Raw genomic sequence first — 144,179 nt, forward strand, 5'->3', positions numbered from 1 at the left:
CTCAGGTGTGGACAACCACAGTTATAGTATGTTTTAACAAGGGGGGCAATCACTTTTTCACACAGGGCCATGATGGTTTGTATTTTTTTTCACCTTTAATAATAAACACCTTAATTTACAAATTGCATTTTGTGTTTACTTGTGTTGTCCTTGACTATTGTTTAAATTGGTTTGATGTTCCGAAACACTTAAGTGTGACAAACATGCAAAGGAACAGGAAATGAGGGGCAAACACTTTTTCACACCACTGTAAAATAAAGTAGTGACTACTGAAAGAACAAAACAGGATCAGGTACACACAGGAGCAGACTGACAACTCATGGGGCCCCCGGGCAATAGGAGATTATGGGGCCCCCAGGCAATCAGAGATTATGGGGCCATACAGTATACACAAACACACACACACACAGTATACAATCACACAGTATACACAGACATGTTTCTATTGGCTGAGAAGGTACTGGAGAGGTCGGGCAGCTATAGTCTCTGGATTTTTAGACCAAAAGGATGTCAGTAAGGGACATTTCAGAGACAGATGTAAAAAAACACACATTTTTACATACTGTCCCTGGTTTTACTGAGGCTGGCAACCCTGATGGGGCCCCCTGGTGGCATGGGGCCCTCGGGCAGTGCCTGAGTGGCCCAATGGTCAGTCCGCCCCTGGGTACACAGGAATTAGAGTCTGTGCTCATGGCTTCCTGACGTTCATACCCTAATGCCATGTACACACGACCGGACTTTCCGGCAGACTAGGTCCGACGGTCTTCCCAACCAACTTTCGGCGGAGTCCTGATGGACTTTCCGTTTGTAAGTCCATTCATTTTGAACGTGATGACGTAAACGGGACTAATCAAGGAAGTTCAATAGAAAGTAGCCAATAGCTTCCCTTGTGTCGTATTTGGTCCGTCGGACGAGCAAACAGATGAACGATTTTAGTCCGTTGGAATTGAGTCCATCGGATAGAGTTGAAACATGTTCTATTTCTAGGTCCGTCTGATTTTTTTTCCGAAAAATTATCAGATTAGCCCACACACAATTGGATTGTCCGACAACAATATTAACCACTTTAATTCCCGGGCACTTTCACCCTCTTCCTGCCCACATTTTGAATGATAATTGAGCGGTCATGCTACACTGTACCCAAATAAAATTTTTAATATTATGTTTACATAAATAGAGCTTTCTTTTAGTGGTATTTGATCACCACTAGGTTTTTTATTTTTTGGGCTACGAATTAAAATATACTGAAAATTTGGAAAACAACATTTTTTTCTTAGTTTCTGTTATAAAATTTTGTAAACAAGCATGTTTTCTCCTTCACTGATGGGGAATGATGAGGCAGCACTGACGGGCACTGAAGAGATGGCTCCGATGGACACTGATGAGGCTGCACTGATGGGCACTTATGAGGTGGAACTGATGGACACTGATATAGAGGCACTAATATGCAGCACTGATGGGCACTGATAGGCAGCACTGATGAGGTGGCACTGACAGGCATTACTGATGGGCACTGATTGGCATCCCTGATGGGCACTGATTGCCATACCTGGTGGGCACTGATTGGCATCAAAGGCAGGCACTGCTGGCCATCACTGGTGGGCATCCATGAAGGGCCCACACTGATAATCAATGCGCTGATTCTCAGCGCAGATTGCTCCTGTCAGGAGAGCCGCTTATTGGCTCTCCTCTACTTGCGCCCTGTCAAGCACTAATCTTGATCCTCGAGATTACGTCTTTTAATGACGAAACATGCATAGGTAGGTGGACGTACTGATGTCATGGCGCACTCTCTGTGACAGGCATTCACTTGTTTGGCCAGCCGTTTTCTACTATGCTTGATTTTATATTTCTTAATGTAATTGAAACCTTTTTTTTATATTAAATCAATTGTGGTTCAGTCTACACTATGGACTTTCCCTTTTTTTTCTTTTGGGCATAATTCCTTTTAATCACTGGTCGTTAATTGATCTTTTGAGCCATATTGAAGTGTGGTCCAGGCCTCTCATCTGTCTGTGGTGTGACTCAACGCCCTACAGAAAAGGTTGCCTCTGGTAAGCGCATATATATATATATGGTAGCGGTGTACTTTTGATATAAGGGTGTTTTTTCGTCAGCACGTTCACACATGTCGTTTTGGATTGTGTCTTCAACATCATCACAGCTTTAATCAACTGTTTTCCTTGGACAATTTATAATGTTTATGGACTTTTTAATTGCATATTTTTCGCTTCTTTTTTGGTAGCGCTGCTGTTTTTGCTTTATAATATTATATCTATGTGTATTTCATAGTTTCAGCAGCAGCTTATTTACTTATTTATGCACTTTAGCGCGATATTTTTTCCTTATTGCTTCTTTTAAAAAAAATTAAAAATAAATGCTTTTAAACCAAAAGTTTTTTTTTTTTTTTTTACCTGAGATGGAATCCCCCAAAGCGATCCTTGTCATCCTCCTCCGATGCCACCATGATACCCAGAGTGTCTTCCGGGTATCGCGGCTCCGGCCAGTCACAGCCGGAGCCATGATACCTGGAAAGACACTCCGGGTATCATGGTGGCGTCGGAGGAGGATGACAAGGATCGCTTTTGGGGGATTCCATCTCAGGTAAAAAAAAAAACTGACATCACCACGCATGCGTCGTAGATAGTGGTGCCTGTCATTTGCAAATATCTCCTAAGCCGTGTAGGTTTATAAGATATTTCTTGGACCTACAGATAAGCCTTAAAGCGGGAGTCCGCCGTGACTCCGCATTTTTTTGTTTTTTTTAAAAGCCAGCAGCTACAAATACTGTGCTTTTAAAATAGTGACACTTACCTGTCCAGCGCGCCCGCGATGTCGGCACCCGAAGCCGATCTCTAGATCGTCTCTCGGGTGCTGCCGCCGCCATCTTGGGTATGGGAATCAGGAAATGGAGCCTTTCGGCTTCATTTCCCGGTTCCCTACTGCGCATGAGCGAGTCGCGCTGCGCAATAAGGACGGTCCCCGCTGCCTCTGGGATCTGTGTGTTTCCCAGCAGGCAGCGGGGCACTTGCGGAAAGGGGCGGGCACTTGCGGAAAGGGGCGTAATCTACGCCCCTTTCCGCAGAGAGCTATCCCGAAAGTGGGTGCAGAATACCTGTACTGTACAGGTATCTGCACCCCCCTCCCCCCTGAAAGGTGCCAATTGTGGCGTCGGAGGGGGGGAGGGTTCCGATGAGCGCAAGGTCCACTTTAGGGTGGACCTCTAGGCTTACCTGTAGGTCAAAGGGGTCTGTAAGGGTTTACAACCACTTTAAAGTTCTATGCATTAAGGTGAAAAACCTTCTGTGCTGCCGTTCACCCCAGAGCCCCTTTTTTCTTACCTGAACCCATTCATTCCAGTGACAAGCACGAGCCCAGCGGCTCCAGCCACTTTCTCTCTCCTCATTGGATAGATTAATAGCAGCATGAGCCATTGGCTCCCGCTGCTGTCAATCAATTCCAGTGACATGAGAGCAGGGGGCTGAGTTGAGTCCTTTCGTGAGCGCGCCCTCATGGGTGCCCCCATGAGGGCGTGCTCCATGGGGGCAACCAATGAAGAGGAGGAGCCAGGAGGCTGCTGCCTGGGCACCCCAGAAGAAGATGTTTGGGGCTGCTCTGTGCAAAACCCTTGCACAGAGCAGGTAAGTATAAAATGTTTGTTATTTAAAAAAAAAAAAAATGAACATTTACAATTGCACTTTTTATGTATTTGAATTGTATATCAAGGTGTATGAAAACGTATTAAAGTGGTTGTAAACCCTTACAACCAACTTTGACCTACAGGTAAGCCTAGATTAAGGCTTACCTATAGGTCCAAGAGATATTTGCCGACAGACAGACATCGCTGTCTACGGCGCATGCACCGTAGACAGCAGGGCGCAGATGCAGTCAACGGCGATACGCCACAAGTGGCGGCTCCCATGCGCATGTGCGGGAGTGACGTCAGCGCGGCTTCGCCGAATGACAGCGGCGGAGCAGCGAGACCCACCGAGAAGATGAATGCGCCGGACTACAGGGGACAGCGGTGACTTCGCTGGCTCCTGTGTCAGGTAAGTGACACATAATGGACTACTATGTGATGCATAGTAGTCCATTATGCTTTACCTTTGCAGGGAATCAAAGAGGAAGTAAACTCATCAGGGTTTACTTCCTCTTTAAGGGTGGTTAGATATTTTAGAAGCACTACACTATTGTTTTATATGAATTTATTCATGTGTGTGTGCAGTGAGTTCGCAGAAGTGTTTGAGCCCCTCTTTAACCACTTGCTGTTGTACTGTGGCAGAATGGCACGGCTGGGCGAAGCTACGTTATGTTATGTCGCTTCGCCCTGTGGCCACTAGGGGCATGCGTGCTCCCGCTGCTCGCCCCCTGGAGCCGATGCGAGTGCCCGGGAAACGCACAGTTTCCGGTTCTCTGAGGGAAGAAGAGACAGATCATCTGTTCATGCAGAGTATGAACAGCAATCTGTCATCTCCCCTACACAGTCCCCTCCCCCTTCAGTTAGAGTCCCCTCCTAGGGAACACAATTAACCCCTTGATTGCCCCCTAGTGTTAACCCCTTCCCAGCCACTGACATTTTTACAGTAATCAATGCATTTTTATAGCACTGATCGCTGTATAAATGCCAATGGTCCCAAAAAATGTGTCAAGATTGTCCGATGTGTCCCCCCTAATGTCGCAGTCCCAATAAAAATCACAGATCACTGCCATTACTAGTAAAAAATAAAAATTTATAATAAAAATGCCATAAAACTATCCCCTATATTGTAGACGCTATAACTTTTGCGCAAACCAATTAATATACGCTTATTGCGATTTTTTTTTTTACCAAAAATATGTAGAATAATACATATCGGCCTAAACTGAGGAAAAACTTTTTTTATATATTTTTGGAGGATATTTATTATAGCAAAAAGTAAAAAATATTGAATTTTTTTCAAAATTTTCGCTCTTTTTTGTGTTTATAACCAAAAAATAAAAACTGCAGAGGTGATCAAATACCACCAAAAGAAAGCTCTATTTGTGGTAGTGACATTTTTACAGTAACCAGTGCATTTTTATAGCAATGATCGCTGTATAATTGTCAGTCGTCCCAAAAATGTGTCAAAAGTGTCCGATGTGTCCGCCATAATGTCGCAGTCATGATAAAAATTGCAGATCCCCGCCATTACTAGTAAAAAAAAAAAAATGACATAAATCTATCTTCTATTTTGTAGACACAATAACTTTTGCGCGAACCAATCAACATACGCTTATTGCGATTTTTATTATCAAAAATATGTAGAAGAATACATATCGGCCTAAACTGAGAAAAAAATTGGGGATATTTATTATAGCAAAAAGTACAAAATATTTTTTATTTTTTTCAAAATTGTCCCTCTTTTTTTGTTTATAGTGCAAAAAATAAAAACCGCAGAGATGATCAAATACCATCAAAAGAAAGCTCTATTTGTGGGAAAAAAAGGATGTCAATTTTGTTTGGGTACAGCGTCGCACGACAGCGCAATTGTCAGTTAAAGCGGCGCAGTGCCGAATCGCAGAAAGTGCTCTGGTCAGGAAGGGGGTAAAATCTTCCAGGGCTGAAGCGGTTAAAGAAACACTTATTTTATTTATTTTATTGATTTTGGTGAATTGAACTGCTGGTGAGATAGCGCAGGGGGTATTTTTTCATTTATATTTATATTATTAAAAAGCTATCTTTATTGTCTGAATGGTTTTCCAGGAACACAGCTTCACCTTGTCATTGTGTGTCCTGGAGGGCAATGTAATTATTATAAAGTATTGTAGTATTTTGTGTCCTGACAGGTGGAAATTTGAGAATGTTACAGCAGAACTGTACTGCAACACACGACCTAAGGAGATGGAAAGATACGCTAAAAACTGAACAAGATCACTGCTAAATCCTCCTACCTGGCCGTTATCCAGCTCAGATCAAGAATACACTTTGTACAAAATGTGCCTTTTTTTTGACACAAGGATCTAGGTTGTTTAATTATAGTTCAGCTGACTCACTAGAGAGCCATGTGAGTATTTTAATCCTAAACTCCTGACAGATAATAAATGATCACAATTAATCTGTTTATATAATATTAATAATATTGAAAGTATTTTAAATTTTTTTATTTTTATTTAATAGGTATGCATCGAAATAACATTACAGTACGAGATATAATGAATCGGACCATGAAAAACCATCAATAGTAGTACAGAGAATTTTGTTGCTGAGGAAATTAGTCCTCAATACCACACTGATATAATTAACAATTTAAGTTCTCATGAAGATAGAAAAGTATGGAATCTCATAGATCCTCCAAGTATATAAAATAAAGTAGTGACTACTGAAAGAACAAAACAGGATCAGGTACACACAGGAGTGGACTGAAAACTCATGGGGCCCCCGGGCAATAGGAGATTATGAAGCACCCAGGCAATCGGATTATGGGGCCACACAGTATACAATCACACAGTATACATAGACCTGTTTCTATTGCCTGAGAAGGTACTGGAGAGGTGGGGCAGCTATAATCTCTGGATTTTTAGACCAAAAGGTAAGGAACATTTCAGAGACAGAAAAAAAACACACATTTTTACATACTGTCCCTGGTTTTACTGAGGCTGGCAACCCTGATGGGGCCCCCTGGTGGAATGAGGCCCCCGGGCAGTGCCCGAGTGGCCCAATGGTCAGTCCACCCCTGGGTACACAGGAATTAGAGTCTGTGCTCATGGCTTCCTGACGTTCATACCGTAATGCCATGTACACACGACCGGACTTTCCGTCAGACTAGGTCCGACGTTCTTCCCAACCAACTTTCGGCGGAGTCCTGATGGACTTTCCGTTTGTAAGTCCATTCATTTTGAACGTGATGACGTAAACGGGACTAATCAATGAAGTTCAATAGAAAGTAGCCAATAGCTTCCCTTGTGTCGTATTTGGTCCGTCAGATGAGCACGCAGATGAACGATTTTAGTCCGTCGGAATTGAGTCCGTCGGATAGAGTTGAAACATGTTCTATTTCTAGGTCCGTCTGATTTTTTTTCCGAAAAATTATCAGATTAGCCCACACACAATTGGATTGTCTGACAACAATATTAATCACTTTAATTCCCGGGCACTTTCACCCCCTTCCTGCCCAAGCCAATTTTCAGCTTTTAGCGCTGTCACATTTTGAATGATAATTGAGTGGTCATGCTACACTGTACCCAAATAAAATTTTTAATATTATGTTTACATAAATAGAGCTTTCTTTTAGTGGTATTTGATCACCACTAGGTTTTTTATTTTTTGGGCTACGAATTAAAATATACTGAAAATTTGGAAAACAACATTTTTTTCTTAGTTTCTGTTATAAAATTTTGTAAACAAGCATGTTTTCTCCTTCACTGATGGGGAATGATGAGGCAGCACTAACGGGCACTGAAGAGATGGCTCCGATGGACACTGATGAGGCTGCACTGATGGGCACTTATGAGGTGGAACTGATGAACACTGATATAGAGTCACTAATATGGGGCACTGATAGGCAGCACTGATGAGGTGGCACTGACAGGCATTACTGATGGGCACTGATTGGCATCCCTGATGGGCACTGAGTGCCATACCTGGTGGGCACTGATTGCTCCTGTCAGGAGAGCTGCTTATCGGCTCTCCTCCACTTGCGCCCTGTCAAGCACTAATCTTGATCCCCGAGATTACGTCTTTTGATGACGAAACATGCATAGGTAGGTGGATGTACTGATGTCATGGCGCACTCTCTGTGACAGGCATTCGCTTGTTTGGCAGGCCGTTTTCTACTATGCTTGTTTTTATACTTCTAAATGTAAGTGAAATCATTTTTTTTATATTAAATCAATTGTGGTTCAGTCTACACTATGGACTTTCCCTTTTTTTTCTTTTGGGCATAATTCCTTTTAATCACTGGTCGTTAATTGATCTTTTGAGCCATATTGAAGTGTGGTCCAGGCCTCTCATCTGTCTGTGGTGTGACTCAACTCCCTACAGAAAAGGTTGCCTCTGGTAAGCGCATATATATATATATATATATATATATATATATATATATATATATATATATATATATATATATATATATATGTGGTAGCGGTGTACTTTTGATATAAGGGTGTTTTTTCGTCAGCACGTTTACACGTGTCGTTTTGGATTGTGTCTTCAACATCATCACAGCTTGAATCAGCTGTTTTCCTTGGACAATTTATAATGTTTATGGACTTTTTAATTGCATATTTTTCGCTTCTTTTTTGGTAGCGCTGCTGTTTTTGCTGTATAATATTATATCTATGTGTATTTCATAGTTTCAGCAGCAGCTTATTTACTTATTTATGCACTTTAGCGCGGTATTTTTTCCTTATTGCTTCTTTTATTTACCAATAGAGGAAAGCTGATAACCACCATTTCCTGATTATGATGTGATCAGCTGTGATTGGACACAGCTGATCACATGGTAAAGAGCTCACGTCATAGGCTTTTTACCAAGATCGGTGATGTGGTGTGTCAGAGACTGCAAAAAATAATCACTGCACTGCATGCTCGAGCAGCTTATCCTGCTGGATGTCATGATGGGCAGTCAGGATAATGGAACCCCCGCCTGCCCTTCATTCTGCTATAGGCTGGGTGGGAAGGAGTTAAAAAGCTTAATATAAAAAAAAGCATAGCACTCCTAAAAATATGTAACCACCACTATTAGGTTCTCATATACCTTTACATACAATTCAAATACATAAAAAGTGCAATCAACGCCAAAAAGTGCAATATTCTATATACCATAACATTTATTAAAATGCATGGTCCCTTTAAGAAACCTTCATGTAGTTTTCCAATATATTATACTTAAAAAAAAAAAGTGCTTTTAAACCAAAAGGTTTTTTTTTTTTTTTACCTGAGATGGAATCCCCTGAAGCGATCCTTGTCATCCTCCTCCGACGCCACCATGATACCCAGAGTGTCTTCCGGGTATCGCGGCTCCGGCCAGTCACAGCGCCGGAGCCATGATACCTGGAAAGACATTCCGGGTGTCATGGTGGCTTCGGAGGAGGATGACAAGGATCGCTTCAGGGGATTCCATCTCAGGTAAAAAAAAACTGACATCACCACGCATGCGCCGTAGACAATAAATATCTCCTATGCCGTGTAGGTTTATAAGATATTTCTTGGACCTACAGATACGCCTTAATCTAGGCTTACCTGTAGGTCAAAGGGGTCTGTAAGGGTTTACAAGCACTTTAAAGTTCTATGCATTAAGGTGAAAAACCTTCTGTGCTGCCGTTCCCCCCAGAGCCCCTTTTTTTCTTACCTGAACCCGTTCATTCCAGTGACGAGCACGAGCCCAGCGGCTCCAGCCACTGTCTCTGTCCTCATTGGATAGATTAATAGCAGCATGAGCCATTGGTTCCCGCTGCTGTCAATCAATTCCAGTGACATGAGAGCAGGGGGCGGAGTTGAGTCCTACTGTCTGTCAATGGACGCAGCAGCAGGATTCGTGATTCGTGAGCGTGCCCTCGTGGGTGCCCCCATGAGGGCGCGCTCCGTGGGGGCAACCAATGAAGAGGAGGAGCCAGGAGCGCTGCCGGGGCACCCCAGAAGAAGATGATCGGGGCTGCTCTGTGCAAAACCCTTGCACAGAGCAGGTAAGTATAAAATGTTTGTTATTTAAAAAAAAAAACCCAAAAAAACGAACATTTACAATTGCACTTTTTATGTATTTGAATTTTATATCAAGGTGTATGAAAACGTATTAAAGTGGTTGTAAACCCTTACAACCAACTTTGACCTACAGGTAAGCCTAGATTAAGGCTTACCTGTAGGTCCAAGAAATATCTCCTAAACCTACACGGTTTAGGAGATATTTGCCGGCAGACAGGCACCGCTGTCTATGGCGCATGCGCTGTAGACAGCAGGGCGCAGGCGCAGTGAGCGCGCCGCGGTCAACGGCGATATGCCGCAAGTGGTGGCTCCCGTGCGCATGCGTGGGAGTGATGTCAGCGCGGCTTCGCCGAATGACAGCGGCGGAGCAGCGAGACCCCCCGAGAAGATGGATGCGCCGGACTACAGGGGACAGCAGTGACTTCACTGGCTCCTGTGTCAGGTAAGTGACACATAATGGGCTACTATGCGATGCATAGTAGTCCATTATGCTTTACCTTTGCAGGGAATCAAAGAGGAAGTAAACTCATCTAGGTTTACTTCCTGTTTAAGGGTGGTTAGATATTTTAGAAGCACTACACTATTGTTTTATATAAATGTATTCATTTGTGTGTGCAGTGAGTTCGCAGAAGTGTTTGAGCCCCTCTTTAACCACTTGCTGTTGTACTGTGGCAGAATGGCATGGCTGGGCGAAGCTACGTTATGTTACCCCTGGAGCCGATGCGAGTGCCCGGGAAACGCACAGTTTCCGGTTCTCTGAGGGAAGAAGAGACTGATCATCTGTTCATGCAGAGTATGAACAGCAATCCGTCATCTCCCCTACACAGTCCCCTCCCCCTTCAGTTAGAGTCACCTCCTAGGGAACACAATTAACCCCTTGATTGCCCCCTAGTGTTAATCCCTTCCCTGCCACTGACATTTTTACAGTAATCAATGCATTTTTATAGCACTGATCGCTGTATAAATGCCAATGGTCCCAAAAAATTTGTCAAAATTGTCCGATGTGTCCCCCATAATGTCGCAGTCCCAATAAAAATCACAGATCACTGCCATTACTAGTAAAAAATAAAAATTTATAATAAAAATGCCATAAAACTATCCCCTATATTGTAGACGCTATAACTTTTGCGCAAACCAATTAATGTACGCTTATTGCGATTTTTTTTTTTTTTTTTTTTTTTTACCAAAAATATGTAGAATAATACATATCGGCCTAAACTGAGGAAAAAACATTTTTTTATATATTTTTGGAGGATATTTATTATAGCAAAAAGTAAAAAATATTGAATTTTTTTCAAAATTTTCGCTCTTTTTTGTGTTTATAACCAAAAAATAAAAACTGCAGAGGTGATCAAATACCACCAAAAGAAAGCTCTATTTGTGGTAGTGACATTTTTACAGTAACCAGTGCATTTTTATAGCAATGATCCCTGTATAATTGTCAGTCATCCCAAAAATGTGTCAAAAGTGTCCAATGTGTCCGCCATAATGTCGCAGTCACGATAAAAAAAATTGCAGATCCCCGCCATTACTAGTAAAAAAAATAAATAAAAATGCCATAAATCTATCTTCTATTTTGTAGACATAATAACTTTTGCGCGAACCAATCAACATACACTTATTGCGATTTTTATTATCAAAAATATGTAGAAGAATACATATCGGCCTAAACTGAGAAAAAAATTGGGGATATTTATTATAGCAAAAAGTACAAAATATTGTGTTTTTCTTTTCAAAATTGTCACTTTTTTTGTTTATAGTGCAAAAAATAAAAACCGCAGAGATGATCAAATACCAGCAAAAGAAAGCTCTATTTGTGGGAAAAAAAGGATGTCAATTTTGTTTGGGTACAGCGTCGTACGACTGCGCAATTGTCAGTTAAAACGACATAGTGCCGAATCGCAAAAAGTGATCTGGTCAGGAAGGGAGTAAAATCATCCAGGGCTGAAGCGGTTAAAGAAACACTTATTTTATTTATATTATTGATTTTGGTGAATTGAACTGCTGGTGAGATAGCGCAGGGGGTATTTTTTCATTTATATATATATATATATATATATATATATATTATTAAAAAGCTATCTTTATTGTCTGAATGGTTTTCCAGGAACACAGCTTCACCTTGTCATTGTGTGTCCTGGAGGGCAATGTAATTATTATAAAGTATTGTAGTATTTTGTGTCCTGACAGGTGGAAATTTGAGAATGTTACAGCAGAACTGTACTGCAACACACGACCTAAGGAGATGGAAAGATACGCTAAAAACTGAACAAGATCACTGCTAAATCCTCCTACCTGGCCGTTATCCAGCTCAGATCAAGAATACACTTTGTACAAAATGTGCCTTTTTTTTGACACAAGGATCTAGGTTGTTAATTATAGTTCAGCTGACTCACTAGAGAGCCATGTGAGTATTTTAATCCTAAACTCCTGACAGATAATAAATGATCACAATTAATCTGTTTATATAATATTAATAATATTGAAAGTATTTAAAAAAAAATTATTTTTATGTAATAGGTATGCATCAAAATAACATTACAGTACGAGATATAATGAATCGGACCATGAAAAACCATCAATAGTAGTACAGAGAATTTTGTTGCTGAGGAAATTAGTCCTCAACACCACAATGATATAATTCACAATTTAAGTTCTCATGAAGATAGAAAAGTATGGAATCTCATAGATCCTCCAAGTATATAAAATAAAGTAGTGACTACTGAAAGAACAAAACAGGATCAGGAACACAGGAATTAGAGTCTGTGCTCATGGCTTCCTGACGTTCATACCGTAATGCCATGTACACACGACCGGACTTTCCGTCAGACTAGGTCCGACGTTCTTCCCAACCAACTTTCGGCGGAGTCCTGATGGACTTTCCGTTTGTAAGTCCATTCATTTTGAACGTGATGACGTAAACGGGACTAATCAAGGAAGCTCAATAGAAAGTAGCCAATAGCTTCCCTTGTGTGGTATTTGGTCCGTCAGACCAGCACACAGATGAACAGTTTTCTCGATTTTAGTCCGTCGGAAATGAGTCCGTCGGATAGAGTTGAAACATGTTCTATTTCTATGTCCGTCTGATTTTGTTTCCGAAAAATTATCCGATTAGCCCACACACGATTGGATTGTCCGATGGGCTAATCCCTTCGTACCTAGTCTGCCGGAAAGTCCGGTTGTGTGTATGTGGCAATAATGTCAACGCACACCCAAAACTTTTTCACAATTTTTTTTAGTAAAATAATATTTTGAGAAAGGGAGGAGAAGCCCCGTAGGGTGTCTAGTGGGAGAGAGAAAACAGAGAAAGAAAAGAAAGCGATAAAGTAAAAAATGTCTGGGTGAGAGTCCACAACTAGCTCAATGCAGTATTGAAAATTAGGAAAAGGTCTGGTGTCACCAGTAACCCACCTCCATCCCTGTAATATGCAGCAAAAAATAGATTCGCCCTTGGGACTTGAAATGATGTGGGCACCATTTGGCCAAAAAGCATCATAACAGTAATTGAAGTATAAAGTATATGCGTTTATTCAAGTAGAAGTCATGCATAAATTAGTATCATCAGCAATGGCCAATTGTAGAATAACATACATATGAATTGAACAATAGGTACATAAATGAGTAACAGACATGTAATACATGGGCATCTAATGTAAAAAACATGTGATACACGGGCATCTAAGGTACCCGGCGCGTTTCACGAGACCCAGCTCGCTCTTCAGGGGTTGATGCGTGTATGGATGTACCTAAGATGGAAAAATATAAATGGGTAGATGGTATAATAATGATAAAGTAGTTGCAGGGCATGGAAGCCATGATGTAGGAGCCCATACTCACCACTAAATGAGGCCAAAACGGCAGGTGTGCATTTCCCAGAGGCAGCAGCAAGTGTCTCATGCAGAAGCTGAGGAGGCAGAGCCAAACAGGACCCCAATGGGACAAACCAGAGGACAGACATGGTGCGCATGTGAGAGTGTATCCCTAAGAAGTGGTCCCCTACCGGTCACCCATAAAGGACAAATTGTTTTGGACTATGGACTATCTCGGTACCAGCTTAAACTTTGTAGACAATGTTTGATAAAAATGAACAATGCTTTATTATACATGGATGTCCAAATGATAAATGACAAACATCAATAAAATATAGAGCAACAATCCAGGTATATCACCAATATTCATGTACCCCATGATTCATGTACCCCACTTGGGGGGACAGGAGTTTGATGGATTCCCATAGATGTCATTGTTCTCAACATGTTTCACGGATTTTACTACTTAATCAGGATCTGTGGTAAGACATTTGTATAATTGAAAAAAAAAATCAATACTACAGAAAAAATATAAGAAAATAAACAAAGTACATGGGCATATGGAGCAGTGTCACTTACCCAGTACCCCGACCTAACCAGAGTTGGGGCACCAGTAGGGGACCTCTCTCCCAATCTCTTGTTTTTACCCTGGTGAGCCAATGAGAGATTGTAAGTGGAGATTGGTTCTTCCACATACTGGGGACACAGGCAGTGAGTGCTTTAGTAGAGACTTACGGTATTTCTTACTGGAACGTAGGTGTTAAGTTTAGAAGCACCACCGCCGGGTTGTCAAATAAGGAGACATCCGTTATTTTGTGAACAATCTGCAAGACTTGTTGCCAAAAAGGTTGGATATTTGGGTAGCCCAAAAGAAATGAAATATTTTACCAACCTGGTTTCCGAATCTCCAATAAGAGGAGCTGTGTTCTGGGAGGATAGATGCTAACACAGAGGGAGTCCGGTACCACCGCGACATCATTTTGTATGTGGTCTGGTATTTACCGCACAAGGAGGATTGTGAAGCAAAGAAAAGTATGCGTCGCTTTTGATCACTGGTAAATGTGGTATTCAGGTCCTTTTCCCATTCAGATAAATATGGAGGATCCTGCTGAGAAAACGAGTCAAGCAGTATACAATATGAGGAAGAAAGTGATTTAGGAATGGGGCCTTTACCGAGGCAGAGAGCTTCAAATGCAATGAGGTGCCTGTCAAAGCGCTCTGGTTCCGGTAGAGAATGTAAAAATCTACCCAATGCTCAGCGGGTGAGGGAGTCAAAAAGATCTGAACTTTGAATCTGTTTGGATTCGAAAGACCTTGCCTGCAAAGCATGGGGCAACGTCTGGGTGGCCTATAATGGGTGACATGGGTGAAGAAAAACTAGTTATGCCTACTAATTTAAAGTACCTTTTTAAGTTCTAATAGCATTGGTTCTTTTAGAGGGTGGGATTGATGAAGACAAGCAGAGCTTTTTTTCTCAGAGAAAAGGTTCAGGAACTTACCCCCTCCCCTAGGTCACAGTTCCGGGAACAAAAAAAGCCCTGGAGACGAGAGAGGTGGGTGCCTGCCCAGGGGAAACCAGCTAAGGGAAATGGTACCGACTCTTGTTCTAAGGAGACCCAAAGTTTATGGGAAGAGTGCCTGGGTGCCTGCACCAGTCAATCACTCTAATCATATGTATCGCAGTGCCATTTAAGGCAGCATCTGGGAGGCCTATTCCTTCTGTTATCTTTGGTCTCTGTAGAAGGGTCCTCTGTTGATGGGATGACTTCCCTTTCCAGACATTTCACGAGGGCTGAACGGAAAAAACTTTTGTGGTATTGATGGATAAAGCCTGCAGAATGTATAGGAGTCTTGGCATGATGTTCATTTTAAGGACATTGCACCTACCTAAGCAGGAGATAGCTAAAGGTTTCCATTTCTCTAAATCAGATGGTAGGGTAGATAATAAAGAGTAAATGACACCAAGTTAAATTTAAAAATATGTTGGGGTAAAAAAAAAAGTATTTTTAAAAGCAGCTAGGTAGCTTAAATGTCTTCATAGTAGCTTCCTTTGCACAGCTGGAAAAAGAGTGAAGGGGGCAGCACAATCCCCTGGACAGCAGAAATGGGTGAAGGAGGTGCACACACAGAGTCAAGCAGGGCTTTAAAAAACAAAAATGATTTCTGTGTCTTAATTTAGTGTTAGACATTATTCCATTCTAGTTTTTCAAAAAATGTAAAAAAGAATTTTCCCATAGCAATTATTTGGTGATATGAATTATAGGGATTGCTAGTGATTAACCATTTTTATCTCACCAATACAAAATACTCTATAAAAAAACTCTATAAAAATGCATAAATAAATATGAAAATATATATAAAATTTATAAATATAGCAATAACAATTCATGAATCTTGTGATACAAATCAACGTGTGTCAAAAGTAAAAAAATAGTGATTAAAAATCTATAAGTTACAGATGCTGTCAATTAAACCTATCGTAAATTTTGTGACACAACGAACCAGTGAGTGCCACCAAACACTGTACAAAAACCAGTCCAAGAGAATTGTCCAAGAAGCAAATAAAGTCCATAAACCACTTCCAGTCTGGGGCTTTTTTTCCACACTGTGCTATGACACCCAGTGAAATATATAAGTTCTAAACATTTACCAGACCACCAGTGACCACTTAATTAAAAGTGGTCAATATGTGCTTAATTTCACTCCTCACATAATCAGGAAAACTGACTTTGGATGATATAAAATTTTCCTCCTATGGGTCTCTCGTATGTATCAAAATATGCTTAGGAGCTATATACAGTATATATATATATATATATATATATATATATATATATATATATATATATATATATATATATATATATATATATATATATATATAACCTCATTAAGGTAGCTCTGTCTGACAGTGACAGCCTGCTCCAGTCCAAAATCTTCTCAGGTGCTTACTATGTCTGTGCAGTGACTTCACATAGATTTGAATGGGCTGTACTACTACACTAGAGGGGCAGGGTTAGGCAACTTCAGCACTCCATCTATGGTGAAACTATGAAACCCATAAGACATTGCAAGACTTATAGCCATAGACATGACTTCTATAGGCAGAGGCATGATGGGATTTGTAGTTTCACTACAGTTAGAGTGTCAAAGTTGCCTAACTCTGTGCTAGGGATATGGCACCTATTGAAGTCCATGGAGACCCACTGTGCTGGTGTAGGCACAGGCAGTGCTGGAGAAGATTTCGGACCTCTGGCATCAAAGTCGGACCAAAGTAGTGCAGGAATACTTTGAAGTCGCTGCCACTTGAAGTCGCACAGATATGAAAGGTACTCATTGGAAATCATGGGGTATGACTTGTCATGCAACTTTGCAGTCCCAAATCGCAAGATAAGTTGCCCAACTGGAAACGGAGCCTTAGTCATCTATTCTTGGTTTAAGGGAAGACTGATCAAAGGTCATTTGTTTCGTTTTCTAGGCCAGGGGCCAGTTTAATGTCTTTTAGACTTAGGGGGCCGGATTGTGGCCACTGAGGTGGAAAATGTCCTGGATTCAGTGGCAATACACATGTCCCAGGCTTGGTGGTCAGTGGGAATAAATAAATTACACAGCGCCTGTGGTCAGTACGAGGAGGAATAGTGCCACACCACAGAAATAGTACCCCAGTAATTGGTATTAGTGGGAGGAAAAATGCTCCCTCTTTGGTATCAATGGGAGGAATAGTGCCCCATTGTTGAAGTCAATGGGAGTAATATTGCCTCATTGTCGGTGTCAATGGCAGGTTTTATGCTCCACTGTTGGGGTCATCAGACATATGGCCAGCACTAAATGGAAGGAACACAGCACATAGTTTTCCCCTGTAAAGAAAAACATTTTCTTGATCATACATCACGGGACACAGGAGCTTCATTACATAGTGGGTTATATAGGCACCTCTGGTGATTGGACACTGGTTGACCCTAATTAAGGAGAATTCCTCCCCTATATAACCCCTCCCATCCGGGAGGCACCTCAGTTTTTTCGCCAGTGTCTGGTCGATGGTCACGTAAAACTTAGCTCTATGCGGGTCCCGGCGAGGGCCGAAGGGCTACAACAAACCGGATCCATACCTCGGGCCGATATTTGACTCCCAAGATGGTATGGTACCCGGGCCTCGTCTGCCGAAGACACGAGGTTTTGCCTGTAAGTCCTCTCCATTGGAAGACTGGACTCTGGGACAACCAGACTTGGGGTACTGTTGACTCAGGGCGCCCGTAAGTTTCTGGCAGAGTTTTTTACAAGGCCCAGGTAGGAGGATCTTTTCATAAGAACCCCAGATACGCCTGAAGGTTGGCTAACAATACCCGCCGTGATGGGTGAAGGCTGGAATTGGTCTGAACACAGCAATTCCTGCGGCGGGGAACAGGTATGGGAAGTCATCCTATATATTTAATATATGAATGGATTTCTTCATTGTGAGTAGTTGTATGTCTTACCTGGTTTCCACCACTAGATGGAGTAAGAGCAGCCTGATGCATACTTACATGCCTTTCAATACAAACACGCTCAGTGAAATGCCTGGTTCTCCAGCTACTCACGTCTCCTTGCAGTCCCTGCCACAATAAAGGTAAAAGAGGGGTCCCACGCAGATCAGGGGGTCCCAGGTCACTCCTTTTGGGTTCTCCTCCCCCCCCCCGGATCCCGCGGTCCTCGTGCACGCGCGCGGGCGCGTGCACGCGCGCCGGGCGCGCTCCCGGCCTAATGGGGAAAGGGGGGGGGGTGTGGTTGCCAGCTGTGCACAATCAGGTGCTCTATGCTGTAATGCAGGCGCCAAAACGGCCGATTTAAAAGCCCAGAGCGTCAGGGGACTGTAAGGTGAGACACAGGAGCTGTGGGCTGTAAGCATCCGTGGGATTGGATCCAGGCAAACCCTAAGACACCTACTCGGCATCATATTGTGCAGTTAAGCTAATATTGATTTATTGTGAGACTTTAAGCACAAACAAGTGATTGCATTTTACATTAGTAACTCTGCTTTGTAGCTCAGTACTATGTCTCCTCGTAAGAGGGTTTCAGGGGCAGGTAACAAAGGCACTGGCAAATCACCGCCTAGGTCCAGGGGTTCCAAAAGTGCATGCAGATTACCATCCCCCTCTGCAAGAGTGGAGCCTGCATCTCAAGACGAGTCAGTGCCCCTTTCAGGCTTTGCAGCCTCTCCTAATGTCACAGCCCCGGTCTATGTCACTGAGGACTCCCTTAGGGCTTCATTGGAGAGTTTTGAAGGGAGGATAATGAATTTTATTTCTGCTTCCCTAAAAGATAGCAGAAAAAGGGGTAGATCCCCTCCCTCTGCTGAAATCCCTCTCTCAGACAGTTGCTCTGAAAATGAGGAGAGATCCCTATCTTTAGAAAGGGATCATGAGCAGTCGGATCAGTCAGAGGATGAGGAGCTAGTCCCCTCCTCCCAGGCACTCAGAAAGCAGGTGCAGTATTATACTGAATTGGTGCGTACCACGTTCAGAATGCCGCCTGCTGAAGTCGCTACATCCTCTGTCTCTTCCCTGGGAGTCAGGAAAGCCCCACAGACTGCTTGTTCCTTCCCAATTCATCCTTTAATGGCTGACTTGATGTATGAGGACTGGGGACATCCCAATAAACTGTTTACTCCTCCCAAGAGGTTTTCTATGAATTATCCCGTGGAGGAAAGTTTCACCAAGAAATGGGGGGCCCCATCTGTTGATGCGGCTATCTCTTGTGTGAATAAAAACCTAACTTGTCCTTTGGATAATGCGCAGGTATTTAAGGATCCAGCTGACAAAAGGCTGGAAACCTTGTTAAAAGCCTCCTTTTCCATGGCCGGCGCTGTGGTGCAACCTACAGTCGCAGCCGTGGGGTTGTGTCAGTTCCTTAAGGAACAGGTCAAACAAATGTTTGAACTCCTCCCCAGCGAGGAAGTAGAGAAATATGCAGAGATGCCTCACATCTTATGTTTCATAATTGATGCGATTTTGGATTCTGTCCAACAAGCATCCCGTTTGTCCCTCATGTTGGTACACATGCGTAGGGCTCTATGGCTAAAAAATTGGGCCGCTGAGATGTCATGCAAGAAGCATTTGGCTGGGTTCCCATTTAAAGGGGAACGTTTGTTTGGAGAAGAACTAGATAAATTCGTCCAAAATATCTCAGGAGGTAAATCTACACTCCTTCCATTCAAGAAGAGTAAGCGTCCCTCATTCAGGCGTACTCTTTCTCCCGAAGCGTGAAGCTCTAAACAGTGGCGACGGCCTTCCCAGCCCTCCGCTGCTAGAAAGCCTCAGGGCCGAGCCCAGGGACAGAAGAAGACTTGGGGGCGGAAGCCTGCCAAGCAAACCTCCAAGACCTCCTTGTGAAGGGGCGCCCCCGCTCGGCCGAGTGGGGGGAAGGCTCCTGCGGTTTGCAGGCGCCTGGCGGGAGGAGATTCAGGACAAATGGGTGATCTCTTCGGTATCTCTGGGCTACAGGCTAGAATTTCAGAAGATTCCACCCTCTCGTTTTCTAAGGTCAAGGATCCCCAAAGATCCGATAGAGCGGAAATCGCTACTCCTGGCCTTAGATCTGTTACTATCCCAAGGAGTGATAGTAGAGGTGAGCCCGAAAGATCAGGGTTCAGGTTTTTATTCGAATCTCTTCACCGTCCCAAAACCAAACGGAAGTGTCAGACCTATCTTGGATCTGAGAGACTTGAACCGGTTTCTACACATCCAGACCTTCCGGATGCAGTCTATACGCACTGTGGTTTCCTCCCTGCAGGGAGGAGAATTCATGGCATCAATAGATATCAGCGATGCATATCTCCATGTGCCAATATTTCCCGCGCACCAGAAGTTCCTAAGGTTCGCGGTAGAGCAACGCCACTTTCAATTTGTGGCCCTGCCATTCGGCCTAGCCACGGCCCCCCGAGTCTTCACGAAGATTCTAGACCCTCTCTTAGCAACTTTAAGAGTTCAGGGCATAGCCGTCATGGCTTACCTAGACGACTTGCTTCTCGTAGAGAGAACTATAACGAGCCTAAGTCGCAGCGTCACCAAAACGCTAGAACATCTGGGCCGCCTAGGTTGGATTATAAACCTAGAAAAGTCGTCTCTGCAACCGACCACCAGGTTGGATTACCTGGGTCTCATTATCGACACCGCTCAGGGCAGGGTGTTCCTTCCAAGGCCAAAGGCCTTGGCCATTGGAGATCTGGTGCGCCTAGTTCTGGGCAGAAGATCTCCCTCTATTCGCCTATGTATGAGACTATTGGGAAAGATGGTCGCCTCATTCGAGGCCGTCCCATTTGCCCAGTTCCACTCAAGGCCCCTGCAAAAATGCATCCTTGCGATTTGGAACAGGAAGCCCCAATTTCTGGATCTTCCTATGCGTTTATCCCCCCGGGCACGCAAGAGTCTTGTCTGGTGGTTACAAACCAGAAATTTGCTAAAAGGCAAAACCTTTCTTCCCCTCTCATGGAAGATTGTCACAACGGATGCCAGCCTGACAGGCTGGGGAGCCGTATTAGAGGGAACGTGCTCGCAGGGAAAATGGTCTGCGACCGAAAGTCTGTTGCCCATAAATATCCTAGAGATTCGGGCAGTTTACATGGCACTCAGAGAGTGGTCTCACAGACTGCGAGGCTTCCCGGTTCGGATTCAGTCCGACAATGCCACCGCGGTGGCTTATATCAATCACCAGGGCGGTACCAGAAGTCTGGTGGCCCAAAACGAGGTGAATCGCATACTTGTCTGGGCAGAAGAGCATGTTCCGTGCCTCTCTGCAGTCTTCATCCCAGGAGTGGAGAATTGGCAGGCGGATTATATCAGCCGCCAGCAGTTGTGCCCAGGAGAATGGGCTCTGCACCCCGATGTGTTTCGAGACATATGTTACAAATGGGGCACTCCAGACGTGGATCTTTTTGCGTCCAGATTCAACAGGAAACTGGACAACTGGACAACTTTGTGTCAAGGACAAGAGATGCACTTGCTCAGGGGTCAGATGCTCTGACGGTTCCCTGGAATCAGTACAATCTGATCTATGCCTTCCCCCCGAACCCGCTACTGTCACGGTTCCTGGGAAGGGTCAAGAGGGAGGCGAAGTCGGTCCTTCTAGTGGAAATCATGAAGCTAGCAGTGGGCAGGCCATGGACCCTCCCCCTCCGGCCAGATCTGCTCTCGCAGGGCCCAATTTACCATCCTGCTTTACGCAGTCTGAATTTGACGGTCTGGCTGCTGAGACCCACATTTTAAAAGACCGTGGTCTTTCGGGGCCAGTCCTTTCCACTCTGGTCAATGCCAGAAAGCCGGCCTCCAGGCGTATCTATTACAAGATCTGGAGGGCATATGTTTCCTGGTGTGAACCCAGGAGATGGCATCCCAGAAGGTATGTCATTAACAGAATCTTGGCCTTTCTCCAATCAGGCCTTGAATTGAATTTGGCCATAAGCACCATCAAGGTGCAGATTTCGGCCCTGTCGGTCTTTTTTCAAAGACCGCTTGCATCACATTCCCTGGTACGGGCCTTTATCCAGGGGGCTATGCGGATGAGACCGCCAGTCAGACCTCCGGTATGCCCATGGGATCTGAATTTGGTTCTCTCGGCCTTAGTAGCCCAACCATTTGAACCTTTGCATCTTGCTTCGTTAGTCCTCTTGACAAAGAAGCTAGCCTTCCTAGTAGCCATATCTACGGCTAGAAGGGTATCTGAATTGGCAGCTCTTTCTTGTAAAGAGCCCTATTTAATTATCCATAAGGACCGGGTGGTTATGCGTCCCAATAGGTCCTTCCTACCTAAGGTGGTTTCAGGTTTTCATCTGAATCAAGATATAATCCTACCATCCTTTTTTCCAAATCCTCAGTCCATAGAGGAAGAGTCCTTACACACTTTAGATGTGGTTAGAGCAATCAGTCTTTATCTTCAAGCTACTGCTCAGATAAGAAAAACTGACTGCTTATTTATTCTGCCAGAAGGCCCTAGAAGGGGTCAGGCAGCGTCAAAGTCCACTCTCTCGAGATGGATCAGACAGGTTATTTCTCAGGCCTATAGCTTAAAGGGGAAGACTCCTCCTTTTCAGGTGAAAGCGCACTCTACTAGGGCTGTCAGCGCTTCTTGGGCAGTGCATCACCAGGCCTCCCTGGCTCAGATCTGTAAGGCTGCGACTTGGTCTTCAATCCACACATTCACCAGATTCTATCAGGTGGATGTCAGAGGGCAAGAGGATATCGCCTTCGGGCGCAGTGTACTGCAAGCTGCAGTTTAGGTCCTCAGGTCCCTAGCGGTCTAAAATTATGATCTGTGTCTCCCTCCCCTCAACCTGAGCATTGCTATGGGACATCCCACTATGTAATGAAGCTCCTGTGTCCCGTGATGTATGATCAAGAAAATGGGATTTTTATATACAGCTTACCTGTAAAATCCTTTTCTTGAGAGTACATCACGGGACACAGGGCTCCCGCCCCTCTTGGGTTTTACGTGGTTCTTATTGCTTTGCTACAAAACTGAGGTGCCTCCCGGATGGGAGGGGTTATATAGGGGAGGAATTCTCCTTAATTAGGGTCAACCAGTGTCCAATCACCAGAGGTGCCTATATAACCCACTATGTAATGAAGCTCCTGTGTCCCGTGATGTACTCTCAAGAAAAGGATTTTACAGGTAAGCTGTATATAAAAATCCCATTTTCTCAAATCTAGTTCCCTTTAAGACATTTCTGTTATTATATGCTGTATATGACGTTTTTGTGATTATAGCTCTGTTTGCTCAGAGATATCTCAAAGAGCCATTTGACATCAGTAACCTAAAGATGACTGTACAATATAAACACTATCGCTGTATCACATTCCAGATTTGATACGCAATTTTTATGACAGAAAAGGAAATTCACTAAAAATACAAATGGCTTTTCTTCAAAGTCATGATTGGTCTCTATTACTCATTGCACATCTGATTTATATACAGTATAGGGAAGTCTTGAAGAAAGTAGGGACAGGGCAGCTGTTTCTTGTTTATGTCCTTGTTTAAATAGTTTTTATAGATAAAAAAATCTTACATACTTTGCAAAACAATCTGCAAGTCATTCGTAAAAATACAAAACATTATACACATACACATAAAAAATACATATAGGTACATGAATGGATCTATCTTCTAACATGCACCTGATTGCAAAAATGAATCTATACCGCAGCATATACTCTTAATTCTCCTGAGCTGTCTAAATAACAAACAAGAAAAAAGAGAAGAAGGGAAGAATAGGAACAGGCCCATTCCCCATCCCCCACCCCCCCAAAAAAGAAAAAAAATAATATACATAAATATATATATATATATATATATATATATATATATATATATATACGCATAAGTGCATACACATATATACACACATACATACACCTTTATGCGTGAAACATGACCCCAAATCTATACCCCCTCTTGCCCATGTCTATTTGTCTTTACTTTCAAGGGGAGGAGAGATTCCCATCTCTCTGTCCCCATTACTATCTTCCTTCCAAATTGTGCAAAAGAAAAGAGGGGGACGGAGAGGAGGGGGAAGAGGGAGTTTCCCTCCCTCCCCCTCCCCCCCCCTTATATCTATATGTGAACTACATTACCCCAATATGAAGAAATATATACCTCTCTTACCCGTGTTGATTTATCTTACTTTCGAGGGGAAGAGAAGAGATATTATCATTTCTCTATCTCCATTACTATCCTCCTTCAAATTGTGCAAAAAAGAAAAAAAAAGGGGGAGGCATCACCTTCCCCTCTCCTTTAAAAGGAGAGGGGGGGCACGGAGGGCGGGCATCAGGGGACAAGCCCCTAAGTACTCCCTCCACTCCCTATAATTCCCAGATAAATCAGGGACTGTTTAAATTCGAAACATTTCTTCCAAAGTAGCCTGAAATCTTGTTTCTGCGTCCCTTTGGAAACATATTAATTCTTCCATTATCCTTGTTCTATCTATTTCTCTAAGCCAATCCTTTATCATTGGTATTTCCTTTGTTTTCTAATGTTTTGGGATCAGTGCTTTCGCTGCATTCAACAGAAATGGAGTAAGTGCTGTTCTATACTTCTTCCTAGAACCCTCAATCGCATGGAACAACCATTTACAGGGATCTAATTCTATTTTCGTCCCGTCAATATTTTTAATTAGATCCAATACTTCCATCCAGTATGGCTGGATCAAACTACACTGCCAGCATATATGAGCATGGGTTACTTTCTTCCCACATTCCCTCCAACATAAAGGTGATAGATCATGATTAATTTTATGCATTTTGGATGGAACATGGTACCACTTAGTCAATAGTTTATAATTAAATTTCTTTTATCCTTGTGTCCATTGAGGTGGAATGGACATAGTCTATAACCCTGGTTGGTTCAGTTCCATTACCCACCTCCCCAAGGGACACCTTAACCCGTCGTCCATAGAAGTTATCAGCATCCTATATATTCTAGAAATCCCCTGTCTACTTACCCCCCTTGGTCAACTAATATTTCCCATGGATTTAACCTACTAGCTGAACAAAGGGGTTTTGGGAGGGATTCTATGAAATGTTGGAGCTGTCTGTATCTCCAGCCATCCCATGGTGTTGTACCATATTTTTCTCGTAACTCCACTAATGAATACTAGGCATTTGCTTTTAGGGCCTCTCTTAATCTTAATCAGTCCAAATGGGTCCATTTTACAGCACAATAGAGTTAATTATCTTTCCCTGGGGGGAAAAATTTTTTTCAAAGGGGCTATTGTATTGCTCTGTTGTGCCCTTGAATACCATTAGGGATGAGCCGAACACCCACCGGTTCGGTTCGCACCAGAACTTTCGAACGGACCCTAAATTCGTACGTACTTTAGAACCCCATTGAAGTCTATGGGACTCGAACGTTCGAAATTAAAAGTGCTAATTTTAACGGCTAATATGCAAGATACTGTCCTAAAAAGGGTTTGGGGACCTGGCTCCTGCCCCAGTGGACATGGGTCAATGCCTAAAATGTTTTTAAAAATGACCGTTTTGGCGGGAGCACTGATTTTAATGACGATTAAAGTGAAAAAAAAGTGAAATATTCCTTTAAATATGGTGCCTGGGGGGTGTCTGTAGTATGCCTGTGAAGTGCCACGTGTTTGCAAGTAAGAGATGTTTGTAAGTTGGATGTTTGAAAGTAGGGGCCTGCCCTATATGCTCTGCAGAAATGGCGGAACAAGGTGTTGGTTTTGCCACAACATTGTAAGCCCTGAAAGTGACTCTTGGTGGGCGCTGGAGCGCCCTGCTGTGAATGATTATATCAAGAATTGTAATTACATGCCATTGTTGAACAGTGGTAGAAAAATTGATCTTTGGTGGTTGTGGTGCTGGTGCCACAACACTATAAGTCCTCACAGTTACTCTGGGTGGACACAGGAACGGGCCCTCCTGTGAAATATTATATCAATAATTGTAATTACATGTCCCTGTTAAACAGGGGCAGAAAAATTGGGCTGATGGCATCACCCAGAACCAGAAATGTTCTTCCAACATATCAGCGGAGGAGGAAGAGGATAGACAATAAACATAACAGGACAGTCACTCAGCATCAGCATAGGCAGTCTTGAAGGGATGTGATATTTCAAAAAAAATTATTCGGTTACATCAGCTTCAGGTGCTTGGTAGCTGTGGGTGATCCAAGACTGATTCATCTTGATGAAGGTCAGTCGATCAACTGATTCGGTGGACAGGCGCACACTGTGATCGGTAACAAAGCCACCAGCAGCACTGAAGGTGCGTTCTGAACGAACGCTGGATGCAGGACAGGCCAGTAGCTCAATTGCATACTGTGCAAGCTCTGGCCAGTGATCCATCCTCAAGACCCAATAAGCCAGAGGATTTTCGGTGGGAAAGGTGTCCAAGTCTGACCTTGCCCCTAGGTATTCATGCACCATGTAAATCAGACGCTGGCGATGGTTGCTGGAACCGATCATACCTTGGGGCTGCGGACTAAAAAATTGTCTGAAAGCATCAGTCAGACGGCCACCTTCTCCACCGCTCCTTCTGACCGATGCCTCAGCAATACGTTGTCCAGGACCAGGAGTTTGTAACCTCACAGTCTCTGGGAACACGTTGCACAGACCTTTCTGCAAGGCCTCCCGGAGATGTCTCATCCTCTGCTCCCTCTGCGATGGCAAGATAAGGTCGGCAACCTTACCCTTGTACCGTGGATCAAGGAGAGTGGCCAGCCAGTAATGGTCCCTCTCCTTGATCCGAAGAATACGAGGATCCTTCCGCAGGCTTTGCAGGATCAGGGAGGCCATGCAGCATAGGTTAGCTGAGGCATTCGGTCCGGAGTCCTCTGGGTCACTAAGGGCAACATGATCCGCAGCTACCTCCTCCCAGCCACGTACAAGTCCACGTGTTTCTTGGGACTGTAAATCATCCCTACAAGACTGCTGCTGCTGATGCTGAGTGCCAGCCTCCACCTCCATGCTGACACAATCATCCTCCTCCTCCTCTTCCTCCTCCTCATCCTCTTCCTGTGTGATGGGTGGCACAGTAGGAACACTGTCTGGATAAAGGGGGCCTTGAGAGGCAAGGAAGTCCTCCTCTTCCTGCCTCTGTTCTGCCTCAAGTGCCCTGTCCATTATTCCACGCAGCGTATGCTCCAAGAGGTGGACAAGAGGTACAGTGTCACTGATGCATGCACTGTCACTGCTCACCATCCTTGTGGCCTCCTCAAACGGTGACAGGACAGTGCATGCATCCCTGATCATGCCCCACTGGCGTGGTGAGAAAAAAACTGAGCTCCCCTGACCCTGTCCTGGTGCCGTAGTCACACAGGTACTCATTGATGGCCCTCTGCTGCGTGTGCAGCCGCTGCAGCATGGCCAACGTTGAGTTCCACCTGGTGGGCATGTCACATATAAGGCGGTTCTTGGGCAGGTTCAACTCCTTTTGGAGCTCAGCCAGTCGAGCACAGGCATTAAAGGATCGGCGGAAATGCCCACAGACTTTCCTGGCCTGCTTCAGGACATCCTGTAAGCCGGGGTACCTGCCCAAGAACCGCTGCACCACCAGGTTAAGGACGTGAGCTACACAGGGCACATGGGTCAGTTGTCCCTGTCGGAGGGCGGAGAGGAGGTTGGTGCCATTGTCACAAACCACCATTCCTGGCTTAAGCTGGCGTGGCGTCAACCACCTCTCGGCCTGCCCCTGCAGAGCTGACAAAACATCCACCCCAGTGTGGCTCCTGTCCCCCAAACAAACCAGCGCAAGCACGGCATGGCATCGTTTTGCCTGCGTACTTGCGTAGCCCCTGGAACGCCTACGGAGCACCGCTGGTTCGGAGGACAGAGCACTGGAAGAGGCCATGGAGGAAGAAGAAGAGGAGGGGGTGGAGGAGAGAGGTGTGTCACAACCAATAGTAGCATTTTGGAGGCGTGGCGGAACAACCTCCAACACTACTGCACCTTGTCCTGCATCCTTCCCAGCTGCCAGAAGAGTGACCCAATGGGCCGTGAAAGACAGGTAACGTCCCTGTCCATGCCTGCTGTACCATGAGTCAGCGGTAATATGCACCTTACCGCTGACCGCCCTGTCCAGCGAGGCAAGGACATTGCCTTCCACATGCCGGTAGAGAGCCAGAATCGCCTTCTGTGAGAAAAAGTGGCGTTTGGGGACCTGCCACTGAGGAACCGCACATTGTACAAACTCACGGAAGGGGGCCGAGTCTACCAACTGAAAAGGCAGCAGTTGAAGTGCTAGCAATTTAGCCAAGCTAGCATTCAACCGCTGGGCATGTGGATGGCTGGGAGTAAACTTCTTCCGCCGGTCCAGCAGCTGGGGCAGGGACATTTGCCTGCTATAATCGGATGTGGATGTACCACTAGCAGAGTTCCCGGAAGCACTTGGCTGTGACACACCTAATTCTACACCTTTATTCCTCTCAGAGCAGGTTTCAGAGAGGACTGAAGGTCTAGTGGGGTTAGAGATGCCAGCTGATGAGGAGCAAGGAGAGGTCCGCTTTGTTCTTTGGTGTGGGTCTTTCAGGTACGCTTGCCAACGAGCTGCATGGCAGGTCAACATATGTCTGGTCAAGCATGTGGTGCCCAAGCGGCTGATGTTTTGGCCACGTGAGATACGCTTGAGACATATGTTGCAAATAGCAGCGGTGCGATCTGATGCACTCGTCTCAAAAAAGGCCCACACCAAAGAACTTTTAGAATAACGCGCAGAGGAAGCGCTCTGCGCAGGCGGAGCTCTGCGGTGTGATTCCGTCGGTGTGCTGCCCCTAAGCTGGCCCCCGGAGGGCATCCTGCCTCGTTGGACATGTGCCTCCTCCTCCTCCTCCTCCTCCTCCCTCCTTCCAGGCACCCACGTGGAGTCAGTGCCCTCATCATCCCCTCCCTCTTCATCGCTGTAGCAAACCTGGCAGTATGCTGCAGCTTGTGGAACATGACTGCCAGATTGCTGTGCTTCTTGAGCATCCTCTCTCTCTGCGCTCACGCTACTGCCTTCCTCTAGCTGAGTGTCATCATCAGAGCCCACCAAACACTGGGCATCCTCCTGGAGCATGTACCCAACACTGTGCTCAAAGAGTTCAGGAGACTCCTCAGGAGGACGTGGTGGGTCTAGGGAAGGAGTCACTGATGATGACATTGAGAGGAGGGACGACGATGTGTTGGCAGCTGCTTTTCTACTACCCTGAGACTGGGTGAGAGAGGATGAGGAGGATGAAGAGGGCTTGGTCATCCACTCTACCAAGTCGTTGGCATGTTGCGGTTCAACATGTCCAGCTGCAGAAAAGAAGGACAAGCATGTCCCATGGCCACGTGCTGATGACAATGCACCGCGTCCACGACCAGCACTGTTGTCTCTAGACACAGAGCCTGCTTGCCCTCTTTTATCGGCTCGCGCCTGTCTGCCTCTCCTTGCTGGCCTTCCAGACATGGTAATGGCCTGAAGGGAGTTGGGTAAAACAGTGGTTGGGTAGTTTATATTGTGCTGGAGGCACACAACACCCACTAACTCCTGCAGATGCCTTTTTTATAGAACAGCAGAGTTAAAGGGGTATATACAGATGTATACTGTGCTGTGCTGGAGGCACACACAACTTCCAATAACTCCCGCAGATGACAATCGGGCCCAAATAGAGAACAGCTATGTAGGTGGATAATAGCGGTATGTACTGGGTACAGAGCACGCACACAGCACGCACTATCTCCTGAGTGACACTACTGACTGCAAGCTCTATTGTTAAAGATGGACCACTAGCTATATAGGTGAGGTGAATATCACGGTGTATACTGCGGTCAGGGCACGCAGACAATAACCAGAAAACAGCAGAGTTAAAGGGGTATATACAGATGTATACTGTGCTGTGCTGGAGGCACACACAACTTCCAATAACTCCCGCAGATGACAATCGGGCCCAAATAGAGAACAGCTATGTAGGTGGATAATAGCGGTATGTACTGGGTACAGAGCACGCACACAGCACGCACTATCTCCTGAGTGACACTACTGACTGCAAGCTCTATTGTTAAAGATGGACCACTAGCTATATAGGTGAGGTGAATATCACGGTGTATACTGCGGTCAGGGCACGCAGACAATAACCAGAAAACAGCAGAGTTAAAGGGGTATATACAGATGTATACTGTGCTGTGCTGGAAGCACAGCACAACTTCCAATAACTCCAGCAGATGACAATCGGGCTCAAATAGAGAACAGCTATGTAGGTGTATATAGTGGTATGTACTGGGTACAGAGCACGCAGACAGCACGCACTAACACTACTGACTGCAAGCTCTATTATTAAAGCTAGATCACTAGCTATATAGGTGAGGTGAATATAGTGGTGTATACTGCGGTCAGGGCACAGACAGTAACCACTACACAAGAGCAAAATAGTAAATCAGCCAAAAACGATTGGTGTGTAACTGTGTTGAAGGTACACAGAACACCCACTGCTTCAGATGCTAACAAACACTACACGAGGCCGCCTGAAAGGCGGCTTTATATAGTGTGGGGCGTGCACTACACAGGCTGAGCTATGATTGGCCACAGGCAGGATGCCTGTGTCCAACCATTGCTCTCCTCGCTGCTGGCGCTGCGATTGGCCAAGCATGCGGGGTCACAGTGCATGCTTGGCCAATCGTGAGACAGCAATGCATTGCGCCATCGCAGTGCATTGTGGGCCACACGAATTTTGCCGCGAACGGCCCAAACGTTCGGAATTCGGCGAACGCACGAACGACCGATGTTCGAGTCGAACATGCGTTCGACTCGAACACGAAGCTCATCCCTAACCACCAGTAAAAATCTCCATTTGTGTGAAAAAAAATAATAAAAATATCATTTGGATACAGCGTTGCATGACTGAGTAATTATCATTCAAGTTGCAACAGCATTGGAAGCTGAAAATTGGCCAGGCAAGAAGAGGGTGAAAGTGCCCAGTATTGAGGTGGTTAAAATGATGACCTGTGGGGGCTTTTTAAAGCTTTTTTCGACTATAGGAAATATAGAGTATGAAAGTTTGTTGCCGTTTTACAGGCCCATACAATCTTAAGACATGTTGGGTATCTATTTACTCAGTGCAACCTCATCTTTTAGGCTTTATGCCACGTACACACGACCAGACTTTCTGGCAGACTAGGTCCGATGGTCTTCCCGATGGACTTTCGGCAGAGTTCCGACGGACTTTCCGAACGAACTGACTTGGCCACACACGAACGGACTAAGTCCAATCGAAAGTCCGTTCGTTTCGAACGTGATGACGTAAATGGGACTAAACAAGGAAGTTCAAAAGCCAGTAGCCAATAGCTGCCCTTGTGTCATATTTGGTCCGTCGGACTAGAACACAGATGACCGGTTTTCCTGATTTTTTAGTCCGTCGGAATTGAGTCAGTCGGATAGATTTGAAACACGTTCTATTTCTAGGTCCGTCTGATTTTTTTTCGGAAAACGATCGGACTAGCCCACGCACGATCAAATTGTCTGATGAACTGATCCCGTCGGACCTAGTCTGCCTGAAAGTCCGGTCCTGTGTACGCAGCATTACATAAAAATTGATAACTTATTGAGGTTATATGTCCTAAAATTTACTTTAGTGTACTTTTTACTAAAATTTTGCATTTCAGAAACTGTTATGCAAATATTGTGTGACCTAAAAGATTGGAACTACCACTTATTCTCAAACACAAGGCCCAGGGGCCGAATTCTCCCTTAGAATCACTTTAACCTGAAGGCTCTTGTGTTAGTCTTTATATAAATTTCTGTTTGCAAAATGTCACAAAAGCAGAACTAATTTTTTTTACTAATTGGTCCACTTCTATTTTGGGCTGATGGTGATATATTGTATTTTGGGTAGATTTTTTCATCTAGTGTTTTTGTATGTGTGTGTGTTTTTTAATTGTGCACTGTCAGGCTACAAATGTAAAATTAAAAAGAATAAGGCTGAGGATGGGCTGTTTTTTGGTACAACAACAGGTCCAGGATAGGTTATTTTGTTTTTGGAATCCTCAGAAGCCATTTAAAGCCCATTTAACCTTTAAAAACTATAAAACCACCTTAGCTTTGCCCTCAATATTGACTTTGACATCTATAGCCAAACTCTCCAAATTTCTGGTAAAACGTTTGGGAGATGTAAAATCTAAGTTTCACTCACCCCTACCCTTTAATAGTCTTTTTGGATCCAAGCCCCAGACAGCAAGGGCTGCTCGGCTCCAAAGCCCACGACCTGTCATCCAATTGACCTGTCATTCAATTGAAACTCAAGTGGACAGTAATCACAAAGGGTCAAACTAATCCCCAAGAGAGGCCCAATCTTGCTCTCACCATAAACAGAAGTTGAAAGGCACAGGGATCCCCACCTAAAATTATGTCATTGTCCAATAATGGAGTACATGACTACCTTATTAAGGAACTGATGTCCCACAGAGGCATATAGTATGTGCTCATCCCATCAACAGTATCCCTGAGAGATGTCAGACTATGTTAGGTGGTTTAACTCACTAAAGGGAGTTTACCAAAAACCTAAATATGACACAGACTGATGAATTTAAAAGGGAAGTTACACTTTTTAGTGAAAGTTTTTCCACAGCTTAGTGAATGAGGTGAAGCTTTGCTGACGTCTATCATCTAATCATGAGTAAACAAAGATGCTGTTTTTTTTTTTTCCTTGCACGTGGTTGGGTATTCTTTTCAAAGTGAAATTTCACCACATTCACTAAGAACTTGGGATAATTCCCCTGGGTGGTGACCCTTGACAACCAGAAATAAGCAACTGCACTTTCAAATTAAACAGTGTATCCGTATTTAGTAAATCATCCCCTTGGCACGACCTTCCACTTTACCTAACCAACAGTTACCTTTCAGGGCTGGTTTAAAATCGGATTGGTTAGTGTGGGCCCATACAGAAGTTTCTCTTTAACCACTTCAATACCGGGCACTTAAACACCTTCCTGCCCAGACCAATTTTGAGCTTTCAGCGCTGTCGCATTTTGAATGACAATTGCACGGTCATGCTACACTGTACCCAAATGAAATTTGTGTCATTTTTTTCCCACAAATAGAGCTTTCTTTTGGTGGTATTTGATCACCTCTACGGTTTTTATTTTTTGCTAAACAAAAAAAAAAATACCGAAAATTTTGAAAAAAAAAATGTTTTTTTTTTGTTTCAGTTTCAAAACTTTGCAAATAAGTAAGTTTTCTCCTTCACTGATGGGCACTGATGGGGTTACACTGATGGGCAATGATAAGGCGGCACTGATGGGCACCGATGAGGTGGCACCAATGAAGTGGCACTGATGAGGTGGCATTGATGGACACCGATATGTGGCACTGATAGGCGGCACTGATGGGTGGCACTGATGGGCGACACAGATGGGCACTGATAGGTGGCACAAATTGGCATGGATTGGCATGGATGGGCATGGATAAGTGGCACAGGTGGGCATGGGTTAGGCGGCACAGGTGGGCATGGGTAGGCGGCACAGGTGGGCATGGGTAGGCAGCACAGGTGGGCATGGGTAGGCGGCACAGGTGGGCATGGGTAGGCACTGATAGGCGGCACAGATGGGAACTGATAGGCGGCATTGTATTATAATATATTGCACTAATGGATGCCAATCAGTGCCAATCAATAATGCATGCCAATCAGTGATGCCCATTGTGGGCACTGATTGGCATCCATTATGGGCACTGATTGGCATCCATTGTGGCACTGACTAGAATCCCTGGTGGTCTAGGGTGGCATACCTTATCCTTGGCATCCCTGGTGGTCTGGTGGCGTCCCTGGTGGTCCAGTGTGGGCATCCTCGGGGGGGCTGTGCTGATAATCGATCAGCACAGACCCCCCCTGTCAGAGGAGCAGCCGATCGGCTCTCCTCTACTCGTGTCTGACAGACGCGAGTGAGGAAAAGCCGATCACCGGCTTTTCCTATTTACACTGTGATCAGCCGTGATTGGACACGGCTGATCACGTGGTAAAGAGTCTCCGACGGAGACTCTTTACCGAGATCGTAGTTGCCGGGTGTCAGACTGACACCCCGCAAAAACGATTGCCGCGATGCGCGCCCCCGGGGGCGCGCAGCGGCTCATAATCCTGATCACATCATATGACGTCCGGTCAGGATTATGAAACCACTTTGCCGCCGTCCATTTGCTATAGGGCGGGCGGCAAGTGGTTAAAGATGCTACTAAATAAGCCCCGTACACAAATAGACAATCTAAACCAGGGTTTCTCAACCAGGATTCCATGTTTCCATTGTCGATTGAGGGTTCCATGTCCTCCAAACATTACTAGGGGTGCCTTGAGCAATGAGACATTTCTGCCTCTTAGATAAGAACAGTCATAGGCGGAGGAAATTTGTTTCCTGCAACCAGACAGTGTTGACAGGGGAATCCCTCCCGCCAAGCAATTGTCTTCTCCCGATGGGGAAAACCATCCCTGCTGGGACAACACAGTGATTATTACTAGTGGCTATAACAGCCACTAGTGATAACCGCATGTAAAATCTGGCAGTGCCCATACATGGTTCGATTGTCAGCTGGTTCCTGCTTTACCAGTTGAGATTCAACCCATCTATGGCCGGCTTTAGTTCCCATTGGCACCATTGATATTTTTAGCTATCTCTAAGGGAGTAATTCTTCCCAATGACCACAAGTGTAAGGAGCATTCTTCCCACTGACCATCACACAATTGTATCATGAGATGTAGATATAGTCATTTTTAGCAGGGGCTTCGTGAGATCAGAAAGTTATTTTAAGGGTTGTTTAAAATGTTGAGAAGGGCCACTCTAAACTGTCAGTAATTCTAAAACTTTCATATTTGTTAGTATTTTGCTTTTGATATTACTAGTTTATATAATAATTTATATTGGGTACTCCAGCAATGAGATCTCGTAAGAATTCTAACTTCTACTGCAGTGTTTTCCAGTGAAATAAAATAAAGGGAAAGGCAGGCAACTTCACGATGGCTATAGTTGGTGGTACTCTTGAAACTCACTTTCTGGTGTTCTTGAAATCAATCTTTGGGCCAACGCTGTGCTTTCTATAAATGTATAACAATTTTTTAACAATGTATCTGCAGCTACAAATTACTTAATGCCCCCCTCACCAAAAAAAACACCAAATCTGGTAATTTATTTAATATGTACATTTTATTTAAAAATAATCCACAGTTAATGCAGTGTCAGTGCAGCCATTCAAAATTTTCAGTTTTTCACCTTCTATTACACTTCTAGACAGAACAGTAAACTACATAGTAGATCACCAGGAGAACTGCTATCACATTTGGTAAAGTGAACCTGTGCCGTGTATATGCAGTGCAAAGCAACGGGTCCACTTAACTGTTGCCCCTGGAGTTACTTACCTTAATTTTGCCTCTCCCCCAGCATAGCCCTTAAAGCAAAGTGAAATTTATGTTACTTTCCTTTATGAAAACCACGTTACTCACTCCCCTTCCTTCCAGGATGCAGCTCTGTGTGCTTGAGTGACCACCACTGGACACATGAAGGTGGGGAGACAGTCCTTAATCTTGAGTAAACTCCAACCACAGCGAACTGGAGCTTATGCGTGGCTTTTCTAATCACTTCAAGCGGCTAAGAGAGCAACAGGTAGGCAAAGTAAAGGTAAGCATATGCATCTGAAGGGGTGGCAGTTAGGTGAACCTGTTGCTTTGTTGTCAAATGTGTTATTGGCAATGATGAGTAGTAAGATATGTGCTTGTCCTCAACTTTTTGCCCATTTAGGTAATACTCTATCCTCCAACTTGGTAGAATTAAAATAATTGATAGTCTTTTTCCCCAACATCCATAGAAATGCGGATGGTCAACATGGGGTACAACTCACTAGAGATACCCTGAATAGACAGGTAGTCATTGCAAGTCATACCATGGCTGGGCATACCACTTGTAACTCTTAGCCCTTGTGTGGTGACCCTTGACCATCAACATCCTATAAGCAGCAAAAATAAAATCTTACACTGTTTACAACATGACCCCGAACCCTAACGGACTTAAAGTAAAGAACAAAAAAAACAAAAAACGGTAATTCCGTAAACTGCAAGCAAATAAACAAATGTGCGTTATACAAAATACAAAAAGAAGTAACTTTACTAGTCAGTTCACAATACTTCCTGATGCCATAGTATGAATGCTTACAACGTGTAACAGCAATACACAGTATTCACTAAATGTTCAAGTTTCAAGAACAACTCCAGATAACTGGTAAAATCAATTGATTAACTGCTTAATATGTACAGGAGCTTTGCATATACTGTATGCTAATTATAAGAAATTAAAGTGGAAGTATACTCTCCTATCGTTTTCAGCCAAGGAAGCTGCCATCTTTGCCTCTGTTTAATCTTCAACTGCTATGGTGCTGCACATGTGATTCGTTATGACACCAGCCATTGGATGGTTTGATAGTTTGGCTGAGAGCACAGCCAATGTGCAGTTAGCATTCCCGGCATGCCTTTTTTTTTTTTAACTGTTTAAATCCATGGGTTTACTTCCACTTTAAGGGAATCGTGTTTTTTAATACATTTTCCATTTTATGTTTGGGCCTAAAAAATTTTGATTTTTACATTTTAAATCTTATTACTAACAGAAATACAAAAACTGGATATTAATATTTTAATATTTACTACTTACTACCAACAGGTGTTGGTGAAGCTGCAGGTTTTACTACTATGCTGTGAATAGTCAGACAAGCCTGTGTAACTTCATCTCCTGCTATTCATATCAGTTTACAATACACACACAGATGAATGAGTCAGAAGAGGGACACACTTCACGCCTTGTCTACTAGCCCAAAGAAACCTGTATGGATTTTCAGTTAGATAAAGGCAATAAACAAGTTTGCTGACAGTACTGGGCTTTTTATTAGATAGCCCAATATGCCTTGCAACCTAAATGTCATGTATGCCCCCCCCCCCCAGTATTAGGTGTTTTTTTGTATCATAAACAATTTATACAAGCTATAAAAAAAAATCATAAAGATCAGTTTTTACACTTGTAAACATTAAAAATAGCCAAGAGCCATAATACTGTAGCTCCCATTTATAAAATACAAGTACCTTGAGGTTCCTGGACACACCTGCAACCATTTTAACAAGCCACAAGGAGCCCTAAAACATACACATTTGTTCTGCCCCACTTATATGTATTTTTTGTGCTAGTTAGTTCAGTTCTAACTAGACCTGCTCTGTTTCTTCCATGTTCCCTCAGTCAATGTTAGTACTTTGAAGAGACAGGGCTTAGGAAAGTCATTATCTTCTTACACTTCAAAGGATTGGAAAAAACATTATCTGTACTGCAATTAGCTGAAGTTAAAATGCATTGGATTCAGCTTCTGTGTCTTATTGAAGAGTTAAGCTGCCTGTGGATAGCGCCAAGTCTGCAGAGGACATGTCCAGGTAGACTGGGTCTAAGGCGGTATGTCAATGTATAAAGCGACATTTGAAACAGAACAACATTCCTGATGAAGTTTGGTGGGTGGTCGATCAGATTGCCCATCACAGTAATGGAACAGTAGGGAGCAGAAGGGGCAGCTTTTGATTTCTCCAATAAGTGATGGAAGAAGTTTTGAAGGTTTTTTTTATCTGTATAGCAGGTCTGAAAAGCTGTCAGATTTAGATTTTTATCTTACAATTTTGAGCAATCTTGGGCATAAATAGCCCATCTAACAAAGATATTAGTAGGAGTCTTGTCTGTTTTACTCTTACTCAGGACTTTTACTCATAAAAGCTGCAAATGGCCAGAAGTTTTTCTTGGTACTGTAGTTGTTAGAGAAGCAGTGGTCATGGTTGGGCTCCCTGTTTAGTAGAGCGAGTTATGAAAAATGTTACCTACTTGTTCATGTATAGCATGGGTGCCCAACCAGTGGCCCGCGGAGCCCTCTGATGTGGCCCTCGACCTCCTTCTGTGGGATGGTAGATTGGCAAGCCCAGATCATGGGTTACAGACCCGCCATCCCAGAGCATCTGTGTTGTTAATGAAGCCGGCAAAGTAAGCAGCTGTGGAAAAATGCTGTATAAGCTGATGCTTCCTGTATAGCGCCGTCTCTTGCCACAGGCGGAGCAATGCCAAATGCACTCCGCCGGGGACAGCAACAGCAGGCGATACCTGAATGGAAGACTGTTATTAAAGGTCACTTTATTACTAAAATTGCATTGTATATATGGGCATATCTTCGCAGTGGTTACTGGGCTGTTTTCAAACTGATCTGCAGGTGCAGTGCACCTCCAGGTTACCTGCACTGAGGCATAGACTTCTGTTATTACCTGCGGGTTTGGTGAGCTTTCAGTAAGTGCACCGCACCTGCAGGATATAATAGAAGTATATGGCAAATTGTAACTAACACACAGATGCCCTGCGCTGCAGGCCCCATTCACACAATCGGTCCAACTAATCGGACCCTCCATTCACCTCTATGAAACGGCAGATGTAAACAGATTTGTGTCCTTTTACACCTGCCTACCTCCAATCTGATTCACAAAAAAAAAAAAAAACTGAAGGGGATCAATCCCCTTCCATCAGAGCGGATCGGAGGACCCATAGAGTAGAGTTGGCTTTGTCCGCTCTGCACAGACCTGTCATCTGCCTGCTTCATTGTGGCCCGCGACCAGTTACCAAGTCGCTTAAGTGGCCCTCGCTCTTCAAAAGGTTGGGCACCCCTGATGTATAGTGTTCCCTTTTTAATAAAAGCATTTTTTTCATTTTACATTTTGTACCCTACTTATTAATTTTCATTTTACTACTGGAGTTTGTAGTTTTTTAGTGCATTATTTGTACCAGTGCATTGCAAGTAACAGCATGTTTTAGGTCATTGTGGGTTTAGAAAAAAATCTCCACCCTTGGGTAAATCTGGAGCTCAAAAAGTCTTCTCTGCGGGTCCTGAATGAGCGGTAGACGTTGTTATTATTGTTGAACACGTGGGTTGGGGACTCAGGTTGGTAGCTTCTCTGGAAGTAGTTTAGTTGGTAGTTGGTTGGCGTTGGAGGAGTTCGAAGAGAGGAGTAGCCATGGAAAGAATTAATGCGCTGCAAAGGGGATGTCACTGGGGATGTCACTGGAGATAGCACAGGGGATTGAACTGGAGTGATGGATGTAGGCGACAAAGGTGGTTGTGATGTGTGGGAAATGCTGGATGACCCACTAAGAGGTTCTGAAGTTGTGTTTTTACTCTCCTGGGTGCTGGTGTCTGACATTGCCCGTTTCTCATTATCCTTTTTTAAGACTGGCGCCATTGGAGCTGGAGACTTCAATCCCATCACTGGTTTGGATGTGGCATATAGATGTCTAAACTCTTCATCAAATAACTCCACCACATGTCCAGAAAACTTGCACAAAAAGTTTCTGTGGACTTGCCCAGAAAGCCACGTGAAGCTGAAAAGACAAGAAGAGTATTGTTAGAAAGTATAACCTTGATTTATAGACTTTCCCGAAACAACAAAACTTTTCAAAACAAGTCCAGAGTTCATTTGAGAATATTTCAATTATTACAATAGCCAGAATTCCTTTTTGTCATTCTTAAGACCCGTACACACGATCGGACTTTTTGACAACAAACATGCAAATTAGCTGTTTTTGAGCAACATCCGACCGTGTGTACGCTCCATCGGACAAACTTTTTCCATTTCCATCAGAGTTTTGTTGGCTGTGCGAACAGACAAACTTTTTGACAACATAAGTCCAATGGAGCAAAGTCCGATCGTGTGTACGCAAAACCATCGGACTTTTGTACAAAGTAAAAACACGCATGCTCAGAACCAATGCAAAAGATCAGACAACAATACAGAAGTTGACCAAAGGTGGCGCTGGAGTAATTGAACGTCCTCTTTTGAAGTGTCATCAGTACGTTGAAACGTCACTACGTTCGTGTTTGTTGCCTAAAAAGTCCGATTGTGTGTATGCAATACAAACTTGTGGACTACGCCCTTTGTACAAAAGTCCACGGGAAAGTTTGTACAAAGTCCGATCGTGTGTATGAGGCTTTAGATAGATTTCATTCTCACTAGAAAAGTTGTTTTCTCTAAGTGCTCCTCAGTGTTTCTTCTAAATGAAAAAGACCATTACAACGAGAAACGGATACGTTTAGCAGGTTACCCAGCCCTCAAGAAAGACAGCAATGAGGGGCTATTCAGATAAAACTGCAAAAGAAATACAGGATTCTATTCAGCACTATCAAACAACGATGAATCCAGAAATTCACGAGCAATTAAGCTAAACATGTTATATAAAAAAACAAAACCTCATATAAAAATAGTCAGCAGATCCAGAGAAATAAGTAGGTAAAATTGCACAGAAATGTAAAATTTTCTTCAGAAGGTCATGTTTGACTTTTTACCTCCTAAGGCTACCGATTACTTAGTAAAGCACAAATGTGGAGACTTGGAAGGCAGGAGAGGGCTAGGCCAAACCTAAAAAGCCAAGCTTTGCATGTATAATGTGGATGCCTGTATCTCTGCATCTACTGATGTTTTTGATATTTCATTTGCACCAAAATTAACCCCTGTTCCTTCATATTTTATCAATATTTCAGTTGTATTACCCATGCTTGTTACAGGTTTACTTTAAGGCCTATTTAGATCATTTTGTTTAGCTGAGTATATATAAATGTTTGTAATTTTCTATTCAACTCCATTCAACTTACTACTGTACTTATTATAAATAAGAAACGTGTTTATCAGGCTCAAAAATTACCTTACACAAGTAAATGTGTCGGAGCAGAAAAGGTAATCCAAAAGGACGTGCTTTCCCTTTAGATAGCTCATAGTGCTCTAAAAATCTGTTGCCATGTATGAAAGGTCTATGTGCAAAAAAGTATTGTACACATATAGCAAATAAATAGATATAAAACTTAAAACATATCAAGTGTATAAATGTAAAAAAAAAATCAAACAAATTAAGTGAAAGTTTAGCTGGAAAAAAAAGCCCTTTGAGGTCATGGCATTCCACTGCAATTGCTAAAAAAATTCTAAATTATTGGTTGGTAGAGTTTTATTTAAGCCGTAGCATAAATGGTTGTGGTGGTGATGAGACTTTAAGAGAGTTACATGTGTAGCGCCGGCTCCTGAAGAGCACGCACTATGTGTTTTTGTCATTTAATATTCCTGGAACTTCAGTTTGGTTTTGGGTTCAATTACACAAAATTTTGGTCTCAGTACCAGTGTAGCTGGGTTGCATTGTGTTCTGCTTGACCATAGGTGGCGCTGTCATCTCTGGTAGGTGCTAGAACACAGTCCAGTTAGGTGCATTGAGTGCTAGTTCTCTCTCTAAACCAGCCCAGTGGGAGTGTCACTTTTGCTGTGCATTCTGGGAGGGGGTACTTAAGGTGCTGACATCACGTGCTTCAGGGTTCCGGTCTAGAAGTGCTTTCTGGCTGTTTGGTCCTGGTCCTCCTGACCAGCCCCCCTGGTCATTTGCACCAAAATTAACCCCTGTTCCTTCATATTTTATCAATATTTCAGTTGTATTACCCATGCTTGTTACAGGTTTACTTTAAGGCCTATTTAGATCATTTTGTTTAGCTGAGTATATATAAATGTTTGTAATTTTCTATTCAACTCCATTCAACTTACTACTGTACTTATTATAAATAAGAAACGTGTTTATCAGGCTCAAAAATTACCTTACACAAGTAAATGTGTCGGAGCAGAAAAGGTAATCCAAAAGGACGTGCTTTCCCTTTAGATAGCTCATAGTGCTCTAAAAATCTGTTGCCATGTATGAAAGGTCTATGTGCAAAAAAGTATTGTACACATATAGCAAATAAATAGATATAAAACTTAAAACATATCAAGTGTATAAATGTAAAAAAAAATCAAACAAATTAAGTGAAAGTTTAGCTGGAAAAAAAAGCCCTTTGAGGTCATGGCATTCCACTGCAATTGCTAAAAAAATTCTAAATTATTGGTTGGTAGAGATTTATTTAAGCCGTAGCATAAATGGTTGTGGTGGTCATGAGACTTTAAGAGAGTTACATGTGTAGCGCCGGCTCCTGAAGAGCACGCACTATGTGTTTTTGTCATTTAATATTCCTGGAACTTCAGTTTGGTTTTGGGTTCAATTACACAAAATTTTGGTCTCAGTACCAGTGTAGCTGGGTTGCATTGTGTTCTGCTTGACCATAGGTGGCGCTGTCATCTCTGGTAGGTGCTAGAACACAGTCCAGTTAGGTGCATTGAGTGCTAGTTCTCTCTCTAAACCAGCCCAGTGGGAGTGTCACTTTTGCTGTGCATTCTGGGAGGGGGTACTTAAGGTGCTGACATCACGTGCTTCAGGGTTCCGGTCCAGAAGTGCTTTCTGGCTGTTTGGTCCTGGTCCTCCTGACCAGCCCCCCTGGGCTCTCATGGCCTTGTGTGCGGATCCCCCTGACTCCAAGTCTCGGGGCTGGCTGGCCCGAGACAAAGTAACTGAAGGAAGGATTCAGAGGTGGTTCGGTGCCATCTTGGTTTGTGGAGAGGCCCAGCAACTGTAGAAGCATCCAGGGGAGGACTCTTCGGGAGAAGGCCACGCAAAGGTTGGCTTCTCAGAAGGAGCCTGAAGGCTAAGTTGAAGGACCCCAAGCAAATATGATCTTGTATGGTATCGCCGGACCGGCTGCAAGATACTGGTACCGTACGGGGGTTCTCTGAGTTGTCTACATCATGGGTCTTCAAACTATGGCCCTCCAGTTGTTCAGGAACTACAATTCCCATTATGCCTAGTCATGTCTGTGAATGTCAGAGTTTTACAATGCCTCATGGGATGTGTAGTTTCGCAACAGCGGGAGGGCCGTAGTTTGAGGATCCCTGGTCTACATCTTTCAGTTATTCAAGTGTTCTACAACAAGTCTGTGGCAGAGACTTTATTCAAGGGTTCTACAACAAGTTTGTGGCAGAGACTTCATTTTATTTAACCCCCCTGTTGGATGCCAGACCTGGTCAGATAAGGACTATCCGATAAGGGTGAGGATCCAGCTGTGAATGGCTTTTCTCTGGATTTCCTAATGCGAGAGACTCTTTTTTTCTATTTGACTAAGTTACAAGAGTACCTGGACTTTCCTACCTAAACCCTCTAACCCTACTTTGAGAGACTGTGTTCGTTTACTCTTTTGCAAATAAAAATCCCTTAAGCGGAACTGGTCTCAGTCTCTGCAGTTCTTGGGCCATCAACCTCAGGAAACCCCTAGAAATACACGAGGTGAAGAAGGTAATGGTAAGCCCAATTAAATCAGTCGCTCCTTCGGGGGTCGGTGCTACACATAAATATGCTCTGTATTGTAATAAAAAAACTCTGCATCCCAGAAATCCCCCTATCTCTGTGTCTGAACCAAAGATGAAACTCTGAGTGCAGTAATCCTAAGAACATTCCCAGGAAGGCTGTATTTCATGCAAAATATTGCCTGTAGACTGAATTAAATCTCAGTGCAGTTTTCTGGGTGAAGCATTGCCCTCCAATTGGTGCCTAGGTATATGTCACATGATCTTAAATGGGAGGATCAGTCTAGTCAGAATAGTCAGTATCGACGGCCGATGAAATTTTTTTTGGTGGGTGGCAAACAGTATACCACCAATCAAGGCCGCCCCCCCCCCCCCCTCCCCGGTTGGTCGGTAGCACTTACGACATCACCTGTGGCTTCCCCTGCTCGGCAGCGGCAGCCTACCATTCTCCTGCTCTCCACAGGTCATTACGGCGGCGGTGGCTTCCCTTTCCTCCCTCCTCCTCAGTGACCAATCGGGAGTCTTCTCTTTTTGGCCAATCGAAAAAAAAGGTGTCTCACACTTGCTTCCGCTTCTGATTAAGGATCAGTGTTTTTAACAGCAAATGTTCATTCGCTGTTATAACACACCTGGGGGAGATCAGAGAGTATTCTCTGCAACCCGAGCCCACCCTATTTTGAAACCTATTAGAGCCTTTGGCTCTAATCAGGTGCTTCACAAAAAAAAACCTGGCTGCTGTAATTGATGCACCCGGTGCCCTGAAAGCCCTGAGGGTGGCCGCGGCAGCCATGGATAGAACCATTGCATATATAAGGTGGCATGGAGAGAGGGGGCAGCGACCGGGTGGCCCTAATATATGGGCTGCCACTGCTAGTTAGTGATCAATTTTTTCAACAGAAATGACATGACCCAATGTATAGACTTTGAGCTATGCAGCACACATTAGTTGTGGTTATGTACACTGCTCTATGCACACTACAAATCCCATAGTCCATTGTCCATCTCAGGAGCGAGCAAGAGAGGGTGGCTACATTCTTACATAAAGTGTGACCATAGAGAAAGAATGTAGCCACCCTCTAACAGGAAGTCAGATCACACAGCAAACAAAAAAAAAAGGAATTTGGAGGAGGGTGAGAGCAATAGAAGGGACCTTTTTTTTTTTGGTTGGGAATGCACACTTGAATAGATTTTTTTTTTTATTCTTTAACTAAAAAAACAATAAGGATACAGGAAACATATTGAACAATCACAAATATTTTGAGATTAGTATCAATTTAAGATTTCCCAATGCTTAAAAACTGCTTTTGAAATACAATAAAAAAAAAAAAAATTCCCAGCATGATCATGACAGCAGTCCCCCACACTGCTGGCGACTCTGCAAACACTGACTACTAACAACAAGAATGCACTTCAGAAGGCATACGTCCTGACAGCAATCGGTAATTATCAACAAGTAGAGACACGGCTGGAGTTCGGATTATTATATCGACACTTCACTTGGCTTTTTCACCAATTCGCCCTTGAGGGTAAACAACATCATTATTCCATAGTGCCTTTATTGACGGCTAATATTTCAGCTAAAAAAAAAAAAAAACATGATGAGGCTGGAGCTGTCCATACTAGCACTGGAGAGGGCCCCTTGTCAGCAAAATATTTTTAACCACTTCAGCCTCGGAACATTTGGCTGCTCAATGACCAGGCCATTTTTTGCGATACAGCACTGCGTCGCTTTAACTGACAATTGCGCGGTCGTGCGATGCTGTACCCAAACAATTGACTTCCTTTTTTTTCCACAAATAGAGCTTTCTTTTGCTGGTATTTGATCGCCTCTGCGGTTTTTATTTTTTGCGCTATAAACAAAAAAATAGCGACGATTTTGAAAAAAACACAAGATTTTGTACTTTTTTGCTATAATAAATACCCCCAATTTTTTTCTCAGTTTAGGCCGATATGTATTCTTCTACATATTTTTGGTAATAAAAAAATGGCAATAAGCGTATATTGATTGGTTCGCGCAAAAGTTTTTGTGTCTACAAAATAGGGGATAGATTTATGGCATTTTTTTTTTTTACTAGTAATGGTGGCGATCGATCTGCCATTTTTATCATGACTGCGACGTTATGGCGGACACATCGGACACTTTTGACACATTTTTGGGACAACTGACAATTATACAGCGATCATTGCTATAAAAATGCACTGATTACAATATATATATGCTATATGCTATGTATAAATGTCACTGGCAGGGAAGGGGTTAACACTAGGGGGTGATCAAGGGGTCCCTGACTGTGTGTTTTAACTGTAGGGGGAGAGGATGACAGATCGTGGTTCCTAGCTATTAGGAACTCATGATCTGCATCTCCTCTCCTCACAGAACAGGGATTTGTGTGTTTACACACATGTCCCTGTTCTGCCTCTCGTGCCCGCAATCGCACATGGCTGGTGATCATTGCGACCGCCAGTCACGAGCATCGGCACCCCTACAGTACAGCGGTGCGCGCTCGCCTGCTATCCCGCTTAAAGGAACTGACATACAGCTACAATGGTTTGCGGGATCGTGCCGACCTGCCGCAGTATAATGACGGTGACTGGACGGCAAGTGGTTAAAGTGATTCTATTTAAATTTTTTGCAAATAGCAAACATGTTATACTTACCTGCTCTGTGCAATGGTTTTTCACAGAGCCTCTCCGATCCTCCTCTTCTGGGGTTCCCTGCTGGCGCTCCTCGCATTCCCCCCCTGCCAAGTGCCCTTGTGCGTGCTCGCTCCTGAGCTGGCTCTGTGTTTCCATTGATACACAGAGCGCATCCCATCCACACCCCCCTCTCTCTGCTCACTGGCTGTGATTGACAGCAGTAGGAGCCAATGGCTTCCACTGCTGCACTTCTGTTAAATGAGGAAAGAGAGAGCCAAGAGAGCTGCTGCTCTTGTGCACAGCACTGACCCGAGATCAGGCTCAAGCAAGTAGCATGCAATAAGGCAGCCTTTCTCAACCTTTTCAACACAGAGGAACCCTTAAAATAGTTCTCTGGTCTCGGGGAACCCCTGCTAAAAATTAGAAATCTACAATTCATGATACATTAGTGTGATGGTCAGTGGGAAGAATGATCCTTACACTTGTGTTCATTGGGAAGAATCACCTCCTTACAGATAGCTAAAAAGATCAATGGTGTAGATGGGAACTTATCCGAGAGGCAGAAATGGCCCAATACTGAAGGAACCCCTAGCAACCTCTGGAGGAACCCTAGTTGAGAATCACTGCAGTAAGGTAAAAAAACCTTCTGCCTTTAGAACTACTTTATTTATTTTTTGAATTCTTTATTTAAGGAAGGCAACAAGACAATGTAGCATGAAATTGCCGTGGAATCCACAGTAAATATAACTTGCATTGTGGTGGGAGTCATATAGGAGAATATGAATGGAATATGAGTGCAGCAGGTAGAGGGACAGAGGGGCAACAACAGTCCCTTTAAGTTTCCAGGAGCCCTAGATCCAGCACCACCTCGTCATCGGACTCCTAAGGTAAGGCCATCTTCCCATCAATCTCCCGTGGTTATAGTGTGAGGGAGGGGGCCAGATTTGTTTGTCCCCCTCCCAAAAAAAATATTGGGCACCAGCCACCACTGAGAAACACCTTTTAAGGGTTTATTTAATAAAACTGAAGAGTACAAAATCTCTCTGCCTAGAAAAATCAACTTCCAGGTTTTTTGTCAAAGCTTTCCAAACAAGCTCCAAGTAAGTCTTTAGGCAAGCAGATGTAAACAGACATGTGTCATGTGTCTGTTTACATCCACTTTTCTGTGAGTCCATCCAGGTCTGGAAAAAGAAATGGTAAAAGACTGGGCCCTTATTCATATTTCCAGGCCTAAACGTGATGGATTGGAGGTAACCTGATGTACTCAGACACAAGTCTGTTTTCTTCCGACCACCCATAGATCAAACATGGGTCCGCAAAAAGGTTCCAACATGGAGGAAAAAAAAAAAATCAATGGTAATTTTTTACAAAAATGACATTTGTCCTGTTCTGTTCCAGTTCAGTCGGGAATTAGTAGGCCCTAAAGCTGAATGAACTTTGCCGCCTGGGTTGTGCGTTGAATGCTCCGTGCACCTGTGTGCATACATTAGATGAGGTTTTATGTGAGAGTGATAGATAATGATGGCAGCTGTGCAGGCAGCACCCAGTTCTGGCACCGAGGCTTCTGCTTTGTTCCAAGATACACATGAGAAAACAGAGCCAATCCAAAATTCTTCTATTCTGTGACAGCAATAATGTAAATCAGAACACAGAGGAATAAATCAATGTGAATGAAGTCAGATTAAACATACTAGATTGAATGGTGATGGAAAGAGGAAAACAAATTGAGAGCTATTATTATCTTTTAGACTGGAATATGAAATAAAGTGTAAGCAGATTTATGTATGGAAGGGAATGAATCGGCAGTATGACATAAAACACCCTGTATTTGCTTAAAGTGATTGTAAGGGTTCGTTTTTTTTAAATAACAAACATATCATACTTACCTCCACTGTGCAGCTCATTTGCACAGAGTGGCCCCTGAACCGACTCTTCTGGGGCCCTTCGGCGGCTCTCCTGGCTCCTCCCCACATCAGATAACCCCCTGGGAGAAGCGCTCTCCCGGGGGAGGGTTACATTGTGGGCACGCTCCCAAGTCCAGCATTTGGCGTCCACAGAGGACGAATGCAGGACTCGGTCTGCCCCCCCCCCCCCCCCCCCCCCCCAGCGCCTGTGTCATTGGATTTGATTGACAGCAGTGGGAGCCAATGACTGCTCTGCTATCAATCTATCTAATCAAGAGCCGAGAACCCTGGGCAGAGAGATAGCGCATCCCTGTGGGTCAAGGTCTAGGGCTCAGGTAAGTAAAACAGGGGGCTGGGGGTCACCGCCAGGTGTTTTTTCACCTTAATGCATAGGATACATTAAGGTGAGAAAACACGAGGGTTTACAACCTCTTTAATATTAGTTCTCTAAAGTACGGAACACTGTACATTACGCAACACCAAAACAAGACAATTAGGGCAATTTCTTGCATAAATCAATCTTCAGTTGGAAAAAAAAAAAGATCTGTATAATGCGATGTTGAGACTTGTCGGTTAAAGGGGGGGCTGGAGCCATTCTTGTTATCGTTGTGGAATCCGGTTTAGGCAGCTGACTCCAGATGCCAAGCGTAAAATGACATTGTTTTGGAAACTAGAAATGTTCTCAACACAAAGAACTGTAAAAATCTCAGTGGAAGATGAAGTTTGCTGGTCCGGAATGAGAAAGCGCAAAGCTTTTCGGAGAGATGGAAAGGGTTTAACCATGCTGATATATACACTCACTGGCTGCTTTATTAGGTACACCTATTCAATTGCTGGGTAAAGCCGCGTACACACGGGCGGACTGTCTGACCAACTAAGTCCGTCAGACAATCCGACGGACAGTCCGTCCTACTTTCGAATGAACGGACTTGACCACACACGATGAACAAACAGTCCGTTGAAAGCTTGCGCGATGACGTGTACAGCACGTACGACGGGACTAGAAATAGGAAGTCGAATACACAGCAATGCAACCTTTCGCCGTGTAAATCCTTTCTGAGCATGCGCCATACTTAGTCCGTCCAACTAGCCTACTCACGAGCGGACTGTCCGCTGAAACCAAAGTTGGACGGACAATATTACGGAAATTCCGAAATACTTAGTCTGCCAGACTGCACGCTGAAAAAGTCCGCTGAAGCCCACACACGAGCGGACTGTCCGCTGAAATGTGTTTCGGCGGACTAAGTTGGACAGACAGTCCGCCCGTGTGTACGCGGCTTAACAAAAATTTATAATTACCTAATCACATGGCAGCAACTCAATGTATTTAGACATCTAGACCAGTGTTAACCACTTCACCCCCGGAAGATTTGGCTGCTGAATGACCAGGACATTTTTTGCGATTCGGGACTGCGTTGCTTTAACTGACAATTGCGTGGACGTGCGATGTTGCACCCAAACAAAATTGGCGTCCTTTTTTCCCCACAAATAGAGCTTTCTTTTGGTGGTATTTAATCGTCTCATGCGGTTATTAATTTTTCCTATATAAACAAAGAGCGACAATTTTGAAATAAACTCAATATTTTATATTTTTGCTATAATAAATATCCCCATATTTTTTTAAAAAGGCTATTTTTTTCTCAGTTTAGGCCGATATGTATTCTTCTACATATTTTTGGTAAAAAAATAATCGCAATAAGCGTATATTGATTGGTTTGCGCAAAAGTTATAGCATCTACAAAATAGGGGATTGCTTTATAGCACTTTTATTATTATTTTTTCTTTTTTTTTACTAGTAATGGTGACAATCTGCGATTTTTATCAGGACTGCGACATTATGGCAGACACATCGGACACTTTTGACACATTTTTGGGACCATTGGCATTTATACAGCGATCAGTGCTATAAAAATGCACTGATTACTGTAAAATTGTCACTGGCAGAGGAGGGGTTAAGACTAGGGGGCGATCAAGGGGTTAACTGTGTTCCCTGTGTGTGTTTGTAACTGTAGTGGGAGGGAATTGACCTAGAGGAAGTGACAGATCATGGTTCCTAGCTAATAGGAAATCACAATCTGTCACGCCTCTCAGAACAGAACAGGGATTTGCGTGTTTACACACACACTCGCCCCTGTTCTGCCTCTGGTGCCCGCGATTGCTTGTGGCCAGCGGTCATCGCGACCGTTGGCCATGAGCATCAGCAACCCCACTGTGCAACGGGCACAGGCGTGCCTGCTATCCCGATCCTGCCATATAATTACGACGGCTCGCAGGATCGTGCCGACCTGCCACAGTAAAATGACGCCGGCTGGCCAGCAAGCCGTTAATTCCGTCGGCTAAAATAACACTGTTTTAGTTGACTAAAATATGACTAAAACTAAAACAATTCAAATGAATAAAATACGACTAAAGCTAAGATGGCATTTTAGTCAAAAGAATATGAATAAAACTAAAATCGAAAATTTAACACTACGGCCAAAAGTTTTGAGAATGACACAAATATTAATTTTCACAAAGTCTGTTTTTAGATCTTTCTGTCAGATGTTACTATGGTATACTGAAGTATAATTACAAGTATTTTAAGAGTCAAAGGCTTTTATTGACAATTACATTAGGTTTACGCAAAGAGTCAATATTTGTTGGCCTTTCTTTTTTAAGTCCTCTGCAATGCACCCTGGCATGCTGTCATTCAACTTCTGGGCCACATCCTGACTGATGGCAGCCCATTCTTGCATAATCAATGCTTTGAGTTTGTTACAATTTGTGGGTTTTTTGTTCACTTGCCTCTTGAGGATTGACCACAAGTTCTCAATGGGATTAAGGTCTGGGGAGTTTCCTGGCCTTGTTTATTAAACAAGTTTCTAGTTGCAGGACTAGTGGCGGGTAAATTTAGCCAGGTCTGTGTTTCTATTCCAGGCCTGGTTATTTCGATTTGAGAATGGGAGTGATCCTCATCTCTGCAGAGTGCATCAGGTTTCTGTGACCGGGGAACACAGTGCTTGACTGTAAAGAGGATCAAGTGGAGGTAGTAGAAGTAAAGCGGCGGAAGTAGACCTGCTATCGGATTTCTGTGTGACCGGGGAACACAGGACTTTAATACAAAGGAAAAGGTCAGTGTAACGTTGAAGAAGCAGAAGTGCTGGAGAGTGTAGCGCAGCATGCTGTGTGGCCGAGGAACATAGTATGAACAGAAGTGGATGGGCTGGAGCAATAGTCTGTCGTTTAACATGTGCCAAGGTCAAATTTGCAACAACTTCCAGAGACTGTGGGTCTGTTAGTCCTTTGAGCTATGGAAGACAGGAGGTAGAGGGCTTTGGCTCTCTATTTGTAGCAGGAACCCCACATCAGTCTAATCAGGGCCATCTTTAATGTTGATTGGACCCTGGGAAAACATTTTATTGGGCCCCCACACCCCCCCCCCCATTCAAATTCATTCTCCACCTGCTCTGAGACATACAATAAATAGCAGCTAGACCTAAAATCAGTTTACTATGGCAGATCAGGCAGCAATTGCAATTGGTTGCCAGAGGTTACAGCATATCATTACTGCTTACTGACTGGTTGCTAGAGGTTACAGCACACATCACGGCTCAGTGATTAGTTGCTAGAGGTTACAGCAAATGATTTCTGCTTGTTAATTGATTGCTAGAGATTACTGTACAGTATTACTGCTCACTGACTGGCTGCTAAAGGTTACAGCACATCATCTCCTCACTGCAGGGGGCATGATATACATATGAATGCCCCCTTTATTTACATATCTATGCCGCCGGCCGCAGCTATTTACTTATGAATGCCGCCGCTATTTACATATAAATGCCGGTTATTTACATGTAAACACAGGGTCTGCCCATATCCATTTTGCTTGGGGCCCCCAAATTCCTTCAAATGGCCCTGAATACAGGGTAATTATTCCGAGTGATTCACCTTCTTTAACTGGAAGCTGTGAGTTGTAAATCTTCAGTCAGTCAGATAAAAGAAGAGACAATAGTCTGCAGTATGAACTCTACAGGGGAAATCCATTAACAGAGCCAAGGCCATGGATGATAACATCAGAACCAATGCAAAAGATCAGACAACAATACAGAAGTTGACCAAAGGGTGGCGCCGGAGTAATTGAATGTCCTCTTTTTAAGTGTCGTCAGTACGTTGAAACGTCACTACGTGTTTGTTGCCTAAAAAGTCCAATCATCTGTATGCAATACAAATTTATGGCCAACACCTTTTGTACAAAAGTCCACAGGAAAGTTTGTACAAAGTCCTATCGTGTGTATGAGGCTTTAGACAGGATATTAAGAAGAGAAGAAAAGATTGATCGCACACTTGGATCCAAAAGCTATCCACATCTCTGTTGTGAACAAGCATGGTTCTTTTCGCGTGAAACGCGTCAACTGATCATCATTATTACAATTTTGTCTGGCTCATGACAATAAAGACATTTCTATAGCATCTTTTGGATCCAAGTGTGCGATCAATCTTTTCTTCTTTTATTGATATTGCCTATGGTGATGAGCCGGGATTAGCACCTTGGACCACCTGGTGTATCAATTTTTTGCTTGAAGCGGTGTGTGCACCCTTGTTCTGTTTCCTGTTAGACGGGATAATTTGGTTGTTTGCAGGCTGGTTGGTGAGTTTAAGCTGGGAACTTTTTTGGTATTGTTTGACATGCATCGCCCTTCCATGTGCTCCTTGCTGCAAAGGCCAGTTATAGGTGGGGCAGTAGCCATTTGTTTGTACTGTTGTAAACATCCATGAAAGCATGGATTCATCCTGCCTTGTATCACCAGTTCAGGCTGGTGGCGGGGGTGTCATGGTGTCACACTTTGGGCCCCTTAGCACCTATTGAGTATCATTTAAACACCACGGTCTACCTGAGTATTGTTGCTGACCATGTCCATCTCTTTATGACTACAGTGTACTCATCTTCTGATGGCTCCTTCCAGCGGGATAATGCACCATGTCACCAAGCTCCAATCATCTCACCACTGGTTTCTTAAATATAACAATGAAGTCACTGTACTCCAATGGCCTCCACAGTCACCAGATCTCAATCCAATAGAGCAGGGCTCAAAATTTCAAGTCCTGAACTACTAGCCAGGCCTCAAAGGTTACTCAGCACTAGTGCCTCAATCAATCCCTACCCTGCCCCGCCCCGAATTCCGCCCTCATAAATAATCCCATGAAATGGCACTTTATGCAAAAATAAGTTACAAAAATATTATAAATATAAACAACAACTTTATTAGTGCAGCCTCACCTGTGCCCCTCAATGCAGCCTCACCTGTACCCACCATTGCAGCCACACTGTGCCCACCATTGCAGCCACACTGTGCCCACCATTGCAGCCACACTGTGCCCATTGCAGCCACACTGTGCCCACCATTGCAGCCACACTGTGCCCACCATTGCAGCCACACTGTGCCCATTGCAGCCACACTGTGCCCATTGCAGCCACACTGTGCCATTTGTAGCCACACTGTGCCCATTGCAGCCACACTGTGCCCATTGCAGCCACACCGTGCCTATTGCAGCCTCGTCTGATCAGAGGAATGCATGGCTGGAGGAAGAGGAGAGCCGCGGGATAGCACGCTGTTACCAGCGCTTACATTATAATTGTCACCGCTCTGCTTGACACAGCCCCACCTCCTCCTGACCTGCGCCTGTGATAGATAGAACGCCTCACAGCATTGGACCGGTGTTCTGTCTATCACAGGCACAGGTCAGGAGGAGGCATGGCTGTCCCGTGGCTCTCCTCTTCCTTCCTGGGGCGATCGCTGGGAGAACGGCCCCCGATCAACCCCGCCGGCGGTGCTCTCCCCCCCCTCTCCCAGGCAGGCAGCCCAGCTCACAAGCCCTCATTTTCCACTCGCAAAATGCGAGTAGGCGAGTGGAAAATTTGAGGGCTGCAAAAGAGCACCTTTGGGATGTGGTGGAACGGGAGATTCACATCATGGATGTGCAGCTGACAAATTTGCAGCAACTGCGTGATGCTATTATGTCAATGTGGACCAAAATCTTTGAGGAACATTTCCAACACCTTGTTGAATCTATGCCACAAAGAATGAAGGCAGCTCTGAAGGTAAAAGGGGGGTCCAACCAGGTAATAGCAAGGTGTACCTAATAAAGTGGCCAGTGCGTGTATATTTTTAATGGTCTCACTGGTTGGAAAAAAGGGAGATAAGCACCTGAATGACCACAACATACAGATAAATAAATGTAGAATATATATTGTGGGATTGCGCCTCCCCAACCAATGTGAATAATTTTAGATATACTAGTGCCAAAACTTACTAAGTGATCACTGTGCCACCTTAGTACCATATAAACTTCCCAAAGTGTATACAAAACAGTATATTATAACAACATATATATTTGCAAAATTATCGTCCTTCCTATGCAATGGTTATTACAACAACTCCAGCTGTATAATTTTAATCCCCGTTCATCCTCTAGCGAAAAATCCACATGTGTCACCAAAGAAAAACCAAGTCTGTGGGATTTCCTTGGGGTGTCTACTTTCCAAAATGGGGTCATTTGGGGGGGTTTTGTGTTATTTTGGCATTTTATGGCCTTCGAAACTGTGATAGGTAGTGAGGAGTGAAATCAAAAATTTGCACCCTTATGCCGCGTACACACGACCAGACTTTTCAACATCAAAAGACAGACGGAATGATTCCGGCAGACTATTCGATCGTGTGTGGGCTGCAGCGGACTTTTGATTTGCAAAAGTCTGACAGACTTTAGAAATGGAACATGTTTCAAATTTTTCCACCAGAACTCCGCCGGACCCAGTTCCTACCGAGAAATCCGCTCGTGTGTGTGCTAGTCTGACGGACTAAAACCGACGCTAGGGCAGCTATTGGCTACTGGCTATGAACTTCCTTATTCTAGTCCAGTCATACGTCATCACGTTCGAATCCGTCGGACTTTGGTGTGATTGTGTGTGGCCAAGTCCGTTCATTCGGAAAGTCCGTCAGAACTCTGTCAAAAGTCTGCCGGACTTAAGTCCTGTCGTGTGTACGCGGCATAAGAAATCCTGAAGGCAGTGATTGGATTTCGGGGTGCCGTACGCAGCTAGACTCCCAAAAAGTCCCACACATGTGGTATCCCCGTACTCAGGAGAAGCAGCAGAATATATTTTGGGGTGCAATTCCACATATAACTATGGCATGTGTGAGCAATATATCATTTAGTGACAACTTTTTGTAAACTTTTTTTTTTTTGTGTCATTATTCAATCACTTGGGACAAAAAAAAAATATTCAATGGGCTCAACATGTCCCTCAGCAATTTCCTTGGGGTGTCTACTTTCCAAAATGGGGTCATTTGGGGGGGTTTGTACTGCCCTGCCATTTTAACACCTCAAGAAATGAGATAGGCAGTCATAAATTAAAAGCTGTGTAAATTCCAGAAAATGTACTCTAGTTTGTAGACGCTATAACTTTTGCGCAAACCAATAAATATACGCTTATTGACATTTTTTTTACTAAAGACATGTGGCTGAATAAATTTTGCCCTAAATGTATGACTAAAATAATAAAAATCGCAGAGGCAATCAAATACCATCAAAAGAAAGCTCTATTTGTGGGAAGAAAAGGACGCAAATTTCGTTTGGGTACAACATTACATGACCACGCAATTACCAGTTAAAGCAGTGCAGTGCGAAATTGTATAAAGACCTCTGGTCCTTAGAATGAAAATTGGTCCGAGGTTGAAGTGGTTAAAGATGAAACGGTTTTACACTATATTGGTTCTATTTAATTTTGTATGAATACACGGACATTGAGGAATTACTAACGAGAGAAGTATATTGAGGATTGGTTATCCGTTGAATGAACCGAAGGCTTATTGATTGGTGACGTCTGGTGAGTGGCCATTCTGCTGGGTGATGGTGGCACAGACTTGGTTTTTCTTTGGTGACACATGCGGATTTTTCACTAGAAGATGAATGGGGATTAAAATTATACAGCTGGAGTTGTTGTAATAACCATTGCATAGGAAGGACGATAATTTTGCAAATATATATGTTGTTATAATATACTGTTTTGTATACACTTTGGGAAGTTTATATGGTACTAAGGTGGCACAGTGATCACTTAATAAGTTTTGGCACTAGTATATCTAAAATTACTCACATTGGTTGGGGAGGCGCAATCCCCCAATATATATTCTACATTTATTTCAGCCCTCAAGGTGGGGGATTTAGATTGGGATTGCAGCGTACCTAAAATAATAAAGGACAGAAGGGGGGTAAATCTGAGTGCCGGTACAATTTGAATTTTTTCTTTATACAGGGATATAGAATGTAATACTGACATATAATCACACATAGGTTGGACTTGATGGACTTGTGTCTTTTTTTCAACCTCACCTACTATGTAACTATGACATTTACAACACATGGCTGTAGAAGAGCAAAAAAGCTCATTCCCCATTAGTACAAGGAATGGAATGTAAACTGTAAGGCCCCTTTCACACTGACGATCCGTTCAGGCCCGCCTGTCAGTTTTTCAGGCGGACCTGAACGGGTGCTCCATAGAGCTCTATGGAGCGTCGGATGTCAGCGGTGACATGTCCGCTGACATCCGACCCGCTCCGATCCGAAAAAGTGTGACGGAGGAAAAAGCTATTTTTCCATCCGTCTGCGGATCGGATCGGGTGACGACGGGCACTGCGGTCCGTCATCATCCGATCTCCCATAGGGGAGAGCGGCGCTGTGACAGGTCCGTCCCTGCGCAGTGTGCAGAGACGGAGCTGTCATCTCCCTGCTCAGCGGGGATCGGCGGAGTGATCCCCGCTGAGCAAACGGACATCCACGGGGCGGATCAGAACTGATCCGCCCCGTGTGAAAGGACCCTAAAAATGATTATTTGCCCCCCAAAAGCAAACCCAATTTTATTTTTTTATCAGGCACAAATAGTACTAAAAAACGAAAGGCGCAAATGAGCCAGTTTGTTTCACTTTAATGTAGCCTATGCATTAGTTAAGAGAAATATATATATATATATATATATATATATATATATATATATATATATATATATATATATATATATACAAACACATACACACACACACACACACATAATATCATAATAAACAAATTAGCAACCACGTTAAGTATTTGTGGCAGATCGTATACTGGCAGGCCATGGTTGTATGTACAAGAAACTGCCTCCTCCCCATTGGTCCGATACTCCGAGCTTTGGGGGAGATCATCAGCAAATATGGGGCTACACGGCAGCTGAACCCAACCCCAGGAAGAGCCACTGCTCCTGAGCATAATCTGGTAACCATTGCTCAAGCGAGCCGCTCAGAGTATACCAATGTGGAGGTGTTAAGCCCCATACACACTATCAGATTTTCTGCTGATTTTTTCCTTCAGATTTACCAAAACCATATAATATGAGGTCCAACCTTAGAAGTTTCAGTTTGTATGCAATCAGGCAGGCCCTTGCACTACATGGTTTTGGTAAATCTGAAGACAAAAATCAGCAGAAAATCTGATAGTGTGTATGGGGCTTTAGTCAAAGATAGAAAATAGCAGACATAACACTAATGCCCCATACACATGATCGAACTTTCTGACAACAAACCCGTGGAATTTTGTTCGAAGGTTGTTGGCTCCAACTTGTCTTGCATACACAGGGTCACACAAATGTTGGCCAACAATTACGAACGTAGTGACGTACAAGACATACGGCGAGCCGATAAAAAGAAAGTTCAATAGTCATGCGTCACCCTTTGGGCTCCTTCTGCTAATGTTGTGTTTGGTGAACGTTGATTCCGAGCATGTGTGTTTGGACAATGTCAGACGGACTTGTGTACACACGCATTTGTTAGCGGAAAATTTGAGAACACGCTAGCCAACATTTGTTGGCGGAAAATTTGAGAACATGCTAGCCAACATTTGTTGGCGGAAAGTCCAACAACAAATGTCCGATGGAGCATACACAAGGTCTGACTTTCTGCCAATAGGCTCACATTCAACATTTGTTGTTGGAAAATCTGATCGTGTGTACGGGGCATTAGTCTGTCAGTAAACGTAAGAAACATGTTATCAATTGTGTCAAATATTGAACCAGGGTAAACTGAAGGTCAAGCCAGAGGACCCCTAGTTCGCAGGCCAAACACACAGTGTTCCCGACGTGTCACCAATTAATAACAATAAAGGTAATTTGACTCTAAGTGCAACAAGAAAAAGGGAAACGTTGAGCTGGATGTATTTTAGTAGTCTGCACATAAAGGATCAGCTGGCCACCTCTTCATTCGGGGGTTGTGAATGGAGGTTACCCGCCAGTCTAGCTTGTGAATGACCACGCAACCACATCGACTATAGCGAGCCCTTCGCGGTCTACCCGGGGGAGCTTGACGCTGAGGATCTTTGGAGACAACAGTCATCAGCCAGCTGGGTACTGGAATTGGATTCATTTTGGCAAAGGCAAACAAGTCTGGAAGCTCCAAGGAGTGACGCAAAGGGAAGGTATCTGGGACTATGAGGTGAAATGGGTGACCCCACTTGTATGTGAGACCTTTCTCATCAAGGCCATCTAGGAGAGGTTTGAGTGAACGTCGCATGAATCTTTCTGGAAACATCAGGTAGGAGGGGGACAGCTGCGCCATCAAATTCTAGGACTCCCACCCGCCATGGCCACTGCAGAATATCCTCCTTAAGGGTAAAAGGGTGTAAACAGCAGAGGACGTCTCTGGGTCTGTCAAATGGATCAGATCGCGGGCCCAGGGTTCTGTGAACTCTGTCAATGATGAACTCAGAGTTCGGTGGGCGGTCTAGGTAATGGTTGAAGACATTAACCACTGTTGTACGTAATTCTGAATGTGGGATAGTTTTGGGCACCCCCTAAAATGTTCTGCCTGTGGCTGTGATTCTCCAAATCACCCTGAGGTAGGTGCAACTGTATTGCCCCATACACGGTTGGACATTCAGACCACAAAATTCGTCAGATTTTTTCCAACGGATTTTGGCCAAAAACATGTGTTGCATACACACGGTCACACAAAGTTTTCGGAAAATCCGATCGTTCTGAACGAGGTGACGTCAAACACGTACGCCGGGACTATAAACGGACCAGAAGCCAATAGCTTTCGTCTCTTTGTTTATTCTGAGCATGCATGGCACTTTGTCCATTGAAATTGTCTACACAAGATCGGAATTTTAGCTGCTGAAAAAAAGCCCACAGCCTTTGTTCGGAGGAAGCATTGAGAGGGAGACCCTGCGGTTGAAGTGGGCTAAAGAGTGTACTCACTGTGATCTGACATGTAGGTGTCAGTCTCTGCCTCTCTATGGCTTGTGGGTTGAATCATATAGCGCTGGATGGAAGGGAAGCTGAAGGAGAAGCTGAGAGCACTGGGCTGAGCAAAACATCCTTTATGTCTGTGGAGGCTGCCAGCGATCTGGGGAGACAGGGAGAGAAGTCACTGGGGAGTGAGAGGGTTGGCATTGTGTGGTCATCTGCTGTCCGTGGAGGAGGATTAGGCACAATGATTACCTCCGCTGTGTCTATAGCTGCATGGCGGGCCGCCTCCATCTTGGCAGATGCTGGTGTGGAGGCTGCCGGCTGAAGTGGCCACAAAAGGCGGTGACCGCAAGAAGCAGTCCGTGTTGGTCTCAGGAGCATGTGGATGACGGTCGGGTTCCCCAGATGTTTGAGGAGACAGACAGGTTCGGGTAATGCTCGGTGATGGATCACTTTATGGCTGCAGGAGAGCCACCAGCCAGGAGCACTGTGAAGATGCGTCTTCATGCTGCCATGCCTAGGCCATGCCCCCTCCTCCCCCTAGCGGATCTGAAGAAACAGCGGGGATGTGAAACGCGTCATCCCATTGGCTACCCATATCACGTGACTTCCGGTTCTCGATGTTTGCATCCCAGGCTGGAATGCACTTCCAACTTCCGGTTTCCGTTTGATGTGCAGGACGTTTGCACGCTGTATCACTGGGCATTCCGGATTGACTCAGAGGCTACACGGCCACATTACCAGCTAATCCACATGCGAACCTGGTGTACTTTTGCATCCGACCAGTTTTTTAGCAATGGACAGCAACCCGGACCGCTAAAGCACCTGCCACTTGGATTATTTTTACATGCCTGTATTCAATCCGCTTTTGTGAGTAGCCATTTGGCTTTGATTTAATTTTTTTTTATTAAACAGTGATTTTAGATACTGCACTTAGTTTGGCGCACCTGGTCTCTTTTTCCTTGTCATTTCAGAGTTCTTGCTTCTACTCCCAAGGTTGCTGCCTACGGTGCCCTTTGTGAACTAATTTGAACCAATTTTAATGATTGGATCTATTTGAATATTTTTATGCATTGTTTATCTCCCCTGTGCTTCCTTTTTTAATTAATTCTGGACACTCAGTTGATTTGTGCGCCATTATCCCCTCCTTTCCATGCCCCCTCCTGTCAGTTTCTATCGCTGCCTGTTCCCCCGTTAGGGAGATCCACCCTCTCTATTTGTCCTGTCTACTATTATCATTGAAAGTGTAAGTAAAAGAAAATCCCAAATTTTGGGTTGTCCCCAGACAAGTAATAGAGGGGGAATCTTCCAATGGGGACACTAGTTCTGGTGACCTGGGGGTCCCTAAGGGATTCTCTTAATTTTCAGAGATTTTCCTCTCACTTCCTGTTTAGCTACGGGACAGGAAGTGAAAGGGAAATCTCCCCCAATGGGACAAAGAGGACAAAAATAAACCTTACAGGGGTTATAACCCTCCCTTACTCTATCTTTAACTGCACACCAATTAATTTTATCAGGATTTATAAAGAAAATATACCATAGCAAAGAAAGAAAAATATGTTCATTCCCCTTAAGAAGTTCAATGGTCTCTGACACATTTTTTCTACCTCTCTGTCCCTTTTTCCCATCATTGATATAATCATCCTGCCTTAATATTGTGACAGCTTAATTACGGAGTCAAGCTATAGATACATGAAGGGAATGATTAGAACACCCTTAATGCAATAGTTGCTTGGTATGTCGATCTTCTCCTGCTGTCATTTCTCACTGAGCTGAGTACATGCACGACAATAGGTGCAGTTTTCTTGTCTTATTGGTGATTTTCCAGCTGTCAGAGAGCAAACAGCCGGAAGGCATGGGTCCAATCACACTCACACTGCATGTGACGGTAACATAAGAGCCTTTCCTATCAGACGATGTGAAGACTCTCTCATAGTTAGATAGTTAATTCAACCAATAAAAGGGGAAAAAAATATATATACAATCTTATATACACAATCCTATACCCATAGTTGATCCAGAGGAAGGCAAAAACCGCCAGTAAAGTATGACCCAATTTGCTCCAGCAAGGGAAAAAAATATTTTCTGATCCCCCAAGAGGCAATTGGATATTCCCTGCATCAACTAATGATCTTTGTGTAGCCGGGAGCGGGCTACAGTTACCTGACATTGCAGACCTGCCCTTTACCTTTCCAGGCTGTCTCTATATTCCCCTAATGCTGGGCTTGGATTACATGCATCATATCATAGTCTTGAGCCAAGAAGAGAGCATTGTGGGAACTGTAGTCTCCTGAGCAGACATCACTGAGCCGCAGAACTATCTATGAACTACACCTTCCAGCAAGCCATCTGTTCCAGGGGGAGATTTATGGGAGAAGCTATAAAAGGATAGGTGGACCAGGCCCAGCTCTCTTGCTTCCCAGGTCCCATCAAGTAAGCATCTATTTGCCACTGTGTGAGGGGACTACCACACGGTATACAGATCCTGCAGTTCCAGCCCAAGTGGGTCAGACATCACCCACTACATGAGGGACACGACTGCAGCATCGATGAAAGCTGAAGAAACGGATGACTCATTCCAGCAGACAAATCGCCATCTCAACCCACCTGCAATAGGAAGAATCTACTTAAATTGCTCTTTAGGAAGTTACTACAAAGTTCCCACGATTGGTGAGAGGGCACCTGCCCAAAAATCCAGTTCCCAGTCACGAACACATCCTGCTGGACACTGTATAAAGACACAATTGCCTTAAGGACTGTTACTGGTCAGACCCAACTGCTTTGCCTTGATTGCATTCCACTGTGCCACACTTAGGAATCCTTGTTTCTTTGAGCTCCAACTACCGGTGAAGATATTGCAAGGCCTTGCATTCTGAACATCGCTATTTTAGTACTCGAAAACAGGACACTACACTAGAATATATATTATTTCTCTCTTATTAGGATTAGGGTATAATAGGCCAGCCTTGGGTCCGTCTTTAGCAGTAGTAATATTTGAAGCCCCTAATAACCTTCTTGAGAAATCCATTCACTTTTTGTCTGTTACTGTGTATATTGATATCATTTTTGTGCTATTTCTAACTATCATTTAATTGCATTTGGGACCATTTCAACCGGGTCTTGACTGTCAATCCAGGGCTTGGTTGAGTAACACCCTCTTTGAGACTCTACTCTTGATTAAGTAAATCTGAGAGAACTAAAACTATTTGTGTTGTGTCAGTGTGTTATTTAAAGGTATACGCAACATGTCTGAACCTAGAGTGTCAGGAGGGCTTGAAAATTCACAGGGTTAAGGCTGCACAGAAGAACATGCTATTCTAAGCTACCCCCAAGGAGGCAATGCTACCTTTGTATTTTTATAGTTTTTACTCAGCCAAAACATTTTTCTTTTTTTGGGTTTGGATAGAGAAGTGAAGGGTTAGGACCTATGTTTCGTTTTTTTTTTTTGCTATCTAGGGCTTAGTTAAAATGTCAAGCAAAAATAAAGTCTAATTAACTTCTAAATAAATATTCTTTATTCTAATAAAGAGATTTCCCATCACTTCCTGCCCTGCTGAACCAGTTTAGCAGACAGAAAGGAAGGGGAACTTTCCAACAGCAACACAGAGAGAAAAAAAATGGCCTTAGTAGAGTAGGAAGAGACTTGAACTCCTATCAGATTTTTATTTTTGAGTAAGCAGAACAGGAAGTAAGGTTAAATTTCTTTAGCGGAGCTCCAAATAGCAGTAGAAACCTGGCAGAGATTTGACTACTTTAACTTATTTAAATCATATAATTTAACTATTCTTTTTTTTTTTTTTGCTTGACATACACTTTAATGGTAAATATGAAATTATTGCATCACATTAACCAGTTGTATCAGACAGGAGTTTAACTTTGGCAAGAACCCTATCCTCCTTTAGCTGTGTTGTAACACCCAAAGCTTGATGACTCAGAGGAGGAACATTTCCAAACTCACTCTTCTAACAGATATATGATCAACTGACTTGTCAGTTATACAAAGTCTGCCAACAATCATACAGCACAAAGTATGCACAAAGTGCTTAAAAAATATACAAAACAATTTAAATAGATTTAGTGTTGTTTCTCTCAGTGGAGCTGAAGGAAAAAATGGGGCAAAAACCATACTACTAATTATACTTTTTTTTAAATTTAGAAAGCTTTAAATAAAAAAATAAAAATAAAAATAGGGAAAGGACACATAATTACTTTTTTGGTTATATTTTTGAGAATCACATCATGCATTAACAGTGACCATGATCATTCATGATGAAAAAAAAAAAAAAAAAAAAAACAAATACAAGTTTGAAAAAACATGAAAAAACTTTTTTTGCCTATTTTGGTGGACTTTGTTGTTATTTTAGTTTTTTTACACATTAGAAAAAAGGCACAAAAAATAGAAACATAAAAATGTATATCAAATAAGTTACCTAGCCCCCCCAAGTTAGCTGTATCCTGGTCATATCTGAATTAATTCAGATGATATGCTCACTTTTGCTAGTAAGTACCTGACTGATCACACCGCTAATGACTAGCATTGGATACGGCTAAAGCTGAATGTGTGCATATATTAGATGAGGGTTTGTTTAAGAGTGATAGATAATGATGACAGCTGTACAGACAGCGCCCAGTTCTGGCACTGAAGCTTCTGTTTGTTCCAAAAAGAACCAGAGCCAATATAAATTCTTCTACTCTATTATTCCATGGCAGCACTAATGTTAATCAAAATACAGAGGAATAAATAAAATGTAAATTAAGTCAAGTTAAATATATACTAGAGATAGAAAGACAAATTGATAGAGGTGACTAAATCTGTGGTGCACCCTGTATTTTCCTAATATCCATTCTCTACCATATTACGAACATTACATGACATCAAAAAAGGGTCATATAGGACAACTTCTTGGATAAAACAACATTCAACATGCATTCTCCAATCCCATTTGCATAAAAACTTTTATGCAGCCCAATTGGCCCAAATTCCCATATTCCATGCGCCACACGAGACACCCCTTTGGGTGGCCTTCAAGTCAATAGAATGCAACCCTCTAAAGTTAACATATTTTGCCTCAACCCTCGATAGACATTTTCTGACTAACCCCATCAATAAACTCACATTACAAATCTGGACACAAGCCTCCAGTCAAGATACAAACCCCTTATGGCCATCACTCATAATCCCAAATTTCTCCCAGATTTCATACCCCTTTGGCCTTCAATGAATGCATCTCCAGGGAACTTGTCCAAGTGTACCACCTAATTACCAAGGGTTGTCTATATTCATAAATAATAATCAATTAATTGTTATTATCATTGTGTGGTGAAAACAGGTGTAGAACACAACCTTCTCAGATCAAATTCCAGGCAACCTTGGTTCTTTCACAGGCAAAGTTGCATTTTTTTGGATCCCAGCAACAGATGAAAAGTCCAACAGAATATTTACAAAATAATAAAATAAGTTTCTTTTTAAGTCCCGTTCAGAATACTAATTTATTTTCAGTTTAACTTAGCAAACATATAAGCACTCCACCCATCCAGCATATATGTCCAGTCTATACAGTAGATGTACCTAATGTATGTGCCTTTTATATATGTGCATGCATTCCTCTGTCCTCTCTCTTATGCCATTCCTTTCATCATCCTCATTCATAGCAGTTAAATCTCTCCCTTGATATGCAGGTTAATACCAGTGACTGAGACATGGTTCATATCTCGGCTGGTTCAGCAGGCCAAGATTCGAACCGTCAATGGGCAGGCTAAGTGTACCAAGTTTATCGATCGATCAACTTGAGTACAACCAGCCTTCCAGATTCTGGATTCTCTTGCGATTATCGGCAGCAGCTAGTGATAATCGCTGTCTTCTCTCGGGAGGGAAGGCTTCCTCTGCCCACCCCTGACCCCCACCCCCCCCCCCCCCCCCCCCCCACACACACACACACCGGGAGCAGACAATTGCTTGGCAGGAGGGATTCCCCTGTCAACACTGTCTGTGTTGATGGGGGAATCGTGCAAATTTCTTTCCTGAAACCACGGGTGGCACCATGTATAGCCTGCCCAATACTGGAGGGGATTCTGACTTGTTGATCTGATGATTGCTTTGATGTCGCATTAATGAAAATAACCAAATGTGTACATGCTCTATCATGGCAAAAACTAAACAGGTTTCTTTTGAAGAAAATTCTCTACAGTGGCTTTCATTGTGTACAGTCAGACAGTGCTTTAGTGCCCTGAGAGCAAACTTATCACAGGCCCAACTGGTCAGGAAGTTTATCACAACGAAGACCTGATGAGCATATGGCTATGATTGGCTTTACAGCTACAGAAATACCACTATTTTCAGTATATATTTCTATGTACAGCCTAAATATATTTGGACACCTACTTCTACTTCCAAAGCAATGCTGGTAGGTTAATTGGCTTCCGTCCAAAAATTGGCCCTAGTATATGAATGTGAGTTGGGGACCTTGGATTGTGGGCTCCTTGAGGGTAGGGACCGATGTGAACTCAGGTTGAACTGGATGGACTGGTGTCTTTATTCAACCTTACTAACTATGTAACTATGTAATTTTACCAATACCACATAACTTACTATTATGACGCGTACACACGACCAAACTTTTCGAGGGACTAGGTCCGACGGTCTTTCCGATGGACTTTCAGCGGAGTTCCGACGGACTTCCCGAATGAACGGACTTGGCCACACACAATCACACCAATGTCCGACGGATTCCAATGTGATGACGTACGACCGGACTAGAATAAGGAAGTTCATGGCCAGTAGCGAATAGCTGCCCTAGCGTCGGTTTTTGTCCATCGGACTAGCATACACACGAACAGATTTCTCGGTCCGGCGGAGTTTCCGGTGGAAAAAATTAAACCATGTTCTATTTCTAAAGTCCGCCAGATTTTTGGCAAGCAAAGGTCCGATGGAGCCCACACAAGATCGAATTGTCCGGTGGACTCGTTCCGTCTGACCTTTGCTGTCAAAAAGTCCGGTTGTGTGTACGCGGCATAAGAAGGGCTAAATCATTTCTGATCCTACTGCAGGAAATGCAACCCAAAAAAGTGTAGCTCTACTCCTGTGATGGCTGTTCAATGATTCCTGTCCTCTTTAACTGCCTTGACCTTGCAAGCAGGTCAAGGCAGCTAAAGTTTAGTCAACATTATTATTAGACTTGTGCACAACGGAAAATTTTGTTTAGTTTTGGTTCGTTGTCATTCGTAAAATACATAATTTAGTTCTGTTATATTCGTTATGTTACGTTAATTCGTTTTCGGATAATTCCTTATTCCTGTGAATATTCGTTATGCTGAATCTCAAATCACGTTGAATTAATTTGTTATATCCGATATAATTTCTTTCATATTCGTTGAAATTCAATATTTATGTATGTAGCTATATTTGTGATGATTTGTAGTTTGGAAAGTCATTTGTTTATTGAATCTATTAACACACACAATGACAATATTGTCAGGTCACCTGAGACCAGGTGACAGATGCACTCCGTAGGAATTGGAAGTGCACCGCTAAGATAGTGGACCCTAGGACTGACTGCTGCGGATTGTACCCAGGGAGGTTCAGGAAGTAGGTCTACTGGATCATTAACACAGATCCCAGTTGGAGCTAGAGCATAGATTCCCCAGAGCGCGGAGTCTAAGGGCCAGCAGGTGTTCACCAGAGCCTCTAGTGGTGAGGATGGACTGCGCTGCAGTCTGGCTCCAGGTCGCGGCCCCTAGGGTCTCACAGCTCATGGTAGACTACAGGAGAAGGAAACAGCAGGCTGGAACAACAAGGAGAGTAAAGGGATAAGGCAGAGGTCAGGGTAACTAGCAGACAGGAACAACAGAGTACACGCCAAACGTTCAGGGTCACAGGCAGACAGGGATAGTCGGGGACATGCCAAGGTCGGTAACAGAGACAAACATAGAGCACACGGCAAGCAGAAAACAGGAAGCTAAACACAGTGAATACACAATGGTTGATTAGCACCGCTGGCTTGCAGTGCACAGGTTAATATAGGGTTCCCTCATAGGGCCTGGGGTGGAGCCATGCTTAGAGGAGAGGTTATAAAAACCACCAGGTGGAAGTGGCTGGCATCTTAGTCTGAACACATGAGGAGAAGTAAGCAGACAGAGGAAGATTATTGTATAACCATGACAAATATTTATTCTCCTCTGCTCAAATACAATACAACACCCTTCTCACTCAGTTCTCAGGAATGCACTTTGCCAGTAATCCAACCCCAAGCACAAAATTAATCACCTAATTGGACTGTAAGATTTACTTTGAGTTGACCTTTTGTTTCATTAGATCTTTAACGAACTACCGAATCATGTCGAATTCATTTGTTATATCTGCTATAATTTCTTTCATATTAGTTAAAATTCGTTATTTTTTTTACTTCGGACATTAGGATGCATCCAAATGTCTGAAAGATGCAAAATTCGGCCAAATTTCGTTTTGTTACGGAACTAATTGCACATGTCTAACTATTATTTTGAACATTTTAAAGCATTTCAGATTAGTAGTGGAAACAATTAATATGCAGCAATACACAGCTAGGTTGAAACAATTTGCAATGAACAACTAGATAGAGCAGCATAGTCTGTAACAGGGGTTTCCAGAATGTGGCTCAGACTATTAACAGAAGATTTGCTGTTAATTCGTACAGGCACCACACAGCCACAGCTGCACACCTGGGACTTCCAAGCCTTGGCTATATAAGGTGCAGTTATTAAACGAGTATTTCTATGCTTAACAAAGCAGAAAAAAGGAGGAAGGCAACCCTGAGTCATTTCTGGATATATGTATTAAGAAGGGTCAGTTCATGTTTGAAGTTGAATATTCTGTCGGCAAACATTGGGACCCTTTAACAGTCAAAATATATGGGACAATGATGAACATAAGTATGATCTAAGTTTAATCTGTTAGCAGTGTCCAAATGAGAGGAATAGAGCAAAATGAGAAAGGGTAAAGATGTCTGTTAGCAGTGTCCCTAAGAGAGGGATAGAATTAATGTTGAGCAACTGCCCTCTCGCTGATACCAGCTGAAAATGAGGCTCCGATGTAGAAGAAGGGAATGAGCAGGTTCGGGAGCAGCAATAGGATGATGTGAAGAGTGCATAGTGAATGCAGTGTTAATAGTGGGAGGCCACAGATGACAATCGATGTGGATGTCTCAGGGTTTCAGACCACTGAAGAAGACTGTGGCACTGGTTATCTAACATTTGAATGGGCGGTGTCACTAAAACTCTAACTGCCTGCGCAGAACCCTTACTGGGGTGCTAGATGCGGCTATGCTGTGTTGCTCTCTCTTGCCACAGTGGCTGGCAGAGTGGCAGCATCCAACTGAACTCTCCTGCGTCCCCAAGGCAAGAGCCCCGAGCCCACCATTAAATTCAAATTTATAGAATTCACTATTACTCTGACTCCCGTGGAAGTTGTAGTTTCTGGACAGCTTCACTCTTCAGTAAGTGTTACCTGGGGGACTACAAGTCCCAAAGTCCTTTGCTTTCAAGGTCAAGAAAAATGGCCTGCCTCTAGAGGCAGGAAGATCATGCAATAGTCTAATCACAAACATTGCAGAGAAAAAAATAAACAGGTTGTGTACTCAATAATGTCCCCTCTCCTCAAACACTTAGTAGCCCGACACTTGGCTACAAAAGCTATTCCACTATCTGCAAATCAAACTTTCCCTGCAAGTGAATATACGCAAGCCAAAAGGTTCCCTTACCCCATTTGAAAAAATATGCCATTCAGATTCCCATGCACCGGAGATGATCACTCTAATTTACAATATACCATGCTAGTAGCTCCCTCCTTCCAACTTTCCCCCGTTTATATTAAAAAATGGTCAGCAGAATTTGGCTAGAATTGGATGCACAACATTGGTCACTAAATATGGGATATAATCAAATCCTGCTCCCACAATACACTGTCAGCGAGAAAAATTATAAAGTTCTAACACGGTATTTTGTACTAACCCAAATTGCATACTATGTACCTGAATAATCACCGCTTTGCTTCAGAGGGTGTGAAAGGATGAAAACCTTTTCTCCAAATACAACGTAGGTGGACCTGTTGTGTAGCACAGCATTTCCTAGAAGAAAAATTTCCAGATGATCCCTGAACTATTGGACTCCATGATCTCTTTTCTAGCTCAACATGAACTTTTACATTTTAAACCCCCAGGCCTTTACTCAAGACTTAGTTCAAATTACGACTACATGTTCTAACAGCAGCCAAGCAAGCAATTGCCAAAAATACCTATCCTCTCCTTGAATGGAAGTAAGTCAAGGATCAATAAAAAGCTAGAAGCTAAACTGACTGGCAAAAAATATAACTATTTGTCCATCTGGCATCCCTGGGTCACCTAATATCTCCAAGCAGGATCTGACCAAGACCTTTTGGTCCTTTGAGAGGGAGCGTGTCCATAGGACTCATCTGTCCGTCCCCAATCTCCCCTCTCAACTGCCCCTACATCCATAATCTATATGGATATGCAATCCTATCAATCCCCTACTCTCCTCTTGATCCTATCCACCTGGTAGCTCAAGGCTTAGGCCACCCCAAATTATTATTTTACAATTGTGACTTACAACCCTATTCTTTCACTATATGATATTGAGATAACTCACTCCAAACTATACTGCTGTATTGTACCCTCCATGCCTAAATTGACGAATTGTAATAACTTTTGTACATCATACTTATTTTTATTATTTCCATCACACCCTGAACCATATTTACATAGCTGTGCCATATTGTGTTTATTCCTTCAAATTTTGTTTTGCCGGGCTCCTGATGAGCACGCACTATTTGTTTTGTAAATTTAAATGTTCCTAAAACCACAGTTGGGTTTTGGGGTTAATTGTTCTAAATTATGGTCTCAGTACCAGTTTGGCTGGATTGCAATGTTCTGCTTGACCATAGGTGTCGGTGTCACCTCTCTGGCAAGCATAAGAACGCTGTCCGGTTGGACGCATTGGGTGCCAATTTCTCTCGGGAACCAACCAGTGAGTGTGTCATCTTGCTGGGCATTCTGGGAGGGGGTACTTAAGGTGCTGAGGTCACGTGATGCAGGGTTCCAGTCCAGAGGATTGTTTTGTCTTCTTGGTCCTGGTCATCCTGACCAGCCCTCAGGGGCCCTCATGACCTGGGGTGCGGATCCATACATTTCCGAGTCTCGGCGCAGTAACTGGAAGGAGGGTTCCAAGGTGGTCCGGTGCCGTCTCGTCTTTGGAGAGGCCCAGCAACTGAGGACTCTTCGGAAGGGGGCAATGCAGGAGGCTGGCTGCTCGGTAAGAGCCTGGAAGCTAAGTTGACAGACACCAGGTGAATCCACACTCGTATGGTATCGCCAGACCGGCTGCAAGATACTGGTACCGTACGAGGGTTCTCTAACTTCAAATATCCTTCAGTTACAACTTTTCATTTACAAGTTCTACAACCAAGTCTGTGGCAGAGACTTCTCTCTATCTGAACCATCTATCGGTTACTAAATCTGCTGAGAGGAGATTTATCCGATGGCTGTAATATCCAGTTGTGAATGGCTATTCTCTGGATGCTATGGTGAGAGATTTATGTAGTACCAAGAGTACCTGAACTTCCTACCTATACCCACTATCCTTTATTGAGAGACGGTGTTTTGTCTACCATTTGCAAATAAAAATCCCTAAAGTGGATCCAGTGTCAGTCTCTACAGTTCTGTGGGCCATCTACCTCGGGAAACCCCTAGACGCATACGAGGTCAAGAAGGTAATGGTAAGCCCAAATTTAACCAGCAGCTCCTTCGGGGGTCAGTGCTACACGTTAATAAACAAAATTAGTTTGAAAACAACATTTCGTGAGGCCCTAAAGTTTAAAGTGGTTGTAAACCCTTTACAACCACTTTTTTCTACAGGTAAGCCTATAATAAGGCTTCCCTGTAGCTACCCCGGATATCTCCTAAACCTGCACGGTTTAGGAGATATCCCCTGTATCTGCATGTGCCGACGTCATCGGCCCATGCGCACTGAAGCAACGTCACATATGTGCCATTGCTTCAGTTAGACTGTGCCGTTACCGATGGCTCCAATGCGCATGCGCGGTAGTGACGTCATCGTGGCTCTGGCCAAAAACAACGCTGGAGCCCGCGATACCAGGAAGTAACTCCGGGAGCGATGTCCCCGGCCAGATCGGTGAACGAGGACTGCTGCGGGGGCTTCGATCTAAGGTAAGTAATACATAATGAGCTAGTTTTTTTTGTTTGTTTTGTTCGTGGGTTTACAACCAATTTAAATTCTAAAGCTGGCCATACACCGGTCGAATTCTGAACAAATCTTCTTTTGAAAAAATACTTGCCAACTATCCTGGTTTAAATTCCCTTGTCCCTTGAGGTTTTAGTCCTGTGCTGTGTCCTGATATCTCAGTGTGAAGTGCTGCTACTAATTCTGCCCAGCTCTGCCCTATTGTTGTGTACAGATGACTCACCTGCAGACCCTGTGTTTACATGTAAATTACCAGCATTTATATGTAAATAGGGGTGGCCGGCGGCATGGATATGTATATCATGCCCCCCTGAGGTCATATCTACAGTAATCTCTAGCAACCAATCAACAAGCAGAAATCATGTGCTGTAACTTCTAGCAACTAATCAGTGAGCCGTAATGTGTGCTGTAACCTCTAGCAACCAGTCAGTGAGCGGTAATGGTACACTGTAACCTCTGGCAACCAATCGCAATAGCTGCCTGATCTGATTCAGTAAACTGATTTTGAGCCTCGCTGCTATTTATTGTATGTCTCAGAGCAGACAGAGAGCAAAACTGCATGGGGGGGGGGAGGCCCAAGAAAAGTTTTGCCCAGGGCCCAATCAATATTAAAGACGGCCCTGAGTACGACCGTGTGTACAGGACATTAGTTGCTAGAATTGTTTACCATGCATGTACTCATTTTGTTATGTCATGTTTTTAATGTATTGAATAAAACATGTCATTGACTCATCTTTGAGCCATATTAAACCTACCTCATTTAAAGTCTCAAACACTCTCTTTCTTGCATATAGATTTAGGGATGGAGATGTGTGATCCCACGCACCTCATTTAAAGTCCCAAGCCCCTCTTTTTGTTTTAAAAAAATATCAAGGGTCTTATTTATCCGGGTCATAGGAAAGCTAGTAGTACTTATTAGTCAGATTCATCTGGAGTGTTTTAAATTGTTGAAGGCACTTTATTATTACTATTACTTTATTATTATTGCATATCCAAGCACAACTCATTTAAAGTCCCAAACCCCTCTTTTTGTTTTAAAAAATCATCATTGTTGCCAAGGGTCTTATTTATCCGGGTCATAGGAAAGCTAGTAGTACTTATTAGTCAGATTCATCTGGAGGGTTTCAAATTAACGAAGGCACTTTATTCTTATTATTACTTTATTATTATTACTTATCCAAGCAGATACTTCAGTTCATTGCTGATTGAGTGCTCTCAAGACTGTGAAGTAGTCAGCATTTATTGATATGACCCGAGTCTGACTCTTCAATCTCTAGGCTTGGTATACTGTTCCATAAAACAAAGGCAGGTGTGTCTACACAACCCAACATCCTTCTTGATCAAACCCAACAGTATTAGTAAGGTGGTTACATAATATTAATGATCACTGACTGATCCATTTTATCGCCTACACCTATCCTTCACTATCCCAGTTTGAAAATGTAACTGTTATCCCCCCCCCCCCCCCAAGCTCCTCAGTCACCCCTAGACTGTTTCGGAGGCCATTTGTCTCTGTCAAGAAGATGTTCTCAGATAACCAGTTTTATAAACTGTAAGCTACAGCCCCAGGTTCCAAGCAAGAGAGAAGAATGCAACTGACAGGATTCCTGTGTAATTCTCAGATTTTGACATTGGCTCTGCTGACCCCTCTGCAGCATATAATAAAGAAATGATCACCTAGTTTACGTAACGTCATTTTCTGAAATGAAAAGATGTATCCTTGAAGCTGTGACAGCCGGAGAAGCTCATGTAGTCTTTATTAGGATTGAAGGACTTGTAGCAAAACTTCACCCGAAAAGAAATCTTGCTATCATTCTCTTCTTCCCCATCCTTTTACATAATTGCAGCATTCTTTTAGGGGGGGGGGGGCAAGTACCTTTTTTTAGTGGTTCTCACTCCCACTCAGTCATTCCTCACCTAGGCATGAATGATGCTCCCTCGGGCCTAGTCGGTTGGTTAGTTAGTAAGGTTGAATAAAGACACCAGTCCAACCTGAGTGAGTGTCTACAATTGTCCCTATCCCTGTACATTGCACACTCACATCGGTCCCTACCCTAAAGGAGCCCACAATCCAAGGTCCCCATTCATATACTAGGGCCAATTTTGGACAGAAGCCAATTAACCTACCTGCATGTCTTTGGAGTGTGGGAGGAAACTGGAATACCCAGAGGAAACCCACACAGGCACAGAGAGAACATGCAAACTCTAGGCATGTAGTGTCATGGTTGGAATTTGAACCAGCGACCCTTTTTACTGCTGGGAGAGAGTGCTACCCACTACACCACTGTGCCGCCCAGTGTGGTTCTCTGAGCACTATCACCATTTTCTGGATATGGAGTGACTCCCCAGCCAGCTCCTTGCTAGAACACTGTGTGCATCCATTTAAACACACAGCCACCGTTAACAAATTCCATGCCCTCTACAATTAGCGCTTGGGAGGCAGCTCAGAGGGCAGAGACTGGTGGATCCCCGCTTACCTTACCCCACACTCCGCTGTGGATGAATCCACATTTTCAAGATTTCTATACTTATATTTATTCTTATTCCTATTCCATACTTATACTTATTCTATATTTATCCTGACTCTGTCATCTGACATTCATTGTGTACAATTGTTATGTGATCTGACGTGATTGGTCACAGCGATCATATGGTACCGGCACCAGCCATTACACTGACCAGTTGTATGCTGTATCCAGTGGACATAGTAGGTGACAGATCACGCCGCAGCAAGGCCTATTGGGCGCCTATATGATGTCCACCCGGAATGACGACTGTCCTGCCCAGCTGTCCGTTGTCTATAGGTCGGATGGGAACTGGTTAAATCAGCCTTTTATTTTAGTTTGGATAGAATAAGGAGTATCCGGAACCCCTGTTAAATTTTCATTGCTGTCTGTGTCTCTAATAGGCAGATTCACCTTCTCTATTTGTTCCACTGACCACAGTCACTGCCCAATATTTTACAGTTGTCACCAGAACAAGAAGTGAGGGGAAAGCTTCCAGTGGGAACACATGACCCTGTGAGAACTGTGTAAGAGGAGAATCTCCCCCCCCTGTTTGAGTTTTTCCAAACAGGAAGGAAAGGAAAATCTTGACAAAGACCACACAAAACAAAACTGACGGTTTCTACCCTTCCCTACTTTATCCATCTCTAAGCCCTTGTACACACGGTCGGACATTCTGACAACTAAATCCGTTGGATTTTGTCAGACGGATTTTGTCCGAAACTGTTGCATACACACAGTCGGACAAAGTTGTCGGAAAATCCGATCGTTCAGAGCGTGGTGACGTTATTTCGTTACGACGGGACTACGTTCCGGCTATTAGCCAATACAATAGCTTTGGTCTAGGAAGTTGATCTGAGCATGCGTGGCACTTTGTCCGATCAGATTTCTCTACACACAATCGGACAAAGTCCGATCGGATCATGTTGTCGGAAAATTTTATAGCCCAGCTGGAAAACTTGGTCCGTCGGATATTCCGATAGAAACAGTCCGATGGAGCCCACACACAGTCGGATTATCCGACAACACGGTCCTATCGGACATTGTCCATCGAAATATCCAACCGTGTGTACAAGGGCTTAGTAATAAAATGGGGCTACATACACTCAAAAAAGTTTACAGTATAGTGGAACCGTATAGCCATTGGAAGACTCTGATTATAAAGAAACAGTATTCAGAAACAAAACATGTGGAAGCCGCAGTCTCTCTGCAGCAGTCCAACATGCCCTCCTGCTAGTCACAGGTAGAGTGTTGCAATCAGAATGTGAGCTTTTCTGATTGGAGAGCTCTAGCTGAGACTTGAAGAGGGGGCATGTGGTACCACTGCAGAGGGACCACTGCTTACACAAAGTGGCCCTTGAACTACAACCTGCTACCTGTGCCATGAAATATGGGCAGGTGCTGGGAGCAATATAACTACTAACTACAGTAAATTCATTATTAATATAACCTTTGTGCACACTATCTACCTGCTTTATTTCAACCTTATTTGGGCTTTAAAGTGGTGTTACACCCAAAAAAAAAAATAATATTAATAAAAAAATTCACGAGTGTACCTCTAAATGGCTGGTGCTAGGGGGTACCTCGTAGTCTGCCTCCTTCAGTGCCTGTGTTCTTGACGTCACTTCCCCTTGGCGCAGAAAGGGCTCAACTCTGCCCCCTCCCTCTTCTCAATTATCTGGGACACGTGACAGGTCCCAGATGATTCCGCGGCCAATCACGGCGTGCGGCGCCGCTCATGCGTATTTGGTGCCCGGCTGTGAAGCCACAGCCAGGCGCCCACAGTTACAATGCCAGTGCCGTCGAACGGAGGGGGAGACTAATGTGGTTTCGATCCCCCACACAAGTGTCCGATTATTAAAAGTCAGCAGCTGCAGTATTTGTAGCTGCTGACTTTTAATTATTATTATTTTTGTAAATGGGAACCCGCTTTAAGGTTCTTTATCCACTTACACTGTTTTACACATTCATTACTCAGTCATTATACAATCTTTTAGATTGTAAGTTTCATGGGCAAGGCCACCTAATTCTTCTGTATTGAACTGTATTGTAACTGTACTGTCTTGCTTTATAGTATATTGTAAAGCACTGCGCAAACTGCTCAAAAATATCAATCCTGTATTGTAATAATAATAATCTCTATACAGTATGTCCTCTCTTGCTATTTGCATTCGATGTCTCACAAACCAGCACTAGCTCACTCCAGGCTATTTCAGCAGAACCTGATTAAGCAACATTAAAGGTGAAATTTTACAGCTTTTCCTAAATTACACCTTAACATGCCAATGTTACACCATCCTGTCATTATATCCATTATGGATCCTTTAATCCATCTCTTTAGGGCTTATGATTATGGAATTCCAAGGTATAATTTTTTTGGATCAGGAAAAAAAAAAAATGTATCTCACATATTAAATACTCGATTGAAGGATATAAACTATAAAGAGCTCCACACTTAAAAAAATAAAAATAAATAAAAAAAGGTTCCCTTGTATGAAAATAGTTTATCGTGTAAAAATGTCCATTAGCTTTAAAGCTAAGCTCCAGCCTTCCCTTACACAGTACAGGCCCCTCTCCTGTACTAGAATTACTTACTCTGATTTCACTGCACACTGTGAGCTTCTTGCAATGTGCATTGTAACCTGCCTACATCACAGAAATACACATCATATGCCTTTGCCCTTCTTCCCCCTATGCTACTATGCTACTACACCCATTCCCCCCCCCCCCCCACTGCTTTTTTCGGCAAATCCTGACTTAAGGACCGCCTGCTCACAATGTCCCTGTACGTCGTTGGTCTCTTCCGGGTACACGGCGTTCACCTCCGCCTGCCAACTCCTGCTGTGATTGGACATAGTGGGATTTTGTCAGCAGGTTTCAGCCAATGTTTCATAGCCGGGACCTGCTAATCGGCTGTGTCCAATCGCAGCCCAGAGCCTTGTGATGAAAAACCGCACAGGGCTCTGTTTAGAGGGAAATAACTGTATCTTCCTTCTCCCTGAAAAGCAGGGAGAAGGAAGAAACTGATATTTTGTTAAAAGCAGAACATTGCACATAGTTAGTAAGGTTGAATAAAGACACCAGTCCATTCAGTTCAACCTGAGTGAGTGTCTACAATTGCCTCTATTTAAAAGGTACCCATATAGCACTGTCAATTTACGTAGCACTCCACACATACATTGAATGCTCATGTCAGTCCCTACCCTCAAGGAGCCCACACTCCAAGGTCCCCAACTTACATGCATATACTAGGGCCAATTTAACTACCAGCATGTCTTTGGAGTGTGGGAGGAAACCAAAGTGCCCGAGGAAACTCACATAGGCACAGGGAGAACATGCAAACTCCAGGCAGGTAGTGTCGTGGTTGGGATTTAAACCAGTGACCCTTTTAATTGCAGTGCTACCCACTACACCACTGTGCTGCACATATTTAGGCGCACAGTTAATCCTTTGATCGCCCCTCGAGGTTAACCCCTTCCCAGCAAGTGCCATTAGTACAGTGTCAGTGTATAGTAGTATTAATGATCACTGTGTTAGTGCCACTGGTGATGCCAGTGTCAGTTAGTCAGTTTCTCCACAGCGTCAGTTATGTCAGATTGCCTGCCTTACTATCACAGTCCCCCTATAAGTCACTGATTACTGCCCTTACAAGAAAGAAAGAATTATACAAACCAATCAATATACACTTATTGGGATTTCTTTTATCAAAGACATGTAGTTTTGGCCTAAATTTATGAAGAAATTTGATTTTTTTTTTTACATTTTTTTATATTGGAAATGTTTTAAAGCAGAAATTTAAAAAATATTGTTTTTTTCTGAAAAAGATTTGGTCTTTTTTTTTTTTTTTTTTACTTATATAAAAACGAAAAAGAGGTGTTCAAATTCCATGAAGCTTTATTTGTTTGGAAAAATAATTGCTATAAAATTGCTATAAATTTTGTTTGGGGTACAGCATTGCAAGACCGCTCAGTTACCAGTTAACCACTTGCCACTCACCCACCGTCAAATGATGGAGGAGCAATGCGGCTCTCGTTCTAGGAGGACCTCCTATGATGGCTCCCCAGAACAGCTGCGGCGATCGTGGCAGCGCCGGGTTACTCGCAAATTAATGCGTAAATGCCAGTGACCGGCTCTCCTCGCCTCACAGTGACAGAGTGCGTGGCGAGGAGAGCCGATCAGTGGCATTTCCTCGCAGGGGAGACCAGGGCAGGTAATCAGTGCACTAATCATCAGTGACCTGATTACTGTAAAGCCCCAGCAGTGCCCATTAGTGTCACCAATCAGTGCCCATCAGTGACATAAATCATTGCCCATTACTGATGCAAGTCAGTGCTGCCTTTTAGTGCCCATCATTGCCTGCTCATCAGTGCTGCCCATCAGTAACGCCCATCAGTGCTCCCTATCCATGCCGCCTATCTGCACCCTCCATTGCCACCTATCAGTGCCCATCAGTGTGGCATATTAGCGCCTCCTCATGAGTGCCCATAAGGGCTGCCTCATTAGTGCCCATAAGTGGCACCTCATCAGTGCTGCCTATCCGTGCCACCTATTGGTACCCACCAGTGCCACGTAAAAGTGCCGCCTATCAGTGCTCATCGGTGCATATTAGTGCCTCCTCATCAGTGTCCATAAGTGCCGCCTCATTAGTGGCCATCAGTGCAACCTCTTCAGTGCCCATCAGTGCAACCTCATCAGTGCCCATCAGTGCAGCCTATCAGTACCCATCAGTGCCGCCTCATCAGCGCACATCAGTGAAGGAGAAAAATTACTAATTTACATAATGTACTGACAGAAACTAAGAAAAATAAATAAATAAATAAATGATTGGTCTTTGTTTTGATAAAAATAAAAAACCCAGCAGTGATTAAATACAACCAAAAGAAAGCTCTATTTGTGTGAAGAAAATGATTAAAATGCATTTGTGTACAGCGTTGCATGATTCGCACAAGTGTCATTCAAAGTGAAGCTGAAAAATGGCCTGGGCAGGAAGGGGATGAAAGTGACCCGTATTGAAGTGGTTAAAGTAGTGCAGCGCTAAATAGCAAAAAATAGCCTGGCCATAAAAGGAGTAAAACCTTCCAGAGCTGAAGTGGAAAAATGAGCAAGCTACAGCCATTGCTGTGTAAAACAAACCCGAATTAGGTTCCAAAACACTTTTCTTTATTTAGAAATACATTATTGTTACATTGTATTTACTCTGTTTTATTCATTTGAAGTTCAAAGGGGTGACCTAAATTTATATGTTAAAACAACTCTGCCAATAAAAAATAAATAAATAAAAATAACAATTTGTTACTATTTAAACCCCCAAGTGACTTATCAACCCTAATTAGTCTACTTCAACTTCTCCCCTTAGTTTTTCTTTATTTTTTAAAGTGGGTTTATAACCACTTTAAGTACGGCCGGCGACATCACTCTCGGGTGTTACTTCTGGGTTTGCGGCTGTGGCGCTGTGATTGGCCGGAGCCACGATGACATCACTGCGTCAATGCACGCGGTAACAACACACTCACTGAAGCAACGGCAAATACGTGCCATTGCTTCAGTTTGTGTCAATGCGCATGTGCCAATGACCTCAGCACATACAAATACAGGGGATATCTCCTAAACCCTGCAGGTTTAGGAGATATCCAGTGCAGCTACAGGTAAACCTAATTATAGGCTTGCCTGTAGTTTAAAGTGGTTGTAAAGTGTTTACAACCACTTTCAGGATTTACATCCACTTTAATGTAATAGTTAAATAATCCTGACGGCTTTCACAACTTTTTTCATATGTCAAAAGAAGGTTTTTAGCAACTTCCAAAATGCGTTTCCCCCCATGAACCAATCAAGCACTGATATGGTACACATGTGCTGCCTCGGAACAGGAGGGGGCGCCAGAGTGAGCAGAGAGATGACCTTAACAGTCTACTGCTGCTCATTAACTGTCCAGCCATAGGCTGGGGAAGTGAGTTGACCAGGATGCATTGCTTTACTACAGTAGAGAAAGGTCAAGTCACTGGGTTGCCTGTGCTATGTGATGAGGATGAGTAAATCTGAGGAGTGGCTGGACTTAGCCAAGTAAAACAACGCCATCATCTGTATGTACGTCAGCTGCATATTTAACTCTTTGCCCGGAGTACAGCGTTAACCTGCCTGCGCTATAACCAAAAGATGGCTACAGCGCCAACTTACTTTGCCAGGGGGGCGTACATGAACGTCCTCCCACGATCGCACTGCCTGTGCACCCCCAGCACCGCATGGGGGGCACACTCTGTGATCGCTGAGTCCTTCAGACCCAATCACAGCGGCCCTTTATCACATAATGAGCTGTGTTCAATGACAGCTGATCACAGATGTAAACGCAAGTTATCGGCTTTTCTTTTCTCCCAGTGCTGGATGCTGATAAATGGCCTGGGCAGGAGAAGGGGGTAAAAGTGCCCAGTGGGCAAGTGGTTAAATACTTTCATCCTAATTTTGAGTTGAATAGCTTGTCCACAAAATGTTTTGTCCTCACACCTTTTCACCCATCGGCTTTTTTACTATAAACTTTATCATACCTTCCCAGATCAATCCGTAATCTTTAACTGATGGAGAATATAGCGAATTTGTTGAAATAACATTTTTCTGCCAGCCCTGATTGCTGTTTATGACCAGCACTGGGGGAACAGAAGGTTACACAAACACAGCATGTGGCACAACCCACCCGACTCCCACACCCTGTGCCCGCGGCAGAGTACACCTCCACCTGTCTCATTAATTATACATGATTCTCAGAAAGAAGGAACAAGATGAAAACTCCTGTGTTTATTAGTTCTAAATTACGCACCAGCTTTGAAGTCTCTATTCACATCAATGTGGCTTTCCCTCATCTAATAAACATTTTTCTCCCATTTACATAGATAAGATGGGAGATAAATACATTATAAAATAAATAATTACAGGTGATATAAAAAGTACAAAACGTATCAAACTGGAGCATTGGTGTCCTATATAATATTTCAGGTGTATCACGCCATGACATAACCATGAAGTGTACCTGTCCTCCAAAAAAAAAAAAAAAAATATGAACAAAGAAGGAAACCATATTTATAGTAAAACGAATGTTCAGTCTGTTAGTTGAAACAGAACAGAGGTCCAAAATCAGCACCGTGTACAGTAATGTGCATCTGCTATAAAATACGACTATTAGATTTTCTAACCGCTTCAGCCCCGGAAGATTTTACCCCCCCCCTTCCCGACCAGAGCACTTTTTGCAATTCGGCACTGCGCTGCTTTAGCTGACAATTGCGCGGGCGTTCAACGCCACACCCAAACAAAATTGATGCTCTTTTTTTCCCCACAAATAGAGCTTTTTTTCTGTGGTATTTGATCACCTCTGCGGTTTTTATTTTTTGTGCTATAAACAAAAAAAAAAAAAGAGCGACAATTTTGAAAAAAAAAAGCAATATTTTTTACTTTTTGCTATAATAAATATCCCCCAAAAATATATAAAAAATCGAATTTCTTCCTCAGTTTAGGCTGATATGTATTCTTCTACATATTTTTGGTAAAAAAAATTGCAATAAGTGTATAATGATTGGTTTGCGCAAAAGTTATAGCATCTACAAAATAGGGGATAGTTTTATGGCATTTTTATTATTATTATTTTTTTTTTATTAGTAATGGTGGCGATCTCCGATTTTTATCGTGACCGAGACATTACGGCGGACACATCGGACACTTTGCAGGTATTCCTTTTTGTTTATTGTGTGAACATCAATGTCCCTTGGGATGGATGGATCTCTCACTCATCATGGATATGTTATGCTGCATGCATATACATTCGGCTATATTATTTGCTGTATTTTTCCCATTTGGGGATTTAACATATGTGTATGTATATGTGTGTGGATATATGTACATGTATATATATATATATATATATATATATATATATATATATATATATATATACATATACTTATTTCTTTTCTTTTGTTTTTTACCTGCCAGTGGGTACAACTTCATGGGACCCCGGGGCCCTTGATGCGTCCCTGTCCTGTTTATTAGTGGCCTGTAAGCGACATCACTGTTTGAATAAGGTGAGGCTGCATTTTACAATATGATATGCATCCCCCTGTATATAGCATGAAATTAATTTTATTAGTGATGTCCCTCTGTTTGTTTTCCCTTGCAGATTCTCCAGCCTCTTCTGGGCCCCAGTGCACATGTAGGCCCCCTGTTGGTCTGATATTTTGGACTGCAGTGTGGCTGATAGGATAGGTCAGTGATGGCGAACCTTGGCACCCCAGATGTTTTGGAACTACATTTCCCATGATGCTCAACTACACTGCAGAGTGCATGAGCATTATGGGAAATGTAGTTCCAAAACATCTGGGGTGCCAAGGTTCGCCATCACTGGGATAGGTGATTAAGTGGGGGGAATGCAATATTATTCCCTTGCCTTTTCCAATTTCCCTTTTTCTTGTTTACCATCTATATACTCTTTAAAGAATATCTGGTTGGACAGGATTCGGATTGGCCCCTGCGTCAGGATGTCTCTTCTGCATTTATTTTAAAATGGTTTTGGATGCTAGAATGTACCTATCTAGTGATTAGGATGTAAGTATATGTATTGTACTATCAAATGGCATTACAACAATCTTAGTTGTGATTTTTTTGGCTGATTTCCTTGTCTAAATCTTTTAGATATAGTGTTACCCGGAAAAAAAAACCGTGATGAAGGAGAATACAACTCATCTCTGAAACATCGTTGGGTTTGGGTTACTCCATTACACCCATCCATGATTTTTTGTGTATTGTTATGCATCCTTGATTATTTATATGTTTCTGTGATATTGTAATTATGTATTTTTTTGTATAATAAAACATTTTTTATATATATTTTCCTACGTATGTGAATATGGTAGTACCTATAAAGTCCCACTTCTAGGGGGTTTCTCCATTTTTCTATTTTGGGACCATTGTCATTTACACAGCGATCAGTGCTATAAAAATGCATTGATTACTGTGTAAATGACACTGGCAGGGAAGGAGTTAACCACTAGGGGGCAATCAAGGGGGTTAAGTGTGTCCTAGGGAGTGATTCTAACTGTGGGGGGATGGACTTCAAGTCACTTGACAGTGATCACCAATCCTGATGACAGGAAGCGGTGATCTCTGTCATGACACAAGGCAGAACGGGGAGATGTCTTGTTTACATTGGCACTTCCCCATACTGAGGCTTCATGACACGATCGCCGGGAGACGGGCGAACTTGATGTCCTGGTCACGCTGTATGCGGCGGCGTGCACGCCCCTGCTATCCCCGGCTCTTAAAGGGGACGTACAGGTACGCCCATTTGCCCACCGCTGCCATTGTGCCGACGTATGCGGCGGTCGGCAAGTGAATAAAGATTCATTGTAATCATTTAATGAAGATTTTTGTTTTGTTTGTTCACTTTTCTGCATTCAAATCGAAAACAATAGAACATTTTTGTTTCTGACTGATTCGAAAATGTATTGATTTGAACATTTTGAATCGAAAAAAAAAAAAAAAAAAAAAAAATCGGAACATTTTAAAATTCCGAATACGGATTGAATGAATCAACCAAATTGAACTAAACAAAATAACTAGATTAACGCATCAAAACAAAACAAAACAAAACACATCGTCATACACATTTCCATTTTTCAAAAACTCCTATAATAACAGTCTATGGGGGCCAAAAACATGCGATCCTGCTCCAAAGAAACTCCTGTATGGCACTTGACTATTAGACACTTGCAAAAAGGTGCATTAAAAAAGCCTCAAAGCCCACGCTGAAGCGTTAATGTGGATAAAGGGAGCTTGTATACCTGATAAATGATTTGAATTTCTGTCCAACACAACTTTCACAGTTTTGTGACACAGCACAGCCAGGGTGACACCACTTTCTCTTTATAGACTGAAGTGATACAGTGGTGTCCCCTTGCCAAACCGGGCCAGCTAAATGAATAGCGGACGAGCAGCCAGAGTCTGGCGAGGCCATCCTGCTGCTCCCTCCTTCTTTCAGCATGTTCCTTATTGGCACATTTGCATACCTCTCAACTTTTTGGGATGCTAATGAGGGACACCTATCATTAAAAGTATGCAGGCATAGGACACACCCCTTGCCACGCCCCCTTAAAGGAGAATTGTACAAAAAATACAAGATTGGTTAAACCCACAAGGGCTTTTTTTTTACCACTACTATTCCTTTATATTGGCTTTGGAATTAACAAATGCAGCAATTTAGAAATCAGATGAAAGGTTTAGCACTGAAAAACATTTTTTGATAGATAAAAAGTACATTTCATATACAACTATATAGATCAGACCAAAATGAGGGACAAATGAGGAGGAATGAGGAACAGAGGGGCATTGCTCCAAATCCGGGACAGTTGGGAGCCAAGCATTTGCATACAGTACCCCTAAATTAGTTCTCAGTCCTGCACCTTCTTCTCCCCATCTAAATCCTGCTGTACATAGGATTACAAGAGTCTAAACCCTTGTACACACGGTCGGAGAATCTGTCGGAATGCGTCTTATCGGACCGTGTCGTCAGATAATCCGACTGTGTGTGGTATGCATCGGACTGATTCCATCCGAATCTCCGTCCGACCCAATTTTCCAACATGTTGGAAAGATTTCCCGACCAACTGGGCTGGACGGACGTAATCCGATCATGTGTAGAGCATTTTCATCGGACCAAGTGCCACGCATGCTCAGATCAAATTCCTACATCAAAGCTATTGGCTACTAGCCTGAATGTAGTCCCATCGTAACGAAATTACGTCATCACGTTCTGAAAGATCGGATTTTTCGCCAACTTGGCCCGACCGTGTGTATGCAACAGTTTCGGACACAATCCGTCGGACTAAATCCGACAAGCAAAATCCGAAGGATTTGGTTGGCAAAATCTCCGACCGTGTGTATGTGGGCTAAGTTTACTACACATGTTGGGATCCAATTGTACAATCTTCTTTAGATCTACAGACAACCATGTAGTGCAAGGGCCTTTCTGGTTGGATACACACTGATTGGATGGATTAGGTAGATCCTCGTATTACATAGTTTTGTTAAATCTAAATTTGATCGTACAAAGATTGTAGGATCAGGTTGGAAGGTGTATGGTGACCCCAATACAAAGTCAAGTCCTAGAATTCCCAGGTTATGTCCTCTACCTTTGGTATTGTATAGAATAGAACACATTTTTTAGTATATATTACTCATACCAATGTTAGTTTTGCACCCACCTGTATGTCCCTGATAGGACACATCTCCAGTCCGATATGATGAACTTTTCATGGATCTGACCAAAGAATTTCTTGCCGGATTTCGCACAGTAGACATCGCCAGTTACGCTCCTGACGCACATATTCTGGAAATGCCAAAATTAGTAAGTTAGTAAGGGAATGTATAATCTTTTTAATATGTTTCATATATACACATACATAAAAGTGGCCAGGGACACGTGAATCCTTTCTTCAACATGCTAGCCTCTTGCAGCCCACGCAAAGCATATGTATGGCACAGAGTGTGGGCTTTAACGCCAACACGCCATACATATGCATCTATGGAGGGCAGAGCTTTCTGTGCTGAGAGCAGCGTGCTTACCCAGCACAGTGCCTGGACATACATGTTAGAAGTATGAAGATCTTTATACACGCATATTCTATGCTTTATACCCTCATTTGTAAGGGTTCTTTGTTTGTTCTCACATTTTTGATACAATGAACTAAGATTGAACTAAAAATGTTATCTTGTACTGTTGTTCTAAATCAGTGGTCTCCAAACTGTGGCCCGAGGGCTAATGATGGGACATTTTTTCTCCCACTAGTATCAATAATGGGGCACTATTCCTCCCACTGACACCAATGATGGGGCACTATTCCTCCTACTGATACCAATGATGGGGCACTAGTCCTCCCACTGACACCAATGTGGGGCACTATTCCTCCTACTGATACCAATGATGGGGCACTATTGCTCCCACTGACACCAATAATGGGTCACTATTGCTCCCACTGACACCAATGATGGGGCACTATTCCTCCCACTGACACTAATGATGGGGCACTAGTCCTCCCACTGACACCAATGATGGGGCACTATTCCTCATCCTACTGACCACCAACCCCGAGGCCATGTTTATTCTCCCTAATGTTGGGCCCAGAACATTTTCTACTCCAAATTGTCACAGTCCAGCCCCCCTAAAGTATGAAGAACAGTAAACTGGCCCTTTATTTAGAACAGGGGTCCCCAAACTTTTTAAATAAAGGTCTGTTAATGTTAGAATTTTAACATAATAATAATGCTACGTTAATATTTGAACATCAATGGCCAGCATAATCATTTGTTCTTAATAGCTTGAATTGTTCTTAATGATCTCAAACTGATTCAAACCACTTCAGTGTTCAGTGTTATAATTGAATGTTATACAGTATATTGTTATGTCATTGTTATAAATAACTGTATATCATAGTAATAGTGTTATAAATTAATGCTTCAGTGTATCTAAAGTCAAAACATTTTATTTTTGATTTGAAAATTATCATTATAACCCCCTGTCAGCTTTTTTCTTTTACCATCTGTGTCCCATTGGGGAGATTTCCCTTCACTTCCTGTCCTATAGCCAAAACAGGAAGTGAATCCTTTCATAGTGAGGAAATCCCATTGTCACTAAAAGCTAGTGTCCCCGCTGGAAGACTCCCCCTCTAATCCTGTTCTGGTGACAACCCAAAATTTGGAATTTCATTTCACTTTCCCTCTCAGTGATAATGGTAGAAACGACAACAATAGAAGGTGAATCTCCCTAATAGGACAGCAATAAAAAATAAAAATAAAAAAAAACATAAAGTTCCTTCCACCCTATTCAAAAAATGTTTAAACTGTTTTACAAATGTTGTCTTTAGTTATACTTTAAATGGCTGCTCTGTAAGATCCGGTAAGTCTGGAGAGGAGGTTCCTGAATTGCCAGCTGTAAAGTTAGTGGAAGGAAGAGAGCATCAGATATATGTGTAGCACCATCTACCTTAGGTAGGTAGGTAGGTAGGTGCTAAGTGTAAAGTTTTTTATGTAAGCTGCAAGGGCAGGTAAATTTAAGCAGGCCTATGCTGTGAGCTAGGCCTGTTTGTTTTGATCTGGGGGCAGATCAATCTACACACTAATCTACATGCTAACCCCCTAAACATAACTTCCCCCTCCTCCCAGTACAAATCCACCCTCCTGCTGACATCGCCTCTCCCAGCAGAAATCTTTGCTAGCCCCCACGCCCCCCCCCCCAAATCACCTCTTCTACCACAAATCCTCTACCCCTTAAGTTTCCCCTCCTAGCACAAATCTCCTCTACCATATGCCCACTCCTAGCACAAACCTCCAAAATCCCCCCTTCTAGCACAAATCCTCTTCCCTCACCCCCCTCCCAACACATATTCCCCCAAATCATCACTCCTAGCAACCGCTCACAAATTTCCCCTCCTAGAACAATTCTTACCTGCGGCGGTTCCCCAAATTTCCCACTTCCAAACACAAATCCCCTCCCCCAATCACCGCTGGCTGTCCCCCAAATTTACCACTTCCAAATTTAACTCCCCCTCCCAACACATTTTCCCCTAAATCATCACTCCTAGCACCCACTCCCAAAATTCTTACCGCCGGCCGTCCCCCAAATGTCCCCACTTCCAAACACAAATCTCCCCTCCCCCAATCACCTTTCAGCGCCCACCCCACCTCACATGATACCACAGTGCCCAGGGCAGCCGTCCCTCCTGCCCACCCCTTGTCCCAGCCCTGATTGTGTCCTCATATTACACAGGCAGGGCTGCTGTTAGAAATCATGGGGGCTGCCAATCGGTTACCTGACAGGCCCCCCCCCCCCCCCCCAGAAAATCTCAAATTATATTTCCACTAGAAATACATTAAAATCATTATTATATGACTGGTTTACTGGCCCCCCTCCTCCGCTCTCCATCCTGTAACATCCCCTTGTGTGCCCTCAGCAGCTACCGGCAGGAGAGAAGGGAAGCCAGCCAAGCTGTGGGGGGGGGGGGGGGGGAGGTGCACGGGGGGCCTGGAAAGCAGAGGGATGGGGGCACTTATGGAAGAACTGATCCCGCTGCAGCACCGCTGGAGGGAGGGAGAGGAAGAGAAGCCAGCGGCGCTGCAGGGGAAGGCAGAAGAGGATCAGTGTCTGCAGTAAGGTAGTACGGCTGACCCTCCTGCTCAGCAGGTGCCATGCCCCCCCTCCCCCTTTTGAACTGATGGGGCCCGGGCCCAGTACAGGAGGCCCGGCTGTACTGCCTTATCAGCCGCATTGCACACAATTTTAGGTTTAATTTATACTTGAACTACTTTGACCTCCTGTCAAAAGGCAAAACGCAGCAAGATTTTGTGCGCTTTGCGGCCTGAAGGCGTTCAGGAGAGGGAGGTTAGGGGAGGTTTTTTTACCCCCTATATGGAATGATGGAAGCCTAGGTCCCATACCTTAAGATGGATCTCTTCAACCTGCAGTTTCTCACACATTTCATTGAAGCTTTGCAGTTTGGTGACATCCAGGAGCAGGTAGACAAATACGTTCCTTTTATTGGCTGCTTCCAGAATGTCGCAGAAAATTTCCACGTCCGTGAACTCATCCATCATTATAGCGAGAACCTGAACACAAGAGTATAACATCAGAAGATATACAGTACATAAGAACACAAGGAAAGTGGGTCTTGCTATAGCACTAAGGTTAAAGGTTATTTAAACCCAACAACAAAAATGTGATAGATAACAGCACTGCCACCAATCCCATCCATCCCCCCACCCAGCACTGCCACGGATCCCATCCATCCCCCCCACCCAGAACTGCCAGCAATCCCATCCATCCCCCCACCCAGCACTGCCACCGATCCCATCCATCCCCCCACCCAGCCCTGCCACTGATCCCATCCATCCCCCCACCCAGCACTGCCACCGATCCCATCCATCCCCCCACCCAGCACTGCCACCGATCCCATCCATCCCCCCATCCAGCACTGCAGTCGATCCCATCCATCCCCCACCCAGCCCTGCCACTGATCCCATCCATCCCCCCACCCAGCACTGCCACCGATCCCATCCATCCCCCCACCCAGCACTGCCACCAATCCCATCCATCCCCCCACCCAGCACTGCCACCCATCCCATCCATCCCCCCACCCAGCACTGCCACCGATCCCATCCATCCGCCCACCCAACACTGCCACCGATCCTATCCATCCCCCTACCCAGCACTGCCACTGATCCCATCCCCCCCCCACACTGCTGACACTGATGCCATGCCCCCCAGCACTGCCACTCATCCTATCTCCCCCACCCAGCACTGTCACTGATCCCACCCCTCCACCACTGCTGCCACTGATCTCATGCCCCTCAACACTGCCACTCATCCTATCTCCCCCGGCATTGCTACTGATCCCCACTTCCACTGCCACTCATCCCCCCGGTACTGCCACAAATCCCCCCCCCACCACAACCCCCACCCCTGCCACTAATCCCATCAACGCCCAGCACTGCCATACTGTGGCACAATTATGCTAATGGTGGAAGGGGGCCTAAAGCTTGAGTCTAAGTACAGAGTGGAGGGTTCAGAAGTATTTAATAAACAGAGTGCATGTGGGAGAAGTATGTAATATACAGAGTGCATGGGTCAGGAGTGGGTAACACACAGGAGACAGGTGTGTGTAATTTACATAGCGCAGGTGTCAGGAGTATGTAATGTACAGAGTACAGGGGTAAGGAGTGGGTAACACACAGTGAAAGGGATAGGTGTGTGCAATGTACAAGAGTGGAGGGGTCAGGACTGGGTAATGCACAGACTGGAGGGGACTGTAATGTCTGTGTCTGTAATGTACATAGTGCAGTGGTCAGGAGAATGCAATATACACTGTGCCAGGAGGATGTAATGTGCAGAGTGCAAGGATCAGGAATGGGTAACACTAAAGGGACAGGTATGTGTACACAGTGCCGGGGTCAGGAGAAGGTAATGTACAAAGTGCAGGGGTCAGAAGAATGTAAAGCACAGAGTGCAGGGGTCAGGAATGGGTAACACACAAGGGACAGGCGTGTGTAATGTACATAGTGCTGGCTGGGTTCAGGAGAATGTAATGTACAAAGTACAAAATGTACAAAGTGCAGGGGTCAGGAGAATGTAATGTAGGGATCAGGAGAATGCAATATACAGAGTGCAAGGGGTCAGGAATGGGTAACACAGAGTGGAGGGGACAGGTGTGTGTAATGTACATAGTGCAAGTTTCAGGAGTATGTAAAGTACAGAGTGCAGTGGTAAGGAGTAGGTAACATTCAGAGTGCAGGGGACAGGTGTGTGTGGTGTACAATGGTCAGGAATAAACAATGTACATACTGTGTTTCCCTGAAAATAAGACCAGGTCTTATATTCATTTTGGCTACAATTTTGGCTACAAAAACACACTAGGGCTAATTTTCAGGGGATGTCTTATTTATTTACAGTAGCATCAATGATGATCTTAAAGTGTTTGTATCCCTAAAAATTATTATATATACCCCCACACACACCCAAGAAAATTATATTCTTATTAAAACAAAGTGTAAGTCCTAATTTTAAAGGGATTGTGGTGATATCAGGTATCTAAATGGGCCGAATTTGAAAACAATAGTTGTGATCTCCCTAAACATGGTTCAATAACAATAGGCAGTTCATGCACGCGACCGCCATTTCCCATTTTGAAAGATGTAAGAGTAATGTAATTAAATTACTAACTGAATGATTGAAGCCTCAATTAAAGTCTTCATTATAAATGTTCTTAATTTTCACTTCTGTGTGAGGGAAACCACAAATCCGGGTTATTAGTTAGAGATGATTGTAGATAGATGATGTCATATCCCAGACACAGGGTGAAGGAGCTTCTGGCGTAGGTGAGGCTGCACTACTCACTTCCTCTAGTTCAGATCTTTCCCTAGGCTGTGCTGATTTACCTCTGTGTAATAATTTAGGTTGAAGATATGTTTGAAAACTCAGGCTGATTTAGGAAGTATAATAAACTATAGCAGGAATGTATGTCAAGTCTCTCATAGTACAGTTAGTAGTAGTTAGTCACATTCAAGATTGCTCTGTATAATGAAGACATTTCGTAGCTTATTTAAATTCTTCAGTTCTAATGAGTGATAAGGAAAATAGCCTAGCATTTATAGCCACACGGGTAGCACAGACACCTTGATTCAGCCATTCTGTGGAACCACTGGGCCCCTCTAGAGATTACCAAGAGTTCCTTGAGCTGTGGCTGATTGACCTCCCATCTGCTTTGCATTCTTCTCACTGACCATCAATGTGAGGAGGATTCCTCCCACTGACCACAAATGTAAGGGGCATTCTTCCCACTGACCACCAATGTAAAGGGCATTCTTCCCACTGATCACCAATGTAAGGAGCATTCTTCCCACTGACCACCAATGTAAGGGGCGTTCTTCCCACTGACCACCAACGTAAGGGGCGTTCTTCCCACTGACCACCAACGTAAGGGGCGTTCTTTCCACTGACCAACAATGTAAAGGGCATTCATCCCACTGATCACCAATGTAAGGTGCATTCTTCCCACTGATCACCAATGTAAGGTGCATTCTTCCCACTGATCACCAATGTAAGGTGCATTCTTCCCACTGATCACCAATGTAAGGGACTTTCATCCCACTGATCACCAATGTAAGGGGCATTCTTCCCACTGATCACGAATGTAAGGAACATTCTTCCCACTGATCACGAATGTAAGGAACATTCTTCCCACTGACCAACAATGTAAGGAAAGTTCTTCCCACTGACCAACAATATAAGGAGCATTCTATAGGGAGATTGTTCAAAAATATTACTGTCCTAGGTAAAAGAACCCCTTTGTTCTTACAACACAAACCACACATATAGAACCCTGTACAACAGGGGTAAAACTAAATGCTGAGCCCGGTGTGGTTTTAATGGGAGTCTGGTTAGTGCAGACCCGACTGGGGTTCTCGGTCACACTGTGCCCCCAATAGACACAGGGTAACTTACTTTTAAGGGGGGTCGGGGAAGCTGGAAAATGGGTTTCCAGAGCTCTCTAAAGTAAGCTGGGTTCCACAAGCCCCCCCGCCCAAAGTGACTCCCGTCACATACTATATATTAAGTACTATAGGTTAATTTACATATACAGTGGGGACGGAAAGCATTCAGACCCCCTTCAATTTTTCACTCTTTGTTATATTGCAGCCATTTGCTAAAATCATTTAAGTTCATTTGTTTTCCTCATTGATGTACACACAGCACTCCATATTGACAGAAAAACACAGAATTGTTGACATTTTTGCCGATTTATAAAAAAAAAAAAAACTGAAATATCACCTGGTCCTAAGTATTCAGACCCTTTGCTCAGTATTTAGTAGAAGCACCCTTTTGATCTAATACAGCCATGAGTCTTTTTGGGAAAGATGCAACAAGTTTTTCCACACCTGGATTTGGGGATCCTCTGCCATTCCTCCTTGCAGATCCTCTCCAGTTCTGTCAGGTTGGATGGTAAACATTGGTGGACAGACATTTTTAGGTCTCTCCAGAGATGCTCAATTGGGTTTAAGTCAGGGCTCTGGCTGGGCCATTCAAGAACAGTCACGGAGTTGTTGCGAAGCCACTCCTTCGTTATTTTAGCTGTGTGCTTAGGGTCATTGTCTTGTTGGAAGGTAAACCTTCAACCCAGTCTGAGGTCCTGAGCACTCTGGAGAAGATTTTGGTCCAGGATATCCCTGTACTTGGCCACATTCATCTTTCACTCGATTGCAACCAGTTGTCCTGTCCCTGCAGCTGAAAAACACCCCCACAGCATGATGCTGCCACCACCATGCTTCACTGTTGGGACTGTATTGGACAGGTGATGAGCAGTGCCTGGTTTTATACACACATACCGCTTAGAATTAAGGCCAAAAAGTTCTATCTTGGTCTCTTTAGACCAAAGAATCTTATTTCTCACCATTTTGGAGTCCTTCAGGTGTTTTTTTAGCAAACGCCATGTGGGCATTCATGTGTCTTGCACTGAGGAGAGGCTTCCGTTGGGCCACTCTGCAATAAAGCCTCGACTGGTGGAGGGCTGCAGTGATGGTTGACTTTCTACAACTTTCTCCCATCTACTGACTGCATCTCTAGAGCTCAGCCACAGTGATCTTTGGGTTCTTCTTTACCTTTCTCACCAAGGCTCTTCTCCCCCGATAGCTCAGCTTGGCCGGATGGCCAGCTCTAGGAAGGGTTCTGGTCCTCCCAAACGTCTTCCATTTAAGGATTATGGAGGCCACTGTGCTCTTAGGAACCTTAAGTACAGCAGAAATTTTTTTGTAACCTTGGCCAGATCTGTGCCTTGCCACAATTCTGTCTCTGTGCTCTTCAGGTAGTTCCTTTGACCTCATGATTCTCATTTGCTCCGACATGCACTGTGAGCTGTAAGGTCTTATATAGACAGGTGTGTGGCTTTCCTAATCAAGTCCAATCAGTATAATCAAACACAGCTGGACTCAAATGAAGGTGTAGAACCATCTCAAAGAGGATCAGAAGAAATGGACAGCACCTGAGTTAAATATATGAGTTTCACAGCAAAGGGTCTGAATACTTAGGACCATGTGATATTTCAGGTTTTCTTTTTTAATAAATCTGCAAAAATGTCAACAATTCTGTGTTTTTCTGTCAATATGCTGTGTGTACATTAATGAGGGAGAAAATATGAAATGAAATGATTTTAGCAAATGGCTGCAATATAACAAAGAGTGAAAAATGTAAGGGGGTCTGAATAATTTCCAACCCCCCGGTGGTTATATATTATAAAGTGGTAATTTTTTTATGTACTATTATACACAGAGAACAAGCAGCACAGTAACCTATTGATCTTCCACATCACCTCATGTAATTTCTTTTGTGAAATTAACATAAATAAGCATTGAGCTTCAAAGAACAAAACATGGCCAGGAGGCAAAAATGGTCTCATGTATTTCAACGGCAGAAAAGCCAGAAACATGTCCAGCAATTTTCTGCATTCCAGAAAAATATGGTATCTCTGAGATCTTACGATAGTTACCCATAGTGCTATTTAAGTGTGTCACTTCCGGGCTTTGGAACATATGCCAGCTCCATACGAACGGCAGTGCTGGTTTACTACCATGGCTGTCTGTGTTGGTGCTCACCTTAGCACCCTTTTATGTAAGTGCAATACTTTCTATGTATTTATCCGCTTTAAATAAAATACTACACTACACTACTAGTAGCGTACTACTACACTACACATTGTCTTCTCTGGGTCCATGGTTTATTCTATTGATTGAGAGAGCTGTATTTGGAGTGTCTGAGTCCTTTAGATTCATCAACCTTCTACCTGGGGGCTACCTGAAGAGCAATCTATACAATTCAATACAGAAGGAATAGGAGGGCCCTGCTTGTGGAGCTTACAATCTAATTGGAGGGGGAGGTGGTACAAAAGGTAATAGTTTCAGGGGTGATCTGATGGAGGTGGATCGGGTACAGTTCTTAGTTGGAGGTGTGGTATAAAGGAAGACAGGGTAGGGCTGACCAGACATACTGCTTTCTAGGGACTGTTCCTGATTTGGAACAAAGTCCATCTTTCCTCCTCATTTGTCCCACATTTTGGTCTATATATTGTATAAAAAATACACTTTTTATCTTTGAAAAAGTGTTTCCCAATGCTAAACTTTTCATACTATTTCTAAATTGGTAAATTTATACATTTCAAAAGCCAGTATTAAAGGAATAGTATTGGTTAAAAAAAGGCACTTTTTTTGTATAATTCTACTTTAAGGGGCATGGCAAGGGGTGTGTCCTATGCCTACATACTTTTGCTAATAGGTGTCTCTCATTTCCATTTTCCAAAAAGTTGGGAGGTGTGTTTTCATGATTATTGGAACATTATCATTATTCACTTTGTTTCACTTGATGGTAGCGCCAAACCTTTTTTATGTTTTTGATTTTGACAGGTGGTTGAAGCGAGTTAAAACAAGCCTCAACCATCTCTTTTTGCCACCCAACAGTGTCAATGTGAAAGAGACCCAAGGCCATAACACCGCTCTATATCTGGGTCCTTAGGTCCTCGTTGTTATTACCTTCTGACCGACAAATAGAAACTGATTTTGTTATTTATATAATGTATTAAAGTTGCGGAGTAAACTTTAGGTATGTGGCCATACTTGCTAGTATCGATTTTTGGCTTAAGCCGCGTACACACGGGCGGACTGTCTGGCCAACTTAGTCCGTCGAAACACATTTCAGCGGACAGTCCGCTCGTGTGTGGGCTTCAGCGGACTTTTTCAGCGTGCAGTCTGGCGGACTAAGTATTTCGGAATTTCCGTAATATTGTCCGTCCAACTTTGGTTTCAGCGGACAGTCCGCTCGTGAGTAGGCTAGTTCGACGGACTAAGTATGGCCCATGCTCAGAAAGGATTTACACGGCGAAAGGTTGCATTGCTGTGTATTGGACGTCGTATTTCTAGTCCCGTTGTACGTGCTGTACATGTCATCGCGCAAGCTTTCGACGGACTGTTGTTCATCCGTGTGTGGTCAAGTCCGTTCATTCAAAAGTAGGACGGACTGTCCGTCGGATTGTCTGACGGACTAAGTTGGCCATACAGTCCGCCCGTGTGTACGCGGCTTTAGATTCAATAGCTACATTACAGCATTTAAAATGAATTACCTCTCTTTAGTTATGGATTGTGTTCGGGGGGTAAAGTTGAGCTTGGGATAGGGAGGACTGGGAGATTGGTTAGGAAAAGGATTTTAGTACAGGTGCGTATTCAGGGAATCTGAGAGAAGGGGCTGAAAGGCCTCGGAGGATGAAAATATGGGGAACACTTAAAATTACTTTCAATTGTTGGCAAACATGGATTATGGACATTAGATAGTAAACTCTTCTGGGGCCAAACTCACATAAATGGCTGTACACCCTCCTGAATTTGCTATATAAATATGTGAAATAAATTGCCATATGGTGAAAGACTAAACCCAGCATTAGGATGTTTTTAATTATCCTTTATGTCTACTCATTGGTGTCATGTAAGGACTGCGTTTAAACTAACAGGACTGTATTCAACGCTGTTTATACAAACAATTACAGTAATCCTCATGACGTGGTCAGTACACACACATTGTACTGCTCTGAATGTTTGATGATAAAAAAGATTATAGGTGCCAGGTGCGGGAAAACATTGCACAACATCATACAAGGCAGACTACATCTGCGTGTGTCAACTATTGCACAAGACAAGAGAGTACAGTAAAGTCCCATCCACAGTAAGAACACCTAATTATATACTATTTTGCAAAAACGTTAGACTAGATACTTTAAATGAATCCATTGTCACTGACTACAAAACACATCAATCTGATGCAGCAGATGACGTTATTTTGTTATGACGGGACTACGTTCACGCTAGTAGCCAATATCTTTGGTGTAGGAATTTGATCTGAGCATGCGTGGCACTTTGTCCGATCGGAATTCTCTACACATGATCGGACAAAGTCCGATCGGATCATGTTGTCGGAAAATTTTATAGCCAAGCTGGAAAACTTGGTCCGTCAGATATTCCGGCGGAAACAGTCCGATGGAGCCCACACACGGTCGGATTATGCGACAACACGGTTCAATCGGACATTTTCCGTCGGAATGTCCGACCGTGAGTACAAGGGCTAAGAGTCCATTCACACAGCGGCAACTTTGGATCTGACTTGAAGTCGTCCCAAGTTGCCTCAAGCCGTGCAACATGATAAAATCAATGTAAGTGAATGAGATCCGTCTTAATGTACACTACTGAAGTCGCTCCGACTTCAGAAAAGGTTCCTGTACTACTTCAATCCGACTTCTAGGCAACTTGTATCCATTGATTTCAATGGAAGTTGCCTCCAAGTCTGATCCCCTGTTTTAACTGAAGCAACTTTCCAGGAAGTAAAAATAGTTTTCTAGGCAAACCCCTCCCTCCCACAGAGTTGATTATTATGTGATTGGCCACTGGCAAAGTCCCCTGTCCTGGAGGCAACTTCAAGTTGCCTTGTAAGTTGCCTCAAGTCGTGGTGTGATTCATACTCAAGTCGTGACCAAGTTGCCTCCCGAAGTCTCGCTGGAAGTCGTGTTGCCCCTGTGTGAATGGACTCTTAAAAGCATATTCCATCATTTGCAAAAATTTTATAAATGCACCCACATTGATTTTTTAAAATGTGGATCGTGGGTGCAATGTACAGGCTACTGTAGACTCCTCCAGTTAAGGGGCTAGAGGAAGTATCAGTGGACCTCAATGAACAATGAAACTCATCTCTATACAAACTTCCACTTTGCGCCATTTATTTGTAAATTTGGACAGAGTGGGAAGGGGTTGGAACTAGAGATGATCTTGATTGTCCATCAAACTCATATCTATTCAAACTTCGACTTTGTGCCTTTTGTTTATAATTTTTGGATGCAAGGAGTAGGGGTTTGAACTAGAGATAATCTTGATTTGCCATCAAACTAATTTATATCCAAACTTCCACTTTGCGCCATTTATTTATAATTTTGGACAGAGTGGGAAGGGGTTGGAACTAGAGATGATCTTGATTGTCCATCAAACTCATATCTATCCAAACTTCCACTTTGCACCATTTGTTTATAATTTTTGGATGCAGTGAGAAGGGCTTTGAACTAGAGATAATTCTGAGTGTCCTCTGTACTTATTTGTATTGACTTCTACTTTGCACGATTTTTTTTTTTATAATTTTGGATGGAGAGGGAAGGAGTTGGAACTGGAGATGTTCTTGAGTGCCCTTTGAACTCATCTCTCTCCAAACTTTCACTTTGCGATATTTTTTAATGTAATCAGATGAGGGCTGTGTCATAAACCGTGTATAATAATTACCCACCCAGCAGCACATATAAACAAAGGGTGGGATGCTGGTATTTACAGTGCCTTTATAGGGACACGTACACATATTTAGTAGATGACATTGGAACATCTGGATGATGGTAGGTAGATGGTCCCATCAGTCTGCTGCTTCTCCTTTCCTGTCCAATCACAGGCTGGAACACGGAGTTGACTATGTGGGTGCATTGCTAAATGCAGTAGACAAAAGTGTGGTCAACAACCTGGTTGTGCTGTCCAGCAGAGCTGTGTAAATCTCAGAACTGAACATAAATAACAAATCTCATGGCAGGTAAAATAGCTCCCATATTTCTATTTTATCTATGTATCTACCTGTTTGCCTGGAGTTCAGCTTTAATATAGCTTTAATGAGGAATGCTGTTTTAGGGTTCAGAAGTTCATTACTTTGCATCCCCAAACAAATTAACAAGAAGAGATAAGAAGCACCATGGACATCTTGCTGGAACTTGTCTGTAATCTGTTGTCCCCTTAGGCTATAATATTGACCTCCTATATTTTAGTGACCTGGTGACAATCAGTATATGTTATGTTTCTGCCGGCTCTCAATGTAGAGTGATCTTTCTCTGTCATCTGTGATGAATGAATGGATTATTGGTGTCAGGGGCTGGAAAATGTTGCACAACATCGTACATCTTGCAATATTTTAGATCTGCGGGTGTCAAAGATCAAACAGTAAAACTTTTTCCACAGTAAGGGCAGCTAATTACACATCATTCTCCAAAATGTTATACTAATTGCACTGAATAATCGCTATAACCATAGAAAATATCAATCACATGTAGCGGATGAGAAGCAATTGTATCTGGAACATTAAGGATGTACACTTAGGACTTAGCCCACATGCATCCAGGAGAAACAAGTGCAGCTTCCAACCCTGCTGCCTGCAGCCTGGTAAAGTCAATGACCAGCTGAAATATGCTGCAGCTGGAAACAAAGCTGTATTCTGGCCTAGGCCAACAAGGCCCAGGCCTAGGGCAGCACAGAGTCCCCGCCAGCTTGCGCTACACTGTTAGTGCCGGTTCACACAGGGGTGACTTGTCAGGCAACTTATCCGCCTGACAAGTTGCGTCCCATTCTGTACAATGGAACCATTCTAATTGGAGCGACACAAGCTCCGACTTAGAAAAAGGTTCCTGTAAGACTTTAGGGGTGACTTGCATCGACTTATATAGAGAAGTCGTTTTTCAAGTTGCCACAGCGGTCGTGTCCGGGTCGCCTGGGTCGCCTGAGGCAGTAGCGCTGCAAGTCATGCTGCCTCAGTGTGAACCAACACTGAGTGTAGCGCCAGTCTTGTGGGGCAGACTGGGCTGAAAGGCAAATTAGTGTAGCACCCCGTAAAAGCGGCCGCATTGCTTCTGGTATGTGGGTGGCTGGCATTCCGCAACTGTAGGGGGGTGGGGCACCACTTCTAATTTCGACTGTCCTCTCATCCTGGACCACAAACCTTCGTCACTGTGGTATGTTTTCTGCCGCACCATTGGCATGATTATATCTTCTTAGTCCTCTCCATAAAATTATCAGAAATTTGTGCTTAAAGTAGAACTATAGGCAATACATTTTTTTCATTTTGGATAGAGTAAGGGAGGGTTATAGCCCCTGTCAGTTTACCATCCCTGTCTCATTGCAGAGATTTCCCTTCCATTTCCCCCCATAGCCAAACAGGAAGTGAGAGGAAATCTATGCAAATTAAGGGAATCCATTGAACCCCCACTCGAAAATTCCAGAGCGGGTCTTAAACAGCAAGGGGCGTGGCCTTGACAGGAAGGGGTGGGTCATATTTAACCACTTAAGCCCTGCACCATTTGGCTGACCAAAGACCAGACCACTTTTTGCGATTTGGCACTGCGTTTCTTTAACTGACAATTGCGCAGTCGTGTGACGTGGCTTCCAAACAACATTGATGTCCTTTTTTTCCTCATAAATAGAGCTTTCTTTTGGTGGTATTTGATCACCCCTGCGGTTTTAATTTTTTGCGCTATAAAAAATTGAGATTTTTTTTTAACCAAAAAATATGTAGAAGAATACGTATCGGCGTATCTGAGGAAAAAAAATTGTTTTTTTTTTTAGATATTTATTATAGCAAAAAATATTACATTTTTTTCAAAATTGTTGCTCTTTTTTTGTTTATAGTGCTCGATTTGTGGGGGGAAAAAATACGTCAATTTTGTTTGGGAGCCACGTTGCACGACCACGCAATTGTCAGTTAAAGCGACACAGTGCCGAATGACAAAAAGTGCTCTGGTTTTTGGCCAGCCAAATGGTCCGGGGCTGAAGTGATTAAATATATTTTTTAGCAGAGACCTACGTATGCGTTCACCACTGCACACAAACAAAGGGTTGGGACGCTTTAAAAATGTTTCTTATTATTTATTTATTTTAATTTTTACACTGTCCCTTTAATAAAACATTTTTTGATCACTTTTATTTCTATCACAGTGAATGTAAACATCCCTTGTGATAAAAATAAGCATTGACGGGTCCTCTTTATGGAGAGATGTGGCACATTATGCTTTTGTCTTGTTTTTTTTTTTTCGTCGGTTAGTACCGCTTTAACAAGAGGGCTGAAGGAAACGAATTCAAATAAATTTTGTTGTTTCGTTATAATTTATTTCAGATTCATTTACATTTGTTACTATTGTGATTCTGCAATTTGAATACATCCGAATCTCCAAATAACAAGAATTTCATCCGAATTTTTATTCATAATTGTATATATCACACATGTCTATTAGGCACAGTAAGCATGCACCTAGTGGTAAAAGAGATATATAAAAGGTAAAGTTATGCACCATATATTTTTTTCATCATCAGTAGAAATAGTTATAACAACATTGTTATTCAATGTAGAAAGCCAATATTATTTGTTTGGCCTCCATTCATATCTAAGCAATTTGAAGCGTTTTTCGCAAAAGTGCCACAACACTAAACACTCAGATTTCTATGCTATTCCATTATGTCTGTTCACACCTAAATGATGTGTTTTCGCTTGACGCTCATAAAAAGTACAGGAGCTTGTTAGGTGCATCATCTCTTGTCTTTGGCTCCAATAGTCTTTAATGGGAGCACCTAGAGTTGGTACCTCATCCCTTTAACCTCTCGGGCAGTTTTCCTGAGTCTGGCTCGGGGGTTACATTTCAGTAACATTAGCGGTAACCCCAGTGGCGGGACAAGGTCATCCAGCACCCAGGGCAAAGATGTCAAACTGCACCCCCCTTTCCCTTAGGGTTAGGGTCAGGGTGCCCCCTACCCCTGCAATAAACCACTGCGCCAAGGGCAGCCGTCCCTCCTGCCCACCCCTTGTCCCGGCCCTGGGTAACCCCGAGTCACACTTGGGATTGCATTGCAGGATCCTGGTGCAGGTTACTTACCTTGTCCCCAGGATCCTGTGATGTCCTCCCGCTGTGTCTGCGGGCTGTGTCCTCGGCTCAATGCCTTTGTGTGCCGGGCTCCGTTCCCCGACATCCCTTTTGTCCAATGCCCTGCAAGCAGTTTTATATGATATATACTGTTCTTTCTGCCTGGAAACTTGAGATTGCCCATAGCAACTTAAAGTGTCAAAATTGATTTTAGACCAGAAAACAGCGATAGTAAATTAGAACACTTGCAGAATTGAGCGATAGTGAATCGTGGGGAAATTTATTTTCTTATATTATTTTTTTTAATTATTTATAGTTATTATATTATAATTCATGATTTTGTGTTTAAAACTTTATCATACCCGGGATGTCTACTAGACTCTTGTTTGAACAGATTTAAGTGCGTTATTGCTAAGAATTACAGGCCTACAATATAAAACGCCAAATTTCTATGCAAAACAATGTAACGTTTTGAGATGCAAAAATCTGACATAATCATACTGCCAGGGTGGCTACAACCAAACACATTAAATACACAGGTTCTGTGGCTGATTAAGGTGGTAAATTAACTCACTTAATGCCTTATCTTCATTCAATTATCCTCAGAACCTGTGCAATTAATATGTGTTCGGTTTTAAGGGGATTAGGTAGCAACCCTACGCACCTGAAAAAACTGGTAATTTTACACCTAACATCTCTCTCCTCCTAGCAATCAGCTTTCCATTTGCTAATAGGACCCATTCTCCCCCATGCAACATACTACCCAGATAAAGGTGCACTGCTTCCTTTGATGCAGTTGAGGAATGTGGTTCCAAGCCATAAAAATAGTACTTCCAAAACAAATCATAAGAAGATAAGATGAGGCTCTCCATGGACATGTTGCTGGAACTTGTCTGGCAGGTCCATCTGTTGTCACCTTGGGCCATAATATTGACCTCTGTATTTTAGTGACTTGGATTTAATCAGTAAAAGTAATTTTTCTCCCAACTCTCAGTGCAGAATGAACTTCTCTGTCACAGGGCTGACAGGGGAGGGTTACACAATACTATAAAAATTACGGAGGTTCTTGGGAACTGTAATTGTGTAATGACTTTATCCTTTGTGACATCTTTGTTCACAATTTTATATTACAACTTTGTTACTTTACAGTGTATATAAATATATATGATAGGTGTTGATCAAGTGCTGTATCTATACATGCATACGTTGGGGTGATTTTACAAAACCAAAATAGACTGTTGCACCCATTTTCCCCAGAGCTTAGTAAATGTGGTAAAGCTCTGCCGATTTCCATCTTCCAATCATGTTCAAGCAAAATGCTGTTTTTTTTTGCTGTCCATTGGCTACTGGCTATTGAACTTTTCTAGTCCCGTCGTACGTCATCACGTTCAAAACGAACGGACTTTCGAACAGACTTTAGTCCATTCGTGCATGGGCAAGTCTGTTTGTTCGGAAGTCCGTTGGAACTCTGTCGAAAGTCCGTCGGAACTCCGTCGGGAAGACCGTCTGACCTTTTCTGCCAGAAAGTCCGGTCGTGTGTAAGCGGCATGAATGTTAACTGCAGCCACACCACATTGCACCTCCCCACACAGTTATAGGCAGATGAGGGACCCTGGATGCAGGCAGATGCTTCCAAGCCTGGACTGGTTATTTTTTACAGGTTTCCACTATTCGCATACATCTGTCACTGTCATACCTGGTGTATGCATATAATCACCTGTTTGAATAAGGCCTTAGGCTGGACATAAAGGTAATACTCGAAAAAAAAATCGAAAAACATGCAAAAGTTCATTTATTTCACTAATGCAACTTAAAAGGTTAAGCTAATATATGAGATAGACTCATTACATGCAAAGCAAAATAGTTCAAGCCGTGATTTGTCATAATTGTGATGATTATGGCTTACAGCTCATTAAAACCCCAAATCCACAATCTCAGAAAATTTGAATATTACATGCAATCAATAAAACAAGGATTGTACATAAAACAATATCAGACCTCTGAAAAGTATAAGCAAGCATATGTACTCAGTACTTGGTTTGGGCCCCTTTTGCAGCAATTACTGCCTCAATGCAGCGTGGCATGGAAGCTATCAGCCTGTGGCACTGATGAGGTGTTATGGAAGACCAGGATGCTTAAATAACAGCCTTCAGCTATTCTGCATTGTTCGGTCTCATGTCTCTCATCTTTCTCTTGGCAATGCCCCATAGATTGTCTATGGGGTTCAGGCCAGGTGAGTTTTCTGGCCAATCAAGCAGAGTAATCCCACAGCCACTGAACCAGGTTTTGGTGCTTTTGGCAGTGTGGGCAGATGCCAAGCCCTGCTGGAAAATGAAGTCAGCATCCCCATAGAGCTTGTCTGCAGAAGGAAGCATGAAGTCTCCTGGTAGACAGCTGCATTGACCCTGGACTTAATGAAACACAGTGGACCAACACTAGCAGATGACATGGCTCCCCAAATCAACACAGACTGTGGAAACTTCACACTGGACTTCAAGTATCTTGCAGTGTGTTCCTCTCCATTCTTCCTCCATACTCTGGGTCCTTGGCGACCAAATGAGATGCAAAATTTGCTCTCATCAGAAAAGAGGACTTTGAAACACTGAGCAACAGACCAGGTCTGACGCTTCTGACGTTGTTTGTTGTTCAGGAGTGGCTTGACAAGAGGAATATGACATTTGAAGCCCACGTCCAGGATCCGTCTGTGTGTGGTGGCTCTAGTCTTGATGCACTGACTCCAGCCTCAGTCCACTCCTTGTAAAAGTCCCCAACGCTTTTGAATGGCCTTTTCCTGACAATCCTCTCCAGGCTGCTGTCATCCCTGCTGCTTGTGCACCTTTTTCTTCCACACTTTTCCCTTCCACATAAGTTTCTATTAATAGGCTTTGATACAGCACTTTGGGAACATCCAACATCTTTTACAATTACCTTTTTGAGGCTTTTCCTCCTTATGGAGGGTGTCATTGATGGTTTTCTGCACAACTGTCAGGTCAGAAGTCTTTCCCATGATTGTGATTCCTACTGAACCAGACCGAGAGACCATTTAAAGGCTCAGGAACCCTTTGCATGGTTTAATTAGCTGATTAGAGTGGGACACTTTGAGCCTAGAACATTGCACATTTTCACAATATTCTAATTTTCTGAGATTGTGGATTTGGGGTTTTCATGAGCTGTAAGCCATAATAATCACAATTATGACAAATCACGGCTTGAACTATCTTGCTTTGCATGTAATGAGTCTATCTCATATATTAGTTTCACCTTTTAAGTTGCATTAGTGAAATAAATGAACTTTTGCACGATATTCAAATTTTTCAAATATCACCTGTAGATTATACAATTTCCTTGTGCAAATTTCCTTTTAGATTTACCAAAACTATATAATACAAGTTCAAACCTAAACACTTTCAATTCGTATGCAATCAGGAAGGCCCTTGCACTACATAGTTGAAGGTAAATCTAAAGGAAATCGAATAACAAAATTGTATAATGTATGGCCAGATTACACTTGACCTATCTGATTGGATCCATATGACAGTTCAGGTGGATCTAAAGAGTAGCTCAACGTTAGTCTGGGGACAGGCAGATGTAAATACACACGCATACACTTAAGTTTCATACCTAAATGTGTTGAACCAGAGTAAAAAGATATCAGATGCATGTCAGTTTACATTGTCTGCCTACCATGGGTCTGCTAAGCTCTGGTTTCAGGCTGGAGGAAAAGATATTTAACAGATAGATAGATAGATAGATAGATAGATAGATAGATAGATAGATAGATAGATTCCAAGCTTACAAAAATAGTAAGTGGTGAACACAGACATATATAAAGCATTGCCATATTGCCTAATAAAAGAGTAGCAAGAGACATAGAAATCTTCCCACCATTAGCATGCGCATAGGGTGTGCTGGATGCGCCCGGGCACACCCTAACCATCCCATGCAGCACTGATTTCCCCTGCTTGCGGTCTCCCCCCTGCAGTGCTGCCAGCTTCCCTTCTCTCCTCTCAGGAGTGGGGAAGGAGTTGGTAAATATTTAATTAACTGGTCCCTTCTTTTTCTGAATAAACACAGTGAGTGATCTGCAGGCACATCGCAACTGGACAGGCAAAACAAGCAATTGCTTGGGGCCCCGAGCTGGCCTGGGGCCCCAGCCTAGGGTGCCTGTGTCCTGGATTGCCCGGGACAATCCCGCAATTGGCTACACCCGCCCTGGGTCAATCTAATGCCCCCTAAAATAGCCTTTGCATCGTCTCTGTCTGTCACTGTCTCAGCCTGCGGTTGACACCTAGCTGGCAGAGACCCTTCATCACCGCCGCTGGCTCAGTGCCCAAACTGGTTGCTCCCTGCCGCTGGTGTAGCAACCAGTGACGTCACAAGCAGGAGAGAGGCAGAGACCTATCACAGCAGAGGAGAATTTAGCTCCACCCACCTCCACCCTGTATTTTCTCGAGTCCAGCCAGGCAGCAGCATGCAGAAGAAACTCTTAAGACAGATTGCAGTGTAGAAAGGCAAGTAAAATACTCACCAACATGACAGATCCATCAGGTTAAAATCCTGTCAACACTTCCCCAGCAGCCAGAGTTCTGTGCTGAACTGTCAGCACTTCAAATAACCCAGAGTGTGTGTCAGCCTGCCCTGGAGGTAGCAAGCCTCTCGGTGCACTGTGCAGAGGAGGCAGATAAGGGTCAGCAGGAGAGGACACTGACAGATGACAGATTTTTTTTGTATATTTGATTTTATGGTACAGTGGTGTTTTTTTGCAAATGTTCAATTGTTGAAAATTTTCAAATTTTATGCACATTATATGCAACAGCTGCAGCAGTATTTGCACTGTAAACCTAATTAATTATATAAAGTGTTGGTGAACTTAAACTGTATAACTATGCTGTGATTCCTGTAGGCTTTGCGTGCGCGCGTGCGTGCTTGGGGGGGGGGGGGCGCCATGTCCCTGGTGATCTGTACCGATCTCTCCTGTCTTTATTCTTAACTAAAGCATAGTAAAATATGTTTACTGCAGGCTGTAGAGAATGGGACTGGGGAATCTCTGTCCTCAGTTTCTTTCTCTGTCTCAAAATTGAGACATCAGGGGTCTTGTTTAGACCCTTGATATTTTACCAAAACCCCCAAAAAGGGGTTCCTAAAAAAAATTGTAAAAAATAAAAATAAAAAATTAAATAAACCAGTAAAATAAAAATCTACTGACACCACCCACTGCCTTGCTGACACCAGCCTCTGCTCTACTGACACCATCCACTGCTCTTCTGATATACACGTTTTGCATGCTTGTTCTCTGGGGTGCACACCCTAATGCAATATGCATCTTACTGTGTTATCAAAAACCTCAAAGGAGTAGCAGGAACTCCAGCTTTAATATCTCAGTAATAACAGAAGAGAAAGAAACAAGAAAAGCAAAGAAAGAGTGGAAAGTAAGGACAGAGTAAGAGGAAACCCAGAAAGAAAAAGCAGTTCCTGGGACGTTCCTGATGTGGTCAAGTCCCCTAGAGCCTCACTTACTCATCTCACGTACATACTGTGAAACTTTCCGTATCAGAGGGAAAACTCTGTTCCATAAGCCCTGCAACCTCAGATAATCCCACCATATGTGATACATAGTTCCAAGTGCCTGACATCCCCAGAACCACGAAGACGGACAAAGCCTTGACAAACAAAGAGGGACCATGTACCCTGTCTGACTTTTTCATGGGATTCTGCTACGTTATCTACTGAAAAAAAAGTCTTACTTTATAATGGGATTCTAAGTTATCTCCTGAAAAAAATGTACTGCTACTGGTTATTTTTGATCTCTTTTCTGTTGTTCAAGTAGAATTCCGCCTCAACAGGGTTGCCTACCTCTGCTATAGACTCTTTGTAGGCACGTCCTTTGAATATATGCACACTTTAGTGGTAAACAACGAGCCAGCACACTGTGCATTGGAATGGCTGATGGTAGCCCAACCCAGGAGTATGCAGGAAAATGGTCATATTTATTTTAATTTTTTCATATAATAAAAATATTTTGAACATATACAACTGGTGAAAATCCATTCTTTACAGGTATTGAGTGATTTACATTTAAGTAAAAGCAAAAGGGAAATCCGGAGTAAAATAATAGAAAGGAATGGGCAGAGGGATGGCATGACATAGATGGAAAGTTAGAACAGGCAGGGGTAGTATAGGAAAAGGTGCCCCCTTTAAGGAAAGGAGGGTGGTTAAGGGCTGGGAGGGGTCCTGTGGAAGTTTTGCCAGGGAAGAGGAAGTAGTGTGGGGTCAGTCAGGAGAAAGGAAGAGAGAGACTTCCCACCCACCCTCCCGATATTTGTCAGTATTACAGTGAGGCTGTCATGACAGCCTGGCAGTGGCGGGTCTTTGGAGGAAGAGAAAAAGGCTGGAACATAAAATGGTTGGGACCCATCTGTGGTATGGGGTTCTCGGGTACCTTCCGGTTAACAAGAGGTTTAAACAGGAAGGGGTAAAATGTAGGTCACTGCGGATGACGAGTACCGTCTCCGAGACAGTGTATTGCGACTGGAGGCCTAAGTTTTAAAGAAGTTTGTCGCAGGGACCAAGTTGTGTGTCATTGCCCTAAAAAACCACCAAGGTATAGAGAAGTTTGGCTGATGGTTATTTTAAATGTTATTTATTAAAGTTACGTATTTGTTAAATAAAAGGCCGTAAGGCCATTTTACTCCAAAACCTTGTCACGTCATTTATCGGGTAATTGGGGGATTTGGAGGTTATGGTCTAGCAGGCTGGGGAAAGCTGGAGGTTATCTGTCCTTCACATGTCATGTAGATCTGAACACCCAACCTAGTAATTTGTATAAATATTATCCACTTTGCTTTATGCAATTTTTATTCAGTACGAAATATATTAATAACAGCAAATGGCTCTTAGCCATCCACCATAGGGTGACAAAGCTACTACATTCAGCCTGCATACCTGTCTGCACTTTTGGTCTGCCTCATGGATTAGTAAATACCAACAGTGCAGATACTAACAAACGCCATATCAGTCATCATTCTAGGGCAGTCTTTCACAATTTTTTTTACCTCAGTGGAACCCTTAAAATAGTTATCAGGTCTCAGAGAAACTCTTCTAAAAAAAAATTCATGTGTTCAGTGTAAAAAAATTGCCCCTTACATTGGTGGATGGTGGGAAGAATACAGCCCTTACAATGGTGGTCCAAATGCTACTCTTAGCCCTTGTACACACGGTCGGAGATTCCGACGAAATGTGTCCGATTGGACCGATTTGTCGGATATTCTGACTGTGTGTGGTCCGTCGGATACTCCGACGGACCAAGTTTTCCAACTTGTTGGTAAAATTTTCTGACAAAATGCTCCGATCGGACATACTCCGATCATGTGTAGAGAATTCCGATGGGACAAAGTGCCACGCATGCTCAGATCAAATTCCTACACCAAGCTATTGGCTACTAGCGTGAACGTAGTCCTGTCGTAATGAAATAACGTCATCACATCGGATTTTCTGACAACTTTGTCCGACCGTGTGTATGCAACAGTTTCGGACAAAATCCAACGGACAAAATCAGATGGATTTGGTTGTCGGAATCTCCGACCGTGTGTACAAGGGTTTACAGGGAGCAGAAAAGATTATTGGCGCCATTGGAGCCAAGCAGCATTGGCCCTAGAAGTAGTAGAAATAGTTTTTCCCTGGCTGTAGCAGCTCTTTTTATTTTTTTTTACCCTTTGAACAAAAAATTTGAAAAAAATTAAAATAAATTGACTTTCTGCTATAAAACATAAAAAAAAAAAAATGTAAAAAAAAAAAATCTATTCATCAGTTTAGGCCAATATGTATTCTGCTACATATTTTTGGTAAAAAAAATAATCACAATAAGTGTATATTGATTGGTTCACATAAAATTTATCACGTATACAAAATAGGGGATAGATTTAGGGCATTTTTATTATTTATTTATTTATTTTTACTAGTAATTGCGACGATCAGTGAACTTTTGCGGGACTGTGACATTGCTGCAATTTTTGTGAGCAAACTGCAGTTCCTCTTTAATCTATTTATTGTATTTAATTTATTTAATTTATTGTAAATGGTTAACAATGCAATTTCATATATAAATACTGCATATACATATGTTCTCTCCTTTTTTAGGCTTGGTATGTTCATACGACTATTGTTCTATAGGGTTCAAGCAGATGTAAACCTTTGTTCCCCCAGTGTGTAATAAACAGTTGAATTTTATCACCTTGAACTCAGGAAGTGGCAATTTAAATCCGCGTTTTTATTCAGTGAAATAAAGTAATTGGATGTTTTACTCAAGCATATGACTAGCGCCTATCCTTTGAATAACCACATCAGACACCTCTGCCAATTGAACCACCAACAAACTTTTTTTTTCACTGAATGAGGTTTAATGTTGATAAATGTAAGGTTATGCACTTGGGGGATAAGAATATGCATGCATCATACATACTAGGGGGAGTACAACTGGGGGGATCCATAGTAGCGAAGGATCTGGGGGTTTTGGTAGATCATAAGCTCAATAATAGCATGCAATGCCAAGCTGCGGTTTCCAAAGTGAGAAAAGTCCTTTCTTGTATTAAAGTGGTTGTAAACCCTTACAACACACTTTGACCTACAGGTAAGCCTAGATTAAGGCTTACCTGTAGGTCCAAGAAATATCTCCTAAACCTACACGGTTTAGGAGATATTTGCCGAAAGACAGGCACCGCTGTCTACAGGGCATGCGGCGTACACAGCGGTGCGCAGGCGCACTGAGCGCGCCGCGGTCAACGGCGATATGCTGCGAGCGGCGGCTCCCGTGCGCATGCGCGGGAGTGACGTCATCGCGGCTTCGCCAAATGACAGCGACGGAGCGGCGAGACCCCCCGAGAAGATGGATGCGCCGGACTACAGGGGACAGCGGTGACTTCACTGGCTCCTGTGTCAGGTAAGTGACACATAATGGACCACTATGCGATGCATAGTTGTCCATTATGCTTTACCCTTGCAGGGAATGAAAGAGAAAGTAAACTCATCAGGGTGTACTTCCTCTTTAAGAGGGGTATGGACTCCAGAGAGAGAGATATAATTTTGCCCCTGTTCAAATCATTAGTAAGACCTCATCTGGAATATGCCGTTCAGTTTTGGGCACCAGTTCTCAAAAAGGATATCGGGGAACTGGAGAAAGTGCAGAGAAGGGCAACCAAACTTAAGAGGCCTGGAGGAGCTCAGCTATGAGGAAAGATTAGAGGAGCTGAATTTATTCCCTCTTGAGAAGAGGAGATTAAGGAGGGATATGATCACCATGTATAAATACATAAGTGGTCCATATAGTGAACTTGGTGTTGAGTTCATCACTTTAAAGTCATCACAGAGGACAAGTGGGCACTCTTTACGTCTGGAGGAAAAGAGATTTAATCTCCAAATACGGAAAGGTTTCTTCACAGTAAGAGCTGTGAAAATGTGGAATAGACTCCCTCCAGAGATAGTTCTGGCCAGCTCAGTAGATTGCTTTAAAGAAAGGCCTGGATTATGTCCTAAATGTACATAATGTAACTGGGTACTGACATTTATAGGTAAAGTTGATCCGGGGAAAACCCTATTGCCTCTCGGGGGATAACGGAGGAATTTTTTCCCCTGCTTTAGCAAATTGTATCATGCTCTGCTGTTTTTTTTATATTTTGCCTTCCTCTGGATCAACTATGGGTGAAGGATTGTGTATATGGGATTGTATTTTTTATTTTTTTGACCTAGATGGACTTGTGTTTTTTTTCAACCTGACTAACTATGTAACTATGTAACTATGACTCTTCTCTTTCCAAGTACATTTTTTAGTTTTCAATATAAAATATTTTTTCACATTTTTTAACCCTTTTATGCATCTCAATGCTGTGTCTACCCCCTCCAGGCTCTTTCAGCAAATTCCCCTTTACATGCACTTGCATTGTCATTGCTCTGGACTGGCTTCTTGTTGGTTACAATGGTGGGCTTTACCTGTACAATATGTGTCAGCAAGGCTCTTGTAGTTCCACCAGGGGTGCATGCGGCAAGGTGACAACACAGGAAAGTTTATGGAGACCGTTGTCACCTTATGTCAGGCATAAGGTGACAACGGTCTCCATAACTTTTCCTGTGTTGTCACCTTGTCACATGTACCCCTGGTGACTGAACAATGATTAATCCATCTAATGAAAGCTGCAGAATTACAAAGATTACACCTGTAGAACTGTGTGCGAACGTTCCGACAAAAAATAATCAATCACTTTTCTGACCATTGGATGGTGCCTTCATGGACTCAACTAATTTTGAACAACTTTTCATTTGAGTACTATGTCAATGTTTAGATTTTTGTAGAACGAATGCTCTATTTCTAGATTAACTTTGAAAATAAGACTAGTATTGTTCTTGGCTGGGAGCAAGTTCAACAATTAGAAATGTGTTTGTTCCCATTAGATTTGACAAAATTTTCCTTGTCTTTTTTATTTTTTTGCTCACTCTGGTCCAAATCAATGATCAAATCTTACCCTTTAAGCCCTTGTACACACGGACGGAAATTCCGACGGAAAATGTCCGATCGGACCGTGTTGTTGGATAATCCGACCGTGTGTGGGCTCCATCTGACTTTTTCCGTCGGAATGTCCGACCAACAAAGTTTGAGAGCTGGATATAAATTTTTCCGACAACATGATCCAATCGGACTTTGTCCGATCGTTTGTAGAGAATTCCGATCAGACAAAGTGCCACGCATGCTCAGATCAAATTACGAGACCAAAGCTATTGGCTACTAGCCATCAGATTTTCCGACAACTTTGTCCGACCGTGTGTATGCAACACCAGTTTTGGAAAAAAATCTGACGGATTTTGTTGTCGAAATGTCCGACCGTGTGTATAAGGGCTAACTCTTAAATGATTGAAAGATCGTTTTGGACAATGACACATTTCTAACAGAATTCTACAAGTGTAAACCCAGCTACTAACTTTTCATATCTCACTTTAATATATCAGTATTATTTCTTAAGAATTGAAATTTTTTTTTTTTTAATCTGAAGCTTTCATTAATACAAAACCTCCTAGTCATCCTATCATGAAGGTTCTTCTTCAGGTACCCTTGTTATAGGGTGATAACCCTCTGTCTCATTGCCCCAGCTGTGCTCCTGTGTTATTATCCTGTTACACTGGCTTTCAACGGAAGAAGCTGTTTAAGTACACATTGCATAGGCATTGTCCACCGTTGTTGGAAAATTGCAAACAAAGAAACACAGCCATCACTGGAGAGCATGTGGACACACAGTGGCTGTAAAGAGATTACAGATAATCAGCAGCACAGAGATGCAACAAAAGTTGAACTAAATGTTTTTATTCATTTTATTTGATATTTTTTATTTCAAAAAATAAAATTGTTTATGATGCAAAGCACTTTAGCAAGCCGAATGGCCGTCAGTTAAGGTTTACCTGTACTGTTTTCCTGTACTTTAATTAATAATGAAAATATATTGCTATAGGGTTATAGACTTTAGATACAATAGCGCTATACACAAAGGACAAATTTGGGTTCCCCAGCTGTTGGGACTACAAGTCCCTGTACACACTGCTAGCCATCATGCCATGAATAGACTCTACCAAAATGGCACACTGTCCTTTTATTTATTTTTTGCTGACTCTGGTCGAAGCGGATTGTCTTTTACGCCCAATAACCAATAAACTTTTACCCCAGCTATCATTAACATATATATATATATATATATATGGTCATACCTGGCTTGTTCGATGTATGACCCTCCTAATGGTCTCCCTGATGTTGGCCTTGTCGGATTGGAAGTAGACAGTGGCGCTGGACTTATCCTCAAGATACGGCTTGTCCTCTGGGCTCCAGTTGTGCAGCGGCGTTGTGGGTTCACTGTTGCCTGAATTCATGGGGTAGAAGCTTTCAGATTTGTGCTCATGGTTCCCATTTTGCACCGACCCATTGTCACTTTCATTGTTACTTTCATTGGCATAGTAAGGTTCTTTAACATTGTCCACGATGAACTGGACCTCCGTCTTAGAGAAAAAGTCCACTTCGCCTTCGGCCACCAGAACTTTTTGGTAGCAATCCTTTCCTCCGTCCAGAAGAGCGTCTGTGGCCAAGCGTGCGCTCTCATTGTAGCTATAGTCTGCCTTGCCCAATCTGGCCCACCTATTTTTGGCCTCCTCAATTCTTTTCTTGATCTTTCCAAGGGTTTTAGACCTGTTCATGTTGAAATACAATGATCCTCTTGGCTTTTCAAACAGTTAGATGGATAATGAACCTGTATAGTGATCATCAACTTGTGAATGTTCTTTCTTCTCCTTTGTGTCAGGCAGTCAGTTGTCCTTCTAGGATATCAGATACAAAGGTAGAGCTTTGCAGCTACATGTCCACTAGGCTGTTCAGTTAACCAGAAAAGCAGCGTAAAAATGCCTCATGAAAATGCAGCAAGACTGGAATCAGATGGGAAGTGAAAGCTAACTGAGCTTATCTAGCAAGAGACACGCCTTACCTGTAAGCCATACCTGTGGTTGGGCAACTCCCCGATGGACCTGTCATTGAGTGTCATGTCCCTCACACTTCACACAGTAATCTGACATGTCAGAGCGGCAGATAATTGTACCGGTAATAGTAGATGAACTAGCTGGCTAATGGCAGAGGCAATTTAAAAATAGCTTTGGCTTACTTTGTTGTACCGATTTAAGACTTTTCCAATAATTATTGTATGTGGGCTTATTATTTAACAAGGCAAAGAGTGATGTACAAAGTTCAGGAGCCAACACAGGCCAATCAGAGAGCAGATTTCATTGTACTGAGAGCTGTACAAGAACTGGTGATATCTGGTTTCTATATATTAATGTTACTATTATTATTACATAGACCGAAAAATGACAAATGTTCATTCAACACTATGGGGGTTATTTATGAAAGGCAACTCCACTTTGCACTGCAAGTACACTTGGAAGTGCAGTCGCTCTAAATCTAAGGGGTAGATCTGAAATGAGGGGAAGCTCTGCTGATTTTATCATCAAATCATGTGCAAGCTAAAATGCTGTTTTTTATTTTCCTTGCATGTCCCCCTCGGATCTACAGCGACTTTACTTCTAAGTGCACTTGCAGGGCAAAGTGGATTTTCCTTTAGTAAATAATCCCCTAACCCCTTGTCTACCAAGGTAAATTCACAAATGTCCCAATGGTTAAGAAGTTTTACTAAATAATATTCTTATTTTCCAAAAATAAAATCCCTACTCATCCACTACTTAACCACCTCAGTACAGTGCAGTTACACCCCCTTCCTGACCAGACCAATTTTCAGCTTTCAGCGCTCTCACACTTTGAATGACAATTACTCAGTCATCCAACACAGTATCCATATGAAACTTGCGTCCTTTTTTCCACACAAATAGAGCTTTCTTTTAGTGGTATTTAATCACTAGTGGGTTTTTTATTTTTTGTGCTATAAATAAAATAAAACGTAAATTTTGTGAAAAAAATGCCTTTTTCTTCGTTTCTGTCATAAATTTTTGCTAATTAGTAATTTTTCTTCATAAATTTTGGCCAAAATGTATACTGCTACATATCTTTGGTAAAAATAACCCACATTAGTATATATTATTTGGTCTTTGTGAAAGTTATAGAGTCTACAATCTATGGTGCCAATCACTGAAAATTCATCACTTCTGATCAGGCCTTCAGTACATCAGGTGTACCTCATTTCTTGAGACTCTAACTAGTCAGGAAAGTACAAATACCCCCCAAATGACCCCTTTTTACAAAGTAGACATCCCAAGGTATTAAGTAAGTAGCATGGTGAGTTTTTTTAAGTTGTCATTTTTTCCCACAATTCTTTGCAAAATGAAGATTTTTTTTTTATTTTTTTTTTTTTTTACTAAATTGTCATATTATCAGGTTATTTCTCACACACAGCATATGCATACAACAAATTACCCCCCAAAATACATTCTGCTACTCTTCCCGAGTACGCCGATACCACATGTGTGAGACTTTTACACAGCCTGGCCACATACAGAGCACCAACATTGATGTAGTACCTTCAGACGTTCTACGAGCAAAAATGACGCATCTCATTTCTCAACCACCTATTACACTTTTGAAGTCCCTGGAGTACCAGCACAATGGAATTTCCCATAAAATCACCCCATTTTGGAAAGCTAACACCCCAACGTATAATCTGTGAGGCATAATGAGTCTTTTGAATGGTTAATTTTTTTCCAGAAGTTTTTGGAATATGTGGAAAAAAATTAAAACGCATTTTTTTTTACACAAAATTGTCAATTTATAAGATATTTCTAACACATAGCATGTATATAGCAAAAATGACACCCCAAAATACATTCTGCTACTCTTCCCGAGTACAGCGATACCACGTGTGTGAGACTTTTACAAAGCCTGGCCACATACAGAGCACTAACATTGATGTAGTACCTTCAGACGTTCTATGAGCAAAAATTACGCATCTCATTTCTCAACCACCTATTACACTTTTGAAGGCCCTGGAGTACCAGCACAATGGAATTTCCCATAAAATGACCCCATTTTGGAAAGCAAACACCCCAACGTATAATCTGGGAAGCAGAATGAGTCTTTTGAACGGTTCATTTTTTTCCAGAGGTTTTTGGAATATGTGGAAAAAAATTAAAACGCATTTTTTTTTTACACAAAATTGTCAATTTATAAGATATTTCTAACACATAACATGTATATAGCAAAAATTACACCCCAAAATACATTCTGCTACTCCTCCCGAGTATGGCGATACCACATGTGTAGGACTTTTACACAGCCTGGCCACATAGAGAGGCCGAACATTGAAGTAGTACGTTCAGGCGTTCTAGGAGCATAAATGACACATCTTATTTCATTCCTACCCATCACACTTCTGAAGGTCCTGGAGCACCAGGACAGTGAAATTACCCACAAAATGACCCCATTTTGGAAAGTAAACACCCCAACGTATATTCTATGAGACATGGGCTGCAAATAGGTACCCGGGTACTCTGATGGCCTGGTGACAGGTACTCGGGTACTCTGATGGCCTGGTGACAGGTACTCGGGTACTCTGATGGCCTGGTGACAGGTACTCGGGTACTCTGATGGCCTGGTGACAGGTACTCGGGTACTCTGATGGCCTGGTGACAGGTACTCGGGTACTCTGATGGCCTGGTGACAGGTACTCGGGTACTCTGATGGCCTGGTGACAGGTACTCGGGTACTCTGATGGCCTGGTGACAGGTACTCGGGTACTCTGATGGCCTGGTGACAGGTACTCGGGTACTCTGATGGCCTGGTGACAGGTACTCTGATGGTTTGGTGACTGGTATTTGGGTACTCTGAAGGGCGGTGACAGGTACTCTGGTACACAGATGGACTGGAACAGGTACTCGGGTACTCAGATGGGCTGTGACAGGTACTCGGTACTCTAATGGACTGTGACAGGTACTCGGTACTCTAATGGACTGTGACAGGTACTCGGTGCTCTAATGGACTGTGACAGGTACTCGGTGCTCTAATGGACTGTGACAGGTACTCGGTACTCTAATGGACTGTGACAGGTACTCGGTACTCTAATGGACTGTGACAGGTACTCGGTACTCTAATGGACTGTGACAGGTACTCGGTACTCTAATGGACTGTGACAGGTACTCGGTACTCTAATGGACTGTGACAGGTACTCGGGTACCCTGATGGGCCGTGACAGGTACTCGGGTACCCTGATGGGCCGTGACAGGTACTCGGGTACCCTGATGGGCCGTGACAGGTACTCGGGTACACTGATGGGCCGTGACAGGTACTCGGGTACTCTGATGTGCCGTGACAAGTACTCGGATACTCTGGTGTGCCGTGACAGGTACTCGGGTACTCTGATGTGCCGTGACAGGTACTCGGGTACTCTGATGGGCCGGGACAGGTACTCGGGTACTCTGATGGGCCGGGACAGGTACTCGGGTACTCTGATGGGCCGGGACAGGTACTCGGGTACTCTGATGGGCCGGGACAGGTACTTGGGTACTCAGATGGGCTGGGACAGGTACTCGGGTACTCAGATGGGCTGGGACAGGTACTCGGGTACTCTGATGGGCTGGGACAGGTACTCGGGTACTCTGATGGGCTGGGACAGGTACTCGGGTACTCTGATGGGCTGGGACAGGTACTCGGGTACTCTGATGGGCCGGGACAGGTACTCGGGTACTCAGATGAACTGTGACAGGTACTCGGGTACTCAGATGGGCTGGGACAGGTACTCGGGTACTCAGATGGGCTGGGACAGGTACTCGGGTACTCAGATGGGCTGGGACAGGTACTCGGGTACTCAGATGGGCTGGGACAGGTACTCGGGTACTCAGATGGGCTGGGACAGGTACTCGGGTACTCTGATGGGCTGGGACAGGTACTCGGGTACTCTGATGGGCCGGGACAGGTACTCGGGTACCCTGATGGGCCGGGACAGGTACTCGGGTACTCTGATGGGCTGGGACAGGTACTCGGGTACTCTGATGGACTGTGACAGGTACTCTGATGGACTGTGATTGACAGGTATTATGAGGGGTGGTGACAGGTCCTCTTTATTGGGGGGGGGGGGAATCAGTGTGCTTGATGTGTACTGTAGGCGGTAACGAGATGTTACCGCAATCTCCTCCTCACACACGATCAGTGTGTGAGGAGGAGAACCCGGTAACATCCCGTTACCGCGGTTTGTTTACATTTTTAGTGATCGGCTGTGAAAGGATCACAGCCGATCACGTGGGTAAACAGCCAGCCAATGGCTGTTTACCAGTGTCGGTGACGAGCAGTGTTCCCGGGGAACACGCCGCCACCGACGTGCACGCGCAGCGCGCTCGCGATCGCGCGCATGCGCCGTGCACGTAGGGGGTGTGACCATCTGTGATCGGCCGTGACTTCATCACGGCCGATCACGTGGTAAACAGCCATAACGAATGGCTGTTCACCCCCTTCGGTGGCGAGCGGTGTCTCCGTGACACGCCGCCACCGAAGAAACAGGGATGCGCGCGCACGATCGCGCGCATCCCTGTTTAAACGGGAGGCCGTCATATGACGGCCTCCCGCCGCAATAGCTGCGCCGCCTGGCCGTTTTTTGACGGCCGGCGGTCAGCAACTGGTTAAAAGAGAAGTTCAGTATTTATTTTTATTTTTTTAGGAATTATACTTATCTAGGGGGATGCCGTATTGGTCTGATGCTGCATCTGTCCCCCGCCAGCTCTAAGACTAAGAACTGCTGTCTGCTCTGCCCCCCACCCCATGCTCACTGGAGCATGGGGTGGCTCTGTCTCTCAGCAGCTCGATGAGAGGCTGAGCCAGGTACCGATCCAGGGTTGTGGGAGGATTCCGACCATATTGTGGCGATCTTGCCCCAGCCCGGACCGGCTCTGTGACATCAGCCGACAGCGGGCTTCAGCCAGGTACAGTCAGCCGGCTGTCTGCTGAAAACGGGTCACAGGATTGCAGAATGAATGGCACTCCTGTGAGCCACAAGAGAAGTAGAGCCAACTGATGCTGAGCTGCCTAATCGCTTTTACAGTACAGTAAATGCCCTGTGAATAGAAGGGGGAAGGGGAGGGGCAGATTAACATCACAACCTCCCATTGTCCATTTACAGAATGCTCTGTATTCTATGAATACATGACATTTTATGAATGGACAAGGTGGAGAGTGAGGGATCTACTATCATCATTGTACTAATGCTGGAACTGTACGTTTCAGCACTGGAAGTTTGGTGCTTTTATTACTCCCCGGGATGGACATAGCAAATGTCCAATTTTTTTTTCCAGAGTTCATCCTTAAAACCACTTGCTGACAAAGCCTCTTCTGGAACTTTTCATTTACAAGTTAAAATTTGTGTTTTTTGTTAGAAAATTACTTAGAACCCCCAAACTTTTTTTTTTAGCAGAGACCCCAGAGAATAAAACGGCGATTGTTGCAATATTTTATGTCGCACTGTATTCGCGTAGCGGTCTTTCAAATGCAAATGTCATGCTTTAAAATTACTCATGCTCGTGGAATGGCGACAAACTCAGATAATTAAAAATCTCCATAGGTGACACTTTAACATTTTTTACAGGTTACCTGTTTAGAGTTACAAAGGAGGTCACTAGGTTTATTGCTCCCTCTAACGATCTCAGCAATATCTCACATGTGTGGCTTGAACACCGTTTACATATGCAGGCAGGACTTACGTATGGGTTTGCTTCTGCGTGCGAGCACAGAGGGATGGGTCACGTTAAAAAAAAAATCTTATTTGTTTTACTTTTTATTTTTACACTGTACCTTTATTTACTTATTTTTTTTAATCATTTCTATTCCTATTACAAGGAATGTAAAAATCCCTTGTAATAGAAATAAGCATGGCAGGTCCTCTTTATTGAGAGATCTGGGGTCAAAAAGACCCCAGATCTCTCATTTACTTTTAAAAGCAAAAGAAAAACATAATTAAAAAAAAAAAAACATTTGTTTATGCCCAAGAACCAGAAGTGACGTCAGAGGTCGCTCCGGGTCCTCCAAGTGCATACAGCTGAGTGGTAGCCATCTTACCCTCACTTTCAACAGCTCTGGTAAGCTCAAAAACATTGGGAAAGCGGCGGGAAAGGTGCCGCCTATAAATGTGATCCTGTGGTGAATCTGCCCATGGGACTACTTTTATTTTGTAGAGAATCGTCCACAGTAAATAACGATACCGGGGTTATGGCACACAGTGAAATTTTGTTTGAAGGTTGTTGGCTCCAACTTGTCTTGCATACACACGGTCACACAAATGTTGGCCAACAATTACGAACGTAGTGACGTACTAGACGTACTACGTGTTTTTTCAGCTGTTTAGCACCACCCTTTGGGCTCCTTCTGCTAAGTTTGGTGAGTGTTGATTCACGCTTTTCTTTTCACGTTTTTGTATTTGGCGATTTTCAGTTCGTGCTTTGCAGTTCATTTCTGAACAGACGTTCGTCAACCAGACATGTTGCGGAATCAGATAATGTGTTATTTATTATTGACCTTGGAGTTATTGCTTTGACATTATTTTTTTGTTTGAATAATGATTTGCTGTGGTATATTTTCTATATCTTTGGATGCATAGAATGCATTTTTGGTTAAAACGGGGTTGCACATTTAGTCACGGGGGGTGATCACGGGGTTAAACCTTTATTGGGGGGGTTAGGGGGGTACCTTAGAACTAAAGGGGGCTAACCCTAACTGCCCTAACAGTTATTACAGTCACAAATGACACCCGCCGGGTGATCAGGGGGTTAAACCTTTATTAGGTAATAAATGGCAGGTGCCCTGAAACTATAAAAAAATAACTAACCAACCAGCGTCACCTGTAACAGTTATATGGTGATCACTGGTGAAAGGGTTAACTAGGGGGCAATCAGGGGGCTTTATGCGGTAGTATATGGGGGTCCCTGGCGCTATTAAAAAGCTGCGGCGAACCTAAATACCTACCTGCCTAACTAGCGTCACCTGTGACACTAATACAGCGATCAGAAAAACGATCGCTTATTAGGCTGGGTTCACACTGGAGCGATGCGGGAACGCCACGAATCCGCGGCAGGTTCCCGCATCGCATGCCTCCCGGCGGCAGTTCACACTGCCCTATGCGAACTGCTGGGAGTGTCAGTGAAATGTTAATGACACCCCCAGATCAGTTCGCATATCGCAGTGCGATCTGCAAACTCGGATCGCATGGTGTGAACACCCATGCGATCCGATTCTGCTGCGGACCAAAAAAAGGGTCTCGGATCGCATGGTGTTCACACCATGCGATCCGAGTTTGCAGATCGCACTGCGATATGCGAACTGATCTGGGGGTGTCATTAACATTTCACTGACACTCCCAGCAGTTCGCATAGGGCAGTGTGAACTGCCGCCGGGAGGCATGCAATGCGGGAACCCGCCGCGGATTTGTGGCGTTCCCGCATCGCTCCAGTGTGAACCCAGCCTAATAAGCGATCGTTTTTCTGATCGCTGTATTAGTGTCACAGGTGACGCTAGTTAGGCAGGTAGGTATTTAGGTTCGCCGCAGCTTTTTATAGCGCCAGGGACCCCCATATACTACCGCATAAAGCCCCCTGATTGCCCCCTAGTTAACCCTTTCACCAGTGATCACCATATAACTGTTACAGGTGACGCTGGTTGGTTAGTTATTTTTTTATAGTTTCAGGGCACCCGCCATTTATTACCTAGTCTCACTAGTGTACCCGTAAATTTAGGGGTGTCTACTTTCCAAAATGGGGTCATTTGGGGGGGGTTCGTGCCATCTTGGCATTTTATGGCCTTCAAAACTGTAACGCCCTTAGAAAGCCTGAAGGCGGTGCTTGGTTTTCGGGGCCCCGTACGTGGCTAGGCTCCCAAAAAGTCCCACATATGTGGTATCCCCATACTCAGGAGAAGCAGCAGAATTTATTTTGGGGTGTCATTTCACATATGCCCATGGCATGCGTGAGCAATATATCATTTAGTGACAACTTTGTGAAAAAATAAAATAAAAATAAAAAGTTTGTAATTTTCCCGCAACTTGTGGCAAAATATAAAATATTCCATGGACTCAACATGACTCTCAGCAAATAACTTGGGGTGTCTACTTTCTAAAATGGGGTCATTTGTGGGGGTTTTGTGCCATCTTGGCATTTTATGGCCTTCAAAACTGTAATAGGTAGTGAGAAGTGAAATCAAAAATTTACGCCCTTAGAAAGCCTGATGGCGGTGCTTGGTTTTCGGGGCCCCGTACGCGGCTAGGCTCCCAAAAAGTCCCACATATGTGGTATCCCCGTACTCAGGAGAAGCAGCAGAATTTATTTTGGGGTGTCATTTCACATATGCCCATAGCATGTGTGAGCAATATATCATTTAGTGACAACTTTGTGTAAAAAAAAAAAAAAAAAAAAAGTTTGTAATTTTCCCGCAACTTGTGGCAAAATATAAAATATTCCATGGACTCAACATGCCTCTCAGCAAATAGCTTGGGGTGTCTACTTTCTAAAATGGGGTCATTTGTGGGGGTTTTGTGCCATCTTGGCATTTTATGGCCTTCAAAACTGTAATAGGTAGTGAGAAGTGAAATCAAAAATTTACGCCCTTAGAAAGCCTGAAGGCGGTGCTTGGTTTTCGGGGCCCCGTACGCGGCTAGGCTCCCAAAAAGTACCACATATGTGGTATCCCCGTACTCAGGAGAAGCAGCAGAATTTATTTCGGGGTGTCATTTCACATATGCCAATAGCATGTGTGAGCAATATATCATTTAATGACAACTTTGTGTAAAAAAAAGAAAAAAATTTTTTTTTGTCATTATTCAATCGCTTGAGGCAAAAAAAAAAAATATTCAATGGGCTCAACATGCCACTTATCAATTTCCTTAGGGGGTCTACTTTCCAAAATGGGGTCATTTGGGGGGGTTTTGTACTGCCCTGCCATTTTAGCACCTCAAGAAATGAGATAGGCAGTCGTAAACTAAAAGCTGCGTAAATTCCAGAAAACGTACCTTAGTTTGTAGATGTGACAACTTTTGCGCAAACCAATAAATATACAGTTATTGACTTTTTTTTTACCAAAGACATGTGGCTGAATACATTTTGGCCTAAATGTATGACTAAAATTGAGTTTATTGGATTTTTCTAATAACAAAAAGTAGAAAATATCATTTTTTTTCAAAATTTGCAGTCTTTTTACGTTTATATCGCAAAAAATAAAAATCGCAGAGTCAGTCAAATACCTTTAAAAGAAAGCTCTATTTGTGGGAAGAAAAGGACGCAAATTTCGTTTGGGTACAACATTGCATGACCGCGCAATTACCAGTTAAAGCAGCGCAGTGCCAAAGTGTAAAAAGACCTCTGGTCATTTACCAGCAAAATGGTCCGGTCTGAAAGTGGTTAAGTTCTATTGGCAGATAGCATGTCTGATTTTTTTTTTGATTTTTTTTTATGCACAATAAAAAAAAATGTGTTTTACTTCAAATGACATTTTGGGAGTAGGCAGTTACATTTTAATCACTTCAGGTCCGCGCTGTGGCCACCATTCGGCTAAAGCGGACCTGAATTTCCGGGAGGCCGTCATAGGACGTCCTCCCCTTTGCACGCTCCCCTGCAGGGGGCGCACGCGGCACCGAGACTCGGGTGATCACCGTTCCGAGTGAGGGACCGGTCCCGGCCCCTTACCATGTGATAAGCTGTCAGCCAATGACAGCTGATCACGTGCGTAAACAAAAGCTTGGTAATCGGACTTTTTTTCTCCTCACACTGACAGCGTCAGGAGAAAAAATGCTGATCACTGGCTCATGCGCAAGGGACATCGGTCCCAAAGAGGAAGGAGGCACATCTGCCTCCTCCTCTGTGCCTGCAAGTGCCACCTGCCATTGCCAACAGTGCCCCCCACTGCCACCTATCAATGCCCACGAGTGCCACCTATCAATGCCCACAAGTGCCACCTATCATTGCCCACCAGTGGTGCCAATCAGTGCCTCATCAATGCCACCTAGAAGTGCTGCCTTTCAGTTTAACCTATCAGTGCCCATCACTGCCATCCATCAGTGCCCATCACTGTCACCCATCAGTACCCATCACTGCCAGCTATTAGTGCCAGTTATCAGTGCCACCAATCAGTGCCACCTATTAGTGCCACTTCTAAGTGCCCACCAATGCCACCTATCAATGCCCTTCAGTGCCACCCATCAGTGCCTACCAGTGCCGCGTTATCGGTGCCCATCAGTGCAGCCTCATCAGCATACATCAATGAAGGAGAAAAATTACCTGTTTGCAAAATTGTATAACAAAATATAAAAAAATATTACTTTTTTTTTAAAGAAAATTCAGAATTTTTTAATTTTTTTAACAAAAAATAAAAACCGCAGAGGTGATTAAATACCACCATAAGAAATCTCTATTTGTGGGAAAAAAAATTATAAAAATTTCATTTAGGTACAGTGTTGTATGACCGCGCAATTGTCATTCAAATTGCATCAGTGCTGAAAGCTGAAAATTGGTCTGGACAGGAGGGGGGTTTAAGTGCCCAGTAAGCAAGGTGTTAAAAAATACAATGTAAAATTAACAAGGGACATCAACATAGTTGTATCTTTGTTATTAAAAACTACAGGATAATGGTGTTGTGGTAACTTGCGCAAATTAAAAAAAAAACATAATAATATTATTCTTGATATCACTAGAAAAAAAAAAAAAGCCTTTGAAAATTAATTTGCAATAACTCCATCAGTATCACGAGCAAAGCAGCTTCATTATTATCCCATTAACCACTTAAGGACCGCCGTATTGCCAATGTACGTCATCACAATGGCACAGGCAGGCACAAGCACGTACATGTACGTGCCTGCCTTCCAGCGGGTGGGGGGTCCGATCGGACCCCCTCCCGCTGGATACGGCGGTCCGTTTCCCTCCGGGAGCGATCCGTGATGAGGGGATGGCCGTTGGTTTCTGGCCACCCCCTCTCGATCGCTCCTGGCCAATGACGAACTTCCTCCCACTGTGTATTGTTTACACAGGAAGGAGGAAGTGATGTCATTCTGCTCGGGGCGGTCTTTTTGACCGGACTACGAGGAGAATACTAAAAGTAAGTGCACCAAAGCACTACACTGACACATAGGTACACATAGGTACACAAACCCCCCCCCCCCGATCCCCCCCCCCATCCCCCCCCCGATCCCCCCTCCCCCCCCCAGTCACAGTGTCACTGATTGCATTGATCATTTCTTTACTGATCAATGCATTCAGTGTCAGTTGTAAAAGTAAAAACTGTCAGGGCAGTTAGTGTTAGGTCCAGGGTAGCCCCCTATCACCCCCCAATAAAGATTTAACCCCCTGATTGCCCCTAGAGTTAACCCTTTCACCCCCTTTTGCCAGTGTCACTAAGCGATAATTTTTCTGATCGCTGCATCAGTGTCGCTAGTGTCGCTAGGTAGCTAGTTATTTTTTTAGGTTCACCGCCAGGTTTTTATATCGCTAGGTACCCCGATATACTACCCAATAATGGTTTTAACATCCTGATTGCCCCTAGTTAACCCTTTCACCCCCTTTTGCCACTGTCACTAAGCGATCATTTTTCTGATCGCTGCATCAGTGTCGCTACTGTCGCTAGGTAGCTAGTTATTTTTTTAGGTTCACCGCCAGGTTTTTATAGCGCTAGGTACCCCGATATACTACCCAATAATGGTTTTAACATCCTGATTGCCCCTAGTTAACCCTTTCACCCCCTTTTGCCACTGTCACTAAGCGATCATTTTTCTGATCGCTGCATTAGTGTCGCTACTGTCGCTAGGTAGCTAGTTATTTTTTTAGGTTCACCGCCAGGTTTTTATATCGCTAGGTACCCCGATATACTACCCAATAATGGTTTTAACATCCTGATTGCCCCTAGTTAACCCTTTCACCCCCTTTTGCCAGTGTCACTAAGCGATCATTTTTCTGATCGCTGCATTAGTGTCGCTACTGTCGCTAGGTAGCTAGTTATTTTTTTAGGTTCACCGCCAGGTTTTTATATCGCTAGGTACCCCGATATACTACCCAATAATGGTTTTAACATCCTGATTGCCCCTAGTTAACCCTTTCACCCCCTTTTGCCAGTGTCACTAAGCGATAATTTTTCTGATCGCTGCATCAGTGTCGCTACTGTCGCTAGGTAGCTAGTTATTTTTTTAGGTTCACCGCCAGGTTTTTATAGCGCTAGGTACCCCGATATACTACCCAATAATGGTTTTAACCCCCTGATTGCCCCTAGTTAACCCTTTCACCAGCGATCACAGTATAAGTGTCACTGGTGACGCTGGTTAGCCAGTTAGTTATTTAGGTTCCCCGTCAGGTTTTTATATAGCGCCAGGGACCCCCATATACTACCTGTTAAAAATTTGAACCCCCTGATTGCCCCTAATTAACCCTTTCACCACTGATCACCGTATAAGTGTTACGGGTGACTCTGGTTAGTTTGCTTTTTATAGCATCAGGGCACCCACCGTTTATTACCCAATAAAGGTTTAACCCCCTGATCACCCGGCGGGTGATATCAATTAGGTTTTAGGGTCAGGGTCTGCGTCGCCCCAGGCAGCGCTAGGTTAGTGCCAGTACCGCTAACACCCACGCGCAAAGCATACACCTCCCGTAGTGGTATAGAATCTGAACAGATCAATATCTGATCTGATCAGATCTATACTAGCGTCCCCAGCAGTTCAGGGTTCCAAAAAAACGCATTGTTAGCGGGATCAGCCCAGATACCTGCTAGCACCTGCGTTTTGCCCCTCTGCCCAGCCCACCCAAGTGCAGTATCGATCGATCACTGTCACTTACAAAACACTAAACACATAACTGCAGCGATCGCAGAGTCAGGCCTGATCCCTGCGATCGCTAACAGTTTTTTTGGTAGCATTTTATATTTAAATCCGGAAGGCAGTGCTTGGTTTTCGGGGTCCCGTACGTGGCTAGGCTCCCAAAAAGTCCCCCACATGTGGTATCCCCGTACTCGGGAGAAGCAGCAGAATTTATTTTGGTGTGTAATTTGACTTATGCCCATAGCATGTGTGAGCAATATATCATTTAGTGACAACTTTGTGCAAAAAAAAAAAGTTTGTAATATTCCCGCAACTTTTGGCAAAATATAAAATATTCCATGGACTCAACATGCCTCTCAGTAAATAGCTTGGGGTGTCTACTTTCCAAAATGGGGTCATTTTGGGGGGTTTTGTGCTATTTTGGCATTTTATGGCCTTCGAAACTGTGATAGGTAGTGAGGAGTTAAATCAAAAATTTGCACCCTTAGAAATCCTGAAGGTGGTGATTGGTTTTCGGGGTGCCGTGCGCGACTAGACTCCCAAAAAGTCCCACACATGTGGTATCCCCATACTCGGGAGAAGTAGCGGAATATATTTTGGGGTGCAATTCCACATATAACCATGGCATGTGTGAGCAATATATCATTTAGTGACAACTTTTTGTAAAAAAAAATTTTTTTTTTTTTTTTTTGTCATTATTCAATCCCTTGGGACAAAAAAAAAATATTCAATGGTCTCAACATGCCTCTCAGTAAATAGCTTGGGGTGTCTTCTTTCCAAAATGGGGTCATTTTGGGGGGTTTTGTGCTATTTTGGCATTTTATGGCCTTCGAAACTGTGATAGGTAGTGAGGAGTGAAATCAAAAATTTGCACCCTTAGAAATCCTGAAGGTGGTGATTGGTTTTCGGGGTGCCGTGCGCAACTAGACTCCCAAAAAGCCCCACACAAGTGGTATCCCCATACTCAGGAGAAGTAGCGGAATATATTTTGGGGTGCAATTCCACATATAACCATGGCATGTGTGAGCAATATATCATTTAGTGACAACTTTTTTTTTTTTTTTTTGTCATTATTCAATCCCTTAGGACAAAAAAAATAAATATTCAATGGGCTCAACATACCCATCAGCAATTTCCTTGGGGTGTCTACTTTCCAAAATGGGGTCATTTGGGGGGGGGTTTGTACTGCCCTGCCATTTTAGCACCTCAAGAAATGAGATAGGCAGTCATAAATGAAAAGCTGTGTAAATTCCAGAAAATGTACTCTAGTTTGTAGACGCTATAACTTTTGCGCAAACCAAAAAATATACGCTTATTGACATTTTTTTTACTAAAGACATGTGGCTGAATAAATTTTGCCCTCAATGTATGACTAAAATTTAGTTTATTCGATTTTTCTCATAACAAAAAGAAGAAAATATCTTTTTTTTTCAAAATTTTCGCTCTTTTTCCATTTATATCGCAAAAAAAAAAAAATCGCAGAGGCAATCAAATACCATCAAAAGAAAGCTCTATTTGTGGGAAGAAAAGGACGCAAATTTCGTTTGGGTGCAATATTGCATGACCGCGCAATTACCAGTTAAAGCAACGCAGTGCGAAATTGGAAAAAGACCTCTGGTCCTTAAGGTGTTTATTGGTCCGGGGCTGAAGTGGTTAAAGAAGAAGAGAATTGTGCGCTGAATTTCGAGATTTCATAATTTGCCACGTCACAAATGTTAATTCTCCATTCCAAACACTAGTTTACAAGACCGACTGCTTCTGCTTCCGAGCATGCGTGTTTGTATTTTGGACTTTTGTCTGATGGACTTGTGTACACATGATCGGAAAGTCCGACAACAGACATTTGTTGGCGGAAAATTTGAAGACATGCTAGCCAACATTTGTTGGCAGAAAGTCTGACAACAGATGTCCGATGGAGCGTACATACAGTCGGGCTTACTGACAACAAGCTAACATCCAACACTTCCCATTGGAAAGGGCTTAAGACTGGAGGAGAGCAGGTTTAAATTAAAATTGCAAAGAGGAATCAGAACAGTAAAAATCTGAAACCCTCTCCCCCACGTAGTGATTTCACCCGGGAGTACTGACAAATTCAAAAAACTTCTCGATGTCTTCATTCATGAGCACAATGTATAGAGATATGTATTCTCTTATGCTGTGTTTCAACAGCAAAGGTCGACCGTGTGTGGGCTTCATTGGACCTTTGCTGTCGAAAAATCAGATGGACTTCCGATTTAGAACATGTTTCAAATCTTTCCGACGGACTCGAATCCGGTCCAAAAATCCTTTCGTCTGTATGCTAGACTGACGGACGAAAACCGACGCTGGGGGCAGCTATTGGCTACTGGCTATGAACTTCCTTAATCTAGTCCGGTCGCATGTCATCACAGTCGAATCTGTCGGACTTTGGTGTGGTTGTGTGTGGCCAAGTCCGTTCGTTCGGAGGTCCGTCAGAACTCCGCTGAAAAGTCAGATCTACCTCATAGATTTATAGCAACTGCACTTCCAAGTGTACTTTCAAGTGCAACTGCAGTGCAAAGTAGATTTGCCTTTCGTAAATTACCCCCTATATGTCCAAATGTATATGGACACCACTCCAAATGACTGATTTTAGGTGCTTCCAGTTAAGGGCACTGTTAATACTACAACATACTGTACAAAGACATTTTACACAATTTTGCGCTTCACACTCCTGTAGCAATGAATAAGTACAGGAGTGTGAAACACGTTTACTGATCATACATGGGCTGTGTGTATGTCATGCTTCATATTTAAAGAGGAAGTAAAACCTGATCTAGGCTAACCTGTAGGTCAAAGTGGTTTGTAAGGGTTTACAACCACTTTAATGGATATACAATAAAGAAGAGGTTTTTATTCCTGGAAGTGCAGCCACCTTTCTTCCTTTTTACACAACAGTTTGAGAAAGCATACAAAGCAATGGATTGGTGAGTTTGGTGGAGAATGCAACATCTGCCCCTCAGCCCTACTGAACACTTTTGGCATGAAATGCTATAGGGGCAAACTCATTATATGGTATTGGAATCAGATGTCCAACAAACTCATATACTGTAGGTGTGAAGGTGTCCACATCATTTTGCTCATGTAGTGTAGCAGAGTGCTTCTATCCACTTCCTTTCAATATTCATGGCACTGGGTTTCAAGTATATTTAGATACCCATTTAGACCATAGGAACCCTATAACTGGAGACTGGAGTCTGAGAGTCTGAGAGTCTGGTGCTAACTACTCCAGCCTTAAGTGCCATTCTACCAATGATGGTGAATAGGTTAGTTACATAGTTAATAAGGTTATATAAAACCATCAGTCCATCCAGTTCAACCTGTGAGGGTGTGTGTATAAATCCCTGTATACCGTGTTCTTTAAGACACCTATCTAATAGTGTTTTGATGTGTGGCTTTCAGGTGTACTCATGATTATGCAGCAGGTACGCTTTCTTCTTAGAAATCAAAGTACATGATTGATTAAACATTCACAGGAAAATGTACAGAATTTCATAAGCTAATTCTCACAGAAAGGTCATAAACATTAGTTCCAGATAACCTGATGAGATTTTCAGTCTTTCACAGAATTCACAGTGTCAGAAGAAAGACCGGTCATCTCTGATGAATCCCCTTTGCGATTGTTTGGGGCATCTGAAAAAAATCTTGTCCAGAGAAGAAAAGGTGAGCACTACCATCGATCCTGTGCCATGCCAACAGTAAAGCATCCTGAGTCCATGCATGTGTGGGGTTGCTTCTCAGCCAAGGGAGTGGGCTCACTCACAATTTTGACTAAGAACACAGCCATGAATAAAGAATGGTACAAGAACATCCTCCCAGAGCAACTTCTCCCAACCATCCAAGAACAGTTTGGTGATGAATAATGCCTTTTCAAGCATGGTGGAGCACCTTGCCATAAGGCAAAAGTGACAATTAAATGGCTTGGGGAACAAAACATTGACATTTTGGGTCCGTGGCCAGGAAACTCCCCAGACCTTAATCCCATTGAGAACTTGAGGTCAATCCTAAAGAGGCAGGTGAAAAAAAAAGCTCCACAAATTCTGACAAACTCCAAGCATTGATCATCCATGAATGGGTTGCCATCAGTCAGGATGTGGCCCAGAAGTTGATGGACAGCATGCCAGGGCGAATTGTAGAAGTAGGGCCGTCTTTAATATTGATTGGACCCCGGGCAAAATTTTTTTGGGGGGCCCTCTCCCATGCAGTTTCACTCTCCACCTGCTCTGAGACATACAATAAATAGAAGCTGGACTTAAAATCAGTTTACTATATCAGATCAGGCGGCAATTGTGATTGATTGCCAGAGGTTACAGCATATCATTACTGCTTACTGACTGGTTGCTATAAGTTACAGCACACATTACGGCTCACTGATTAGTTGCTAGAGGTTACAGCACACATTACGGCTCACTGATTAGTTGCTAGAGGTTACAGCAAATGATTTCTGCTTGTTAATTAGTTGCTAGAGATTACTGTACAGTAATACTGCTCACTGATTGCTAGAGGTTACAGCACATCATCTTCTCACTGCAGGGAAGCATGATGTACATATGAATGCGACCTTTATTTACATATCAATGCAGCTGGACACAGCTATTTGCTTAGTAATGCCGCTGCTATTTACATATGAATGCCAGTTATTTACATGTAAACACAGGGTCTGCATGTGAGTGATCTGTACACAACAACAGGGCTAAAACTTCAAGGGACAAGGAAATTTAAACTGGGATAGTTGGCAAGTATGAGGCAGCTACTTCGGGCCCCACAACAATGACAGGGCCCAGGGCAGCTGCCCTTTTTGCCCTGCCTTAAAGACGGCCCTGTATAGAAGTCTTCAAAAAAAGGGCCAACACTGCAAATATTGACTTTTTGCATAAACTTAAAGGGGTTGTAAAGCTTTACAACACAGTTACTTTAGAGGGTAACTAGTAATCAAACTGATTACTCTTCCCCTCATGGTAACTCAGTTCCCATTACTTGGGCAGAGTTACCTCAATTACATCTACCGCCCAGGAGGCCCGTTGTGGCTGCGCTGCCTGGCCGTTCGTTCCGCCGCGGGAGGGGGGTTTTCGCCCGCTGAGCTGAGAAGAGACTGAGACTCCGAGAGACTGTCTGGACCGCCCCATCCCGCCCCGCCTATCCAGAGAGAGAATGTAGGAAGGCGGGGCGGACACTGAAAAATGAAGTCAGCTGACCAGCTGACACCAATCAAGTGAAGGGGAGGGTCTCTCTCTCTCCCCATGAGGAAAGTCATCCCTGGAGGCATTCAAGTAAGTGACTGATGATTCGAATTGCAGTGAAATCAATCCATACCAAGTCCTACACCACCTCTGCTTCTTACTGATCCCATCCCTACCCACCCACCATCACTTCTACAACAGAGGTGATGGGGGGATAGGGTAGGGATGAGATCAGTGGTGGTGGGGGATGGGATCAGTAAGAGGCAGAGGTGGTGGTTGGAGAGGATGGCACCACCACCGCGACCACCCCCCCAAGTACCACAGCTGCCTGCCACCCCCCAGTACACCACCGCTGCCACCCCCTCAAGTACCACCGCTGCCACCCCCTCAAGTACCACCGCTGCCACCCCTCAAGTACCACCGCTGCCACCCCCTCAACATTTGGGTTCAAAAAAATACCAAATGTTCTAAAATACTGTATATAGTGTTTTTATTCTTCAGTCAGTTAATAGAAACATCTTTGATATTAAAGATGTTATAGAACGTAATTGCATTATAGAATATTTAAAAAAAGTTACAGTTACTTTGCTGAGTAACTAGTTACTTTTCCAATGTAGTAATTGAGTTACTAACGCAATTAGTTTTTGGGAGAAGTAATTTGTAACTTAACTAATTACTTTTTTAAAGTAAGATGACCAACACTGCACATGACCAGGCAGAACTAACACAGCCCAGCCAAACTGATGTCAAAGTTAACCTACATAATTAACCCTCAGAACCCCATTACCGTTCTGAGGCAAAAACTAAATTTACACATGAATGACATTTTGTCCAAAGTGTCACCGCTACATGTGTATCACAGCACTTTTTTGGAGGAAGCACTCTTGCACTTTGGTAATAAAATAGAGAAATGCATTTATGGACATTATGGATTGTTTGTATTTATTGATGAATTGATTTTGGCACTGCTTTACACTGCAAGACTTATGCCAGGTACACACGACCGGACTTTCCGGCAGACTAGGCCCGACTGACTTTTCAGTGGAGTTCCGATGGACTTCCGAATGAACGGACTTGGCCACACACAAATGGACTAAGTTCATTCGAAAGTGAGTTTGTTTTGAATGTGATGACGTAAGACGGGACTAACAAAGGAAGTTCAATAGCCTGTAGCCAATAGCTTCCCTTGCGTCGTATTTGGTCATATATCATTTCTAGGACCGTCGCATTTTTATAACGAAAAACAATGGAATTAGCCCACACATGATTGGATTGTCCAACGGACTGATCCCGTCGGACCTAGTCTGCCGGAAAGTCAGGTCGTGTGTACACGGCATTATTTATGGTGTTTTATGTGCACATTATTTTGCAATGATCAATTATTTTGCGCCTATTTGCTTCCACAGACCTGGCCCACTTCCCCATGTGTCTCATTAGCTTGAGGATGGCACAGGAGGCATTAGAAATGTATGCTATCTCATTACAGAGAACCTGACATTAAAGCAGGAGTCCGCCGTTTTTTTTTTTTTAAAAGCCAGCAGCTACAAATACTGCAGCTGCTGACTTTTAAAATAGTGGCACTTACCCGCCCAGCGCGCCCGCGATGTCGGCACCCGAAGCCGATCTCTCGATCGTCTGTCGGGTGCTGCTGCCGCCATCTTGGGTATGGGAATCAGGAAGTGGAGCCTTTCGGCTTCATTTCCCGGTTCCCTATTGCACATGCGCGAGTCGCGCTGCGCAATAAGGATGGTCCCCGCTGTCCCTTGGATCCGTGTGTTTCCCAGCAGGCAGCGGGGGACTTTCGGAAAGGGGCGTAGATTCTGCGGAAAGGGGCGTACCTTCTGCAGAATCTACGCCGGAAGTGGGTGCAGATACCTGCACTGTACAGGTACCTGCACCCCCCTCCCCCCTGAAAGGTGCCAATTGAGGCGCCGGAGGGGGGAGGATTCCAATAAGCGGAAGGTCCACTTTAGGGTGGACCTCCGCTTTAAAATGTGCTATTACATAGGGGACTATTGGTCACCTACGTATGTGATAATAAGTAAGTTTAGTGGGAAAAAATAGTAAACCAAAGGATCAGCATGACACTTAGCCAACTGTCTTCTGAAGAATAACATCAGCTCCTCTTTTTCCAGTAAAACCAGTTTTCTTTGACTATATACATGTAAATTACAATATGCATATCATACAATCTTTCGTTCACTCTGTTTAATGTAGTAAACATGATGACAAACACTAGCAGATTTATATGTAGCATGATGTTGTCAGAAGTTGCAGATGGAATCTAACAACACGTCGGATGATACGGTGTGCCGTGTTCTCTCTGCGGTGCAGGGTGCGCAGGTTGAGGTCACATACAAGTCACAGCAGTTCAGGAGGATACAGAAATGCTGCAGATATCTTACATAAAATAAACAGTCATCTTGAAGTAAATCTAAACACATTAACAAAAATGTAATATATTGTAGTTTACTAGTCCTTAGATGTGGTGGCTGCATTCGTTTTCTTTTCCAGGCTTTTTTTCCCTTTTATTTTCACCTAGAGATCCTGTCACCTGCCAGTAACATATTGTAAATCCTGTCTAGGGTGACAACACTCACTCATATTACTGTATCTTTTCATACTGATAACATACCCTTGCTCTCTGTGTGTAAGCAGTAGTCTCTGTGCAGGGATCCAACACGTCCCCTGCTGCAACAGACCTATAACTATGCAATCAGCAAAGCTCATGATCCCTGCTGTTTGGAGACTCGCAATCTAATTACTTCCCCATTTAGATCAAGGGCCTCTCCTTATAGCATTCTACAGGGGACAGGCTTTTCTACTTAGGTTGGGGTTGACTCCAAACCCTCATTATACATATCCATATTGTAGATACAGTATACAAAAAATAAAATGAGATTAGAAAAAGGGAAGGCTACAATACAGAGGTATGAGAATTACAAGAAAAAAGCGGGTGCAGTCAATGGGATATGGTGGAATTCTTCTATGTACAATGGTTGGGTATTGAAACCAACTTTTCCTACTGTTACATACCGTATATGTGTTAGACGGTAATGGTCTAGACAGATTTTTTTATTTGGCCAGACATAAAAAAGAATTTCATTTGCTTCCATTTTTTTTTTTTTAAATACTTGGAGCAATGAGATCTTCCCTTACAGTAGGGCCATGGAAGACCACACTCTGCTCAGTTTCGGGAAGTATTTACATTTTGGCCCAGCCAAAGTACCAGAATGAGCGAGATCTACATGCCACGTGCCGTAGGACTTTAACAACGAGGCAGAAGAGTCATCCCCACGCTCGTCTGAACAGAATTTCAATATCAGCTTAGGTGGAGTCTCAAATATAGGCATCATTTGACCTTAATATGGGAATGGACAGTGCAACATACCAATGGCATGATAAAACTGGAGCAGTTATTTAGGGCACATCACTAATTTATCACACCACAAAAATGAGTTATTGTCTCTTGAAAAACTAATACAAAGTAAACACTTTGGCTTCAGATTAACCCCAAATGCTCAACCTTTAGCAGTCCAACAGGCATGTAGGCAGGTCCCCCAGTTGCCATGCACTCCACTAGGGAGCCTGCTATGAAACAGGGCCTAACTTCTTGGCCCGAGTACCATTCCCCCACGCACTCCACTAGGGAGCCTGCTATGAAACCGGGCCTAACTTCTTGGCCTGCATACCATTCCGCAATCCACAGAGAACTCATATCTGCCATGTGTGTACGGATGGTGGTTTAGAAATTTTACATTAGACCATCCCCCTGGTCATCATTAGCATGAATGTTTGGGAACAAGTCATGCATCCTGTCCATAGTTCTAGATTTGGGCTTAGATAGTCCAACCGAAACACCTGGGGCCCATATGACATGGGGGCTCAGGTACTTTGACATGTGCTCCTCACCACCGGAGGGGAACTTCTTCCCCTAAATACCACCATTCACAGCCCGACTAGGTGCTCACTGTACACTCCCATTCAGGAACTTGCACACTTCATTGTGTACCCTACAGAAGATGCACCTGTCCAGCGCTGTCGCCTAACTGTGTGTTCCAACTTACACATTCATACAGGTGTAAGTAGGTGGGTAGAGTACAGTATGTCTCCTTCAAGATGCCTTCTCCCCCTAGCCAGGACCAGGGAGGAAGGAGTAACATTGAGCTGCTGTTCTCCTTCTCTCTCCCTTTCTGGGGAGGTCAGGGTGTCCCGGGGTTCCCCTTCCTAGACCCAATGAGAGGAAGAAAGCTACAGTGGTACATTCCAGGCTCAGAAGAAGCCACGGGCAGTCTCCTGCAGGTCCCAAATTAAATGTTCCTGACATGTTGCCTTTCGGTCTGAGACCAGTGAGAGCTGTCATTATTCAAGGTTATACAGTACAGAACATAAATTACATTCCGCATAAGTGTGACTTTGTTCGGTCACTACTGGAGAGAGTGTGAGAGTTGCCTAATGCCAACCTGAGAGAGGTCAGGCCAGCCTCTGGTGCCCCTGGGAGTGAGAGTGTGAAGCCACGCAGCCAGGAGCAGGGGAGGGCTGGGCCAGGGGGCAGGGATGCAATTGCCCCCTGGGCTGCTCTGATATGCGGTGGCAAAGGCTGCTTTGTCGTCAGCTCAAAACCGCAACATGCACAGTTCTTGAGCTGGCCGTGTCCAGTACTGTGAGCCAGCGATGTCTTCATGTCAGGGCTGACAGCACAGCCCTGCCCAGCCCCTCCCTACTCCACACCATTGGCTGGCAGAGGCTGGACCTGCTCTCTGCTCAATCTGAGCAGTTGGCTGGAATCCAGTGAGGCTCCTGGGAGGCTGGGACCATCCAAGTAAGTGAGCTCCTCCTCTCTGCAGCCAAAGAGTTTTTTTCTAGCAGCCTGTGCCAGTACTTTGCCCTCCTAGGGCTAGGTGGTATGATGAGGGCTCTCACTGACATGCTGCAGTTTGCCTGCAGTGCTGGTGTACTGGCAGTCATCCTGCATGTTGCCCCTGGGACATAGAGGATGCACATTTTTACTGCATGTTCTGAAAGTGCACAAAACGTCCTGCATGCTGCATGTTTGGTGCACTTTCAGAACGTGCAGCAACAATGAGTAACCTAAAAGAAGTCTGAGGGGGTGTGACACCCGCCAGTACACCCGCACTGCAGCCAAACCGCAGCACACCAGTGTGAGCCTAAATGCTTGTATTCACTTGCATTTGAGGCATTTGACAGGCAGTGAATAGTTTATATCACATTTCATCCCTGCTTTAACCCCCCTAAATGCCAATCCCTGCAGGTAATGACACAGTTCACTTTGAACTCCACCTTATTTCCATTACTCTCTGTAGGTATTAGATGTGGTCTCACCTTTTTGTTTGCACATCTAATACCAAAGGGTACTTTCACACTGGGGCGATGTGGGCGGTAATGGTACAGCGCTGCTCGATTTAGTGGCACTTTATCATTGTTTTAGTGGCGCTAGCGGGGCACTTTTAACCCCCACTAGTGGCCAAAGAAACTGTTAAAAACGGCCGTGTTGCATTCATTTCAATGGGCTGGGCACCTTTCCCAAACCGCTCCAATAATGCTGCTTGCTGGACTTTTCAGAATGTCCTTCAAGCGCAGCGCCCCAGTGGGAAACCTGGGGTGGCATAAGAAGCACTTTACAGGTGCTATTTTTTAGCACTAAAACGCCTGTACAGCGCCTTCAGTGTTAAAGGACCCTAAAGAGAGTTCTGGAAATAAGGTGGAGTTCAAAGTGAATTTCTACACCTAAGTGGAGCCCCCCTTTCAGAAGATTTGAGGATATTATTAAACCCAGAGACTGGTGGACTTAGGCCACAATAGACAGATTGAAATTCTGCCGGTTCATCAGACATTTCAATCTATCTCTGTGCAGACTGGTTGTACAGAATTTGACTCCATCAACTGACAGTACAACCAGCGTGTCTTTATGTTTTTTAGCGATCAGTGCTGGCTGCTATAGCTGCCAGCAGTGATCACTGTATTCTGATGGCTTGGAAGCTTTCACCTCAGGGCACACACCGACACACGGCTCTTACGGAAGCTTGGTAATTCAAGTTCTGGGCTTCCCTAACATTACAGCCCTGTGGGGCTGTGACCAAGTCTGGGCAAGAGCTGGGATATGACACTACTTACCTCATATCCCTGCCACTCCTAAACCTGCTCCACTGCAGCACCAGGCCCACAATGCCCTTAATCTGGCTGGTGCTCCGGCATGCGCCTGCATGTGCATTTCTTACTATCCGCAATTGAGACAGGAGGAACCTGCACCCTGGTGAATCTGGTGTTCATGCCGGGGAGACAGCGGGACTTGCGTGTTTAGCCTGCTGCGCTCACTGTGACTCTCAGCTACTCTGCTTGCTTGGCTTGCCTAGTGGTGTGGTGCTCACTCACCAGAGAAGCTCCGGACTCCACAGGTAGTGCTTAGTGTGGTGGCAGTGACAACACAGTCTTTAGTCTTCATCTTCCTGCAGTCTCATTGGTCTGTGTACTGGGTGTGGGGAAAGGGCCAGCTCTTTTACTCAGTCTCTCTGGGGGCAATCATGCAGTCTCTTTCTGAGAGACTGCTCCATTTTTTGAGAGACTGCTCCACTTGACACTGCCTGTACAGAGACTGACTGCTTCACAGTGCCTGCACAGAAAGTGACTGCTCTCTCTGTGCAGGCAGTGTGAAGCGAGGTCTGTGCAGGCAGTGTGAAGCGGTCTCTCTCTGTGCAGGCAGTGTGAAGCGGGGTCTCTCTCTGTGCAGGCAGTGTGAAGCGGGGTCTCTCTCTGTGGAGGCAGTGTGAAGCGGGGTCTCTCTCTTTGGAGGCAGTGTGAAGCGGGGTCTCTCTCTCTGTGGAGGCAGTGTGAAGCGGGGTCTCTCTCTGTGGAGGCAGTGTGAAGCGGGGTCTCTCTCTGTGGAGGCAGTGTGAAGCGGGGTCTCTCTCTGTGCAGGCAGTGTGAAGCAGTCTCTCTCTGTGCAGGCAGTGTCAAGCAGTCTCTCTCTCTTTGGGGCAATGTGGAGCAGTCTCCCTCTCTCTCTGTACGGGGAATGTGGTGTAGATGGGTGGTGAGCTGATTCAGTGGTTCAATGGGCCACTTGACTGGACTTGCCCCCCAGGCCTAAGGCTGCCAGCCCTCCCCTGGCCAGGAGGGTGGAAAGGGGGTTTGGTTTCTGACTGCCACCCACACATCAGGGAGAGCCTGGGGCAAGAGCTTCATATTGCCAGGAAGGTCAATCTACATTGGGGGTAAGCTCGGTTGCTCACTATGGCCATGTGTAAGGCAGCACACCCCCAACACAGACAGGTGTCAGACATCCTCTTGAATTACCGCAGACAGATTTTTTTTTTTTTATTAGAAAACACTTGAAATCAGAGTAACATCTTTAAGATGAGAACATGGTATCTTTGCTCTAAACTACTTCAGTTTCAATGGAGTATAGCAAGTCCTTGTCCAATAATCAGAGGTGTATTTCAACCAAAATCTAGTACCAGGGAAACCCACCCTGGGGAAGAAACAGCTAGACCTTACATCCTTACATCTCCATATTTTGGTTCCTTCCCTGAACAACTCCCACATGCACACTAAACTCCACTCTACACATTTATAAGGTTCTCCAAAGAAGGAAGTGAACTAACCTCACTTCCTGGTACATTTGAAGAAGAACTCTACCTTACAGGGGTATAAAATTAGCCCCTCCCTACAGACAGGGCTGAGGTTTTAGGCGCAGTAAAGGCAATATGTTGTCAGCCCAAACAGGAAGTTTAGGAGCACATTGAACTTCAGGCAGATCAACAAGTATCCTTCTGAAATTGCAGCTTTTCTAAAGGAACAAACATAGGAAAATTATAATTTTTATAATATCAGAGGTGTACTGAATGTGGTCATTTTTGCCCTGACACACTGCTTAAATACCCTGTGCTAATGTTTCTATATTTGTTGAGTTATGTAGGGTTTTTTCCTGATTAGTTAAAATTTTTAAGCAGTGAACTGTGTGAAGTTGATAAACCAGTTTTTTTTCTTATTAGGTGTATAGAACATTTCTATTTAATGCTTCATGTCGTTAGAATTTTGCTCATTGCGTTGCCTGGAGCTTAAAGACATGTCATGCAAAGGAACAGAGGGACTTGAAATGGAGATGTCAAGAGATTACACATGTTCTCCTTTTTCCTGGAATCTAACCTTTAATCTGTATTATATGAACAGAAACACAAGGACTAGCTGTTCTTTGTTAATTACAATGTCTCTTCTTTTCAGAATTAATTATTTTCTATTGTATGTAATCAGGGGTGTAACTACAGATCATGGGGCTTCACAGCAAAATTTTTATGGGACTTACAGGCAACCTCTCTACTTTCATTGATCTTGACATAAAGAATGTCTATATTGGGGACAGGTAACAGAAGCGAGATTAGCATAGCCGGGACAGTACTTGGCACCAGTGCTGTGGATTAAAGCTGTCGTTGACAGAGGGGTATCATTTCATAAGGTTAATTTTTGTTAGTAAAGGTACGCTAAACGCTGCTTTAAAAACAAAACGAAAAGTCCCTTCTATTGCTCTCGGCCTCCTCTGAATACCTTTTATTTATTGCTGTGATCTGACTTCCTGTTAGACGGTGGCTATGTTCATTCTCCATGGTCCCACTGTTTGTCAGAACGTAGCTTGCTTTTGAGATTGACAAGAAGCTATGAACGATGGGATTTTTAGCGTGCATAGAGCGGTGCACATGACCATAACTAACGTGCACTGCCCATTCCAAACAAACAGAAGTGAGGGGGAAAAAAGAGAGGTTTAAAAGGCGAATGGGGTACTCTCGAGTGCATTCCCCATTGGGGATGGTACCAGACAGGGGTGCCCTCTGCCCCCCCTCCTCTTTGCCATCTCACTAGAGCCATTCTTATGTACCGTCAGGTTGAAATCAGACACAACAGGCCTAACAATAGGTAACGCCCAATACAAAATATCAGCATACGCAGACGACCTACTATTCTCCCTAACAAATCCAAGAATATCTTTACCAAATATCCTCTGCCATCTCCCACCTAAAGATACATTTTTCAAAGTCTGTAGCCATGAGTGCAGCAACCACCCCTCGCGAGCAACATAATCTGCAAGCCAACTTCTGTTTTAAATGGACAGATACAGCACTACCATACCTGGGCACAAAGCTACCCCCTGATATCACCAATACGTTCGAGCTTAACTTTACGCCCCTACTGACTAAGACACGTTCCCAGCTAGAGAAATGGCACCCAGGTTTCCACTCTTGGTTTGGCAGGTGCAATCTCATCAAAATGAGTATACTACCCAAATTTATTTACCTCTTCCAAACATAACAGACCCTGATCACCAGATTCATTTGGGCACATAAAAAACCCAGATTACGTCATTCGCAATTGACACTCCCCAAACAGTATGGAGGATTGGCACTACTCGACATTCAACAATACTATTTAGCCTCCCACGTGGGACATCTACTTGACTGGCGACATAATATGACCTCCAAACTTTGGATACAGATCGAACAGTCCCAAACCCATATTCCGCTAAAAGGGGCGTTATGGTGCTATAATGACTCCTGGATTGAAAACATACCCAATAATGGGTACTACTCTAAAACACGGCCACACGGTTACTAATCATATCTCCCTTACATCTAAAAATTCTCTACTGCTCCCAATATTAGGCAACCCAAACTTTGAGCCAGGCCTACACCCTATGGAATACTCTTTTCTTAGGGAACTAAGATATGACCATGCTGCCAAATATGTTATCGACGGGAAATGGCCAACCATTCAGGCGTTGACTGACCCGACGGGAACCTACCAACTCCCCTTTTGGAAGGCACTGAGACTTCATCACTTTCTACAGTCGCTCCCCAGACCTCAGGATTTCACGCGTCAGTGCACGACGTTTGAGGACCTATGTCTGGGTATAGGCCCCATAAGCCATACCTTATCCCAAACATATACCATATTTAATACTCTGAAAGAACAACCACATTTTCACTGTCTCTCCAAATGGGAAAGGGACTTGAACTGCAAATTTACAGCAGTACAGATGCGGCACATCATCTCCTTTGCCCTTACATCGTCTCGCTGCACAAAAATACAAGAGATAAACTTCAAGTTGCTCACACGATGTTACCTAACGCCCTCAAGATTGAGGAGATGCTTCCCCTCTGCCTCGAACAGATGCTGGTGATGCAATGAGGAGGACGGTACCCTCATCCACATCTTCTGGTCATGCACCAGACTGGGAGGGTACTGGGGAGAAGTGCGCCGCATCACTCAGAAGTTCACAGAACATGCCATCCCGAAATGAGGCTGCGTTTTTCCTCTTGCATTATTCAGGGATCCCTGCCAACTCATACAAGAAATCGCTATTGCTGCATTTACTCAATGCTGCAGAGGCATGTATCCCCCTCCGCTGGAAGCAACAAGCTCCCCCAACTATTTCACACTGGCTTTTCACATTGGCTAAGAAAGGTGGAGGAGGTGAAGAAAATAGAGGACTTGAGCCTTACTGCACAACACAAACAAGGACTGTACAAGAAGACATGGGATATATGGAATATCTTCATCTACTCTGATGAGGAAAGGCGCCTACTCGGGTCATAGCTAACCCCACCCCCTCCCCTCTGTACTAGCTTGCGATCACTGACTGCCGTCATGTCTTTCCTTATCTCTCCCCCCCCTCCTCTCTTTTCCTTCCCCCCACCCCTCCTATTTCCACAACTTATTGCTAACTCCAACCCCCCCCCCCCTTCAAGAAATAGCGGAGAATGGGAAAGGAGAGCCCCACAATTATATCTCTTAAGTGAACATGGTTTTATTTTTTGAAGCATATATATCCAGCATATGGGTTACATTAGACCGTTTGTTCTTTACTAGCATAAAGAATGTAATTTGTATAGCGTATGTCGACAGAGGTATCTTTATTGTAATCTTGACTGTATACTTACCCATGTTTGTATGCCGGGGTCTCCGCCCCTTGTTTAAAGCTGAATAAAATTTATATTTGAAAAAAAAGAGAAAAGAGAGGTTTGGGAACTTGAGTTGGATGTGTTACATGGAGGCAGAAAAACAAATTAGTCTAGTAGTAAGTTAAAAAAAAAAAAGAAATGCATAATAGTATTACATTTTATATTATTTACAGGGTATAAACCAGCTGAAGCAACTGTACGAGGGTAACACCCTAAAATCATTTGCAGAACTGAGAAAAGAATATGGGATACCAAATCAATCATTTTATAGCTATTTACAGATCAGGCACACCCTAGGTACCCAGTTTAAAAGACAACCAATGGAATGGAGCAAGATTCCCCTTCTCCAAAAGATTATTAAGGCAGATGTCTCCAAAGGACTCATCTCAGAGGTCTATGCGCAAATAACTGGTAGAACTATTACGGAGGTAGTGCTCTCTAATGCCGTGTACACACGATCGGAATTTTGGTCGGAAAAAGCTGTTGGTTTTTCCGATGGAATTCTGTCAGGATTCCGCTCAAGCTGTCTTGCATACACACGGTCACACAAAAGTTCTCTAAATTTTTGACCGCTAAGAACGCAGTGACGTACAACACTACGACGAGATGAGAAAATTAAGTTCAATGCTTCCAAACATGCGTCTAATTGTTTCCGAGTATGCGTAGGAATTTTGCACGTCTGAATTTGTACAGACGATAGGAATTTCCGATCTGAACTTTCTCTGACCAAAAAATTGAGAACATGCTCTCAATCTTTTGCTGGCCGAAATTCCGCCAGCAAAAGTCCGATGGAGCATACACGCGATCGCATTTTGCGACCAAAAGCTCTCATCAGGCTTTTGCTGGCGGAATTTCTGATCGTGTGTACGGAGTATTAGACTAAAGAAAGATGGGAAGAAGACGTATACATAATAACTTTAGAGCAATGGAAGAGGATTTTAGAACTGGGACCACTGGTGTCAGTTTCCCCCTCACAAAAAGTATCACACCTGTTCCTACTGCACAGAGCTTATTACATCCCCAAGAAAATCAATATGTTTGGTCAGAGACCTGACGACAGGTGTCCCAGGTGTCAGGAGACGGGGGACCTCATACACATGATCCCCGTAATACAGAGAACAGTCATTGATAAAAAATAAAAAAAAGCGTGCGGTTCCCCCAAATTCAATTACCAGGCCCTTCAGGTCTGGTATGGATATTAAGGATAACCCCGTGTCAATTTAAAAAAATAAATTATGTGGGGTTCCCACTAAATATCCATACCAGACCCTTCAGGTCTGAACCTTATGGCGGACACGGACAATTTTGACACATTTTTGGGACCATTGGCATTTTTACAGCATTCAGTGCTATAAAAATAAATTGATTACTGTAAAAATGTCACTGGCAGTGAATCGGTTAACCACTAGGGGGCGATCTAGGGGTTAATGTGTTCCCTATTGTGTGTTCTAACTGAAGGGGGGAGGGGACTGTGTAGGGGAGATGACAGATCACTGTTCATACTCTGTTTACACACACAGATCCCAGTTCTCTGTGTGCCCTCAGGGATCGCTGGGAGCCTGGCGGTGATTGCGACCGGCGACTCCATGGGTGAGAAGGGGCACACACGCATGCCCCTAGTGGCCAAATCTAGAAGCGACGTAACGTGATGGCAATTCACGCAGCTGAGCCATGTTGCCGCAGTACAACTGTGGCGGCTGGTCGGCAAGATGTTAATGATACAGTATTAGATTTGTGTTATCTTCTCATACACACAGATTTTGTCAAGTGTAAATATAAGTAA

The 144,179-nt window shown here is 43.6% G+C and overlaps 1 protein-coding gene across 1 annotated transcript; it reads right to left on the bottom strand.

The window, feature by feature from the left end:
- Positions 1-35,070: 35,070 nt before the first annotated feature.
- On the bottom strand, positions 35,071-113,421 carry FAM83A (family with sequence similarity 83 member A). Its single transcript, XM_077493286.1, has 4 exons — positions 112,685-113,421; positions 88,152-88,319; positions 84,923-85,047; positions 35,071-39,319 (listed from the first exon to the last, which is right to left on the bottom strand). Exons 1-4 carry the CDS (start codon positions 113,162-113,164, stop codon positions 38,752-38,754), a joined length of 1,341 nt encoding a protein of 446 aa, XP_077349412.1. The 5' UTR covers positions 113,165-113,421; the 3' UTR covers positions 35,071-38,751.
- Between the last annotated feature and the right edge of the window lie 30,758 nt (positions 113,422-144,179).

The sequence above is a fragment of the Lithobates pipiens genome, unplaced genomic scaffold (assembly GCF_037356315.1).
Source record: "Lithobates pipiens isolate NorthernLeopardFrog02 unplaced genomic scaffold, aLitPip1_a1.2 Scaffold_19, whole genome shotgun sequence".
NCBI classification, from domain to species: domain Eukaryota; kingdom Metazoa; phylum Chordata; class Amphibia; order Anura; family Ranidae; genus Lithobates; species Lithobates pipiens.

Excerpts from the sequence above, each read along its gene's own strand:
- FAM83A (XM_077493286.1), bottom strand. The coding sequence starts at position 113,164 with ATGAACAGGTCTAAAACCCTTGGAAAGATCAAGAAAAGAATTGAGGAG. Across the intron at positions 88,320-112,684 it reads TCATACATCGAACAAGCCAG|GTTCTCGCTATAATGATGGA; the intron begins GTATGACCATAT and ends TCTTGTGTTCAG. Across the intron at positions 39,320-84,922 it reads GTCCTATCAGGGACATACAG|CTTCACGTGGCTTTCTGGGC; the intron begins GTGGGTGCAAAA and ends TTGTCTTTTCAG.